General features: G+C 46.3%; 2 protein-coding genes across 2 annotated transcripts; both read left to right on the top strand.

Moving 5' to 3' along the window:
* Nucleotides 1-22228: 22228 nt before the first annotated feature.
* Nucleotides 22229-88865, top strand: PTGFRN (prostaglandin F2 receptor inhibitor). The gene is made up of 9 exons (XM_059466140.1): nucleotides 22229-22429; nucleotides 50569-50934; nucleotides 51783-52202; nucleotides 55773-56156; nucleotides 59349-59774; nucleotides 66872-67291; nucleotides 76757-76864; nucleotides 83793-84098; nucleotides 85331-88865. The coding sequence occupies exons 1-9, from the start codon at nucleotides 22366-22368 to the stop codon at nucleotides 85495-85497; spliced, it is 2661 nt and encodes an 886-aa protein (XP_059322123.1). The 5' UTR covers nucleotides 22229-22365; the 3' UTR covers nucleotides 85498-88865.
* An 11118-nt stretch (nucleotides 88866-99983) lies between these two features.
* CD101 (CD101 molecule) lies at nucleotides 99984-117966 on the top strand. Its single transcript, XM_059466220.1, has 9 exons — nucleotides 99984-100071; nucleotides 101018-101395; nucleotides 103168-103584; nucleotides 106233-106610; nucleotides 107765-108148; nucleotides 109629-110033; nucleotides 114315-114716; nucleotides 115539-115934; nucleotides 117699-117966. Exons 1-9 carry the CDS (start codon nucleotides 100020-100022, stop codon nucleotides 117890-117892), a joined length of 3006 nt encoding a protein of 1001 aa, XP_059322203.1. The 5' UTR covers nucleotides 99984-100019; the 3' UTR covers nucleotides 117893-117966.
* The last annotated feature ends 24121 nt before the right edge of the window (nucleotides 117967-142087 follow it).

Raw genomic sequence — 142087 nt, forward strand, 5'->3', positions numbered from 1 at the left:
GCCTTGCTTGGCTTCAGCTGTGGGTGACTCATTCCCTGAGCCTTGCCTCAGTCCCACCTCTTGGCTGTCTCTGGGACATCTGCTGTGCACTGCATCATTCAAACACAGCCTGCCTGCCTACACAGCTCTGTGCCCTCACACAGCCCCTTGACAGCAGAAATTTGCCTTCCCTTGAGAGCTGAGGCCTGTCCAAGGGCACAGTGGGCTCTCCAGGGGATAACATCAACAACAAGGCATTCATGCAGTCCTCTCTTTCTATCCTCAGCCTAAAGATATAACTTAATTTCCCAACCAGCCTGTAGTCACAAGGGCAGGAGAGGGATGGAGCAGCACAAGCTCCCTCTGTGCTCACCAGGCTGTCCCTGGGTACCCACCTAAAGGGTTTTTGAGCTCAGTGGGTGTAAAAAGCCATGTGCAGCCAGAGATCTGCTTGCATTGCTGCCCCATGGCTCCCTCCCTACTCCTGCACCCATGTCCAGAACGTGCCTCGCTCAGCATGCTCTGCCTGCCTCTCTTTGCTCATTGCCTGCCCTGCTGCAGGGCAGCACAACTCTTGTGATGAATTCCCTTCTCATGGGAGAAGGAGGAGGAGGAGGAGAGCTGTTTGCACAACCTGAGGCCCTGTGGAGAAGGGCTGCCTCATCCCTGTTTGTTTCACAAACTGGGCTCCCCAGAGACCCCAGGTCCTCAGGGGCGCAGAGAGCTCATTGTAGAGGGATGCATTTGTGCCCAAAAAGATGAAGTAAGAGTATGATTCTTTTTAGTCTTACTCCCAGGATTGCTTCCATGTAGGGTTTAGGAGTAAGATGTTGCTGCTTATCAAGGCTATAAAGTCTAACAAAAGTAGAAGGTTGAATTTTAGGACAGTATCATTTAGGCTAGACAAAATTTGATGAATGTGTTCTCTTTGTTCCCTCCTCTTGTAAAATGAATTCAGACCAGGCCAGTGCTTCCTTCTTGGTGAGGGATTTCTGAGGTTCTGACTCCATGGAAAGTTTGACTGGCATGGGTGTGTAGCCAGTTTTTGAAGTCAGCATTTGTTGAGGGTTTACTCAGTGCTTGGAATATAAAACTGACCAAAGCATATACATTCAGTTGCTGTGCTAAGAGTAAGGGTTTTGTGTGTGTGCTGCTCAAACATACAGGAGGTTCTCTGCTGCTGCAAGCCCAAACCAACTAGCTGAGTTAAATACAAAGATATGCACTTAAGAAACTCCCGTGCAGGTTTGCAATTGAATAATAACTGTGCTGAAAAGAGACAAAGCCCAGGTGGATTTCCAAGTGAAAACTTCCTCAGCTACTTAATGTCAACAGTAATAATTCCTGTTATAGGTGCCTTTCACCTTGAAGCCTCTACAAAGGCTTTGTGTGTCTGTGTGTACATTTGATCGTTTGCCCAGCAGTGGAGGGGAGGCTCTGGGGTGGGAGGTAGCAGCCATACTCTGTTATCTACAGTGCCTTTGGGCTCCTGCTCGTTTCTGAGCACACAACAGCAGTGTTGCTAGCTCTCTAATTTTCTCCTTCAAACTCCTTCCCCTGCATTTCTCCTCCACATCCCTCCTTGCATCCCTTGCTCCCACTCTTGCCCTTCTGTGCTGCGTTTCCTGTTCCTGGACAGCCCTCCCTCCTCTCATCTGTGAGTGCACTATCACTGCCTTGGCAGCCCTCTGCAAAACTGTCCTCCTAAAGCACTCCCCCTTCTTCCCTCTCCTCCAGACTCCTCTGAACTTGAACTCTTGAATGTTGGTTGGATTTGCATGCCATGCCTGTTCTAACTTGCACACAGCCTGGGCCAGCAGAGATGTTTTATCTACGGTGACAAATTGCTGTGTAAAGTTACAGTGTGACATGGAGAGAACAACCACCCTGATGGGACTGCAATCTGAGACACATAATATGCCAGGGAGAAGAGGCAAAGAAAACAAAGGTCAGTGGTGTTTTATTAAGTCTGAAAGCAAAGAAATGTACATAAAAGGTGTCTTTATCAAATGCTTTGCATCCAGATGCTTTCTGAGATCATCTGCCCAGAATCTCTGGTTACAGACAGAGGAAGGACAAACTTCCTTGTCCCTCAGGGGTGATCAGAGCATATTGATGGTAAGAACCATCGAGCAAACTTCCTCCATGCTGAGGCTGATTCTACCAATTCCACCCATGGTTCCATTTAAGCTGCTTTAAGTGAGGACTTCAATGTCACATGCCTAACCTCACCCAGCTGGTCCTCTGCCATATCTGCTCACTTTAATTTTTGCTTCTGGGCTGGGCTTCTTCACATTTCAGATGACCTTACAAAAGTGAGTACTGCATGAAGTGCTGGGCAGGTAGCAAGCAAGCTGCCCCAAGCTGCTGCTCATCACCTACCTGGCACTTGCACGTCATGGTGTTCCACCCTTCTCCAAGCCCAAGCTTCATCTCTAGCTCTTCAACACAGAGAAGAGTCACAAATAGACACCAAAAGAGTAATTTATGATGTGCCCATGCAGTTCTTTTCATTGCAGGAGACAAGTCTTTATGTGCAATGCCTCACTTGTGCATTAAAACATTTGGATAATGTGTGATCTTTCTCCACCCCAGGCAGGAGCAGAGCTGATCTCAGTGCAAAGGGCAGCTTGGAGCCTTTGGCCCATTTCTCCATAGACATTCTGGATGGTCTGACTCATGTGGCATGTGTCCATTAGAAACAGGCTTGGGATTGTCCTCACCAATTTCTTCAACAAAATGGGCCAGAAAATACCCAGGGGAACAGCACCAGGCCTTGGCTGTGAGTTCTTCTAGTCAGCAAAATAAGAAAGACCAATTTTTTTGGTTATTCAGCTACTCAAAGGTAGCTGAATACCATCAGTGTGAAACCTTAGGTTGTTGAACAAGATAGGCACATGAGGGCAGTGGAAAATAGGGACAAAAAGGTCTCTTTTGGACCATATTGTCCAATCCCTTGCTGCTTGGTAGCTGTGGTAAAGAACTGCCTCACTTCTGCACTACAACAAGTTGGGGTTTTTTGTCCCCATAAAACCTCCTGCAAGTCAATCCCAGAGATGTACTTCTTGGACAGTCAGGTCCTTCTTCTAATTTCCAGCTGAAATGTATTCCTGGCAAATTTATAGGCACTTGTTCTTCTGCCAGCGCTGCCCTTTCACTCAAATAGCTCTTCTCTCTTCCTGGTACTTCCCTCCAGGGTATTTGTAAGCAACAAATATATCTTTTTCCACCCTGCATTTTGCTAGACTCAAGAAACCAAGCTCATTTAGTCTCTTCTTGTGGAAGAAAGCTCTCTCCTCCCAGGTCATGACAAGAGAGAAAGGCACAAAAAAAGGCAATTTGAAATTAATTCATCTCTTATATGGACATACAATATTCTGTACTTCTGTGATGGCATTAAAATCTTGCTATTTCTATTAGAAATCCCTCATCTGACATGTCTTAGGCTCACATTTGTCTTTCTCACATCTGCATGCTGCTGCCAGCTTACAGACATTTGATCAGCTCGTGCACGCAGGTCTTTCTCCTCCTCTGTCACTTCCAACTGATGAGCTCTCAGCTGGTAGCAGAAATTCTCATTATTACTCCCTCGGGGCACGACCTTGCATTTTGTACTATTAAATCTGATGCCATCTCTATTGCTTCTGTCCCTTTTTCCTAGGAAAACTGCTCTGATTAGTCACCATATAATGCCTCAGAGACCTAAAGACATATTCACTATATTTTTATTTTTAGAAACTGTTTGCTGTTTCAGTATTTTCATTCAATGAATGATGCTGATGTCTCTCTGTATTACCACTTCTCTCTAACAGAAACTCCAGGCTGATCTGCAGAAGGGCAGGAAAAAATTGCCTTCCAGATGAAATATGTGGCAAGAAGAGCTATATTTCCAAACAATTTCAGAGAAATAATTTTGTAAGTTATTTGTCACTCTGCTGCACAAAATGATCAGACACACTGTCCAATCAACACCAAACTAGAAACTAACAGGTATGAAAATGTTCTGTTTTATCTAACTATTTTTCCAGTGATCCAGATTTACTGTGAGTAAATTTACAGCATCTCACTGCTGGGCTGCAGCTCTCATCTACAGAGCTGTCACAGTGATGGCTCCCAGCACTTTGGGTTTTAACCATTAAAACTATTTTTATGATGTTCAAAATACTTCAGAAACAACTGCTGTTATTGCCTAATTTTTGTGCCTAATTACTGTGGCAGTGGGCAGCTTATGAAGATCTGTGATGGTGATGAGAATTCATTTACTCTGACCTCTCATTTTCAATTACAAATAATGCTGTGTGGAGATCAGTTTGCCCAGAGAAGGTCTGGTGTAATTCAAAACACCCCCTACAACTTTAGGATGCTGCAGCCACTCTGAAGTGTCTGACACTGCTGGTGCTTTATGGAAAAATGTATTTCAGAAAATAGCTGGGGAGAGGTGCCCACAGAGGTGCTGCAGAATTTAATTTCCCACGTCTAGGTTGTCTGGTGGATGTTTGTGAGGTGTTTCACAGGGCTGTGAGCTCTTTGATGGCTTTGGAGGTGTTTGAGCAGCACCCAAAGCCATGGGGCTTCCTGACCTGAAGGGACCTCTGCCAAGTCCATCTCTGCAAGTGAGTATTGAGAATATATTGATTGCTTGTAAACCAGAGTCTGGTGTGTGTAGGGAGCTATAGTCCTGACAGGGTATCCAAATCAAAGGCATTTTCAATTTGGTCTTGCTCACACAAATGAGGCACATGATGATTTGCCATGGAGGTTTTCAAATGGCCAAAATTAATTTTTCTTGAAAGAACCAGATTTCCTATCCACACTGTGTTCTGCGTGTGCTCTGGGGATGCCTCCTGTGTTGGGATGCTGTAGGGAAGAGGTGTCTGAGGGGGGACTCTCGCTGTGTGCCCATGGTACAGGCTTTGGTGGCATCTGCATGACCTGCTCCAAGCATCAGGACCTCTGTGCACCCTTTCAAGCTGTGCACCATGGGCTTGTGCCAGCAGAGATTGTATTTCTTGCCTTGTCCAGACATGCTAATGAGGCACTCTGACAGGGCTTACCTTTGGAGATGTGAAAGAAAACAGCAGAGAGACATGGAAGGCAAAGCATCATTTTGGAAGCACGAGAACTTCTGAAACATTAATCTGGTGAATAACTCCCTGCCAACAGAATTTCACTGAACCACTGATCTGAATCAAGTCACAGATGGCATCGTCTTCCAAAGTGTTAGCAAAACACAGGGCTCAACCTTCAGTGCCCCTGCATCGCTGTTTCTGATCCAGCACAACAAGGCGCCTGCAAAAGACAGAGCTTTTAATAACTGCAAGTCAGGAAAAAAATAACCAGCCCTGTTTGGGATCTGAATAGCTGCCTTGCAGAAGGAGAATTGCCCATTTTGCTCAGTGCAGCAGTGAAGATGGGCTCGCAGCACACTGAGTACCACATGCTCTGATAGACTGCGAGATCCGCTACGATGCGTTTTTATAAATGGAAAATCTCGACTGGCATTTCCCAGTGGAAGGTGCTAGGCTTGATAAAGTAGGACCAGCCATGGCACACATGAAAGAGGAGGAAGGGATTGCATGTCTGCCAGCAGCCTCCATTTATGGCATTTTATGGCTGCAAGAAGAATTTAGGCTTGAAACATTGTTTTAAATACTCAAACCAGCAGGGGCTGATGCCAGGATGGATAAAGAGTCGTGCTCTTGGGCGTGTAATCTCTGGAGTCAGAAACTATATGTATTATGTCAGCCAATGACCTTTTTGGCACCTGAATTTAGGTGCCCATCCTGGCTGTGTATCATCTGCTCAGTCAGAAGAGATCAGTGGTCTGCACCTCTCCCAGGCACCTCGGGCCTGGCAGCCCAACCTCAGCTGGAGCTTCACAGGAAGAAGAGCTGAGATTTCCTCACCCTGCTTTCCCAAGGATGGACAGGCCTCCCAGGGGACTGGTACATGTCTCTGGGGCTTTGCCCTGTCATCTCCTGAGTCGCCACTGAGAAATATTTACAAAAGATGGTCAGCTTCTGTTAGACATCTTTCTAACCACCACCAACCCCACAAGGAAAAAGATGTTAAAAGCGCAATGCTAAAGATTGTGGAAAGCAAGCCCTCCATAAGCAAGAAGGTGGTGGAGGAGAGCCAGAATGATGGTGGCCTTGTGCAATCTGATTTTGGGCCCCAGAGTGTCCAGCTTGCTCCTTTAGCCCCTGGAGCCCTGCCTTAGTGCCCAGACTGCAGCTGTGGAGGGGCTGAACAGCAAAGCATGAGGACAGAGGAGCCTGCTGCCAGCTGACCTCTGCTCCTTTCTTTGGAGAAGATGGAAAGTGTGTAACAGTTGATGTGGAGGCTGAAAGAAGGCCCTGTCTCACTGAGGAGACACCAGAGTTCTGTCCCAGAGAACTTTCTGGACTTTCTCCCTGCCTGCAGTGCTGTGTACCTGTGGGATATCATGGTCATCACTTCATTAAGCATTTTTAGGTAATCACTGCCTCTCTGTGCTGTCATTGCCCAGTGCCCATTGAAATCATAGGGGTGCAGTGACAGAAATCAGTGAGTCCTGCTCAACCTCCATGCACTGTGCCAGCAGGCTGGTCCCTGGGCCGGCAGACCCTGGGCAGCTCAGAGGGGCTGTCAGAAATAGCTGCTGTTTCTCACCAGGTGAGCTGGTGGTTATAAATGCAGGAGTTGCTGTAAGCGCTTCAGCGTTACAATGGTGTTCTAGAAGAACCTAAGAGGAAATTAACAGGACCAGAGTAACCAGATTTGAATAGCATGTCTTACAAAAGGCTGAGGAATGCATCAGCCCTAGGCAAGACCTCTCACAGAAGATGTCAGCCCAGCCAGTTAAAGTCAGGCAGCGTTACAAGAAACTGAAGGTAATGCCAACCAGCAGAACAGACACTGCTGCCACCTATCACAGTAATGAGATTTCATAAAGAAAAGCCCATCTCACTGGCTTCCAGGAGGATTTCCTTTAGCAGACAGCTGGGCACCTGGGCTGATTAAACACAGATACAAGTCTGAACAACTGGAACAGCCTATCATGTTTTGTTGCACCCAGGCAGTTCAAGATACAGCAAACACATCCAGTCCATTTTTAGCTCAGCTCTGAATGTATGCACCCTGTGAGATAACTGAACATTTGCAATGAATGAATGCAGCACACAATGAACACAGTGCAGCACACAACACAGCAGAAGTCCTTCCATGGCAATGGGCACCCTGCTCAGACCTCAGGGGTGGGAGCATCATCCTGCAACCTCTTGCCATGAGGCAGCAAGAGGCAGTATGCATAGATTGGCTGTCACCCCATCCTGCAGGCTGATGGAGAAAAGCAGGACAGTATCACTTGCTCTTGGTTAGAAGACAGGAGCTGCCACATGGTTTCTCTGTACTGAAGGAGTACCTGAAAGCAGGACTTGGCCATGAGTGTGTCTACACTTGGATCTGCATTGAGTACAGCTGTGATGCTTCCTGCCTGCCCAGAGCCTCAAGCACAGCCCTGTACCTCCCAGCAACAAGTTGGTGAGGTTCTTATACCTTTTCACTGGTTTGAAAATCAGCCACTACCAGTCTCAGTTAAGGCACTGCCAACTGGAGTTGGGGCTGAGCTTGTGATTTTGATCTGCAATTGCCTGGTGACTTGTCAAAAGCAGTAAGGGTCACCAGGAAAAGAGCTGGAGTGAAATCTTGCAGACACTGGGCTTGTAGGCAGGGAGCTCTTCAGACCTCACTTCTGCCCACAGAAAGATTTTGTTTGGCTCTCAGAGTGATCTGGGTCCCCGTTCCCTCCCTCAGGACCCCACTGCACCCTGACTAATCATGTCAATCTCAGCAAAACTGGCTTCTAGCACCAAGCTTTTTGTAATGTCCTACTTTACAGGGCTCAAGCAATAGTGGGACAACCTAGAGAAAAGAAAGGGACAGTGCAATTAAGTGAAGGGATGCCAGAGGCAGGGAAGGTTTCAACTCCTCTCTTTGTGTATATTTGTAAAGCTGGAACTGAGGCAAAGCCCTCAATCCTCAAATCTCCCAACACCTGGAAGCCACTGACAGCTTCATAGCACAAGCAGAATGATTCCACTTTTGCTGGTATTACCATCACCAGTCCTACCAACCAAGCAGTGATGGAAGAAAAGCATCATCCAAGGAACAGTGTCCACCATGCATTTGAACACAATATGGCTTTAATTGCACTCAAAGGCTGAAAATAAAGGCCACGTAAATTTCCTTTGAAGTTAACAAAAAATTTCTGTTGACTTGAGTGGGCATTGGCTGAGGACCACAAGCTGCAGGAGGAAGTCTGAATCACTGTGGCTGCCAAATCAGAGGTATGGATTTAGCAAAACCCCCATGCTGTGGTCCTCCCATTAATTTCTGATCTGCAGAGGAGTTGCATGCTGGTCCATAACCCTCACCACTTACCCACACCATCCTGTCCCATTTGTAGGGAGTCTCCCTTCTAGAACTACTATTTTCCTACTTGTAAAATGGGACCAGGTCATCAGCTGGGGCATCAGCTCAGAATCTGGCCTCTTGTAGATTTTTTCCCCCGCTCCTTCATCTAGAAGAAATGGCAATCCACACTAATTTTTAAAACTGGAAAAACTATCAGATCAGATTCAATTAGCCTCTTTCCACCCCTTGCCCATGCCTGAAATAAAGCTTCTGTTATTGGAGTTTAGCTGACGATGCTTTTGTGCGAGGAAGGAAAGGCTCCAGTTAGTTATTCTGTAACTGAAGCCATATGGAACTGAAACTTGTTGAATCAATAATGAAACATGTCTGTGTCACAGAGCAGTTTTGATTCCAAGACATACAATGGACTGTTTGCAAAGTCATATGGCTGGTTAAAACTACATTGTTTTAAAAAATGGACAAATAATATAGGGACTCAACTGCTTAGGAGAATACGATCTAGTTGATTGCCTGAGAAAGTTAAAAAATTTCCCAACCAGCCTGAGGTTCTCTGTTGACTCATTTTCATAAGACATTTAAGTACTGTGGCAAATGCTTGCCAGCCATTTAGGCAGGTAAGGTGAGACACATCAAAAAACACACAGCAAAAATTATTTCTGTGTCCTAATTTCCCATCCATCCTTGCCAACACGTGCACAGTAGCTGCACTGAGAAGCAGGTGAGTTGCTAATGCAGATTAAGTTGTCCTTTGAGAAGCCACTGCAATTAATCCACCCAGTAACCTGGGAACAAAGAAATACTTCCGTGACACATCAGTGTTTCCAGATTTGGAAAGGATTTGACAAATACCAAACTGAACTTGCACAGCAAGTGAACTGTGGTGGAGAAAAGTGTGTGCAGCCTCCAGAGGAGGGCATGGAGTACCTAAGAGGGTAAATAACCTACTTGCTCAATGTTAACATTTGTTTTATTTTATTTAGATGCTTGGCAGTAAAGAAGGGTGTTGGAGGATGTCAGAGGTGCTTCAGAAAAGCCTGCTGGTGACTAGAAATATATTCACTTTCTGTTGGCATGCAGGTAGCATGCCCACAGCCACCTGAATTCTGACTGCATTACAATATGAGGTATTCCCCCTTGTTTTGGTTGTTGGCCTCGGTGTCACACAGTTTTGTAATGTGAATGCAAAGTAGCATTTTGTGGAACTCAAAAAGTTTTGGTGATTCTTTTCAAAATGCTGAGCTTTTCTAAATGTACTTTCTTGGCAGTGCTGGGCTGAGTCTGCCCTGACAGCACCACATTTCCTAATCTCTTACTTCCTACCAGCTCTGGGCATAAGGCAAACACAGGACCCCGTGCTCTCTGAGCAGCAGGAATGCTGCATGGTGGTGGGCTCTGGGCTGGCAGCTCAGGTTTCCTCCACAGGGACTGAGGGAGCAGATGCCTGGAGCTGGTTTTCTTTCTTTCCTCTCTGATTCAGTGTTGGGTAATTAAGGACTGGAATGTTGCCTTAAGTGCAGCTTTGGGAATTGTATTTTTGTGCAGATGGTGTTCCCTCTTATCAGTTATTGCATTGCAATAGGGCCAAAAAATCTGATGAAGGTATGATCCCTTTTTGGAAAGGTTTAGTATTGGAACACAATAACCATGGAGGCAGAAAAGAAGATAACTGGGATTGTGGTGCACTGTGGCACTGTAAATGGAAGTAACCTGAGCCAGAGTGCACTGGAAAGGGACAGGCACTGGTGGCAAATCATTCAAATCCCAGCCCAGTGCCTCCAGCACAGAATTTGAGTCCTGTAGCAAGGGAATCAAAGCACCACAGGGGACGAAATCATTACTAACCCAAATAGCTGACATCATCTGTGGTTGTATGGGAACCTGCATGTTGGTAGGCATATATATATATATATGTATATATAAAAATTTCCTGGTGTGGATTTTCCCTAGCAATTTATCACTTCAGCAAAATAAAAACCTCACCAAAACCCAAACAAATGAAGTGAAAAAACAAAAGAGCGCAATGTCTCATAATAAGCTTTCTGTTGTGGCAGCAGCTGCAGTTTCTCCTCTCAGATTTCTTTTCTGTTATAACCCAGAAAGAATCAGCAGCTGCTTAGGAAATATTCCAGAAAGATTCATTGAGAAGTTCCTGGCTGTTTTTCACACATTAATCTGACAGAAGTAACATCTTCAAGGAAGGGACTGATTCTCCTGGTCTTTGTCTGCTCCTCATAAATTAGTGGGTTCTGATAATGTGGTTACCTAAAAGGAAATAACAGGAGGAAAAATAAAGTAATCACATGTCCTGGTGATGGGAGACAAGTAGGTTTTTTATGTTACAGAGAGGGTGTGGGAATTGCTTAGATTATTTTAATGGTCGTGTTTGCATCTCTTCAAAAACTTATGCACAACTAAACTGCTTCCCAAATGGGAGTATCCGGGGGCAACACCCATAAGAGGGATCATTTGGAAGAGACATTACACATGCTTCTGTGAAAGTAGGAGACCTTCAGGACATATTAACTCTGCAGTTATTTCGGTGCTGTCGTGCTCTGTGCTTTAGGACTGGAGCGTGCAGCCACCAGAGCCTGGATGGGGAAGCTGCTGGGGTGGAGCCCAGCGGCACAGTCCAGATCAGGGGCTCTGAGCAGGCATTCCCAGGGCTGAACTTCCCTTTTCTTTCTTGTGTGGCTTCTTTTAGCTGGGATGTCTCCTCTACAAGAACGTTCCTCCCTGTAATGTGGATGCCTCAGGAAAGGCAGAGCTGGCGCCTGACCCGATTCAGGGATCTGGCAAGTGGTGCTTATTAAACAGGTCAAGGGGTAGAGATGGGCAATTGTGTCAAGGCTCAGCATTCCCTCAAAATTTGGGTAGAGATGGGTAATCGTGTCAAGGCTTAGCATTCCCTCACAATTTGGCTGGAAGCTGTCACCCTGAGCCTTTTCCCTGCCATTGCCCCGGACAAATCACATTCCCAATCCCTGATCTCTGGTGCATGAGGGCACAATTCAAATGTCATCTTTTGAATGATGTTTGCTCATCATTCAACATCAAAGCGTCTTTGCCCTTCCCCTGTGTCACAGGCAGCTCTGCCTCTGAGCTCACTCCTGGCAAAAATCCAAACCTCCTGTCAGCATCCAGAAGTGGAGACATGGATCTTCACTGAGCATTATGGAGCCTCCAAAGAGCATGGATCTTGCTTCTTGGAAAACTCCATGAAAAAGTTGCTCCTTCTTCTTCTGCTGTCATTAGCAACTAGTGGGGAAACAAAACCCCTACAAACCCCAAAAAGTAGCATGTGATTCTTCCCACAGAAGGACTGAGTAAAAGCAGTTTGGATCTGTAATGTCCAGCTCTGCAAAACACTGTCCACTGAAGTATACAAGCTCTTGGGAATGTGGGAGAGATAATTGGAGGTTAATAGAGATTTTACTGCTGGCTGCCTGGCCAATTATTTCTATGAAAAAATCCTGACATATTTCCCTTTATTGAAGTGAGTTCATGATCATCTATATAAAAGAAAGCTGTATTCTGAGAACACATATGCATTTGCATATGGATGGTGTTCTCTTGGAAATTATTTGAATAAAAATAAAAGAAGAATGAAAACAGGAGTTTTCACTCAAGGGAAAAGTTAATGAACTCACTTCTCTTTCTTTCACTCCCTGATTAAATATTATGTTACCATTTTATCTTTGTGCATGAAGAGTAAAGCCCAATTCTGTATTTTGCCAGCTTCATTCATGAAGCTTTGTATTATTTTTACTGCAATAAAAACCTAAAAATTACTCTCTCCACATGAGAAGCAGAATGGAGAAGAGCAGTAATTCCCCACAGTATGGAGGAAGGAGAAAGACAAGACATCCTCTTTTGTTTGTTTGAATAGGCATGAGATGTGCTTCAACATGTGCTGGCAGGAGCAGTTGGAGAAGACTGGCTACAGAAGCTCATCAAGAAATGCAAAAGGCATGACCTGCTATCTAAGGTATCAGTGAGAGCTTCCTTTCTGAAGAGGTTTTTTTTTTTTTCCTTTAATGCTCATTATTTCTGAGAGTCTGTGGGCTCGGTAGCAGATAGTACCGATGTTTTAAAGTTGACTACTTGATCATTCTAATTAGGATCCTGTGGATTTTCAGTGTTGCTAGCTAAGTGAATTTCAGTGCATTTGCAGTCAGACCAGATGAGTGCCACTGGACTTCTTGTGCAGTGGCCAGGTAGATTAGCTGAGCCAGTGTTACTCACAGGGGCACCACCTTCTTTTAGCTGGCAGCAGAAGCATCACAACATTTGATAAACAAGCCCAAATTCGTATGCCAGACTATGACTCCAGAATTGGCTTGGCATTTTATTAGCACTTCAGAAGGCTATTGCCATGGATTTGCCAGTCTCTGGATTCATGAAATTTGCTAGGAGTTCCTGTCTGAGACAGGAGATCACCTGAAAACTAGTGCTATGTCAAAGCAACTTCGTGGGGAGTGCCCATCACCTGCTAAACATGGCTGGTTTTCAAACGTTCTTGAGAATAAACAGTGTTGATTTTAATCTAGAAAGGGATGCTTTATGGAGGCTTAGCGCCTGAATGCCTTGCAGTCTTGTTTGGTTGGTGCTGAGATGTAAGCAGAGGCAAGGTGAAATCTCAGAAGCGATATTCACATGCAAACCTTGTAATACACAGTGTTCTCAGGGCAGGGTGGGGAAATGTAAATTCCAAGTACGTTTAAATGAAAAACAAACAAACATGAGAATGGGGAAAGGAGCTTTGAAATTTAGAAGTGGACTCTGTCCAAGGATTTTGCCTGTGCTGCTGCTCCTGGCCCATTGCTCTAGGTAGCAGGAGCAAGGCTTCTAGCTGCCAGTCGACCATTTTCTTTTTGATAATTATTCACATTGCTGTAGAAACGGAAATTATCTCTATTTTCTCACTTCCCAATTGAAAACTGTAATTGCAGCTGCTCCCTCCTCCTTGTTTGGAAGTTTTGCATGCAGAGAGTCATCAGCCAGGCTTGCCTTAAATCAAATCTTCCCATGCAGCCTGGGTTATAATCTAGTGAGCACAGCAGCTGCCTATTCGCAGCAAGGAGAAAAGCAGCACATTTCTCCAGCCACTGGCTAGGAAATTCTTGCTAAAAGAAAAGGGCTATGCCTTGTCTGGTTCCTTTATGGAAATGTAAAGGAGTCAGCTTCCTGAGGGCTTTCACAGATATTGCTAATCATCTTAAATTGAAACAGGACTTCCAAAACCAGCATGTAAATCCCCATAACACACCTTCAATTTCTGTCTCCAAGGCTACCCAGCTGTCCTGATCCTCCGTGACAAGCTCTGGAAATGCAGTGATACTTCCTTTTGCACTACTCCTTCCCTGCTCCTCAATCCCCCCTGCTCTGAAGTCATCTTGCTTGCATGAAACAGCACTCCACAGCATGGTGGTGGGTGAGGAGCGGCCTCAAAGCCCATGGGGAGTCTGAGTGGCAGGGAATGGACAGGCTCTCATCCCTTCCACCAACAGAGAAATGCCGTTTCCCTCAGGGATACAAGGAAATAGCCAGAGCCCCCGTGCAGCCTTGCCCAGCTTTGCTCACTCATCTGTGCAAGGCTGGAGTGGAGGTCTCCTTAAAACAATGCTAATAGGATTTATTCATGCTGTTTTTATCAACCCTTCTTATTCTGCTATAAGACATGCAGTTCATGAACAACAACCACTGCTCCCCAGTCACAGAACTGTATTTTGAGGGACACAGTATGTGTAGCCTCATTGAACATTTTCCAGTGACTTTATATGCACACACTGTGCTCTCACAGAGAGCCAAAATGTGCCCTCTTCTGAAGTCCCTTGGGTCTAAATTAGTGAGACTTTCATATATCGTGATTTGAATCTGAATGTGTTTCCTTGCTCGCAGTCCCTGCGGTCACAGAGTAGGCAAGGGGACTTTGTGCTGTGGTTTACCTTGTGACTTCTTGGGGCTGTTGGGGTGTCCTGAGGAACCACATGATCAGGAGACACATTCCCTGTTCTGCCAACACAGGAGCACCCTCTAACAGTGCCCATCTCCCAGGATGCAAGATTTGCCAAGGCACAGGTGATGGAGCGTCCCGGCAGAGAGCAGGAGCCCTCAGCTGGAGGTCTGGGGTGAGATACAGCTTCTCTGAGTTACTTCTCTGACCATTATCCAAGACTCACAGAAGATGTGCTGGATGAGCTGATGAGCCTTTTGTACTGCAGATCTCCTCAAAACGCTGCAGGGTCAACAGCACAGTGCCAAACTAGAATCAATGAGGCCTTACGCAGACACTCAAGAATAACAAGTCAACCAGTGGATTTGCAGGCAGACTGTAACAGCTTGTTATCTGATGTCCCCTGGGCACAAACACTGAGACATCTGCAGTTTTTGACCTTTTTTTGTCTCTCCTGGCTCAATAGCTAGTTAGCTGGTCATTCAATGTGAAAACAAAACAGAGGAAAGGAGAGCAAATTGCAATAGGCAGGAGATGCTGGACAATTAGGATGCCAAAAGGACTGGAAATATGTAAGTACAGAGGTTGCTTTGCTCTGCTTTATTATTTGTGTATTAAGCTCTCTGAGTTGGTTTTTGGAACTCTGTTAAAAGCAGGGTTTCAATATGCCAGTTGTCACTGAACTTTTATGTTGGTTTTATTTTGCATGTATTTTGCATCTCTATTCTCTTTGCTTGGCACTCACTGCAAGTTAGAAATTAACCTGAAAAACACACGTTGAGACTTCACTGACTTTCCCAGACATTTTTTTTTTTGTCTGAGAACACAAAGCTCTCTTCATAGCATCTCCTCTAGTCCCATCAAGGGGAGGGAAGATCCCCAGAAGACTGACTTCTGGATCATCCTTTGTACTGAGATCTCAGTTCCTTGGAATGCAGTGACTGCAGTAGCTTATATGCACGGGGGTGTGGAGCCTCCTTCCTGTTTCTAGGCTCTTGTTAATAAAGAGTGTGCCCACATTCTCAGACAGGGCCCTAATCACCAGCCTTAGCCTAATCTCTTAATTAATTCCTGTTAATGTAAATGGACTCAAAAAGATTCTTTTAGCCATAGTGTTCAAGAAATTAGAAGTCCTTTTTTGAGGAGACAGTGTGTTTCTTCTTTCATGGTCTGGTATAATGACAGCACTGTCATGCTCTATGAGAAGGATTTTCCACATCCTATAGAGCTCACTTCTCATCCCTGGATTATAGATGATTTTAAATCAACTCAGGATAATAGGTGACAGCTCAGTGTATATTATGTGCAGCATTTCAGTCTAGCATAGGCAGAGACCTTCTGGCCTCTTGTTTCCATAATTTCTGTGCCTCAGAATGGCCTAAAGTCAAGGTTGGGTTACACACCTTGTGCAATAGAAGGCAACAATATGTGAAGTCCTGGGACCTGCCAAAGAAATACACTGTTCCTGCTTCTGATTTAATCTGATTTATTCTCCTCACATGGATGTCCTGCAATCAAGGTCAGAAAAGGATTTGAGCCTATTTCTGATGTGGGAAGACAGCAGTCCCACAGGTAAAAAAAAACAAAGAAGAGCTAAGTTCAGATTGACCTTACTGAAAAAAAAGCAAGCTCCCAAAATGGAGTGTAACTGGTCAGTATCATGAAGTGAATCTGGAGCAGGGTAAGAATTGTGGAATTGTACCTGCCCACGTTATAAACAGAGACTCCCCTCTCTCGTGACTTCAATTTTGCCTAGGAGAATTCATATAAAAACAAATAAATGCCAAAAGAAATGTTTCTATTGTTTTCCTTCTCTGTATCTAATGAAATCTGTTCCTTTAAAACAGAGCAATATCCTCCCCTATGATTTTTTGCAGTCACATCGCAGAAAGAGAGAAAACCTGAAAGCAAAATTGACTCCTTTTGATTTTTCCTAGTTCAAGAGAGGAGACATGCTAGTGGGAAGGAGAATAAAAATCACACTGAGTAAATCTGGATTTTAAACTGCTTCTAATGATCAACAGCAATTATACAAATATTTATTTCTGATTTTATAGTTTATTTGTGTTAAGGCCGACAGCAGATTTTAATTTGATATTCAGTCTTCCTTATTAAAAAAAATTGCATCTTTTAGATTGGTTATTTAATTATTTACTTCTGTAGGAGTTCAGAGTGCAAGTTGTTGGGGGGATAATTTTGTCATGTACTGCTTTAGAATGTATTTTCTGCTCCCTAATTCTTTGGTTGCTTAGGTACTACAGATCAAATCCTGTCTGCACTCAAGCTGACAAGAAAATGTCCAGTAGTTTGAATAGGGTGTTGATTTTATCCTTACTGTTCCTGCCCTAGTGGGAACTGCCATAACATCTAACAGCAGATCTTTAACATCTCTCCAGCGCTTTGAAGTGCAGCCCCTCATATTTCATTCACCATCTCAACCAAGAAGCAACAGAGGGACTGCAGCCCTGCTGCTGGAAGTGCAAGAGGGAGGCAGGAGGTAGGAGGATGTGTCATTTACTGCTTAGCAGGTTGGATAACCTTTTTGCATGTGGTTTGCTCATGTGGTGACAGCGACATGATGTGCAACCCACAGCCACAGGCAGCTTTTTGCAACCTGCCTGTTTTGCAGCTGTGATGGCTCTAACCTGTGAGACCATCAGGCATCTAGAGATATGCTGGTAAATCTGTATGCATGGAAATATCACGACACATGGGGGTTTTCCTTGTGTGTTTGGTGCTCAAAAGTTCCAACAAACTTCAACACATAGCATGTTTATGAGTGCTTAAGTAGTTAGGAACCCAAGCTCAGGCAGTCAGATTTGAAAAATCTAGTCAGTCTTAGAAAGATGTGCTCTGTTGAAAGGAATCTAGCCTAAAGATGTTCATGAAGCTTCAGTTTATGTTGTAAAGAAACCTGTAGCGTGTGGTGTGCTTTCCACTTTTCCTGGATTTCATTATGCCTTCCTGCCTCACAGAACAGCTGTAACATTAAACCCATTGAAATTTGTAAAGTGCTTAGAAATCCACTGAAGGGAGGCTGTAGAGGAGTAAAAGGTACTCAATTTTCATTGCTGTTCTATCAAGCAAGAGAGTTTCCAGAGTGTCTTAATAATAAATAAGAATAAATAACTGCAAACTGTAGAATCTGTTCTATGCTCATTAATAGGTACCTTTGAGTCTGTGGTCGAGGAGAATCTCTTTTAAGAAGAAGGTGAGTATAGATTTGAAGATTTAAATTCTGATTTCAATATCTTCTCTACCATCATGGCTTGAAGCATTGGGGTGTGCTTTAGTAGCGTGTGAACATTATCCAGGTCTACCGGAATTTGAATAATTGTGGCAGATTGTTTGACCATTTTCTCCTGTCAGATTTCAACTAGATTTTCAAATAAATCATTCACCAATATTTTTTCCTCATGGTTTGGTTAGCTCAAGAGCCAGCTGAACAATATTCATCAAATAAATTACTCACTTTTTCCTCATCAATCTGCAAATAATTTATTCACAAATACTTTTACATGAGGCAGCCAGCTCTAGCCAGGACAAATCAAGGTAATTTCCTACGCTTTTGATCACATGCCAGTAGGACTTTATCTTGGACAGCTCAATAGAGACAGGTTTTAATGCATAATACATAAATGGCTAAGCTGAGTTTTTCACAGTTCTTTGTGAGCTCTCTACTATTGCCCATATTTCTGTTCAGCTGTTAAAGGGGAATGACAAGGGGGCATGTATTTTCCATCCAGGTACGCTCAGAAACATTTCACAAAACCGAGCGTGGGGCTCACGTCAGCCACAGCCGTGATGGGGCAGCCCGCTGGCTGGAACACTCACTCTGTGCACTGGAGCAAGGCGAAATTTAACAAGAGTTGAGAAGAGGAAATGAAGACAAGTATTGTGCCTGCTTGGAGACACAAAGGGAACTTAGGGGCGGAGTGAAATCAAGCAACGTGGAATTTCGCCGGCATGCTGGGGATGAAGTCCCTAGCTTTTGAGAAAAAGGTCCTTAAATGAGATAGCACATCCCTGCACAGATGTCTCCAGGACAACATTTGTGCTGTGGCTCCCTCTCCCCAGGCTCCTCATGCAAACAGCTTGGAAACCACTGAGAGAGCCCTCTTCCTGCCTTGGAGGCTGCTGTGCTGCTGACGGGGCAGTGGAGCACAGCCTTACCTGTCTGCCCATGCCTCTCGTTTGTTGTGGAGAGCTCCTGGCTGCCACACGCCAGGCAATGGCACCAAAAGGTTTCTCCCCTGGTTAAGGTTTGCAGCCTGCAGTCTGCACTGCATGAGAGGAGCACTTTTGCATCTCTGCCCCTAAGCAGGGTGCTGGGTCCTCATCAGGCCAGGTCCTTCTGCTGTTGATCAATCCTTCTAAATGTCCTTTATTCTTGCACTCTGTGTTGGATGTGGGCCTCATACAGAGACATTTCACTCTGTCCTCTGCTGCTCAGGCAACAAGGTGGGCAGAACAAAAGTTGTTTATCCATGTTTGCCAAGAGAGAAACTGCAAAGGCTAGCAAGTGTATGTTGGGGGAGTGGTGCAAGCAGGGAGTGGTTGCGTGTGGGCTTCTTTCGGATCAGGGTGTGTTCATGTTTCATGAACATGTGCATGCATAATAGTGTGTTTAATATAACACTCCAATCTTGATCCTTCCCCGAAATTCTGCTGGCTAACCTAGTTACCCCAAATGAGAGGCACTTTCAGCCTATACATTATGCAGAAATGTAGGTATGAAGAAACGTAAGCAAGCATTTTTACAGCATCATCAATAAATAAGTACGTGCTATCTACTCAAATCAACAACATGCTAAACACTGAAAGTCAAATGGGATGCCTTCCTGAGAAAAAACAACTGACCATGTATTTACTCTGCAGCTCATGAATAAACATTGGAAATGCACAAAAACAGAGGAAGATATTTGTCTCAACTTGGAGAAAGCTTCTGGCTCAGACTGGCTCTCATAGCTGAACGATACAAAATGGAATTGGCAAGGGGGAAAAATGACATAATCACATACATGTAACAATCCATTGAAAGTAGGACACACAAAAAGGAGAAGAAAACAGGCTTTGAAGGAGAAGGTAGACTAACACAGCGGTCAGCTTCAGACCTGCTCTTTCTGGCACCTGTGCTGGCAATTTACCAGCCTTGGAGAAACGGCTCTCAAATTGAATGAGAATCTCAGACACCTGCTTAAATTGTCACAATGTTACAGACTGTATTTTAACACACCCTGCTGCAAGGCCATGTGCTGAGGAGGGAAGCGCATAGTGATGAATGGCAGGATAAAGATGCTTTCAGGAAAAACACAGATGCAGAAAGAGATTTGGGGACTCAACATGGGTAATGAACTCCACAAGCTTTTTGTAAAGCACAGGAAATGGTCTACTTCCATTTTTAGTTATGAGAGAAGGGGGAAAACAATGACTGAGAAATTACTCTTACTCTGTGCACAGCATGTGTGTATAGACTACAATGACATTGTACCCATGCTGGGTGCCTGCAAGTCAAAAAAACACTCAGAAACACTGAAGTCCAAAAAAATCTGCAGTGACCAAAACGAAATCTTACAATATGAGGCTTCAAAGAAACAATCTATTCAGTTAAACAAGAAGTGATAGAAGCACCATGTATAGTTACTTAACCATGAAAATGGGATGGGTGTGCAGATTTGTAGGCAAAGGCATAACAAGTTCTCATGTCTCAAAGTTGAAGTTAGACAAATTCAACCTTGAAAGAAGCAATTTCGTAGCAGCAAGGATAATTAAACATTGGAATAAATTAGTAGGTGGAAGAAGCAGTTGCCATTACTTGGAGTCTTTAAGACGTGTTGTCTTTCTAACTCACTTTGATCCAGCTGCTGAGGAAAAAAATCTCTGGCTTTTGTATATGGGTCAGATTAATGGGTTATAGTGGCCCTTCTGTCTGGAAGTCTGACTATATGTGGGGGAAAAGTGGTTCTTGCTGAAGTAAAAGAGGTGGGAGCAGCGGAGTTGTTGAGGTGCTTGTTGAGAACACAACCTAGGGCTCAGGACAGCAGTGTTTCATAAAGCTCGATGAAGGATCAGGAGTTTAACCTGTGTGGTAGAAGCTGACTGGTAAGGGTGAGACATCTAACCTGCTTTCTGAATTTGATTTAAGGGACATGTTTATGGAAGTGACATCCTCCAGTGAAGAAAAAGTGTGTTTAAATGCTGGGTAAAGGAGGAGAGCAGAATGAGTGGGAACAGGCAGCAAGAACAAGCAGGGATATGAGGGCATTTTGAACATATCTGAAGACAGCCTTGCTTTGTTCAGGCAGTTTTTTCTCAGTCACATTTGTGGACTCAGCCTCATTTGGTGTCTGGGAGCTGGGAAAACTTCAGTTGTGCACAGGACCAAGTGTCCTCCAGACAGCTCGTGGCTGCAGCTCTGAAAAGAGGTCGATCTACTCCTTGCAGGAGCTCAGGTAACTGTGGTTGGAGGGTGAAAGTTCTCCTCATCAGTTTTAGGAGGGTCTCATTTCATTCCTATTAGGCAACACCCTCTTTCCTGTAAAGCATAGCGGAAGGAGTAACAAAGTCCAGCCTAAAATCCAGTCTGATAATCATGCTCAGTCAAGAACACAGCACACACTTCCTGAACCTCGCCCAAGCCAAGTCATGCTCAAGAGCAAGGTGCACTGGAGACTCTGGAATAAAACCTTACCCAGCCATTTTGTGCAGGAGCAGCTGTCCCAAACCATGCATGGGCTCCAGAGATTCCCCACAGGGAAATGTATATCACAGATCCCTCTCTACCACGGAGCCTGGACAACAGACAGCAAGACGTGCCCAAGGAGAGCACAGATTTCCCAGAGAATGTGGCAAGGGGACTGAAAGAGCAGATAACTGTCCGAGCTACTAGAGAGCCGCCCAGTGCCTCCGCTCTTTGTTTTTACAAACAAACAGGAAATTAAATCCCCAAGCAAACAAAAACCTCTGAGCCGGCTGGGAAGGAAGGTGGTGGAGTTGGTGGCATGAATGCCGTGCTGCAGCAGCCCCTTATTGACTAAACTGGGACCTCGGGCAGGGGAAAAGAAACTGAGCCCCAAAAAGGGTAATAATGCTGCTTGGGGGGCTGTCTGGCACCAGTGGGTGAGGGAGTGGTGGCCTTGTCCATGAAGCGCTTGGGGTAAGGACACACTTGAGTGTCTGTGCTGTCCAGCTCCTAACCCAGGCCGTGAGCAGGATGGAATCGCCGGAGCACGGGCAGGCCAGTGCTGCCCGTGGAAGGGTAGGGCACAAGATGGGCGCACTCGGCATTGGTTTTTGAGGTCACACATGCATGGAATGGCGCAGGAGTGCCCCCCGTGCCTGGGGCAGCCCAGCAGACAGCACCGGCTGGGGCAGTGATGGGCACAGGACCGGCAGTGACCCCACACGTGTGCGGCGGCTCCGTGCGCTGGATGCGAGCACCGGGGGGATGGCCGAGCGCCGGCCGCGGACACGGGGGGACCCCACCCGTGAGGGGGGGCCGGACGGGCTCCGCAGCCCTAGGAACGAGCGGCCAAACAGCGTCCCGGCCCCACGCTGCCCCAGGGCCGCTCCCGGCCGGGCCAGCCCGCCCTCCCCGCACCGGCGCTTTCCCAAGCCACGTGTGCGCGGCGGCGGCGGCCCCGGGAGGGAAGAAGGGAGGGAGGCGGCGAGGGCAGCGCCGTTCTCCGCTGGGCCCTTCTCGGCGAGGCGCTCCCCCGGAGCCCGCGGCCCCGCTCTCCGCCCTGCCTCTCCCGCCTGAGGGGAAGGGGCCGGGCCGGGCCGGACCCCGCACCGCCCCCGCTACCTGCGGGCGGGGGCGGGCGCTGGGAAAGTTTGTCTCTGTGGTTGGCTGCGCCGCGCGGCGCGGCCGGTCGGGGCGGGCGGGCGGCTCCGTGCGCTCGCAGGGCAGCGAGCGGCCGGCCGAGGAGCGCTGCCGCCGCCGGTGCCCCCGGGCCAGCCCAGCCTGCGCGCCCGCGGTCCCGCTCGCCCAGGGAGAGGCGCCGCGCAGCCCTGCCAGCATGGGGCACCGCGGGGAGAGGGCGTCCTGCCTGCCTGTCCTCCTCCTCGTCCTGTTGCTGCTCGGTGAGTCGGGGGTGCGCGGCCGGGGGCGGCGGGGAGGGCGGCCGGGGGTGCTCGGGCACCTTGCCCGCAGGTAGCGCGGCGGGGCCGGGAGGGAGGGAGCCGCCCGCGGAGCCCGGCCGGGCGCTGCCCTCGGCGGGGCCGGGCTGTGCCGCCTGCCCGCCGGGCTGTGCCGGCCCCTGGAGCGGGCGGAATCGGCCGGCCCGGATCCCCCGGGCCCCGCTGCTCCCTCCGGGGGATCGCTGCCGGGCATTTCCCCGGAACTTTAGGGGGCCTCCCGGAGCGGGGGCGGGTCGCGGGGTGCTGCCCGGGGGCTCCCGCAGGCTCCGGGGTCTCGGGGCGCCCCGGCCGCGGAACGTGGCGGTGGGGCCGTAGTTGCCCATAAAGGAGCCGGTGCGGGGCTGTGTTGGCGGTGAGGTGGGAGCGCTCTGAGACCTCGCCTGGCGGAGGTGAAGCGCTGGCTGAGTGGGGACCCTCCTTGTGCCTGTCCCCCGGGGCCCGCACCCTGCTCGGGCTCTCCGGGCACGCGGGGTGCGGGGAAGCAGCGCTTCCCTGAGCCCTCCTGCCGGGCTCCCGGGGGTTGCTGCCTCTGCCGGGAAGTTCTCCCGCTAGGAGATAGCGTGTAATTGTGTAGGTGATGGTTTACGCTGTGTTCAGGTAATTGTGTAGCTGTCGTGAGCGTGACATGTGGTTTTGTTCCTTCCTGGTGTCAGTGCCAGCCAGGCAGCGTGCAGGAATAAAGACAAGCAAGCTCTACACAAAAGGGTGGGTGGTGGGTTGTCGTGGGATTTTTTTTCTTTTATTTTGTCTTTTTTTCCCTTGTTTTCCCCCCAACATTGTACTTGTAGTGATGTTGCTAACCCTGTTACAGAAGTAGTAGTGAATGTAGAAGTAGAGAACTAGAAGATTATTCGGGTTAGATAGCTCTCTCTTGTAATGTTTGAGTGGCTTTGTGTCGGCTCTGGGCAGCCAGAAGGACATCAGGTACAGGTGAGCAAGTATGTCCCACAGGTGAGCAAGCTATCCTACGTAGTTCATGATTCACAACACTTGATTAATTGCAGGTAGTGAGTGGGAGCCTTTTCCAGATTTCAGGTGGAAGGAGTAACTAAACAGTGCCCCAGCCCCACACTGCCAACGCTCTTCTTTAAACAAAACTCTATTCGCTGACTTAGTTTGTGCTTGTACTTTTGACTTTGCTGTGACTTTTTTTTTCCTTAAGTCTGCCAGAGCACTTTCCTCATTGTTTGGATGTTGAATCTTTCATAGCCAGGTCTGCAGAGCTGAGAGTTGCAGTTGGAAAGTCAGTTTCCTAAACCAGGTCTTGTCCCAGTCTTTTTCCTGAGGCTGCTTGCAGGCTGTTGGGGCAGAGGGTGTTCTGTCTGCAAGATCCCACCAGACAAAAGTGTCCACTGTGCTTTCTCTTACTTGCAGCTGACGTTAGTCATCTCGTTTATCTTTACAATATAGGCGTGCTGCCAGCTGGGGAAACAGTCATGAGCTGGAGAGCTCACCTTCAGTATTTTTGTTTAGAAACAGAAAGGGAATAAGATTTTTCAAGAGGATGGTTTAATAGGACAAGCGGAAAATCAAGACTCTCAAATGCTCAAGGTCATGCAGCGAAAAGTAAAAACTATCAAGGATGACACAGAACAGGAAAGTTGTTTCCTTCTTAACTCAAGATGAAATAATCTGAAGAACTTAGAGTGTGCATGCAGAGATATATGGCCATTGTTCATGATCTGGTTTGTCTAGATGTTCTGAGTTGTCTTTTGGGGATTTCTTTTTGGTAATTGCAATGGTGCTTTTAAAACTGAAAGTGTTTTGTGTGCAGAAAAATCTCTGAACTGTAGTCTTATTTGTAGTGTGTGTTGTAGAGTGCCTATCTTTTGATACCATTACTTGGTCACTTCTATGAAATATTCCAAAGGTTAAGAGGTTTGGAAAGTAGTCATTTTCACACTCTGGATGGGAGAAGTACACTTCTGTGAACCATTTCTGGCAGCTCTTTAATGGAGAGATGGGTTGGAGCTTTTGCTGCAAGTATTGAGGAATTCTTGTGTAAGGGAGGTGGAGGGAAGGAGCTGAAGCATACACAAGTTTATCCCTTGTGAGTACTTAGACTTGGCTATTTTCTTCAGATATTTACAAAATAATCCAACAAAAGGATGCAAAGGCTGAAGTATTTGGCTGTGACAAATGAGAGAAGGTGATTAAAACATTCTTTTTCATCTAGTACAGTTATAATCTGTTTGGTAAGGAGATTGTGGTATCCTGATACTAAGGCTTCATCTAGTGTCTCTTTTCTTCCTTCCTCTGGTGTGGTTAGATCTTGAGAAAGGAGGGCACTATGAGAGCGTTTTGCTCTGTTTCATGTGTGATGTCACTCTGCAGCCAATCTACCTAATCAACCTGTGAAATGCTCTCTGGAAACCAAAAACATCTCTCCTAGGACAAGACGGCCAAAAAACAAAACAAGCATCTGATTGTTACCAGGGCTCAGACAGTAAAGTAAACAATAAGCATTCCACCTCCTGGATTTTTTTCCTGGTTCTTGTTTGAGGTCCAAGGTGGTAATTTCAGTGGATCTGAAAAAAAAAAAAGGTTTTCATTTCAATGCTGTGGGGCATGAGGAGAGCATGTACTCAGTGGATCCTGGGGGAAAACCGCTGATAATGGGTTTCCTAGAGATGGCCTTTTTCTTACTCACCTTTTAGACCTGTGTGGCACTCGCTGTCTGCTATGATGAAAGTCAGTTCCAGCATGCCAGAACCCCAGGAGCTGTGTGTTTAGATTGATGCAGTTGTTTCCTGCATCTCGTGTCTGAAATTATTTTTTGTTTCTTTTCCTCAGAAGCTACAACAATTAGTCATTTGAATCAAGGTTTAATTCAAGCTCTGCAATAGAAGGCTTTTGGTAATTAGTGTAAGTTATTGTGATCATGCACTTCAAGGAAAAGCGCGCTTTAATCTTTTCCTGCGTTTGCAGCCGAAGTGGGAGCATTAGAGAAAGGGAGAGCCTCGAGGTTTAGGGCAGGGAGGCAATGAAAGGATGATTGCCTGCGGAGTGTTCGAGGTGTGTTGGAGTGGAATCTGCTGCCTGCTCACCTGCAGCTGTGCCCAGGGCTGGCCCTGGTGGCTTTTGCCTGCCTGTTCTTGGGAGGAGGCAGGCTCAGATCCTCGCTGGTACTCAGAGAAGGCTTACAGCTACTCCTGCCTATCTCCTGTGACTTAGGAGGTGGCCAGAAAGGCTTCCAAGAGGGAATTGCAGACTGCTGATGCGCTAGAAGCACAAAGTGAACTGGAACTGGGTTGGTGAGGCACTGAAGGAAGGGCAGGTGGTGCTGCTGAGGAGGAAGCTCCTTCCCTGTGGCTTTGTCACGCTGATGTATTTTCTTGGTGTGTAGGCTGCGGGAACATGTGGGAATCGAGGGGTGAGCAGTGGAATGAGTGTTTGTTCCTTTACGTCCTGTGTTCTTCAGGGTTGGCGGATGATGGCTTAGTCACCTTCTCTGGCTCTCCTGCATCTTTGTAGGTGCCTGTCTGGGGCTGCTTTTTAGGGAGTCTAGGTGCTTTTCCTGAAATTCTTTGACCTTGTTCCCCAGGTTTCTTGATGGCTGCATTTCAGCGCAGCAACAGCTTGCTCCCTTTAGGTAGCCTCTGTTGTGTTTGGCTCTAATCCCCGAACTGAGGTGTAAACCTGCCTGAACAAGATTTGAAGTAAGCAGTAGGGGTCATTTAAAAATGCAGCCACATGCTTGATTAGAGGGGAATGTGCTTAAGAAATAATATATATCCATCCCTGTCTAGTTATATAAACAAACATTCAGGGACGTTTGAGATTTCAACTTTCACATCTAATGTATTCATGGGTTGATTTGTTTCTGTGTGGTTGTTTCTTCTTGTTGTGGGTTGGGGTTTTTTTTTCCCATTTCCATAATCCTTGTCAAACACTAACCTGCAAAACAGAAATGTATGGTTTTTTTAGAAGGGAAATGGGTACATATCTGAATAAGGTATTTTTAGAAAGTGAGCCTTTCAGTTGTCTGGTTTTAGATGCCTTTCAGTGATATATTTTATGGTGTGTGAAGTTCTGTGTTTTAGAGGGAAGGGAAAGGGGACACATTGTCTGAAAATGTGAATTCTTTCTGATTATGTATAGAAGTTGATTGAAAGTTAAGTTGGAAAGAACTTGAGGAAGACAAGGAGCTGGGTCAAAGTAGTGGTTATGTCAATGTCTATAAAACTCTCTAGTACTGTCAAAAGAAAGATATTAGATGGAGTATAGAGTCAGTCTGTATATTGGAATGCAAATAAAAATATCTGTTTAATACTTTTTTTTTTTTTTTTTTTTTTTTGCTTTTATTGGAGATGTTACCAGGCCTCTCGTATTTGTTCTGCTTTCTCAGATCTGTGATAGTAAGTGATAAAGTCTTATAGACTTTAAAGTTTTATAGAGACCTGTGAGGTGAAATTGTCTAGGCATGTTTCCATTTCTGTCGAGGAATAATAAGCAGTTTCCAGCATGACCCCAGTTCCTAACCTGCAAAAGGTACCTCAAAAATGCATTGAACAAGGCAGGGAGAGACTATGTCATAAGCAGGTTTGAAGTTGTTAGAATTTCCTGTTCTAAAGAAGAAATGAGCTTACAGGGAGATAGTAATGGTTCTCAAATTTTCCTTTTTTTTGTCAGTTGATTCTCTAGAAAGTCTCAAATTTTAGCTGTCTTTCAAGACTCAAATATCTACTGAGAAGAGACTTTAAAAATAATGAGTAACTTTTAATACACCTTGTGTCTTGCAAAGGCCAAAGGTGTAAAATCAGTTTCAGACCAAACTGCTTTTGGATAAATTGACAGGTACCTGCTGTGCCAAAAGTCTTCAATAATGCCTTTCCAGATGATCAGCATATATAAAATAGGATAAGAAGCAAGCTGGCTTATTCATCTACATGTAAGATGTCATAATTGTAAAGCATAATTGATTTCTTCTTAATGAAATCTGAGACAGAAAAAAAGGATGGGGTTTTTTTTTGGTTTTGATTTTTTCCCCATTCCTTCCAGAGCTGGAAGTGGTTTCAAAGCTGGGTTTCCAGTGAAAACTGTAATAATCTTTGGCATTCTGACCAAGTTTAAAGTGAGTTAGGTAGAAGGTACAACTGGTGTTGCTAAATGCCTTTGTTGAGTCTTGAAAAAGTTATAAAGCAATGTGGTAATGCTTGTAGATTTGGGTCCATGTGACTGCCATGGGGACTGCTTGGAACTGGCACTGGAGTGTTGCACTTGGTGCTGCTGTTCATTACCCTGGAGGAGGCAATCGGGGGGGAAGGAGGGGCTGAAGAAGCAGCCTGGGGAGCAGTAAATGTTGTGTGCAGCAGAGGCAAAATACTGCTGCAGAAATATGAAGAATTGCTGAAGCAAGCTGAAGTATTTGACTAGTGATAATCTCCACGGCCAGATGGAATTTGCATGGATGCTCTAAAGGATCTGAACTGTTAGCTGAGCTATGGGAAGAAGAGGTAAGAAAGGCAGAGAATCTTGGACAGGATTTCCTTTAAAAAAGAATCTGAGGGTGGTTTTTAGAATTAATTGACTTGTGAACTTCAGGAATGAGAACTAATTAAAGACTGGAGCTCCCAGGCAATCTGTCACAGCTGCCAATAAGCAGGGCTGGCAGCAATGCCTGTAGTATATCTGCTTGTTACTGTTTGTTATGAGTGCCATCTCTTAAATTGTTTTTATTCTGCAGGACTTCAGGCATTCATGCTGAAATTTTCTGGGCTGGATATCTACCACAGGTTGACTTCCCCCCCCCCCACCCCCAGGAAACACTGCTCCCCTCGTTCTCTCTTTCCTTAAAATGCTCCAGTATTTCCAATAGTTACGCTTGGGAAGGCAGCAGGGTGAATTCTTTTTTTCCTTTTTGATTCTTGCAGGTTCTAGCTATTTCTTCCTTGTCACTCTTGAATCAATAATAATCTCAGCTGCCAAGTTTGGAAGTTCTAGCACAACCCTGCTGTGGTTTAGAACAAGAACTGGAAATTTGGCTGGAGTGTTAACTCTGCATCAAGAATGTGGCTTTTGCTGTTCTTAGGAAATGTCCAAATTTGGCCACATTATAGACTTGGAAAAGCATCAGTTTGTAAAAGCTTAATAGGGAATTAGTCTCAGGTCCCTAGAGAAAGCATTCTATCATTGCTTGTAAGGTGTCAGAGGATTACAACTGCAGTTAGGGGTGGAGAAATGGAGCCCTCCTTTTTATTCCAGTTTCAGACTTCTGTAAATGTGTGTGAAGGCCTTTCCCCCCGCTCTCCTGCCCCCCACTTCTGTTCTTTTTTTCTCTGCTTTTGCCAAATTGGCCAATGCTGGATTGATGTACTGCTCTGTGTGGATCGCTGATCAGAGCTGCTGTGAGAGTGCTGCTTGTAGCACACAAAGTGTATATATATATCATCTTTCTTACGTGTAGCTTGGAAAAAAAAATCAATGTAAACTTTGTGTTGCTTTTAACTTTTGTTCCCTGGCTTCAGTTCTCCTCTCAGGCTTTTTTCCCAGATATCCATCACCATTCTTTACTTCGCACTGGCTGTAAAACAACTCCTGCTGCTGTAGCTGCTCTTATTCCACTCTTTCTGTTTAACAGGCTTGATTAGTCTGGACTTGCCTTTCTTAAAGATGTGGTTTAGCTGTGCTGCTCAGTGCTTGCTTTGTGACTACAATTTGTGTTCTCAAGCTCTTTGAGTCACTCTCTCCTTGCCATATCAGCAGCCTCTGAGAAGAGTTTGGCGGAGCCATTGCTGGGGGTCATTGGTTACCAAGAGTCCAGTTCCAACAACAAGCTGGCTCTGCTCAGGTTTGCCAGTGTTACAAAGAACAATTGCCAGCGTAAAGGACTTTGTTTCCGTGCACGCTGCTCGGCTGGCTCCGGGAGCAGAGCTTCAGCGCGGCGTTTGAGCCGGCCTTTGATGCGGCGTGGCTGTGGGGAATCTTTGAGCGGGCTGCCACCATTGTTCTCCTACACGCATTGGAATGATTGCTGCGAGAGAGGCATCCACAGGGACCTCTGCCAGCTCCTTATTGATGTGTGCAGTTTCATCTATTGACACGCTACCCTTCATTATTGCGCGCTGAATCCTGTGGCAGTGGAATTCGCTATTAAATCTGCCCCGCGAAAGGGAATTGGCGGAGGCTGCTTTAAAAGCAGTGTGACCCCTGCATTTGCAAAGAATAGCTTCTAAATATGAAACAGATGCTGAACTGATGGAGGATGCTTCCTAGGTTTTCAGGGTACCAAACATAGTCATTTGGAGCAAAAATTCAGGATTTGCTTGGCTTGTGGATGGTAATTTAAGTCTCAATGCCCATTTTCCCCCTCAGAAATGCATGTCTAATCAGTACATGTATTTGTGCTTGAATGCAGCATGTAATACTGAGGTGAAAATAGGCAATTATTTGTTAATGGAAACCGTTAGAATAAGCAGTGAGGTGTTAGTCTTTCTGTTTGTGCTCTAATCCTCTTCCTAGAGGGCAGGAGGGGTGATGTATCTTCCTTTGCCTTTGCCTCGGACTGTTTTGTGCTTTCACAGCTTCACCCATAATATTTACCCAGATACATCTGCCTTCCCCCAAAAGAGATGTAATGTTCTTTAGAAGCCCAGCAATATACTGTGTGTTGGGGAGGTGATGTCTGTGGATGGTGTTTGTCGGTGTGAAGAGCCTTTATGGTGTGTGTGCAGTGTTCTTGTTCCCACCCAGTTTATACAGAGCTTTAAGTTAATGTGGGGTAAGAAGTGTATCGCATCAGCCTTGTTCCTGTTTGATCTCAGGGCTTGCTGTACCTTTGGGCAAGCAGAGCTTAAGTGCTTGGAGGTGGCCTCATCAGTGAGAAAATAAAGAACATGACAGCTTGTTAGAGACAAAATCACTCTCAGTGTTTGGAAGTGGGAAGTAACACAAGGCTGGGTCTTCCCTGTCTTATCACCACCGGGGTTGAATGGTCACTAAAGCTATTGACTGAACCCTGTCTGCTGGCAACTCTATTGATAGGCACCTGTCAATAGTTGCAAAGCTGCTCACATCCCTAGGTCTGTAGGTTTATCTATTAAAACAAAAAGTTGAGAAAATAGCATGTATACCTCCAGGGTCACTGGGCATAGAAGTATGGCTGGTGCTTGAAATTGGAAGTGGGAGAAGGAAGGGGAGGAGAGATAACTGGAGCAGGGCATGCTTTCCACAGAGAAAGGGAAATGGGGGAATAGCTTGTTTAAAATGGAAGAATTAGTTAAAGGTGTGTCTGCATGAGATGGTGGTGCTGGGGCAGTTACCACCACAAAACAGCATTGGTAAAAAACTGCCATTTTTTCAAAGCTCTGCAGTTGAATCTTGAAAATCCCTAGTTTTCTCAGCAAAGTTTTCTGCTCACCACTGGCAGGTAAATGGAATATCTAATTGTAGACTCCTGCAGAGTTTAAAACAAGGACTGAAGTGTGATGCATGTGGCTGCAGGGTATGCTGAGGCATCTGAGTTGTTGCTGGTGTCTGCCTTTAAAGTCTGAAAGGGCGGGTTGGGGGGAGGCTGCAGTGCTGTGAATAGAGTTACTGGGTGGGGATCTCCTTCCAAAATAGCTGAAGAACAAATGAGACTCACATGGTAGCCTTGTTCCTGCTTGGGACCAGAGGCCGCAGGGCGTGTGCCTGTTCTGGACTTTGCCTTGTGAACCTCTAAGGATCGACTGAGATAGGCCAAAGCTTCTTAGAAAGTAGCTGTTAAAGGTAGTTTGAAGTATTTTTCACTGATCCCCCTCTTGATGTGAGCTGTCAGCTTTTAGTTTGTATGTATATAGAGAGATTTTCCACCCTGTCTGATGCTGTGCAGACACTTAAACCTCTTTGTGTGTCTGGGCGAGGGTAGTGACCTACAGGTGGGCGCAGGGCAGTGCACGGGGCACTTCTGTACTCAAACCTGTGAGGTGGGTCCTTTCCTTGCTTTAACAATTCCTACCCCAGAATGAGTCCCCGTAGCTGGACTTTGACAGAACATGCATTTGTCATCAAAGTAACGTGCTGGCTTTCTGCTGTAATTTCTTTTTTTGGCTGCACTTCTGGTATGGGTGCACTGGGGTGAGAACACGCTTTGCATATGTGGGTTTGGCCCAGGTCCAGCCTGAGTTCTGCTTTCACACAAGTGGCAGTCTGGGCTCAGCTTTAATCCTCCAGTGTCAGGGCTGCCTTGTTGCTGTGGGATCTTGACTGCAGTCCAAAGCAGAGCTTTGGTCAAGTGACTCTCACGAGTCCACAGATGTTTCTTGGAATTAAAACTCTGCAGCTGAGGTTGGCTCCTGGGTGAGCTCAGAACCCAGTTCCTGATACAAGACAGCCAGATGTGTGTTGGCTGTGGCTGACACATGCACAGGGAGGGACAGCCCTGTCTGCCCTGGTTTTCACTGTTCTCTTTGCATGGGTGAGTGAAGAACTTCGACCTTTGAAGTTATTTGAATGCTCCTTGGCACTAGTTAACACCACCACTTCCTTCTGCAGCGCCCCAGCAGTTGCTGGTTTTGTATGCATTAGAAACTTGAAAAGTTCATGAAGTGGCAAGTGTTTTCAATACATGAAGCCAAGCACATTTTTAACTTGTGGTAATTAATGCCCTACCTGTAAGACCTCTGCATTGTCCTGGATGTATGTCACCAGATGATGACAGGAAATGGTCTGATGATTGTGTCTGTGTCTTTGCAGGATCTCTAAGTTCCTCACAGGCAATTTCATGTACCCTTCTCTTGTAATTTGATATAAAATTCCCTCTTGGTACATTTACCATGTTTCAGACAGACCTTCAGTACTTCTTCAGAGCAGGGGTGTGTCTGGGTAAGTCAGGCTGGGTTTGGACACTCTTTAAAGGTGTTCAGAGGGGAGCAAGCATGGCTTGCCTGTGTTCTTGTTCTGCTGTGGCATTTCTTGGGGATGCCTGGTTCATGCAGTAAGCATAGCTTGGAAGGTTGGTGGGAGCTTCAGGGCACTTGTGGGTCTGCTTCAGCAGCCTCTGCCACAGACTGTCTCCTCACTAGCCTGCCTTGCTGAGGAGGTTCTGCTTTTCCTTGGAAAAGATGGCATGTGTGCTTTGTGTTGGAGTAGGTGAAGGGCAGTGAGTACCTGCTGGGAAACCTGAATAGCACTTGGACAGAATTCTGCTCATCTGGTGGTATGTATTGTTGGCATTCTTAGGAGAGTGGGATCTCTCTCTTGACCTCTTTCAGAACATCTGTTTCTGTGCATGAAATCATCCTTTGCCTGCCTTTTTCTTCCATTTGAATCCACTTCTGTCTAAATAGTCTTCTTTGCAGCATCAGAAGTGTGAATGCCAGCAAGGATTTTGTCAGGTCATCCTGGGTGTTTTGTTCTGCAGGGAAGTTACTGTGTGTAGAAGCACTGGAGTGTACACTTGTGATGGGCAGAGCTGTGAGATGTGGTCTGAGCTGTGTTTGAGCTCATTGAGGCAGAATGATAGGCAAGGTATAGCAGTAGAGAGATTTTTTTTCTCCAGGATCTTGGTGCTTGTGAAACTTTACAGAAGTTTCTCATTGTATCTGTTTCAGAAAAAGGACATGTATGCCATCCTTTCTTACTGTGACAGCTGGTCTGATGAAAGATCCCTAAAGAATATTGCCTTATATTACTGTGGTTACATAAATACTGCCACTCTGCTACACAGTTATTCTGTGACTTGTAATTTTGATGGTTTTTGCCACATGAATGCTGAGTTATGCATTGCATGGAGACTCCTGTCACAAGTCCCAAGTGATAATAAAACTGGAGTTTAAAGCTGAATGAGCTCCAAAAATGAATTAGTTGGCAGAACATTATTTGAATTTGTGGTGGGGGTCATACAGAAATTCCACTGTCCATTTCTGTATTCCCCCTCCTTAGCACCATCTACCTCTGATTGTTACAGAAATGTTTTATGTTGGGATAGAAACTAATTGGAATTAGGGCTATGAAGATGGTGAAGGGACTGATGGGGAAGCTGTACTAGGACAGCTGAGGGCACTTGTTCTGTTCAGTCTGGAGAAGGGGAGACTGAGGGGAGATCTTGTTGAGGTCTCCAACACCCTCATGACGGGAAGCAGAGGGGCAGCACTGCTCTCTGCTCTGTGGTGACAGGGACCCAAGGGAATGGCACAGAGGTGTCAGGGGAGGTTTACGTGGGATATCAGGAAAATATTTTTCACCCAGAGGGTGGTTGGGCACTGAACAGGGTCTCCAGGGCAGTGGTCACAGCCCCAAGACTCACAGAGCTCAAGAAGTGTTTGGACACTGCTCTCACGGTGTGACCCTTGGGGTGTCCTGTGCAGGGCCAGGAGTTGGGCTTGGTGATCATCATGTGTCCCTTCCAACCTGGGATACTCTGTGATTCTGTGAATGTTTTCTCTCCTTGTCCTTTAACATTTCTGGCATTTAAGGATGAAATAGGGACAAACATTTAAGTGTCTGACATCCAGGCTTAGCAGGAGCTTGTGAATTTAGGTTGTTAAAGTCTGTTCTCTTTTACTGACAAAAACTAGGGAGCCTCAGTTTAAGCTTTTCCTGCTGGATGTTTCTTGTAACCCCAGTTCTGCCTCATGGACTTAACCTGACTGTGATAATGGCAATTGAACATTCAACTCTTGTGCATTTCCATAAAAATACATAAATCCTGAAACAATCCACAGTAGTGATGTTAAATTTGTTATTGGCTTCTAGTGTTGACATTCAAGGATGCAGCTTTTGCCTCTGCTGTTGTTTCAGGCTCTCTGCAGATAACTTAACAGCCTTGGCTTACAATACTCTGGGTAGGTTTCACTCAAAGTTTGAGCTGCCCTGTATAAATGTGTCCTTCCTGCAGAAAATATTCTGATGATTGAGTAGTGCTGCTTAACAGATGTTTGTTTCAGTGATAACCAGTTGTCTGACCATGCCTGTGACTCTTCCCTAGCAGTCAGCTGTGTACATACCTTTTCTCAAAGTGGGTATCAGCTAGGAGTCACAAGTGGTTTTGATGATTTACAGCACCATGCCCACGAGCTTTCTTTTCCCAGAGAATTTGTAATCTGAATAATGTGATGTGAGTACAGCTTTGTTAGATTTGTAAACTCACATAATGATTAGAAGGGAAGAATGCATCTGCCAGGTGGAGTAATGAAGATGGTTCTTTTCATCAGTAGAGAGATTTTTTTCAATAGGATCTCAGAGAATTCTGGGAGAACTCACTGATTGTACTGAGCAATTGTGGGTGATGGACAGGTAGTGAATTTCTTGCATTGAATTGTTAAGAGATGAAAGTGAAGTTTGAGCAGGGTAGGCAGAAATATGAATACCTTAAAACTGCCCAGGGATGATAATTACTCAGATATTAAACAGATTTTTTTTTTTTAAACACAATTCTCTTTGCTAAAGAGGATATCCTTTTACAATACAGGCAAAGATTGCTGCTTTTCCATCTAGGGACAGACTGGACTTCTGTACTTTAAGACTTGCTGGCAATCCCTTGTCCAAGGCTTGCTTATTCTTTGTGAAAGGAATAAAGATCTTGAAATAATCTGTGTTTTGTCTGGGGAAAGGCAAAACATGATGTAGCTGTGTGCTTTGTGCCCTGCATTTTGACTACAGGTGGGCTTAGCTATAAAACTACGAACAGTGGAGGCATTTGTAGGCTGCTCTTGCATTCCATTAAGGCAGGTGCTCTTCTGCTTGAGTTCTTGGAAATGTCATAATTTGGCGTTGTGGATTTAATCAGGTTTAAGCTCCTGGGAAATGCTCTTCAGATTATTAATCTCTAAAACACATGTTATTTTTTTCTGGAAAATTAAGTGGGGAGTCAGGAGGTGAGAGCAGAGTTGTACAGTTAACTAGAGCCCTGTAAATTCTGTGTATACCTTCTATTTAGATCTTCACTAGCAGCAGGAGTGCCTTTTAGCCACTTTGTTATTTTCTTGTAACAGTAGTAATACTGATTGCTCTCTAATAATAAACAAATTTTCTACAGGACAGTGGTGCTGTTAGCATGACTTATGACTGTCATTCCATCAAGACAGAAACCCAGTTGGTTATGTGGTGTGGTAAAATAAAAATTGAGCAGGGCGTGTAAGTAGTACTTAGAAGGTTTAAAGTGTGAATTTATAAACAGTGAAGAAATTAAAAGGGAAATAAACAGATTTGTTGTATTTATTTATGAAAGGCTTGTCAGGCTTATTGTTATGTATTGCTGACATTGGACATGGCTAGGTGCAGACCTGGGAGAGGAGGATACTTTATTTTTAAACCATCCATTGAGAAATCTGAGTACATGTATACCATGCTTCTTTGTGAACATTAGTGAAGGCATAACTCCTTTTCTTTTGCCCAAGGGGGCTTAGCTATAGCACTGACTTTTTAAACAATGCTATCTTTTCAGATGTTATCATGAGGTATGTGAGCAAGGAGAACTTCTCAGTGCTGCACAGAATTCAGTCTCTTACTTACTTATCTTTTTATTTGGGGTTTTTTGCTTGCTTGTTTGTCATTTTGGGTTTTTTTTTAGTTGGGTTTTTTTGTTTGTTTGTTCGGGGGTTTTTTGTTGTTGTTAATGCTTATGAGATCAAGCTTTCAGTTCATTTTTTTTTTTTTTTTACAGCCTGAGTTAAGGGCTTAGGTGCCAAATGAGCACCTCTCCAGTTTAGGTTGGTGTGGTAGAAATACATGTCAGATTTCTGTTTTCTTTCTGTTTCATTTCGTGTGGGTCTGTGTTTGTGCTTGCACTGGGAGGGATACATCAGTTCCTGTGGTCCCTAGTGCTAGGGCTGCTGAGCAGGAGTCTTTGGCTTGGCATGGCTTCCAGGATGTGCTCAGGGGTCAGGGCTGGCTCTGCTCGTTGGACAGGAGTGTCTCATGCTTTGGTTTTCTGGGCCCATCAGAACCAGTACCTCTGGGGAATAAGGGCTCTCTGTGCAGTGGGTGCATCCTTTGTTATCTCAGGGCTCTTTGCCCTCGAGTGAAGGGGACAATTCAGAGAGATACCTGTTCTCTAGAAATCCCAAAGGTACTTAAAGCTGCCACTAAGGCTCTTCCCTCATGCTTTAAAAGCATGGACTGCTAATTCCAATGTTTGTGGCCAAATCCATCTACAACTCTCCAGGTGAATTTTAGCACCCTTGACTTTCTAAATTGATGGTGTACTTTTCTCTTCTGTTCTTACGGTGATAGACAGCTTCAGTGTTTGCACTAGACATCATTTCAGGTGATATTAAAATTTTGTTTGCATCAACACGGGCTGGTGGAGACTTCTGAGGCTTAGTCAGCCCTGCACTGTTCCTTTTGCAATGTGCACTCGAGGTGTTGTCTGTGGTTGTTGTGCTACACACGTGCACCAGTGCAGGAGCCATAAAATGGCTGGTGGGCTGTCCATTGGGATGCAGAGGCTTTTGTTCTGCTGAACAATGTGCTCTGGGACATAACTCTTCTTTCCAGTGCAGCAAATGTGAGGATGCCTGGGGTGCATGCAATCTGCTGTCTGTTTCAATGTGAGCTGATTATAAGTGTTAGTTACAGAATAATTTCAGCATATCCCAAGTTTCACCCAAATATTAACAGCTACTTATTTTGTGCGTAGGTTGTCTTGTTAAATAGTGTAACCTAGAATAGTTCTGCATGGAGACTGGAGCAGAAAAGAAACAATTAGGCGTTTTCCCTCTGGGTGTCTTTCAAAAATTGTATTCTCCTCCTCCTGCTATTTTAATGTCATGTTGGTTCTCTACCCGCCTCTCACTCTTGTTTCATGCTCAAAAGGATTCCCTCGCTTCTGATTTTGGAGTTACTTGAAAATTCTGTGTTCTTTCACTCCTTTTTTTGTCTCTGTTCTCACTGCTGGGCCCAGCCTGGGCTGCACTGAGGAGCAGCAGTGATGAAAGGACAGTGCCTCCAAGCTCCTGCTTCCTGAGGCTGTGGAAGCGAGGGGAAGGCTGACACCAAAGATGTGTTCAGCCTCAGGTCTTGCCTCTGGTGGTGGCCATGAGTGGAAGCCTAGGGAAGAGGGAACACATTACTGTCCTAGTGTATCATTTCATGATCATATGTAGCTTGGAAGCTTCCTAAATCAGAGGTGGTATCCTCATAGAATCATAGGATGGTTTGGGTTGTAAGGGACCTTACAGATCATCCAGTTCCAACCCCCTGCTGTAGTGGTTTTGGTCCCATGCAAAATCAAGACACCCGCCATGGAGAGGAACACTTTCCACTAGACCAGATTGCTCAGAGCTCCATCCAACCTCACCTTAATGTGCTTAACCTTGGCTAATTCCCCCAAGTATTTGCTGGCTCATGGGTGTTGCACTTGGCTAACGCTGAAGCTGGTTTCTGAGATGTTCTGGGTGTTGGCACCTATTAGATAATCTTATTGTGTTACCTTTCTCTTTCATCACCTCTGGTGTTGACTGTCCAATGCATAGCATGCCAATGACAGCAGCAAAGTATCTCCTTAGGAGAGATACATTTCTTGAAAGCAGGAATAACAGGAAACATTTTAAGATGTGTATTTGGTCAGACTTAAATGAAAGTGGGTAGCTAAAGGCTGAACCCCAGACTTTGCCAAGGCTCCAAGTGGTGCTGTGCTGTGATAGACTTTTATTACATGTGGGTTTTCTCATGTCTAATGGCATCAAATTCTCCCCAGAAATTAAATGTGTGTGACATTCTACAGTGCTACCTGTTCCTGTGTGTACCAGGGAGGCTGTTCAGGATTGATTGTTGAGGCAGAAGTAGATAATGCAGCAAATGCTGCAAGTTAATCAAAGCAGATAACAGAGATAACTTACTGGCATATAATCTAAAGGGAGAAAAGACTTAAAGTTTGTGATGGGGAACATGAAATGACTGCTGGTCTTCCTTGGCCAGGTGCTGAACTGATGAGCCTTGCTGTTCTGCTACTGGAGGTAACAAAGTGCCTGCATGGGATTCAGGGCTGGGTTTTCACAGGTGATGGAAGGCTTGGGACTGTGAGCCTGGAACTTTAGAAAGGAGGCTTGGTTCCCCAGGAGATTAATGCTCAGGCATTTTTGATAATTGAACCTCTTCATTTCAAGAACTACCTAACTTTGGTCACACAAGAGCAGAGTGCTTTGTTGTCTTTTTTTTTTTTTTTTTTTTGCTTACTCTGTAAGTCACAAGTAGAAATGTTTGTTTTTCTCCAGGATTGGGTAATTTGGAGTGGAATTTCACCAGGTGCTTGCTCAATGCTTTGCTGGTTTCTGGATCTCTTTTGTGTTGCCCACATGTACATACCTGCCCACCTGTTCCAGAAAGCCTCTTCTTCTGTCCAGTAAAATTAATCTTCCAGGAAATTAAATAGCAGCCACATGCAATACTGTTTCCTTTCACGTGTGAGAACAGCTTTCTAGAGGTAGGATTCAGGGCCACGGACAGCTAATTACACAGCTAATTTGCCTTCAAGCTCTTGGAGGCACTGAATGCCAGGAAATTTTTGACTCTTGCATGCTTTTTTGGGAAGTTTTGGCTGTTAAATTTGTTGAGCAGGCATAAGTGATGTTGCAAAGTGTGGATGGATTTCAAATCCTGGCCACACATGTGTTCATGGCTTTGGCTCACACTTGTGATTTAGGGAAGAGCTTCTATTTCCACACTGAATTTCAAATGTGAACAGTCCTTTAAGCATCCTTTATGAGCACACAGTTGCATCTTCATTATTATTTTGGTTGTTGAGGACTGAGTTTCTGAGGTAAGTCCCAGTTTCTGCACTTTGCTTTTTGCTGGGAAGCAATCTGAGTATTCCTTGGGATGTAACTGACCCAGAAGTGTCACTCCAGGAGCATATCTGCTGTGCTTCAGGTGTCTTGGGTTTTTGGTACACTGCAACCCCCCAAAGATGCAGTATGATTTTTGGGGGCTTAGCACCAGCTGCCCTCTGCAGCCTTTTCTCTTTTTAAAGACTGTGCTGGTGCCAAAGTAGATAATTGTGGTAGTCTTATTTTTCTTTGTGATGCAGATTTTTTTTTTGTTTAAATATTAGTAAGGAGGCCATCTTGAGTTCCAGCTACTAACCTAAAACTTTATTCTGAATTTTCAGGAGTCTTAATGAAACCAGCATTATTGTTTTGAATGTTGTTTGTGAGGCTTTTTCTTGTTTCCAGAAGTGTCTTGTCTTGGTATTTGTCCCTTTCAAATAATGAAGAGTGCTGTGGCATGCCTGTTTTCAAAGCCAGCTGTTTTGCAGACCCATCTGGGGGTAATTTTATTTAACAGTCTGCGTGGGGGTTGCACAGAGACCTTGACTGGAATCCCTGTGTGCCTTCTAGATGTTGTTTTATGTCCCTGACCTCTCATCTTTTTTCTTATCCAGACCTCTTTTCTTCCCTTGCTCCCACTGAACTGCTGACCCTCTGCTTTGGAAGAGAGAAATGATTCTGTAATGGAAAATATCTCTTCCTGAAATGGGTAATTTCATGTGTCTCCTTTTTTTTTTCTATGCTACAGATGAGACTACCTATCTTTTCTGGGGCAAGAGAGTCTCTCATTGTCTCTGCCATAGCAAATAATAAAAGCTCAGCAGCATCAAGCAGTGTAAATACCTTGCAGTCCTGTTCTCAATTACAGAATTAGTTATGTAAATCTTGTCTTAAAGGAGGAAGAGCCCTGATGTCTCTTAAATCATACTCTGTGTGCACGCATGCGTGCAATTCCTTGTTGTCCAGGAGAAAAATACCATGCAGGCTCCACAGAGATTAACATACTAAACACTGTTGCTCTGCATGACCTGAAATTGGCTTTTGGGTGCTAATTGGATCTGTAGGCTGTGAGAGGAGGGCTTGGAAAGCACTGGCCTCCAGTTTTCCAGGTTTCAGGCAGCAGTATGGATGTGGTGGCTGTGTAGGGGCCCAAGTGAAGTCCTCTGGGGGCACCAGTTGCTAGAGCACAAGTTAGATAACTGTTGGCTTATGTCATCTTTGCCTGGCTCTTTTGCATTCATCTTTATGTAAAGAAATTGTGATACAGTGAGCACTAAGCCTGAAACCAGGAATGCCTGTTATCCGTTCCTTGCTTTTTAATTTGGTCTGGTTGATTAATCTGTCCAAGAAGATCTGCTGCAAAAGGACCTGGCAAAAGCTGTGCTACTGCACTTAGCTCCACAGTCCTGCAAGGCACAGGCACTCATTTCCATGCCGTAACACCCATTCTGTGTGCATCTGCTGTTGGCATTTTTAACGTGGCCGCTTGCTCGGAGATTATTTACGGTGAAGATGAGACCGTTAGAAAATTAAATTACAGGCAAAAAGGATTGCTCTAAAACACTGAGCTCCATCCCCCCACTGGCTCCTGTGGCTGCAAATCAGTTGTCAAGCGTGGAGCCAAGGTGGGCCAGTGCCATATGCTGCCCTGTTCAGCAGTTCCAGCAGCCTGGCTGCCCGGCCACCTCGCGCCATCGTCTCTCACAGCAGCAGATGCAGGCAGAGGGAAGCTGCCCTTCAGCATCCCAACTGGAGAGTCTGGGAGCCCAAGAGTGTGTGTGTGTGTGTTTGTGTCATTTGGTGTTGTGGCTGCTGACTTGTGTGATGGGCCTCTGCTGCTGCTTTTGCTGGAGCCTCCAGGATGCCTTTGCTCATCTGGTGAATTGCTTGTTAGGAAATGAGTGCCTGTGTGTGGAGATTTGAAGTGAACCACAAAATAATTCTTGGGGAGGTGAAGATTTGTCATATCTGGATTATGAAAGTATTTGGCTTTTTAAATTTCATTTCCAAATCCCCTTTGGATTTAACTTGGCTTTAGACAGGACCTTGTCTGGTATAAGCGGGGTGTTGGGTTAAATTACAAATGCCACCAAATTTAAGCAGGTAAAGAACACAAAAAACCGCTAACAAAAATCTGCAGCCTGCCCCCCTTCATCCCAAACACCAAATAAAAAGCTCACATCTAAAAGCAAGGCAAAACAATCACTCAAGAACCTCCCCCTAAAAAACCTCCAGGACCTGTTTGTGCTTTTTCTTGCTTTGCTTTTTGATTTTAATATAATTCTTAATGAAAAATAAAAGAATTCACGTTGGTTTCAGTGCTTCTTGTATTTGTTAGCATTTTTAAAGGGTTTTTTTTGTATATTACCTAGCATTAAAGATGACTTGGAAAACAAATGATTACTTCATGTTAATAAAAATCAATGCTTTCTGCTTTGGGAGAAAAAAAGAGTGATGGTAATGGAAATTATTTTGGAGAGAGAAGGGAGTGTTTCAGGATTTCCTTTCTAAAATATACATATATATTATATGAATTACAGACTTGTGGAACACATGGCTATTGCTATTCATGCAGCTTTTTAAAAAGTCTTTTGACAAATGCTTTTTCTTAGCTTTCCAGCTTTATCAGCTCTGTTATGAGCTATGTCCTGGTGAAAGATATGTTGGTAAAAAACCATAGTAGCTTATAGAGTTTTAATGTGATCTTTCTAGGATTTAGATTTTTTTGTCTTGGATTTTCACTCAATGTATGACTTTTAGTTAATGTAGATGCAGCTTTAGAAATTATCTATTTCGATTGTTTACTCCAGTTAAATATCCCAAAAGTTCAGTTTAATCCTAGTGGTGTGCTGCATTCCACACAGAGCAAAGAAAATGGTTTGTCTCTGCCCAGAGGAAATTGCAGAATAGAACAAATGGATTTGGACTGCTCAACTCAGTTCCAAATGCTTTGGGAAAGATTTAAGATAAGAGATAAGTGCAAGTTAATGATGTTGCAGAACACCACTGATTTTAATTCTGTATATTCCAGTTTGGGGACTTGTAAAAAATACTTCTCTTGCTCAAGTTGGCATTAGTAGTAGGTATTTGTTAACCTGTGTCTTTCCTCCCCACTAAAGGAAATGTGAAGATACTGTAGATACAGCATTTCTGGAAATATTTGCAGCCTGGTTTCCACCTATGCTCTTAAGCCTTTACTTGTGGGCTTTAGTGCTTTGTCAACTGTTTTCTTTAGAATGCAACATATTGAATTTCTCCTCTGCAACACAAATTGCTTCTGAGGAAGAACAACAGAAAATCACCTGTCTTGTGTGGCAGTCTAAATACCACTTCCAGAATGCCTGGACTTTTTGGGTCAGATGTCACCAGGTAACCTAAATGGGCTGCTCTGTCAGAGCAGGATAGAAATGGAGACAATTTGGAGGACAGTAAATGAAGGCCATTAGCAGGGACAGGTTTGTCAGGTGAGACCCAGGAATAAATGGCATGTTAATTCTGGCATTTCATGGGGATTTTTTCCTATCCCCTTTCTTTTTCACTTCCAGATGCGTTTTAGAGACTTGTCAGAAGTAGTTCTTAGATACAGCTTTTTATCTTTAACTGTCAGTCAGTGATAGGGAAAGGGAATAGAGATTATATGTGATGGAATTGTTCGACATCCAGGGAATCTAAAACATGATCTTTAGTGTTATCTTTGCCTGCTAGATGGTTTGGTTGGTTTGGTGGTTGATTTTTTTGGGGTTTTTTTGGACTGGTGGTACCACAGTTCTCTGCCTGCCAAGAGCTGCTCTGTTTTACAAGGTAGCCTCCTGTTTTGCACACTTGGGAAAGGTTTGTATGGCTTCTCCTTTCCCTTTTGCCTGCCATATGCCTTGGTCTACCTTCCAGTAGCAAACCTCTCCCCATGGCCAGCAATCAGTGGTGTACAGAGGGATCTGTGCTGGCTGCAGCCAGTGGTACTGTTTTAAACTCTAGGTACTGTTTTAAACTCTACCTGCACACGCAACCTGGTTTCTGCCTTGCAGCTTCCACTGCAGCTTGCTGGTCTCTTCTCTTTCTGCTGTAGCATGAGTAATCCACAGAAGCACTTGCAGCAAATTCCCATAGCTTGTTTTGGTACAGGATTGAGATGGGTGATGTGCTGGAGTGAAAGATGCCAGTCAGCTTGTCTTCAAAGGAGAGGAGCTGTGCAGGTGACCAGTGCTTCATTCCCAAAAGCCTGAGATGGCAGGAGAGGCAATGCTGCCTGTTGGAGCTGCCTTGGGAGAGAGACAGAAGGTGGCTTTCATTTTTGTGAGACAGCAGGTGGCTTTCATTTTTGTGAGATGGTTCACTGATGTTTTTCCAAAGTGAATCTTTTTGGGCAGTGAGCAGATGAACTGCTGACTATGTGCAATGATAGAGTGTGTTTCATATGGTGAAGTATTGTTCTCTTACTGTCCCTGTTTTTTTGGACAGTAAGATCTTCTGACTGCTGTCAGGGCTGGAACTCGTTTCCTATGGAGAAAGGTTGGTGTTAAGTCTGGAGACAAGAAGACTCCAGGGAGATCATATTATGGCCTTTCAGTACCTAAAGAGGCTTGTAAAAAGGGTGGAGAGAGACATTTGACCAAGGCATGTAGTGACAGGACAAGGGATAATGGCTTTAAACTAAAAGAGGGCAGGTTTTGCTAGGATATTAAGAAGAAATTCTTTATGATGAGGGTGGAAAGACACTGGAGCAGGTTGGCCAGAAAAGCTGTGGATGCCCCATTATTTGAAATGTTCAAGGTCAGGTTGGCTGAAACTTCCAGCAGCTTGGTCTAGTGCAACACGTCCTTGCCCACGGCAGGGTGTTGGAACTAGATGATCTTTAACAGTCCATTCCAACCCAAACCATTCTGTGGTTCTGTGATAACTGAGAACTGTGCCCTAGTGAAAGCCTCATGGTTTGTTCAGATGCTTTTGTAATCCCATGGCTTGGTGGCAGTGGGTGAGGGGATGAGTGGGTGAAGAAAGCAGGTTGTTCCTGTGCTGCAAAATTAACACTCATGTGCTTTTATGTGAATGTTAGTCCACGTGGTGTACATGGAGTTCAGCTGGGAAGGTAGTTGCTCGTTCACCCTGTGCTGGAGATGTGGTTTTTCTGAGATCTCAGATGGTATGGAGATAAGAGCAATCCAGCAGCCTTGCAGTTTGATGGCTTTTCTGAGGCTCCACTTAAGATGCAGTATGCGTTTCTTCATCCTGATAGAGATAATGGGTTTTAAGCAATTACACCCAGGCTAATTCCTTTTGATAAGAGCTCTACATTATCTAAAAAAAGAATCCTAGCCGCCTGGGAAAGAACAATGTAAATGTCTCTCTCATGGACTCTTTCATTTGCTCTTCTCTGATATCTTCAGATGATAGGCTGCAGATCTTTCAAGCCATAAAAATCTATCTGACTGTTCTTGGGTAAGGCAGTTCTACAGTCAGAGAGGTGTAGCTTGACTGTTTTCTTGCAAGGTATGGAGGGAACCCTGTGTGCCTCAGATGATTACAGCTTTGACATGAAGAATCAAATTTGTTTTTTGTTTGTTGTTTCTTTCCTGTGAAGGCTGGCCAGTTGTAAAGTCTGGGTTGCTTCTGCTGGTTAAGGCAATCTGAATTAGGTAATTTGGAAAGAATAGGAGTAGCCTACCATTTAATTTTGCATACATCCCAATCCCTGCTCTGTGTGTCTGCACTGGAAAGAAGGGTATGATAATGTCATGTTTTAAGCAGGAATGGTAAGGGATCTCACTTACTTAGTTTTGGTTTTTTCCTTCTCTTTTTGAGACTAATATGGAAAATTTGATAGCTAGCTGCCTTTCTGGTTTTTCAAGAACTTTCCTTTTCTGCTTAATCTCTGATTTTTCCTCTCAGACTGCACAGTGTAGCGTAGAAAATTTAATTGACTGCATTTAAAAAGTGAAGGAAATACCAAAGTAAAATGTTTGTTTAAATATGCCTCTTCTAGGAAATTCATGTTAGTTATATATGAAAAAAATAATTGCTGTAACAATTATTGAAAGTTTTGAAAGATTTTCAGGCATTGTAGGCGTGTTTGGTATAACTTGTTCTTTCTCTCCTAGCTAGTCACTGATGACATTGTTGATGTGTAGCTGCCTGATCATAATTGAAGCTGGGAGGATAGGCAAGGGGAAGAGGGGCAGATTGGAGATAAGGATTATCATCTCCTGTGCTGATATGCTTTGGCTCTCCTTCCCAGGAGGAGAGGCTGTGAATGTGTGGCATGCTGCCTGTCCCTTCACCTACCTGCTCACTAGGGAAAGTTGCTGAATGCTTTCCATCAAGAGCCTGATAATTTCTTTTTTTGAAAATGGAGGAAGAGTATTTGAGTGCACGTGACTCTGGTGGGCTAAAAAAAGAACAAGGCAAAAATAACTTTTTTCCTTCAGTTTGGAAAATGGCTTTACACATCATGAAGGCTGTGGTTAAGCAGTTCAGTAGAGAAGTGAGAGGTTTGGGATTTTGCTAGAAATGGCTTTAGTGGTAGGGCATTCATTGCTCACACTCCAGTGTGGCACAGGAGGGGCTGCCCCTGCCCGCTTCAGTCACTCCCACAGTGCTGCAGCAAGTGTTGCTTTGACTGGAAATAGACGGAGGAGTCCAGGGAGGGAGGATCGCTACCACCATTTGCAAAGTTGGCTGCAGTATTTTTTTTCCTGTCATAAACTGTTGTGAATTTGAAAGGGCTGCTGGGTATTTCCTTCCCAGACATGGTAATGTTCAGTTGGCAAACGAAACAACCTTTTGTTCGGAAAGCTCTTTTGAGATGAAAGGCGTCAGCAAAGTTGTCGCTGTGTCTCCTGTGACTGCCTTGGTTGAGGAGCTGGACTGTGTGTTCCAAGTCTTTCTGATGCAGAGGCTCGAGTGCTTAGTCTGAGCCAATTTACTCATTCGTTAGCTCTTACTTTTTTGACTTTAATTGGCTTCCTACTGCATGTCAGATTGCATTTTCCTTCAGCTGGCGGATGTGGAGGCGACCTCCTTCTCCGGGCTGCCACGAGAACATGTTTTCTTATTAGAGAGAGCTGTCTAGTGCAGGCTGGAGGAAGCACCTTGTGAAACAGAGTGCTGAAGCACAAGTGTGTTCTTTGCATCAATAATACCTTCTCAGCCTTGTGGAAGGCTCTACATGTTACTTGTCATCTTGTCCTTTCGTAAGTGATGCACGGATGCAAAATGTATATGAGAAAAAAGCTCCTAGAAGACTTTCCAAATGTCCCCAGTGCAAGGGGAAATCCTTAACCAGCCCTTTCCTTGAGGAATTTTGTAGCTTGTTGAGAGTTTAAACATCTACCTGTTCTGTAGGTCCTGCACAATTTTGCGGCCTTGTTTTCTTGGTTATCCTAAAAATGACAGGTTACTCTTTATACTCAGATTAACTTCACAACCCATCTATTCAATCATCTGCTTTCCTTGTTCTCCTTTTTGGAAGGATTTCATTTAATGCCAGCATTAAAGTGCAATGATGGTGCATCTGGGTGGTTAGACAAATTTATAAGCCATTGCTAAGGAAAAAATACTATCTCAAAGCTGCCTTGGCTATGTCTGAGCTGTCTTGCCCCTGTTTTACTAACATGACAGACCCCACTGTATTATTCTACCTTGAGCCACAATTTGTCCATGTTTCTGGTGAAGTATTTCATGCTTTCCCATGGGAGAATCCTCTAATCAAGTGCTTCACAATATATGGGCTCTGTGGTTGTCATACATTTCTGGCCCAGCCCTGCAGAAGAGCCAGTGTTGCCTGGTAGTGCTGTCACCTGTTTCATGAACCCAAGGAATACGTCCCATGTCTTGTGTTTGTGTGCTGTCCTCCTTGCAGGGGCTCCGTTACCTTTTGTTTTGGAAAACAGTTCCTTGCAATTTCATCTGGTGGTCTGGTAACTCAATAAAAATAGAATTTTGTATTTAACAGTTAACCTTGGGCTTTAGAAAATTTGATGGCCAACACTAACTCAGATCCAATTACTGAGTTCGCACTAAATTCACATCTTTGGTGGGATCGGTGGTGCTGAGAAATACAGATTTGTCAAAGTTCTGTTGCTTTCTGTCACTAGTGTATACATTGTTTTGTCTTCCTCCATCTGTTTCTATAGTTAAATGAGATTCAGATGAATTCATCAAGAACCTGTCACCTTATATTAACAGTGAAATATATTTGGTGTCATGAAAAATAAATGTTTCCAACAAATTTATGTAGTTTTGAGCTCTTGTATCATGATTGCTCTGGGAAGGTGAGGGGGTGTATGTAATTAACACAGGACTCTAAGAATAAAATATTTGCACAAGCTCGTCCCTTATCTGCCAGAGTAATATGGAGTTCACCTTTTGCCAAGATCGGTGTCTGTAGCACTGTGTCTGTAGCTACTTGTGCCACAGTTACATGAAATGTTAATCCCTAATGCACGCGAAGAACACCTTGTTTAGTCTCTAGGGATGACATTGCTGCAGGACCTTGAATTCACGGCCTGCTGGGTCCCTTAGAAATGCAGCTTACCCTTGGGGTGCCTGCCCTGTGCACACTCATCCTCACTGTGGGAAGGGCAGAGCAGCTGCTCTGCAGGAAGTTCTCAATCTCTTATTTGGTGATGTTGCCTCTGCTCCTGCCTTACCAGAATCCTGATTTATTTTAGCAATAACAAGTGTTATTGTTTGAAATGTATAAAATTCTGTTACACCTCATTCCTCTTCTCTCCTGCAGTCTGTTTCACTGCCTTCCTTCCAGCCCTGGGTTAAGCAGGAATTGCTTGTGGGAGGGGGATAGTCATGACTTTACAGATCTGGTGAGGACTCCCTGTGCTCCTGTCTTTCACTTTGGTTTGCCTTTTTGCAGGAAGGTGCTAATCACCCCCACCTTCATTTAGTGTCAAAGGGTCTTTGGTGACCTTGGAAGAAGAGGAACTGAGCTGTCGGTGCTAATCTCAAACACAAATGTGCAGCCCTTGCCACATTAGTCATGCCTTTGTCACCTCTAGATTGGATTAGTGCAGTGCACAGTGTGTGGGTCTGCAGCTGAAGACACATGCAGAACAGTGTTGTCTGCTTGTTTTAGTGTCACCAGAGAGTATTTTCTAGAGATGTCAGTGCTTGAGGAGTGTCCTCAGTCAGGATCCTGAGCTGACTTCTCACACTGGTTTGCTGGAAGCTGGTTTGACTGTCAGGCTTTAAAGCTTACCTGCTGCTGCTACTGCCTTCTGTAAGAGGATAAGTTGAAGGATTGAATGCAACTTAAGACTTTGTGAGGAAGTATATCAGAGCCCTGTAGCTTGCTTTATTTTTTGTTGATTGTTTTTCTCTGTGGATGATTTTAGGATTTTGGTGTGGTGCTTGGGTTAGGAGAGGTGTCCTTGAAGACATCTGTCTGTGGAGCAGTACATCGTCAGTGGAGGTTTTCCTCTCCAATGCACATGTGAATGGTGCAGCAAAGCCCAGCTTCCTTATTAGGACTAGTCAATCACTTGATCAGGTATATAATAACAGTCTTCTGGGAGGGATAGAAGGGGTAGGAGATTAACCCCAGTCTGCATTACAAATAAGTTTAATGAAGTACTAATGTTGAATACAGAAGGTCATGGCAGTGAGGAAGTTGGACTATTATGACTGAGCCTGTACATGTGAACAGCCTGCAAAGCAAAGAGCATGGTAAGAGTTCTGAACTGGGCAGTTTTAGTCCTTGGTTCAACTGTTTGTCAAACTATAACTGCAAATAAAATTACACTTTTTCTCTTGCAGTTATGCTCAGTGTGTACAGCTGCTTGTGTAGTTTTAAAATGCCCACAGAAATCTTATTCTTTAACACATCCTTCTCCACGCTGCTCTGGAGTGGACAAGCTGTGCATTATAGCAGGTTCCCCAGTGGAGGTTTCTGTTCACAAGACTCTTTTGCCCACCCTTGGACACCCATTGGCATGATGAGCCTAAGCCAGCAAGTGGAGTCCTAATCTACAGCAAGATGTGCAGAGTGATAAGAGGGAAAGGCTCAGCAAATATATTGGTGTTCATATCACTAGCTGGTGGCTTTTCTAATGGGCTTAGTGAATTGTAGCAGATGTGAGATGCTGTACTTTGCATGTTGGGGTGTTGTTTGTCTTTTCCTCTGCAGTATCTCAGATTGATTTTTTGGTCCAATTGCTTTTGTTGTTGTTAGATGTCTTCTTGGTTGTATCAAGAGCTGTCTTGAGTGTTCTGGCTTCTGTTCTACCTAGCTGTTAAAATATTTTGCTATGGATATGGAGGTGGTGGGATGCAGCAAGCTGTTTGTGTTTGCAGGCTGAGTTTAGTAGTACTCATCTTTTGAGAGATTTCTCTGGTTGGAACTGTGAATCAAAGCAGTTTGCTCTTTGGAGAAGTAAGGACCTGCCAAAATCCATGTGCAGCTGCTGGGGTTATTCTCTGGACTACAGAGCCAAATCAACCAGAAGAGTCTCTTGCTGTGTCTCTGCCAGGTCCTCTGGCTTGTTTAAGTGGTTCACACTTCTGCCTGGAGCATAACATTCTGCTTTGCCAACTTGTGCAGAAAACTGCTGTTGTCCTTTCCTTCTGGTGAGACAGTCCCAGAAAACACAGTCCGAGCACTGTGTGTTCCTCTGCTTTGGAGGGATCCTGCTCTGCTCAGCTCCCAGCTTCTGGGCCTTCACCAGAGAGGAAACTTGTGGTTGCAGAAATCCACTCAGGCAAACTGTGTCCGTTTTAATCAGTTCTTCCTTTTGAATCAATTTGGAGGGCAAGGAATCTCACCTGTGTTTGAGAAGCCATGACCCTTTAGGGCAGTTGTGACTATACTCATTTTGGGAGAACGTCAACTTAAAATTCTCCTGGCCCTCAATCTAGGGGAGAATTAATTTCCTACTTCAGACTCTCTAGTGGTATCAGCAGTAGTCTTATAAAAATTCCTGATTAGATTTTGCCCTCATTGTAGTAATGAAAACCACTTATTAATGTTGTTTAAACATCTTATGTAGCACTTGCCTTGTAGTAGAGAAACTGTTGTCCATTGGATCTATGGCTAATTATCTTCCTTTTTTTTCTCTTTACAGTTTTCTCTCAGTTAGTATTTTGTTACCTCACGTGGTATTAGAAAAGCAGCGAAAAAAAGATTGTCCACACTAAAAATGATGTATTTAGAGGCTCCTGCTTCAGTGAGATGAAATGTTAATGGGAAGTATTGCTCTTGCAGAGTGAAATGCAAGAGCTGCAGAGTGGGATGCCCAACCTTGGCATGTTTAATTTTTGGTGTGTTCCTGGTGGAAGCCTGTACTTAACTGCAGAGTGGGATGCCCAACCTTGGCATGTTTAATTTTTGGCGTTTTCCTGGTTGAAGCCTGTCATTAACTGTGCCCTATTCTCCGTTTTCCCGCCCAGCTTTGTGCAGAGGGCGCATTGTGAGAGTGCCCCCGGGTCCCCTCATCCGAGTGGTGGGCACGGAGGTGGCCATCCCGTGCAGCGTGAGTGACTATGATGGACCCAGTGAGCAGAACTTTGACTGGGAGTTCTCCCGGGACACTGACTTCGTGCGGATAGTGAGTACCTGGGATTCTACCTTCACCTCTGAGGAGTACCAAAAACGCGTGGGCCGCGGGGATATCAAACTGAGACGGAGCAGCAACGATGCTGTGGAACTTGTGATTAGGAACATCCAGCCAGCTGACCAAGGGAGATACAAATGTTCCACGCCCAGCACTGATGCCACCGTTCAGGGAAATTATGATGCAGAGGTCCAAGTGAAAGGTATTTCTGAAGAGTGAGGTGTGCTTTAAATTTGTTTTTGATATTGATTATAGATGTACCCTTAAGAATGTTGATTTTACTGTTGTTTATGATCATTGTGATTTTTTTGTTTATTTTCTTCTTATTATTCCTCTTTAATTCTCCTAAAGCCAGAATTTAAAATTGGGAAATATGATAGCAAAGGCAAGTGAGGTGAAGAAGTGAAGAGAGGCTGTTTACTATGAAAACCACTTTTTTTTTCTGTCTAGTAAATATGTAAATAAAACACTAAGTGGTGGGTTTTCTGAAGATGTCTGCAAATATTTCATGTCCCTAATCCTCTTGGTAGAGAAGCTACGTTCAGGTAAAAACCACAGGCTGCCTTCTCTCTCAGTTTTAGTGTCATTTAGGGATCTCTCTGTATGAAGGAGGTAATCTTCCTTTTCTCCTTTATAGCATGTTGATACTACAGTCTTGTCCTGGCTTTGCTCTATCACTTAGCATTTTTCAGTATTAAATTTGGACACTTTTTCTTTTCCCATATCTTATTTTTTACTCACATGAATATCAAGATTAGTTTTGTATGGGAATAGTCAAAAAGATGATGTTTGGATGAGAAACTAAAGTGAGTGGAAGGATAAATGAATTCTTGTCTTGTCTTGTTTAAAGCAGAGCACTTCCTTTAGTGCTTTTTCAGCTGAATTTCCTTCTTCCTGGAATATATTTATGTGTGGGAGAAGGAATGATTGGCAAGGTGTTGCTCTGTGGTGGTTTTATTGCCTCACATCTGAACAGCTCACTCTGGGTGTTCTCTATTTGATTCTGTTTTATGATGCTTGCGTCGTTTGGGGTTTTTTCTTCCCAAATAGTGATTTCCGACGGTTTGTCCGTGAGCGGCTCCAAAGCTCGTTCCTCCGCGTCTCTCCGGCTGTCCGAGGGCGACTCCTTCAAGCTGCGCTGCTCAGCCACCACCACGTCCCCGGAGCACACGCACCTGCACGTCACCTGGCAGGTCAGGAGTGGCTCCTCTTGGCGGGACGTCCTGTCTTTGACGCACGAGGGCAAGTTCCAGCCGGGCGCCGGCTACGAGGAGCGCTACCGCAGCGGGGACGTCCGCCTGGACACGGGCGCCAACGACACGTACCGGCTCTCCGTGTCCCAGGCCTCCTCCGCCGACGGCGGCGCCTACCGCTGCCTCGTCAGCGAGTGGGTCCGAGGGGCCGACGGCGCGTGGCAGAAGATCCAGGAGAAGAGCGTGGAGATCGCCACGGTGTCCATCCAGAGGACCGGTGAGTGCTCCTGGTCGTGGTGCTGTGGCCAGGCTCCGGTGCTTTGGGGTCACTGAACGAAGCGAGGGTGCGTTCCAGCAGGACCTGGAGTGCTGTGTGGATGGCTGGCCTGTTGTGAAAAACGCCAATCACTTGTTTTTAAAATTTTAGAAGTTTAATAGTAATAAAATGGTAATAAACAGTAGTAACAGAATTAGAGTAATAACAATTTCGACAAATTGAATTAGGACAATATGAGACAATAAATACAAAGAGTTACGGACGTCCAGGTACCTTTTTCTGGGCAGCACGAGCCCGAAAAAGGGCACATGTTAACAGAGGATTAACCCTTAAAAACAATAGCCTGTTGCATATTCATACACTTCATACATGATGCATACATTCCATTCAAATACAGGATTCTGTCTGGTCATCGTCAACTTCTTCCTCCGAATCCTAACAGCACCTTTGAGGTGGGAAGAAGTTAATTTCTTCTGATAAGAGGGCAATAAATTCCTGTTCTCTGAAAGATTTAGGTGTCCTGTGGCTGCTATCTTGCTGCGAGTCCTTTCTTTAAAAAAAATATCCTACGTAGCATAGTTTCTATTTTAACATTTTTTATAACCTAAAACTATATTTAACACAGTACTTAAGAGAATTAATACAGCATTACTTTCTAACACAACACATATAATATTCATTTTAATATTTGCGAAAAGCCAATCATAAAATACATTCATTTTTCACACCTGTTAAATCTGTGACATAATTTTTCTAGCTTTATTTTGGAGAAAAGGGCATGGAATGATTCCCTGGAACCTCTTAGAGGTTCCTGCCTAGACGCAGATTTTATCTCATGCTTCATTCACTTCAGAGTGCTCATGGTTTTTTATATATTTTTTAATATATATATTTTTTATATATTTTTATATATATTTTATATATATTTTTATATATTTTTATATATTTTATATATTTTTTTATATTTCTTAAATAAACATTATATTTAATGCCTGGTCCCCCAAAGCCTTCCCTCTGCTCTCTTAACACTGGGTTCCATAGCACTAAACACCTGCACTTCCCCTGTGAAAGTGGCTTGTGATTCAGTGATAGATGCAGAGCTCTTCTGTGTGCTGTTTAGTAAAATAGTGTGGAAAGATCAAGAGAAAGGAGGAAGGCAGTGATAATTTAACAGGGCAAATTACCCAATGATTTTTTATCACTGGTCTGATTGATCTGCTCTGTTGGCAGGGGTCTAGGACAGTAATGGTTCTGTTAAACACATCATTGCATGCTTGGCTAAGGAGGCAGAAATACATGCAGTGCTGTGCTGAGCATATCCAGATATCCCTGCCCATACAGATGCCAGGACTAGATGCACTAAGCACTTGATTCCATTAGCTTTATCACTGCTGGTTGGAGGAGGGAGAGCGGGGGTGATGCACCTTATCACTCAATAGGTGGAAAAACAGGCAGTGATGGTCCTTCAGAAATATGAGATTATCACAGTATTTTAGAACTGTTCAGACAGAAAGGGTATCTTTTCATTTTTGTAATCCTTTAGTCGCTAGGGAGAACTCAAAAGTCTGGGTTTTTTTGATTGGCTCATTTGGATGTAGTTTTAGTGTCTTGGTGGTACTTAGCCTGTGAAATTTTACTGGATCAATCTTCCCCCTCTTTTTCAGGGTATCTGTTGCACAGCTAAGCTTGCAGGCACTCTCTGCTGACACAGGACTTGCCTAATTAAGAGCTGTAATTCTCGATTTTGTCAACTTTTGCAGTGTTGGTTTAAGTAGGTGGGGTTTAATCAGTGCCTGAAAACAGCATGAGGCTGGCCGAGACCAGCAGTGGTACAGTTTTTTGATGTGGTTTTGGTGTGTGGTTTGTTTGTTGTGGGGGATTTTGTTTGTTTTTCTTTGGGTTTTTTGCCTTCATTTTAAACTCATTCATTAGCAGCACTGGCACTATATCAGGGGCATGAAGGCTTTTTTAAAGTTATGCTAAAGGGGATGGATTATTCTCCAGCAAAGTGCTGTATACACATTCTGTAGAAGAGCTTGAAGAGCATCTTGTGCTGACATCTGAAATCTCTGCACTTGCCTGCTAAAAGAACTTGAGATGTAAATGGTTATATGCCTATGGGTAAACTCTCTCCAAGTCCCTCTATGTGCATATATTGCCAGATTGTGAATGCCCATCACTTTCATGAAGACAGAAATGTTGCTTGGAGAATTGCTGCTCTTAACCTTGCAGATGAGTCTGAGTTTGTATTCTGGTATTAGTCTGTTAAATTAGCTAGGCTTTCCTACTGATTGTAATCCCATGATAAGACAGTCCCAAGGCAAGTCCCAGTGAGAGATTCATCTGGACTTGGTTTCATCACTCAGGTGGGGCCTGCTGCCCTCTGTCCAGTTTCACTGCTCTGTGTTGTCAGGTGGTGAGGGGTGAGACTGAGCCTTGCTTGGCTTTATTGGCAGTAGTTCTAACTACTCTGTTTGGCTCTAGCCTTCATGGGTTGTCTCATTCCAGATGATAGTCTGAGGAAGTTTATGCAGATGGGGAACTAATATGTAGTAGAACATGGGTTTTCATAAAAGTCATTAATCTCAGCAGAGACACATCTGCTGGTTTAAAGCAGGTATTTCTGTTCTTGCTTGTGCTGAGAAGAGCCACTGCTGTAGCAGCCCTATCCACTGGCCTCAGTGGAGACTTTAGTAGCTGCATTACACACTGTGGGAACGGTGCTGCACTGAGACCCAGATCTGATCTTCAGGCAGTGTAGAACGAGTGAATGAGCAAGTGAAGATACATGGTAGCCTGGTCTTGACACTGTGCTTCCATGGTTTTCTTTTGAATATTCTGTATCTAGTCCTATTTGAATGCTGGCTGTGACCATATGTGATATGTATATTAGAAATATTCATAGGCCAGTGGTTGCTGAGTGTGTTTGGAGTGGCTGTTGGTGTTGCTTTGAAGTCCCCAGTGTGTGTTGTTCTGAGCAGTAAGTGCAGAAATCAGCAGTATAGAAGTTACTGCTGCCTTCTGTTTGCTTCCATTTCATGTTTTTGCAGCACACCTGAGGTCAGTCAGGACTCCAGCATGTGGCCATGGCTGCTTCTCATCTAAATCTGCTCCATTCAAGGAGCTCAGAAATGTCAGCAGAAGCCATGTTGAGTTCCAGTGTAGTTCCTAGTGATTTCTGTAGATGCTTGGTCTTCTGAGGCATAGTCCCAAAATATTTTGACCCTCCTGTGAGACTGAAAAATTCTGTACACATTTTCCTGCTGTGCAAAGGTGATGTGCAGTCTGTGGATGAGACAAAGCCTTCATGGACCAGTTGCTGTTGGGTTATAAAAATGCTGTTCTCCCTCCCTTTCTCCCCTCTGCCCTCATCACACATCCCTTGCTTGACTGATAATGTGTATTGCCCTTGTAATAGATCACTCGGCTCAGTATCCAATAGGCATTTGAAGGTTGGGCTGCTGAGCTTCTTCAGAAGCTCCTGTTACAGAATGTGAGAGTGAACTATGTTTATTAAAAGTAACAAATAAAAAAAAATTTTTGTTTGAATTTTTGTGTCTCTCTTCCAAGCTCTAGATGTGGTCATCTCAACCAGCAATGTGTCTGTGACCGAAAGAGACTCCCTGGATCTTACATGCAACATCACGACAGATAGAAGTGGTATTTTCCAAGCAGAGGTGATGTGGTATTTTTCTGCATCACCTGATGACACCTTGTCAGATGCTCAGCTCTTGCTGAGCATGGACCACGATTCTGTTGTCAGTGATTCAACTCTGATCAGCCTCAGCCATGTGGACAGGAACTCCTACCGCCTCCTGGTGCGCGATGTGGATGTGGAGGACTCTGGCTACTACTTCTGTGAAGCTGCTATCTGGGTGCCACTGCACAATGGGAGCTGGCACAAGGTGGTGGAGAGGACCTCTGCACCAGTCAGTGTGGTGGTGACAGCACTGGGTGAGTGATTGTGCTGTCAGATTCATGGGTAACGTATCCCTCAATCCTTGGCCCCGTCAGAAAAGGGAGAGGATCTTGCTGAATCTCTTCTGCACAAATGTTTCTCTTGTTTGCATCTATTATCTGTATGTAGGCATCTCTCTCACATATATTTCTGTTTCTGCAAATATCCTTAGAAGTAAAGTTACCTGGGAGAATTACTAAAAAGGAAACTCCAGTAAAACTTCTTAAAAAGCCTATTGTTTTACAGGTAGGTCTAGATATGTTAGCCTACCCAATCTGTTCTGTAGTTGATTCTTGAGGGGATAATAGCTGCAATTTAGAGGCAGTGAAACTCAGGATGTTGTTGCAGAATGGTGTAAGTAAGGTATGTGGACCTGCTAAATTGTACAAGGTATTGGAAGCATGAATGAAGCTGGATGTGAACTGGCAGAGCTGTAGTGCTTGATCCCAGCTCTGACTGGAGGCAAGCATCCAGGCCCAAACCCTTTCAATGTACCCTTTCAGATCCTCTTGTCATGAGAAACTGGTGGTACTATCCGCTTACAAAGGCAGAGCTCCTCCAACACGAAAGTGCTGAATGAGGCTAGCATATAGAGAGCCTGTTTTTCAGCAATAAATAGCTGTGCCATAAGGTTAAATCCCATCAACAATGACTTTAAATGTTGCATTTTAGCATTGTGCAGAGCAGCTGAGCCGTGGCCGTCTCCAAGTACACTTGTAATGTGTACTAAAGTGCACAAGTGATTAATGTCTTCATTTCCTGTCCTCCTTTAGCCATTCACATTGCACATTTCACTTGTGAGTGTTCCCTCCTTTCCCCACTTGTGTGTATGTGCAGTCATGCACATGTGTCCATGTGTGTACAGATGCACTTGCACACTTGTGTGCTCTCTTTTTGTGTCTGTACCTGTAGGACTTCTCTTTACTCTTTCCATTCTAATTCAGCATTATTTGGGAACCAGAGAAAATAAAATCTGCTTTTCAGCAGATGCAGATGCTTGGTTGCTAGGGAGAGAGAAAGCAGAATAAATTTTCAGTGTTTGAGGTTTTCAACTGCATCCAGAATTTACCAACTCCTCCTCCTTAATGGAAGTTAAGAGCTCCTGAAGTATTAAGTCGTTGAATTGTCAGTGAGGCTGTTCTTTGACAGCTGACAGAGTGGAGGAATGAGGTTTATCCAGCCAGCCTTTTATTCTTTCTAAATCCTCTGTTAGAGTGTCTGTCAGGGTGAAGCGCCTATCTGGAGTGGTGCTATCAAAGAGAAACTCTCTTCTTAGGGTTCTTCCCCTGCCCACAAATGAAACAAACCTCAAGCAATTTTCTTAGAACTTGGGATTCTTGTGGCATTTTCCTTCTTGTGCCTCTGTCTAGAGAAGTGCATCTGCTTTCATAGTACCATGAAGATATTAGTTGGTCTTGAATGCTTTCTTTTTGAGGGGAAGGCGTGGCAAAGGGGGAATGGTGAGAGAGTTGTGGAGTGTGAGCAATACATCATAAGGCCCTGGAGTAAACTACTCTTTTGTGAATGAGAAAAGCAGTGTAGCTATAGGGTCTAAGGGGCCTTATGCCAAAAGTGGGGTTTGGCCATCATTATTAATTTGTGCTTTGGTTGTAGCAAAATTCTGTGCATTTTCTTTTTATTTGTCTTGCCCTGAAATAATGCCGAAATCTCCACATGCTCACTGGTAGTAGGTACCACAGTCTTTGTAAGCAATGCTTTTATCATTTTATGTTGCCTAATGTCACAGAAACTCCCCACCAGTATTACCAGATTCTCTGGGGTCTGGTGTGTATTGCTGCCCTTGTTCTTGCTGGATGCAAGGACACTGGTGAGAGATCTTTTCTGCAGGCTGACATAGAAGCAGCAGAATTGTAGCTTGTTTGCTACAATTGTTTTTATCCTTTGCATCTCAAGTCCAAAAGTGCATATGTACACAGAGTTTCCACAGCAGTTCTATTAAGATGCTTTATTATTATGGCTTGTTGGTGAGCTAAGCCTAAATTTTAGCCTTGGATTGCCTTCTTTGTCCCAATTATAGCTTCAGTTAATTGTTTCTAGGAGGGCAAAATGCCAAGTAAAACATAAAGCAGGAAATAAATACAGAGTGCTGAATACAGTTAGGCTGCAAAAGCCGTGTGATGAGTATTGGCCGAACAGTTGGGAAGCTGGTCATTTTTCTGAATTATAGCAGACAGCAAGACAAAAATATTCTAATACTAGTAAATAAATATGTATTTCCTTTGTGGTGTGAGGTTCTTGCTGTAATCTTTTTCCTTTACTATCTCTGTAGTCTGAGAGAAAATAGTCATGCGGCTCCCTTATCGCTTTTAGGCTTTGGGCAGCCAGCTATTTCAGATTTAAATACAACAGCCCCATTCTTAACCCGTGAAACTCGGGCACTGATTTTCCAGCCTGAGGTATTCCAGCCTCACAACTGCACAGCACAGACTTCTCTATTCAGACTGTGAAGCTTTTTCTGATCTACACATCTTCAACTCTTATCCTACTTAGTATTTATTGACCTAGGTAGTATTTAAACTGCTGATCTCTGAACTTTACTGTGCTCAGCTCTTGGTGCTGCCTCTGGCCAGTGCCAGTGGTGTTCTGTGTCCCCTGGTTTGGGTGAACTGTTTGGCTGTTTTTTACCATTCTTAAGCTGTTGTAGAGACACAATGGGATGGTTAAGTGTGAAAAATAAGGCATTTCATGATGGGAGATGGCCTCTTATCCTGGAGGGATATTGGGAAAATGGGATGTCTCTAGTCAGTCCAAAGCTAGAGGATAACCAGTGTCCTGCTGCAGGCTGCCCCAGGCATTTGACAGATGCAAAAGTGTCTGGTTGTGTTGAAATTGAACCCACAGGTGGGATCTTGGGGACAGGCTTAAAAAGGGAATTATTTTGCTCAGCAAGATCTATTAGTCCTGGTTGTTCTGAAATGGTCTGACTAGACCTATGAAATGGAGTGTCTTGTTTGGAAATGTGGGCTTAGGGGTACCTGTGTCAGAGTGGTGCAAGTCTAGGAACCAGAGGCAAAGTTCCAAGGACTTGTGAGAAAAATGCATATTGTGGCACTTAGCTTGGATGCTAAAACTGGATGTTAGAAGTTAGTATATCTTTTAATTAAGTCTGACATTTTCTCCTTTGTTGTAGCTCCTAACCTGTTTCTTCTGCATTTCCTCTCCTGCAGAGCCAGACTATGACGTGTTCTTGAATGCCTCTAAAACACCCAAGTTTTCAGATGACCCCACAGAGCTGAACTGCAGGATCACAAATGTCCAGGACACGGAGGCAAACATCCGCTTCTCCGTGTCCTGGTACTACCGGCAGCGCCTGCCCGGTGACGACGCGGAGCCGGAGGAGCTGCTGGCTTCCATGGATGCAGACTGGGCTCTGCTGCCTGGGGACAGGGCCAGAGAGAGGATTCAGAACGGGGAAATCATATTGTCTAAAAAGTCTGCTGACACCTTCAGCTTGAGAATCCAGTGGACTTCGGAGAGTGACAGGGGGGATTATTTCTGTGTCATCTCGGCGTGGAGCAGGCACCGCAACAACAGCTGGGTGAAGAGCAAGGATGTGGCTTCTGCATCTGTCAACATCTTCTGGGCTACACAAGGTAGGAACTTCACACCTGGGTGGCTGAGAGTGGGCTTGTCAGCCAGAAGGCCTGCTAGGGCTTTGGAAATGGGGTTCTGTGTTGATGAAGGTTTAAAAGCACTGTGAACTTGTGTAAAGGCCTCTTATCTGTGGAGGGGAATAACTGCTTTACATCACTCCTTTATTTTACATCACTACCACTTCTATGCAACAGTTTGGAGTGGAAGTGCAAAGGAGGAGACACCATCAAGGGAGAGTCTCCATCAAGCTGCTGAGACTTCCAGGAGCTGGGCTGGAAGTGGCAGGGGTGGCATCCAGCAGTGCTGCTGCTGTGGTCATTGCCCACTTTTGTGACTTGGAGTATTTTGGTCTCTTTAGGGTGCATCTTGCTGCTAACAGCAGGGTTGTACTGAAGTGAAAAGAGGAATGTCACTTTGTCTTCTCTGTCTGACAGTTTGGGACCTGTGGTTTTATTTTTCTCTTGTACAAGCCCATGTTTAAAAGGCACATCTAAAGAAGTTCATGGGCATAGTATTACCAGAGTGAAACTACCCACTTTGTTCAGTGGGTAGCTGAACAAAGTAATTAAGTGGCTTGCTTGGATCTTGACTTTTTTTAGAGGAAAGTGAATTAGCTCTGGTCAGTATTTAACTTATTCTGGGAGGATTTTTAGAAGCTTAATAGTTACCTGAAGTTGCTTAACTCTAGTTTAAAATGGGATCTGTGTTTCCTGGATGTGCTGTACAGTGATACTGTTTTGGCTCAGAGTGAAGTCATGCAAGAGAGTCTGTTGGAGAGCATCAGAAAGGTTAGGATAACCTGGGATGCAATATCTTTGTCAAAAATCTGTGTTTAGCTAAGCTGCATTTATCTTGATAGACTAGTTTAACAGTATAGCTTAGGCATCCACAGGCAGAGAACTGTATTTGAGAGACAAGCAATTTGAAATAATTTTGAAGTTGTTTAGGCATAATCCCTGAACAGCAAATTGGAAATCTTCTGCTCTGATTCTGCTTCAGTGGAGACAGAAGTGATGCTCAATACTACACATGTGTGATCCAGGGAAAAGTTTTTTTTTTTTTTTTTTTTTTTTTTTTTGTGTCTGTTCGTTTGTATTTTTTTTACCCCTGAAGCTGACTTCTCCAGCAGGACTGAGAAGTCTCATTAATGCTGGATGTTGGTCACAATTAGTTGAGTGTTATGCCACAACACGGAGTGTGTGCATGTGCATGCCAGTGTAATGGATCGTCGCCTTCGGAGCAGCTACAGAGACCAGCTGGAGTTGAAAAGTCTCAGCCTGTGTTGACATTTCTGAGGGAAAACAAACCGTGACAGGTGTGAACATTCCCTTGGTTCTGGTTTTGTTCCAGAAACTCTGCTAATTTTGCAGCACAAATGTAAATGTTATAGTCCCCGTGCTGAAAAGTACGTTCTGTTGGCAAAGCTTGGGATTGGGGGATTTATTATGTGAAAGTGAGCTCTCCTACAAAACCTTCCCCTCCTGAAAAATAATGTTGTATGTGTATGAGGTGGGGAGGGTGAAATATAGCTTTGATTTCCCCTTCTCTACCCCCATCAACTCCCCCTTGAGCAGTGCAGCCCCAGATGCCTCTGTGTGTGCCCTGTCCCCTGCCACATCCTATTGTGTGAGCTGCAGACCCGGCTGCTGGGAGCCAGCAGCTATGAAGGAGTTAATCTGCTGCTGCCTGTGCTCTCTGACTGTTGTTTTGACAAGTATCTCTGGTGATTTGAGTCCCTAACTGCTCCCAGTGCTTATAAAAGCCAGCGGCCAGGCTCCCACGTGTTTGCCTAAGGAGAGAAGAGAAATTTGCCTCTTCCTTGCACGGCTTATGCCTATACAGAGACTTTTCTTCCATCTATTTCATTGCTCGCATCTTCTTTGTTGATTTTAGAGCACTGCTTTGGGGGAGGATGTTGGCGAAATCTCACTTTGAAAACAATTGTTCTGAGTTCTTGAGAAAGGAGAAATGGGTTTGTATTGTGTCTGTGGGTCTTTCAGCAAAGATGGGTGTTCAGAGCCTTTATTCAAAATGTAAACATTGTGTCAACATGTAAAAAAACCTTTTTTTGTGCATTGTATAATAAGCTGTGTGTTTGCCCATTTGAACTTGGGGTTTTATTGTCTCTGTTTTCTGTTTTATTCTGCGGGGGCCAATAATGCTCACACATCTTTCTGCTTACTCAGCTTTGCAAGTGCAGCCAATTGCTATCATAGATCACCGTTGTTTTTGACATAGTCTGCCTGATATGTTTCTTCCCCCCTTCTATTTCTTCCCCTGCCAAGGTGACAAAGAAGGCATCTCTGTCTCATCTCAGAAATTAAAAACATCAATTGTATTATATTTTGCTTATTTAGAGTACAAATTCCAGTCAGTAAAGAGGGGTAAAGAAAGGGAGGAAACCTTTTCTGACTAGCTCTGGAAATTATTTCAACCCAGAAAAGAGTTTGATATTCTAAAAGATAATTTTATTTATTTATTTGAATACAAGTTACATTTAGAACACAGATACTGTTTGCATTGAAAAAAAAATCAATGCTTTTTTCCTAAACCAGTGTTGTCAACTTCGGATCTGCATGGAGCACTTAGCAGAAGAAAACATTATCTTTTAATTGAAATTCCAAATCCCAAAGGTACTATTATTTGGGGTTTTGTTAATACTTCTGTCTTTAATTTACAAAATAATTATATTTAACATCATGTTACTTGTCCTAAATGCTTGCCTAGCCCTCCCGTCACACTTAATTGGGAGCAAGGGTGCCTTAATCTTTCATACAGTCCTGCAGATAGAGAACAGATAATATTTCTGCCATTACTTTTATTGATCACTGCTGATGTACACAGGCACGGGGATCCCCATGGCACTGAGCTGGAGTGTGCCTGTGCCAGTTTGGCTGCAGGGACAGGAGTTGTGCAGTCAGGTGTGTTTCTGTGTTCATGCAGGCTGCAGCGCAGGCTTTGGTGTGCCTGCCGTGCCTCCAGAGCTGCTGGGGCTGCAGTTGTGCCTCGAGGTGTGGTACAGCCACCTCCTGCCATGGCAGAGCTGTCACTGCATTAATGCCTGCTGCATTCCCTGCACCTGCAGCCCCATCACTGCACTGGGGATGGAGGGGCCTTCATGAACACCAGGATTCCTGTCAGCAGCCTCAAGCAGTGCTGTGAGGCTCCAACACTGATGTCAGCCCTGGCCAATGTGCTGCTTTTCCAGCTGGAGTCAAAGCAGTGCAGGGGAGGTGTTTGCTCTTTATTCTAAAGTCTTCTTGCCCTTTTAGCTGTTGGGCTTCTCTAGAAATTTGCCTGGTGTAGATGAGGTGAAAACTGGTTTTGGTCACTGCCCAGGAAAAGCTCTTGAAGCTGAGCACACACTTTGTGGTGGAAGAGCAACAGGAGAATTACAGTGTGGCTTAGTCACTTGGACCGGCCAGTGATGGAAGGCAGAAGCTTGCACTGCCAAGCTCCAAAGTACAGTTTACTCAAATTTTATTTGAGTCATTTGGCCAGGATTTCTTCTGTTGCTAGCCCTCTGTCTTGGAATAGTGCCCAAGCTTTGGGTATGGTTTACTTAGGAACTCTTCCCCTACTGCTTTTCAGAACAAACTGCAGATTGCAGCCTCCTGTATATGACCAAGCAGGGTGTGCTTTATTGTGCTTTTCATTCTTGGAGCTTTACGAGAAGGAGATGAGACTCCACATGGGACTGCAGGTGTGTATGCAGACAGGCAAGTGTGTGGAGTAGCAGTCAAGACACACGTTGCTTCCTTGGCAATTCCCAAAGGATTAGAAATGAAACCTTAGGCTGCAGTTCTTGGAAGAAAGCATTCATTTGACCTCTCTGGCTCATCTTATGCTGCAAGATATGATGAGTAATTTCTGCTAACATAGGAAACATGAAGAGACTTTCCTTTCCCTCTTAATTTTCTGTGCAGATTACTGTTATTTCTAAGACAAGTGCCAGATCTTTGGGCTGCCCTCTTTTTCATAATGTGGACTCTCACAACAGAGACAGCTACACGCTTCTCTAGGTGGGGGTGAAGGAGTGCTAATTACATTTCATCTGCTGGTACTGAAGGAGAACAATATTGGCACAGAACCAGCATATTAAAAATGGTGATCCAGGTTTTTCTAGTTGATAGGCTATGGAGTCTTTTTGTTGTTGTTGTTGTTTTACTTTGCTACATATGCAGGTCTGTAATATTATGGCAAATACAGAAACATCCCTTTGATCTTTTTTTGACTTTGTTGCAAAAAGAAATATTCAGCACCTGTATGTGATGGATTGTGTGTCCCCTTCTCTGTTCTCTGTTCTGAATTTCTAATGGTCTAACACAAGAGGGGGTGCCTCTGCCTTGTGTGTTCATCCAAACTCAGGGGTTTTTCAAGGTAGAAAAATGCTTTGAAAGAACTTTCATAAGAATGTATCTCCTTGTTCTTAGTTCAGCATGTAATTTCTAACCCTTCTGAACTCTATCACTGTTCTCCAGCTGCATCTCTGGGCCTCAGTTGTTCTCTTCCACAAACTCTTACCAGTGGTATTTCTGCTGTTGTCCCATGCTACCACCACTCCTTTCTCCTTTTCCTTTAGCAGAAATACTTAGGGAAAAGCATTTGCTATTGCCTTCAAATGGAAAACCAATAAAGGATGTCTAGGGACAAAATTTGCTCTGTCCTTGTTGGGGACAAGACACTGCCCTTTGTGCTGCTGCCTGACCTGTGGCTCAGGGAGTGTGGAAGTTAAGGTATTTGATACTCAGGTAGTAGGGAGAATTATCTCAGTTGTAGCTGAACTGCTCTGGACGTGTGAGGGTGTTTAATCTTAAGCATATATACCAGAGACTGAATGTAAGATTTCCTTTCTGATGTCTAGGGCTTTGTGTTCTGCTGTGAAGATCAACAACATAAAGGACATTTAAGTAAAGAGGGATTTTTGCCCAGAGCCTCCTCATATGGCCTAAAAAGCAACAATATGTGCCAGAAAAGTATAACTAGCTGTTTGTGCTTCTGCTTTTGGGACACAATATAATTGCCTACTATGTTCCTAAAAGTATGTGAAAAGCTGATTTGTGCTGGGCTCCTAAGTACTGCAGGAAATATCAGAGTCTCACAGACACAGAATGAGGACCCAAAACGGGTTTGAAGTCTGGAATTTGGTATCTGATGAGTCTTTTCACAAGGGAGAGGAGAATGACTCTGATGCTGTACAGCTTCATTTGTGATTGTACCCCGAGTGCCTGAATGTGCAACTCTTGTATTGTCACTTGCTTAGTGGGTGGAAGTGTGAGGGGGGTTTGGTGTGGAGTATCAAATAATTCTGTGCTCAGCTGGACCACTAGAAGCATCTCAGCCTTCACTGCTCCTGCTGTTTCTTTATATAGCTTTGTACTGTGATCTGCTTTATACAGTGCTGATTTAAAGTTGTCATACCAGGCTTCTCATCTTGTGGGCTGTGTTTACTCATTGTGAAAACTGCTGCTTGAAGGCAAAACACTGCAAAATGTAATCTTGACAAGTATCTTGTTGCTCTTGTGGGGAGGACATAAATATTACTGCATTTAAGTTCAGTTTTGGGAAATGTGTTTCAATCTCACCATTGCTTATTTCCCTGTTCCTGAGAAGTTTTGTCTTGCATAAAGAGGTGCTGTGGAGCTCTTTAACAGGTCTACATATTTTTTTTTTTTTTTAATAAAGGAGAGAAGGGAGAATATGGTGCAGCAAAGTAAGTCCAGAGAGTTGGATTGGCTGTATTTTTGCAATATTGTTATTCCTATGTATTCTGCCCAAGACCCCCCTTCCTTAAGAAGAACCATGATGTACAGAGTGTCTTTTCATCACAATGCCAGGAAACTAGCGACTCCCTTTCCTTTTATCTGATTCTGATTTCAGTCACTCCTCATTTTCTCAGTTTCTCACTGTGAGCTTGTATTTTGTGTGTCTTGGAGCTGTGCTCCGACATGTATAATTTTCCCAAACCCTGTAATTAAGGGATTCTTGGGATTGAGGAGACAGTAGAGAATGGAAGGAAGCTAAGCAGTAAGTGTTGCTGGAATCCTTGATGTCAAATGGGAAATGTCAGCACTTCTCGTAGGCTTGTATGGAAGTAAATGCATGAGAAGCAAGGGGAGGAAAGACTGGCACGGAGGCAGAGGTGTGTGTAAATCTGTATGGGAGTGCCTGGGGTGGAGACTTCTGTTACACCGAATTTTGTCATGTGTTTTCAGCTGAATGTGTCTGGATTGCCGTTAGGAATGCCGTTAGGGTGGATTTTCGAGGGAAATAAAAGACACTACACTAAGTGCTGCCAATTTAGCAAGTGGCAGCTTTTGTCATTAGTCATGAGTATTTCAGCAGTGCCCTTATTACCCCATCACTGTGGGTGCTCTTCCAGTGCCAGTATAAAACTGGGACTCTGAATCTGTCACAGACATCTTTTATGGAAAATCCTTTCCTTAGGATTTTTCCTCCTGAGAAGCTGAGAGGCCTCAGGAACAAAATGTAAACATTGATTATCTGCTGCTGTGGAATGCAACAGGGGGGATCTGGGATTGGCCCATGTTGGTTGTTTCTAATTAATGGCCAATCACAGTGGGCTTGGACAGAGAGTCTGAGCCCCAAACATTTGTTATCATTCTTTCTTATTCTATTCTTAGCTGGCCTTCTGATGAAATCCTTTCTTCTATTCTTTTAGTATAGTTTTAATGTAATATATATAATAAAATAATAAATCAAGCCTTCTGAAACGTGGAGTCAGATCCTCGTCTCTTTCCTCATCCTAAGACCCCTGCGAACATGGTCACATGAATCTTGTCTAATATCTTTATTCTTGAATAAAGGTCCTGGAGGTCCTGTCTGGTGGCAAGCTGTGTATTCTATTTGTTCAGTATTTGGTGTTTGTTTGAATTTGTGCATCTTGACCCAAACTGTTGTGTACTGTTGAGTAGCATTCTGGGGATGTCCACATGTTTAGATAAATGTGCTGGGATTTGTTCCTCCAGAAAAGAAACTTTGCCTGTCTGTGACCTCCTAGGTTGGATGGTGCTGCAGAAATACCCGAGCCCGTTTGTTAACCCTCTCTTGCCGCTTTATTTCCTTCCCTCTTCAGATTACACGCTCACAGTGGAGGCGGTGAAATTGAAGCCATTCTTTGTAGCAGGCCACACCTTTGAGATGACGTGCAAAGTGTCCTCCAAGAACATCAAGACGCCGCGCTACTCGGTGCTCATCACGGCCGAGAAGCCCCTGGCGGACCAGTCGAGTCCCAACGGCACCACCCGCATCATCTCCCTGAACCAGGACTCGGTGGTGCGCCTGGAGGACTGGACGGACCAGACGCGCGTGGACGGGGTGGTGCTGGAGAAGGTGCAGGAGAACGAGTTCCGCTACAGGATGTACCAGACCCAGATCTCGGACGCCGGGCTCTACCGCTGCGTGGTGACCGCCTGGTCTCCGGGCGGCGGGGGCATGTGGCGCGAGGCCGTCAATGGCTTGTCCAACCCTATCCAGATAGACTTCCAGACATCAGGTTGGTACAGAACCTGACAGCCCCGTGTTTAAGCCAGACAGGGAGGCAATTCTGTGACGCTTTCCCATTGATTTCCCTGTGTCTCAGAAATATCTGCTCTTTGGAGCAAATGGCATGATGGCTGAGAGCTGTGCTTGTCTTCTTTGGTGGTACTTGTGTCCTTTGTGCTATTGATTGTTTACAGAAAGATGTTTAATGAATTGGCTGTAATCATAACCCCTGGGTTTTTCTCTGCTAATGCAGCTTTTATGGTCCTGCAGGCTCAGAGCTCGTTCTCAGTATGGAGCAACTGCTGCTGCATTTGCCAGCTGTATCACTAGATTGTTAGTAGTGGCTGCTCTGGAAGAGCATTAATATAAACTGGATTTCTGTTCCAAAACAGACTCTATTAGCATAGCATTAAATTCCATGAGCACACCTCACTGTTGATGTAATTGCAGAAAATGGCCAGGTCAGGGTAACGTTTCAGCCATCCCAGTAAGTGTATCCTGCCACTGCAAGACCTTAGAGGTCCCTCACGACTGAACTACAAAGCTCCACAAATTGGGAGGAATTTCAGTACCCAGAAGGACATCCTGTTCCTCAGTTGCTTGCTGAAACTCTTACCTTCAGCTGTAACTAAGCCTGCCTTTTCTATAGAAATGTGCCTGTCCTGATACTGTGTTGGAGGGAGGGAGAGATGGATGGCATTGATTTGGATCATCAGAGATGCATATTAACTCTGACTTCTGTCATGTTCTATTGTTGGGAAGTGCAGTGGGAGCTGTTTTTACAACACTGGTGCACAAATGAGTGAAGGGCTCCTCTCATGATTTGATAAACCAGGCTGGTGGGGTTTTGAGCTGTGGGGCTTTCATGCTCACATTCTGCTGGCAGTAACAGGCTGTAGCATATTTAGGAGATGTGTCTGTGTCTAGGCAAGAGCAGCCTGACTTCTGGCTGCATCCACAGCTAAGGTAATTATTCTAGATGATGTGGTTCCTAAGATCTGAGCTTGCTTATATGGCACACTGGGAAAAGGACAAGGGCTGACCGTAGGAGGACAGCCTGGCAATGAGGACATCACTTCATAGGAAGCTTGGAGATGTAGATTTGATCTAAGCTGGCCAGACAGAGGACATGGACTCAGCTTCTTTCAGTTTTAGGTAATTTCTCAAGATGGTTTAGTGGGCTGCGGTTTTAGCCTTATTACTCTTCATATCTGGGTCAGACACAGTGCGAGAGTAGTATTTGCAAAGGGAGTGATAAAAGAAACCAGCAAGAATCAAATCTGCACAACACCCCACCCTGCCCCTCCAAGCTCCTCTGCGGAGGCTTTCCTGCACCGTGCAAAGTGGTGGTTTGTGCCTCTCCCAATATTGCTGGTCTTGTGTCACTTTGAACTCCCATCCAGAAAGTTTGTTGGGATGCTTTGACACGCAGGGTTCAGAGGGAAACCTGCGAGCAATGCGAGGGAGGGAAGCGTGCGTGTTGTAGTCTTGGCTTCCCTTTGCTGCCAGCCTCTCCTCGCAGCCCCTCCACCCAGATAGGATTTCTGGAGCGTGGAGTGAAGAAAGGGAGGCAGCGTGTAGAAGTGCCCTGGGAATGTGTGAATTCCAGTAGCAGGGCTGGAGCAGGGGGAGCCCTGTCAGCCTTTCATTCTTCACCAAAGAATGAAGAAAGAAATGAGATCCCAGGCACAATTTGCTGCAGTGCTATTTCCCAAAATAATCTTGGCATGTAGCAAAATCTGTTTTGAAATACCTGCAATTTTCTTTAACTGATGGATGAACTTTGTGTCCTTCAGTTGTTACTCAGATGTCCCTGCTGGATATTCATCTCTGGGCACAATGAGAACACGTGATGAGTACAGTTAGAATGGACTAACTCTGGAATTATTATTTGGGAAATCATCTGGAATTAAGTACACAAGACAGAAGATGTTTTGTGGGTGTGTTACTTTGGTTTTGTGTGCTGAAGCCTCCTGTCTTTGATGCAGACTGAGTCAGGGAGCCAGAGGTAAATGGCAAAGCTGTGGAGCAGCTATGAAAGCACAGCTCAGATATCACACCCTTCTCTTGCATCCTGTGGCACAAGCAGCTGTCAGACTTGTTCTTCAGAAAAAATAAGTTGGTGCCAGAATTTCCCTAATGGGCATGGTGAAAGGCAGAAGCACTGAGAGAGCTAGTTATTTGTGAGAAAAATTTCCTCAAAATTGGAGGAATTCCTCAAAATTGGAGGGGAGATACTAACAGGAAAGGTGCAGGAAAAAAAGAGGGGCATGCAGCTTTCCAGGCAACTGGGAAAAAATCCCCAAAACCTGGGGAGAAGCATTGTGCTAAATCCTGAGTTGTAGGGAGGGTGGGATATGGTATCTTATGAGTGTTTGTCCCTGATAGGAAAACTGTTAAGGAGTCAATTGCACTGATTTCTCAAAGTGTGACAGAAAGACAACTTACCTATAACTGCTGGAGGAAATACATACAGCAGTGTAATTTTGAAAAATAGGATGTATTCCAGTCTCCTCCAAACTTTGAAATCTTGAGCTTGGGCAGCATTTTCAGCTTCCATCATGGCTGTTGGAGTGGGGAGGGGATCAATAGGGAAGCAGCATTTTCAGCAAAAGGAAGCCCTTAAAGGGTTTTACGTGAAGCTTTTAGTCCTAGGAGGAATTTCTTTCTCAGTTGTTTTTATTGATTCCCCTGTGATGGGGGATGGTGAGGCTTGCTGGGACTGGAAATCCTTCTCTCTCATTTGACTCACTCCCAGATCTCTGCGAGCTGAGTGATGTTTCAAAGAGGAGTTTTTAAGCGTGCGTACACACTGTGCCATGTGATCTCTCTGAGTGGCAGAGCTTTTCATATGTGAGCTGGGGACTGCACACATGTGAAACTTCAGTGTTTCCTGCCACAATAGGCTTGAAATGTGGCAGTGCTCTGAAATGTTTTTCCATGAACATCTGTGGAAAATGTCTTGCTCAGATTCTTTCCATTCAGGGCAGAACTTGCTGGCTGCAAGCAGAGATCTCCTCTCTTCTTTCTCTGCTTGCTGTTGCAGAGGGGCGTATTTATTCAATTTGGTAATGATCTGAAATGTTAATGTAAAGGCATTTGTTTGAAACGCCCCGAACTAAAAAAAAAAGGAGATGTGGATTTTGTCCACTGGACCATATGAACTGGAAGTGAGGGTGGGGGAGTGTGGTGAGAAGGAGCATACTAGGCCATTAGTTTTCAAATATTCAATCAATGGCATATTGTTCTCTGCTGGATGTATTTTAAGACCAGAGAGGATCTTGTGAATCTTCTGGTATGACCTCATGGATAACATGGATCACTAGACCAGTTTCATAAAACGAATGCCTTCTGTATGTCCAGCTGCTGTAAGCAAAATAAGCTTATCTGGTGGGCAGGGAAAGCTGTCCCATGTGAAGAATTTAATATTCCTCAGTGCTTTTTTGTTTGTCTTCCCAGTGTAGGGCAGAGAGGTTCTACCATGTCTTTTTTAAAAGGTTGCCCAGTGATGTGAGGAACAAGAGCAGCTGCCAGTGCCTGTCTTGAAATGTTCTCTTAATTTCATTACACATTTTCTACTCCAGTGCATCCTCTCTCCTCCTGAGCTATTTGTTGATGCATGTGTACAGATCCTTCCTTTCAGCCTGGAACACACCAGTCTTCTGTCCCTTGTGTTCTCCTCAAGCCAGTGTATGAAGACAGCTTCATCAACTCTGTTTGGCATATGTCCTTTAATCTTCAAACCCTTTCACCACGAATTGGGCAACCCAGGTTGGTGTTTAGAATGTGTTTTCCCACCACACACTCTCAGGGATTTCCACAGAAGTAACTTATTTTCCTTTCCCTTGAAAGAAGCAGGGAGAAGGAAGCTTTTAATCTCATGTTGAGAACTGTATTGTGTGAGAGATCCATTTGGAGCTTGGCTGTGCTCTGAGCTGTCTCTGCTCTGTGCCATTCAGCAGAGGGCAGAAAGTTCTGGAGAGGCAAAAAGAAAAGAGAACTTGTAAGGAGAATATCTCAATGAAATCTTCAACTCTGGATTACATCTGCATGTGAGCTCATTGCACAGCAATGTATTATCATCCACTTTGGAAGAAGCTGAGATAAACCAAGAGCTCCTGAAATATGAGCTGAGTATTGATGTTGAGCTTGCAATTAAAATGAAATGATGCCCTGCAATGACCCTGAGAGATACTCAATTTCAAGAAGGGCGAATAGAAAGATTGTTAAAGGAAAGAAAGCTTAATCACGGAAATGAATGAAAAGCAGCGCAGCAGAAACTCTTTGGCAGGAAAGGCTGGTATTTTCCAGCCACTCTTAATGGGCAGGAACGTGCTTTGTCATTGTGTGCCTTTGTGCCTGTGTGCATTAATTTGTAGCTGGAAGTAGAAACCACAGACTTAACTACTGAGGGCTTCTTCCAGTAACAGCCATTATGGGGCTGGGGGCAAAGCTTGTTAGGGAACAGCTTCACGGAGAAACTGGGAAAGGGCAGGGGTCTGGAAAAGCGAAGGTGAAGAAACTTATTAACTGGAGAAAAGCAGGTCATGGAATTCTCAGTTGAAGAGTGAAGGATTTGGTGCCAGGGCAGAGATGAGTAATATTTTGGACGATGCAGAGCTCGTGGGTTGCATCAGTTGTTTTCCCCGTTGTGGTCTGTGGTGCTGTGTGATTGGAAGCAGGGCAGCTGTGTGCTGGAATTCCAGTCCCCCTGGTCAGTAATGGCCTGGGCATGGGCTTCCTGGGGGGAACAGCCTGCCCCAGGTCTCTGTTGTCATCAGATTACTTGACCTTTCTCTTCTCTATTTGGCTGGGAAATAAAGGTAGCTCGTGTCTGTGGGGAGACTATACCTTATTTCTGCAGAGAAGTACAGGGTAAAATGATAATCAAAGACAAAACATCACCCAGGACCCTAGATAATTAGGACCTCTTCTGTTACAGACTGGATTTTAACTGGCTCTTGATTATTGTCTTTCATTTTCCCATTTTTCTTGCAGATTTAAAGTGTTCAGATTACTGAGCAGGGAAGGAAAGCAGGGAAAAAGTAGGGTGACATTAGGTAAAGAGGGCTCAGAATTTGTCTTAATCCTGAAGTTGAGTAAATTACCTTGATCAACTTGAACTCCTCTTTTCCACCCTGCAGACCCTTCAGTGTGAATCTGATTGAGCACAAAATATTAAACAAATCTTGGTTCAGCTTACGAACAATTTTTCGTTTCATTTTTAAGCATAGAGGAATTAGCATAGCACTTTTTAGCTCAAAACGGTATCACTACAGGGTCTGGCTCCTGGAGTTACCTTCCTGGTGACATGAAATCAACAGTTTGAACATTGAGATCTATTATAAAAGGGAACATTCAGAGAAAAGTACACTGAAGAAATCCTGATCCTGGAACCTGGTTTCTCTTAAGCACTTCTGGATTTGTACTAGTAAACTTCTGACCTCAATTTCTTCACTTTCTGTTTAAAGTTGTGTAGTGTTTTTCAAGTGTTCAGGAGTCAAGAAATACTCTGAAAACTCTTACCATCCTGACTGCAGATGCTTTTTAATATAAAATTGTTATTAGTTAAATAGGGAAGAAAACTTCTTTAGGTGTTTTATCTAAGCTTACATAAGGCCTTATTTATAGTGAGGAGCAGATATTTTTCTTATTTTAAATCAAAGTTCTCAGCAGAACATGGCAATTTATGATGCTTAGCTCTTAGAATTGGGAATGCTAGTTTGTTTTGTAAATCTGTGCTCTTTAGCTTCCAAATTACCTGAAGAAATGACACTTATCTTCAAATCTGAAGTTATTAAAATCCAGTTATTTCTCAGCTTTCAAGCTCATGAACAGCTTTTCAGCATTTAACTTTGCTTTGTTCTTGATGAGTTTTACAGGTCATGCTTGATCTGTCAGCCCTGCAATTGAAACTAAACTCTGGTTTGTTTATTCTCCCGAGTGACCACTAGGTGCCAATTACAGTATTTCAAACTGTTAAATGCAGGTGGCAACGATGGCCAAAGCCACATCATCTGTGATCTGCAGAGTTCTGTTTTTCTCGGTGTTAATGTAGCATGAACTCATATCTCAGAGAAGGAGAGAGTTCCTGTCACCTCCCCAACCCTCCCAGTGACACTGAAGTGCTTGAGCGTGACGGTGCTGAGACCCTGGGCCAGTGTCATCAGTGTCTGCTGGGAGCTGCCTGTTTTACCAATGCCTGGATCTGTAACCTTGGCACTGAGATGTGTGGCCTCTTTTTTGGGTGGTTTTCTGTTTGGTTTTTTGGGGTCTTCTCTTTTTTTTTTTTTTTTTTTTGTTTGTTTGTTTGTTTGTTTTATGTTTGAGGGCAAAAACTTGAGAAAAGTGTACTTGAGTTTTGTGTTCTGAGCCTTGCTTGTCATGGTCCAGATCCAGAGCTTCTTGAACACTGGGTGGGGGAATGGGGCACTCAGCCTCCTGCCTCTTCAGGTTTTTTTAAGGGGGGCAATAAATCTCTGAAGGTGCTTTACTCTGTCCTTTCATGCCTGAGGGCAGCCTGAGGCCCAGGGTCATGTGGGCCTCAGAATAACCCAAAGAATATGTAACCCAAAGAATATATAACCCTAGGAAGCTGCAGCCACAGTTTTCAAGACTGAACTGAGGAACTGTCACTGCAATTAATCTTGCTTAGGTTTTAATAAATAATTAAATGTTGTTTTCCCTCTTCAGCTGAGCAGGGAAGAACACAACCCCCAACACACCTCTTGAGTATTGATATCCAGTCCTAGCACAGGACAGTGATTTGTCCCTGGAGGTAGAAAAGGTAATTTGCAAGAGATGTTGCCTGCTAGGGAAATACCTGAAGGGAAAGAACTGTTTGTGCCTTACCAAGGGAAAGCACAATCCTGAAATGCCAATGCAGCTGATGCCTTGGAGCCTTCCTGCCTGGGAAGTTTTGGCTTTGGTGTGGGAGGCTCAGTGGAGAAGTGCTTGGTGACCCAAACTGAGGAGTGTGTTGCGAGTGCTGCATTTCCCTGGCTGAGTGACCAGCCAAGCTCAGCTTTTACCTTGTGACATCCAGTGGCCAGGAATGCTCTGACTCTGCTCCACATCAGTGGTTTGTTGGTTTGCCAGGGTTTGAAGGCAGTGTCTGTTCAATGCAGGGTCCACCTGGACTTTCAGCCTAGAAATAAAGCCTAAAAAATCCTATGTGCCCTCTTGTTTAACCTGGCAGGGGCAAGGTAGCCCATCCTTAGCCTGACAGAGCTGGAACCATGCAGTTCATCTCTCTTGCCCAACCCCTCCCAGCATCCAGCCTGTCTGCTGCAGCAGGGCATGTCCTGTATTCCTGACAGGATGTCACCTCACCTGCTGCAGGATAGACTGAGCATAGACTGAGCTATGGACAGTATCAGGATTATTGTGGTGCTGTTGTGCCTTTGATCAGTGCAGCAGAGGGACTGTGCTGGGAATGCAGGGACATTCCTAGCAGATTTTGACAGTCTCTTTATTTCTTTTCTCTGACAGTTCACACACAGCTTGAAACTTTTCTGCTTTTAGTTGGCTGGAGTGTCCTGATCCGTGCTGCCTTTAATCCCCTAGGATCTTGAACTTCTGTCTGCCCAACTCTGAACAAGAGGATGGAAATGTCTTGATTTATCAAATAATCAAATAGGCTGCAAGGGGAATATAGTTTGTTGTGTGTGTGTGAATGTCAGGAAACAAATTGAATTCACACAAAACCAGTTGAGACAGATGCTGAGGAAGCATTCAGATTAATCTCTGTTCATCTCCTGGGAAAAGGATCCCATCATGCTGAGCTTAAGTTAGGGCTGCAGCCTGCTTGTGCAGTCACTACCTGAGCAGCTGATCTCAGTATTGTGGGTCTCTTGTTTCCTTAAATGTGTTCTAGCATTAACAAGTCTTGGTTGGTAATCCATGTATAACCTCTATTGCATCTCTACCACCCTTTTATCCTTGTTTGGGGGGGTAATTTGCAGTGTTAATTTCAAGAAAAATCTTCTACTGTCAAACTCTCAGATTGTATGTCTGCATACTACCCTAGTGTACAAAAGTACAACTGCTTCTAGGGCAGAGGAGAGGGCTGGTGGAAACTGGGGGAGAGGGGATTTTGAAAGCTGGAGAAGTAATTATTTCACTGTAGTTGGAATTAATTTCTTAGCATGCTGTGTGTGTTCTGTTGACCAAAACAAGCCAGGCCCTTGCAGTCTAGAAAGATTGCCCCAAAAATGATAGCTGTAGCTTCATGATACATCCAAGTTTCTTTCCAAAACCTCAGTTTGGGAGTGATATGGTGTGTGCCATGTGGTGAGCTATCAGTGTAGAAACCTGTTGAGAGGGCATGGCACAAGTGGGTTGTTTTGGATGATTTCCTGAAGTGTTCTTCATTAAAAGCATTGTTTGCCACTGATCTTCAGTGGATTTGAAATTTAGGGTTCGTGTACTAAAAGAGTGGAGGAGAGCAAATAAACAGATTTTTTTTTTTTCTTCCCAAGCCACCCTTCTCTGGTGGTTGTTGCTGCTGCTGTGCCAGAAGTCAGTGAGCCAGGTAATAATGGGAGTCTAGGGAGTGTAAAAAGGGTTACTTCTTAATCTGAGTCCAGAGTTTCTTCTTGGCTTCCCTGGCTCTGTCCCCCAAAGTCATCCTGGAGGTCACTGTTGGGATCAGCTTTCCTTCTATTCACTCCTTGATCAGTAAGAGAAGTCACAGAGGTATTTTGGTATATTTTTCAGTTTCTGCCCTGTGAAATAGAGAGCATTAACAGTGCTGGCATATCTGAGGAATTCTGATTTTGTTACTTGTGCACTAGAGATGCAGCTGTTTTCAAAATTTGGAGAAGTTTCGGGGATTTTAACCTATGCATGTCAAAAGTCTTTTAAAGCATCACAGTGTTGTCATGGGATCTGAGTATTTCAAAACAGCCTAATGGTTTTCATTGATATCATCACCATTTGGCAGCTGAAGGAGTTACTGTACCCTTGGGCTTTGAGACATCTTCAGAAGATGCTATCTGTGGCAGAGCCTGAAGGAAAACCCACAGAAAACTATTATCAGATGCACTTCTTGTATTGTCTGTTCCAGTGTAGAACCATTGGTATGGTTAAGATACTGTTTTGCTTTAACTTGAATTCCTATTGACAGCTTCAACAAAAAGATCCATTCTGGATTAGCCTGAAGATCAGAACTCCCATGCTCTTAAAGGAGTCACCAGTGGAAGACCAGCTGCTGTTGTGCTGGAAAGCAGGAGGCAGATTGGGGCAGCAGCCTCTGTGTTGGGTGAAAAGTCTGATGGTTTGGGTACTTTGTTTTAGTACAGGATTAAATAGCTAACAATGAAAAACTATTTTACAACAAACTTAAATGTCTGCTTGTCCCTACTTCAGAGCTCTGTCTCCACAAACTAGGAGAGGATACTTCAAAAAAGTGCAATAAAGTTGTTGGACATTGAAGTAAAGCCTGTCATGAATAATTGTGGTTGCTCTTTTCTAGGTCCTGTGTTCAATGTCTCGGTGCATTCTGACAGCCCCACAATTTACCAGGGTGAGGTGGCAGATTTGCTGTGCATCGTCACGATGGAAGGAATGCCACTCGAGCCAGGTAATAATAATTATTATTTCAGCAAAATTATTTCACCTGTAACGCATTTGCCTTCAGAAGTTAGAGCCCCGTGTCCTTTGAGTGAGGCTGGAGAGCTGAGAACCAACAATTCTGTAGAACTGCATAAAAGCAGGACAGTGTGCTTGTTTTTACACAGCTCAATTTAAAGCAAGTTTGGATTTTTTTCATTTTACTTCCTGAGGGAAGAGGGGAAAAAAATATTCTTACCATCCAATCCCCCTCTGCTGTCCCCACCAACTGACCCCATTGCAGATAATCTCAACCTACATCCATCAGATGGGCCATGAAAACTATTCCTATTCCCTTTAAATGGAAAGGAGGTCCATTGCTTAAACCATGTAGAAGAAAATGGTCATCTCTAAAGAAATCTCAGACAACTGGCCATTCAGTTTCTTACTTCAGAGTGAATTTAAGGCTTAAGGTAAATCAAAAAATCATAATAATTGACCGCTGCAGCCTAAATGCCAAAATGAATGTTCATTGCCTTCAGAGTTGAGCATCCTTTTTTATGTGGAAGAAAGAAATACAGTACCTAGTTCCTGTGGGAAGAGTAGCAGACACAAAAGCAAATTTTTATGGAGAGCTGAAAAGTTCAGGAAATTGCTCAAAACCTAGCTGCTTGCCAAGCATTGTCTGAGCTGCTTTTCATCAAAATGCTGTGAGAGTAACTCTCTTTCTTATACCCAAAATTTGGGTTTGGAGTCAGTTGAGTCATTATGTATATGGATATAAGCATCTCTTTAAAATAAATCTACTAATATATATGTAAATATAAATATATGTGAATATATCTAAATATAAAGTTGCCATGATTTATGCCAAACTTAAAAGCCTACACATAAACCACTACAAAAGAGGTGCTGTGCAGAAAATATTACTTATGATGTAGTGGCTGATGAAATGAGGTACCAGGCTTAGTAAAGGCCCATCACTTTGAAATTACAAGATGTCTGTTCTACATTAAATCTGAGCGTGGCAGGGAAGCAATTTGCCAGATTACAGTCGTGTGCTGCCTGTGAAAAAATGATAGAAGTCTGTAGATTGTATTATTGAAATGCTTGGTAGGGAGGAAAAGCTGAGTAAACCTTATTGCTGTCAAAAGACTCACGGCCTGGGATATTGGGCACAGCAAGCAGCAGCGTGTGCTGTGCATCCACCTCAGCCTGTCCTGAGGCTTCTGCTCTGCAGAAAGCCTCTTGCACGTTGAGGTGTGCTCAAGCTCTTGGAGGGATTGTTGTGAGGCAGTGCCCAGAGCAGCTGCCTTCCTTTCCAAAGCAATAATTGCTGACAGGGAGCAGCTGCTGCTTCTGCTGGTGCTCGACAGCCTCAACGAGCTCAGCGTTGCCTTGTGAAAGAGGCCTCAGCACCCCTGACTCACTTAAAACTTGAGAACTGGAACACAACAAGTTCCACCTGAATATGAGGAGGAGCTTCTTTACTGTGAGGGTCACCACGCACTGGAACAGGTTGCCCAGAGATGTTGTGGAGGCTCCTTCTCTGGAGAGATGCAAAAGCCCTCTGGACAGCATCCTGTGTCATGGGCTCTGGGATAACTCCTGAGCAGGGAGGTTGGACCAGATGACCTCCAGTGGTCCCTTCCAGCATTATCCATGCTGTGAAAAGAGGCTGCTTAGTAGCAGTGGCGCTCTCCTGTCAGAACTTCACTGCAGTTGGGTTTGGGATGGGTTTGTGTGTATTTGGTACCTTGAGACTGGAAGGAATGTGGACAGTATAAGGATAATCAAAAAGGTGTTGCCTTCTGAGGAGCTGCTCATAGCAGCACAGTTAAAACTTAACTTGGCAACTTCACAAGGGTTTGTGGGTGTCTGTTGAATTGATAGCTTATCCCTGGAGCTGGAGGTGATGCTGTTTCCAGCAGTCATGGGCAACCAGAGCAGAGTCTTAAATGTCAGCACTGTAATCTGTTCCATGGCTGGGTAACGTCATCTTGGACATGGCAGACCTCTGTGGTGGTTTTTTTATCTTGTTTCTTTCATGTTGGTGGTTTGTTTGGTTTCTTTCTTTTTCAGTCTGTAATGGGGCAGATGAGGCACAGACAAGTAAACCTAGAGTGGAGTAAAATGTGGTTGTGGCAGGCTTTGAGGGGGCTTTTCAGTCCCTGCTCTGAGCCCCCAGTTGCAGGATGAGCAGGATTTGGGGCCTAACCAGTCATGCTGTGTGATGAAACACAGTCCTTGCTGGTCCTCTGGATGAGGCTGGCAGAAGAGCTACAGGGAACAGCTGGAATTGGTGCAGGGTGTGCAGACTTCCCTCATCCATCTGCCTTCCTGGCCTTGGGAGCTGGAGGGGGCTGATGGAGCGGGTTAGAGGAAGGGATTGAGGGCTTGTATGGTAGCAAACATGTAGTTCCTCGCTGGTAGCCTTATTCCTCTGTGTTCCATCCCTGATCTGTCTTTATGCTGTGTCACTATCACAATTTAATTCACAATCGGAATGGAGGACTTGCTTTTTAAATTAGTGCCAAATGTTAGACAGACTGTGAAAATACAGGGCTGTCTCATCCCACTGGGGACATGAGGCACGCTGTTAGGGAAAGCCTACACCTGGCATTTAGAGAAACAAGGCAAGAGTTATCAGCATCTTCTGGAAGGAAACAGATGACTGCAGTACAGACATGGTCATTCCATTTGGGAATGTGATGAGAAAGGAGAAAAGAGCAAATGGATTGACTCCCTTCTGAGGGGCGTGGTGGCTTTCAAGGCCATCTGTACTTCTTGTGTCAGATCTGCTGCAGGGCTGTGGTATGGGATCCCCTGTGAGCAGAGGAGGAGCAGGATGTTTCCCGAGATATCCTGTTAGATGCACATCCTTTGGATGTATTTGGTATGCCAGCCAGCTCTGCTCTTGTGCACACAGACACTCAACTTTGCAGGCATACATGTGCATTAGTATGTATGCCTCCTGTAGTACATTGGTTTCAGGGGCTACCTCTTCTCCCTCTTTGTGTGCACAATTAAAAAAATTAGTACTTTCAAGGAGCTGAAGAAAATCTGAATGACCAGTTATTTTTGTTAGTGCCATTTGTTCATTAGATTGATTTTTTTTTAAATTTTTTTATTCCAGAGGCATCACTTATGGTTTGAACCTTTTTCTGGTAGAGGCAGCTCACAATGCTTCCAGTGTGTGTTTGTGGGAAATTTTCAAAGGGTAGAAAAGGTTTTGGCGTGACTGCTACATGCTTTAATTTCCTCTGCTTCTTTGAGACCCTGCTGAAATCGAGTGTGTGTTACTAAGCCCAGTACATGGCAGCGACTGCTCCTCTAAAGAAGTGCTCCTTTGCTTTGGCAGCTGTGCTTGGTGTTTGGAATTGGTACGAGGGGAATATGTGTGTGTGTCAGTGGGGAATAGTAGTTCTTCTGTGCCCTGAAGATATAAAAGCTGCTTCTGATACTTCTGTTGGATACACATTTTCACAAATGATCTCTCTAGACTTCCCAGATCACCCATTCTTGGGTTGTATGCTTAGGGATTTAAGAGTATTACTTACTGTGTCTGAAAGGAGATGTGGGCTTTTTTTATCTGCTCCAGCCAGACCCAATGAGCACTCTGGAGAATTTAACAAAACCAGCTTGTTTACCCCTTATATGGCTTGAAGTGGTTTGCTCAGCTCTCTAGGAAGCCCTATTCAACCTCATTTAAATGTAGTAAACAAAAAGGGTCTCAAAATTGGGATTCAACACTGTAACAGGATGCTGAGAGAGCTCCATTCTAAGCAGTGGAAGTGTATGGTTCCTAAGAAGCTGGTCTAGAAATAGGATTCCCTCTTTTGAGGAGTGATTGGTCAGGGAAGTAGCTAAGACCCAGACAGCTTAGCCCTGTGTGTCAAATCGAAATGTGCCTAAAGATGTGCTTTACATGCTGATGATCCTCACTGGCTGAGGAGGGGAGGAAGCACGGCAGCACTGCTAGCTCTGCTCCCAGAGCTCTCAGAGGGCAGCTCCCAGTGCTCTCTGTTCCTTTAGGCTGCATCTCCTGGTGGCACTGAGGTCCTTGATGCCCTTGTGGGCACTGGGATGTGACACTTCACTGTGTCCCACACTACTGACTGTGGCACAGACAGAAGCAGGAAAAGAAACCTTTGTTGAGTGGGAGTGTGGTTCTTGAAGTGGAGTTTTTGTAGATTTGGGTCAAAAATTGAGTGGTTCATCAGCGTTGATGCAAGATGTGTGGAAGGAGGCAGATGCCTAGTGTGTGCCCTGTTTTATGTCAGTGAATCTACATATTTATTAGCACTTGGGAGCTGCTAGGTATGTTCATCTCTGATATTTAGGGAGCACCTGATTTATGTCCTGGCTTTGCTATATTTGTCTGTGTTTTTATGGCATGAAACCCCGAGATACAGAGAAATGAATCAGATGACTTTGCTGTATTAAGCTATTTCAAGGAGGATAGTGACAGAGTGCTCGGAGCCAAATCCTCCCTCTGACTGTCTGTAGTGAGTCACTAATTGCAAACTGTGTACTGGCTAATAAAATATGTTGGCATAATAATGTTGTCCCACGTTGTAATTACAGAAGATAGATTCAGATATTTCAAAATGACAGCAAGTGCCTGTACTCATGTGAAGGGACAGGAACCTCAAATTATCTGAGATGCAAAAGAAGGAATTCTTCAAAGCTGCCTGAGGATCTGAAGACTAGATTATTGTTATTATCTTTTAATATCTAAATGTATTGCTTAAGGAAGGTCAGTGATGTGTTAAGTATAATTTGACTTATCCTGAAAGCTGTCCATGTGCTCCTACAGCACCTGGAAGCACAAGAGCAAGTGTCAGTCTTGGATCTTTGGAAGGAATTGGTAATTCCCAACGTGCTGCCTGTGGACCAGTGCTATTACTATATTTGGCATAAACAGACAGCAGGGATGAAGAGTGGTTTCTATAAACAGAGCTCTCTCCAGCAGAGGCCCTTTTTCCCATAGACATTTGGATGAGTGCACAAAGCAGAGGTCAAAGTTTGGTCTCTTTGACTGAACATGTGTTTATGGTAATTTTTATTAACATTGGTTTCAAGGGAAGTGGTCCGAGTGCCTTGCCAAGTAACTCATAGTAGGATTTGCAGGATGGGAGGCAGGAGGGATTGCTCTGAGGGCTGCTGGTTCAAGTGACCTGTGCTGAGCCCCATGTAGGGCTGGGACCCTCGCTCCTGCTGCAGGGCTGCACAGCAGGCCAGGTGCTCTCCCGAGGTTCTGTGCATTGCCCAGAACACCAGGCTGGGGCAGGCAGGGCAGAAACTGGCTGGTGTCCCAAAACAGCTTGGTCAGACACTGTCTCTGCTAGGAACATGTGCTTCCTCATGTTTTTGTTTTGTTTCTGTAGGTGTGTGTAAAACCAGTGCACCTTAGGAAGGAGTTAATTATATCCCAAACACTGATTTGTTTGGCTTTTTTTTCCTGCAGTAAGGAGGAATGTCCCACATGGCCAGCTGATAATATACTTCAAGTAAAAGAGCTGAGGCTGTCCCTTTTCTTCCTTTAAAATATGGAAGTTCCCTTCTTTTCCAAAGTGCTAGCTTGCCTGATAGACTTAAAAATCATCTTCACTTAGATCTGTAAACGATTTCAGTACAACAGCAGGCTTAGGGCTTCCATTAGCCTGGAGGTCAAATGTGAAAGTTTAAGAGATAAAAACCCACTCATTTAGCCAAAAGATCAGTTTCAAATTTCAGATTGCTAGTACTGTATTTTTCAGAGCTCTCAATACTAGAAAATGGAGGTTTGGTACATTGCCAAGAATCACTGGGCCTGCCTTAGGTGTGCACGCACTGTACCAGTACTCCAAACTCGGGACAGAAATAGTAATTTCTGTTTCCACTTTGGGCCCATTGGTTTGCTGATGTGCCAGGAAGGAAGACCTGTGAGGAAAGAGGTGAGCAGGCTTTGGGTCATGCCAGGTTTCAGACTCTGACAGGTGTTGCTGGGCTCATGATAGCAAAGAATAGTGGTGATTTTGAAAGCAGATACTCAGCTACATCTGCCTAATAGGCTTAGGGCTGAGATTTGCTAATGAGATCAATAGGATCTTGCATGAACACAGTGAGCTGGATGTGCTGATGGACTCTGACTGCCTGCCAGCTGTGTCAAAAGTGTAAGTTTCTGCAAATCCATATTATAGACTGTGAATTTGGGTGGTGAAACTTGCACAAGGCATCATGTCTGGTGTGTCACAGGAACCCACAACTCTGGGAAAAATGTATAAAAGCAGCATGGTCAGGCTTTGCTCCTGAATGTTTTGTACTGTTCCAGGTAATTTTTTGTGCACTGTTCAGAATATGTGTTCATTTAGGCAAACTCTAAATGTAAGGAAGGGGCCTTCAGGATAGAGCCTTCTCATCTTGAGCTTGTGTAAGGCCCTCATGAAGACAGTGACTGCAAATCACCCTTGCTAGCAAATATCCAGCACCCCCACTCCCATTCACTATAGGTGCAGCATAACTGTAGAACTTCTACAGTTATATATAAATATATAAAAGTTATGTATAAATGTGTGTATGTGTGTGTATATATATGTATACACACACACACTAAGACTGCTTGGTAAAAACTTAGATCAGAGTTAAATACAAGTTTCAGAATAGCAGGCAGAAAGGCAAGAAATCACTTTAGTGTCATCCCTGTGGTAAGTCACCCTTTCTGTACAGCTCCATTCTTCCTGTCAATGCATTTCATTGCAGTTCACTGCTTGAATCTTCCTAGAAAGGACATGTTCGGGGGACTCTTTTTTTTTCCTTTCTGTTTTTTTTTTTTTTTTTTTTTTTTTTTTCCCTCTGCTGTTAGACCAGTGCTGGCTGTGCTGCTTACAGATTACCCTTTTTGCTGAGAAATGGCACTGTGGATGCTTTTCAGGACTCACCAACACGTCTGAACTCTTCTCTGTCCCCGCACACAGATGACATGTCCTTTGACGTCTCCTGGTTTGCCGTGCGCTCCTTTGCCCTGGACAGGGAGCCCATCTTGCTGGCCTCCCTGGACAGGAGGGGCATCGTGTCCCAGGGCAGGAGGAACGGGAGCAGCGAGCTGAGCCTGGAGCGGATCAGCCCTCTGGAGTTCCGGCTGCGCGTGCACGGCTGCGAGGACCAGGACTTCGGGAACCACTACTGCCTGGTGACGCCCTGGGTGCGCTCTGCCACGGGCGTGTGGCAGCGCGAGCCCGACATCAGAGCCAAACCCATCTTCCTCTCTGTCAAAATGGATGGTGAGACACTGAAACGTTTCGGTTTTAACACCTTATTATGTCTTTTTGTGGCAAACATTCCCCATAACTGCTTTTAAAGGTGCCTCTGGTAATCTCATTAGATTTTGTCATCTTTTTTTTATGGTTAGCAATTTCTGATTCAAGATTCTTCAGAGTGGAAGAATCTGTTCTGCCTAAACAGTTGATAGATAGAAGATTGGAGCGTTTTGTTTCCTGATCACCTCTTGGTGATGTTTTCCATAGCTGAGGCATCTTCCAGTCAAGGGCACAGTATTCTCTTCAAGTGTTAACCCTTCCGCTGCCTGCTGGAGGAAGCCTTGGTTTGCAGATGGGGTGTATGAATTAGTCACATTGTGGTTAGTGTCAAAGCTGAGAAGAGAAAAATCAGAGCTCTGCCTCCTTCCTCCCTCTCTGATGACAAGACTTGTTGCTCCCTGCACTTTGTGCCTTGTCTGCTTTCCACCCGGAGTTGCAAGTGTTGCTAGACTTCACGAGCAGGAAGTTGCACACTAGATACTGCATTCAGAATTCAGCTAAGGAGTAAAATGAATACAGGAGGGGTTTTGAACCAGTTGCTTTCTTGATATTTCCAGGAGAGGTCATTTTTGGAAGTTCCCTGAACTTGAAATGAACAAGAAGCTTTTGTTCTCCCCACTGTGCTGATAACTATTATAACTGTACTTTCCAAACCCCTTTCAGTTCTTACTGCCTTTTAACTGAGCAGTAGGTACTTCAAAATCTTTTTTTTTTTGTTTAGGCACCAGCTTTGAAGGTTGATTAGATAGGATAAATATATAGTAATTCTAATAATTCAAAGCGCAAGGAGTCCACTCCTTGCTTTTTGGCAATTACAAAGAATGCAGCCACACTCTGCCTCTGATGGGGAAACAATCCAATATTTTGTTTGGAGAAATGTGTGAGAGGATAATTTTTGAAATAAACTCTACTTTGCTATCTCACTCCAGGGCTCTTCTGGTGCTTCCAGCCTCTTGAAGGCTTTGAAATTATAGAGGAAGAATTAGGGTGAAGAGGAAAGGGAGAGACTAAATGACCGATTTTTCAAACCTGGGAAGATGAAAATCAAGAAGGAAAATTAGTGTAATTTTTTTCTGAAATAATTAATCTGCCCCTGACTGAATAACGTGGAATTTTCTCCTTTTTCAGGCAGGCAGAAATGAAGGGGATGTCCGAGTTTCTCGGCGATATCTAATGACTGTGCCTTCCTTTTCCAGTTCTGAACGCTTTCAAGTACCCGCTGTTGATCGGCATCGGCCTGGCCACGGCCATCGGACTCCTGTCCTGCCTCATTGGCTACTGCAGCTCCCGCTGGTGCTGCAAGAAGGAGGTGCCGGAGACGCGGCGCGAGCGGCGCCGGCTCATGTCAATGGAGATGGACTGAGCGCCCAGCTGGGCACGCTGCATTTCAGGAGAGACTCACAGGGCTCCTGGACTGTGCTGAGACACGTGCTCACGGGCCCGCACAAGACAGTGCGTTTGCTCTCTGGTTTCAGCCTGGACCTCAGCTTCTCCTCGTTACACGTCGTGTCCTGAGAGCAATCAGGCCATATTTAGCAACTTGGGAGTTCTCCTTTTCCAGCAGCACTTTCTGCGTAGGGATCATGTCCTTCTAATGTGCAAACTGTTGAGACTTCTTTCAGCAGGGCCCTGTGACAAAATTCATTAATGTTTGTTTGTTCATTTGTTTTTCTCCCCCTCTTGGTTTTGGAAAGATGTCCCTGTATGAAAGCAAGGTGGGCAGGATGATGAATGGGAAAGAGGCTGGTAAGTGTTAGACTTTCACTGTATTAACCAATCTACCTTCCCCCTCTGTCCCCATCACACCATCCTGTTCCCTCTTTCCACCTTGGTATCTTAGAGATTTTTCTGTGTTGGGTTGAAGGCTGGGGAAGGTTCCTGTGCTGGAGCCATCATGAGGCTGTTCCAGCAAAGAATTGTTTTATGGTTGTCAGTATGCCTTCTCTTCCCTGGCTTTCCAAGAGATTGCAGTTAATCCTGACACCTAACTTGCCTGGTGGAGGTCTTTGAAGCACTTTTTAAAAACCTTTTCTTTTCAGTGCTCAAATCTCTTCGCTGTGGTGAGTAGGGACTGACTTGGCAACCCTGAAGAGTCGATTCTCAAACATTTGATGGATGTCTGCCTATGGTCACCTTCTCCCACACCCTTCCACCTTCTCTTCCCCCCACTACAGCTGCTCACATGGTGCCTGAGACCCTGTCCTGCTTGTGGCAGGGGGGCACGTGGTATCTAGGGACAAGGCTCAGCCTGCTGCTGGCCTCAGCAGGGAGGTTGGAGACCTTGCTCCCCAGGTGATGGTGTGACCTATGAAGATAATAAGAGATGGATCTTCATCTGGAGTTGGCCAACTAATCATGTTTCGAGACTCATAAACTATGTATTACCAAATGCACAGACCAGACTTCAGTGCTGCTTCTGCCAGTCACTCACTGGTAACCCTCAAACCTGTGAGCAGAACCTGAGATTTGCAGTAGCTGCAGTGCAGCTCAGGGTAGGAATAAGAGCAAGCCCAAGAGGGCAGCAAGAATCCTTCAGGCTCCCAGGGCCCTGGTCTTGAGCATGAGCCTTTCAGAGGGGCTTTCCCCCTGGGCTTGAGACCTATTCCTCGGTGCTATAGTGTGGAACTCCTGCTTTGGTCTTCCAAATACGCTGACCTGGCTCCTGAGGGGGAGCAGCATCTTTGCCAGGCAGTTCTGTCTTCCCAGCATGGCTGGTGTTCTAAGCAATAAGGGTCAGAATAAAGATGCTGTGTACAGACCAACGAGGAAGTGGGACCTCACCGCAGTCTGATGTCACAGCCGTGGTTTGGCTTGCGTCAGGAAGGGTGAGAAATGCAGAGGTGAGGCCAGGGCTCAGTCCTTACCATGGCTTTTAAAAGATGGTAAAGAAGAGCATCCATGGAAGGCAGTGGCTGTGGTGTGCTGTTGCTAATTAGACATGAGTTATGTCCTAGACAATCTGCTTCTCTAATAGCTCGTCCCACTGCATATTCCAGGGAGCTGCAGGTCTGGTATCTGGCATATGAAGGTTTTTTGTGCTAAGCTTTCTTATTGTGAATTGTTTTTTTCTCTCTTGCATTGTGACCTTTGTTCTGAGGCCGATGTGAAGGGGTTTTGAAGAAGGCTGCTTTGTGTCCTGTCTGTGAACATGAATGCAGTCACATCTGTGTGCATAGAGGTGCCCAGGGATTTTTGAAAGATGAGTATGAAACATCTTCAAAATGGGCTTAATTTGCAGAGTTGGGGCTTTCAATTTGTTATTTAAGACATTTCATGTAGTATTCCAAAACTGGGACCCCCAGACCTATGAACCTCTGAAAGACTTTGTCCTGAAGGTACATAGCAAGTTTTCTTTCTAGCCTGATGTTTTTCTTTCTGGAAGAGCTCTGACAAGGCCTCTGCTGCAGGCAGACTTAGCTGCCTTTCCTAAAGAATGAGGCAGAAGCAGTCTCCAGCTTCCACTGTGAAAGCCCAGAAATCTGTAGCAATTCTTTCCAAAGGAAGGGAGTTCAGGAAAGAATTCACTCAGATAGTACTTTGACAGCAAGAATTTTTCTTCCTCTTCTGTCTCTAGTGAAATCTTGATTTTTTCTCCTGGGATGTTATGAAACACTAGTCTTGTGTTTGGGATGCTGGCTGATCTAGCAGCTTCTTTCCTGCATTAACATCTGCTTTCTTCTCAGAAGGTTTGTGGCACTGGGACATCTTGGGAGGGGTGGAAGTAGTGGTGAAGTTCTAAGCACAGCATCAGTCACTTTTTGTCCTGGCAGACTGACTCCTTGTCTATCTATGCCCTTGGTTAAGTTTTAGGGGGAGAGGATTGTGACCGTAATGCAATAATTAGGGAATGGATAAGCAGGGCAATAACTAGGGAATGGATGAGCCAGCTCTTCCCAAACACACAATATAGCACACTTCCTCCCTGCTGGAAAAAAACTCAGGGTTATTTTGGTCAGGGCTCCCTTCTTCTCTAGTGAAAGGTCCCCATGTCCTTATCTAATGCTGACCTTCCTCCACAGCCCATAACAAACCAACTTTGTCACTCCAAGTGAAGGAAGCTTTGCCACTAGCTTGTACTGCTGACAGCCCCTTGGAAGGCAATGCTGCATCCCATCCCACCCTGTATTTGCTGTAGTTGGAAGGCTAGAAGCTGATGGGCTAGACCTAGCCCCCAGGTTTCCTTCTACTTGTGCCAATTTTGTATTATCCCCTTTTTTAAAATAGAGTGTGAGTCTTCTCTCTAAGGGAAAAAAAAATCTAGGTCACTTTTCATGTTTTTTATTATTATTATTATTATTGTTATTATTATTTTGTGTGTGACCAGGGTTTGTGTGAGTGGAGGTATGTGTGCATCTGGTTGTGTATTAAACCTGCAGAGTATCAGAAGAGTAAGCTGCCTGTGGTGCAGTACAAGCATCCATATCCTCCCTGCTGCAACCTGTGGTATTGTCAAAGTATCCTAAGGGCTCACATTGATCTTCCTCTGTTTGCATTGCCACGTCTCCTGGTTAAGCTGGTAAATTCCTCCAGGCACTTGGAATTTCGATCCAGGGCAACCTTGAACATCATACAGCAGAAGGGCAAGATATTTTCTTTCTTTTGTTTTAATTTCAAAATTATAAAATAAAGTTTTGGGCACAATTCTGGAATGCAGGTACCGAATAGTTCTAACAATGCCGTGTAAAATGTTCCTTTTTATGTTTAAAATAAAGATTATGTCCTTTTTGATTATGTCTGTGCTGTGGGTCTGGATATCTGAGTTAGGGGCAGTTCTTTCCTTGTTCCCTGCATGTGTGCAGAAACTGTTGTTGAAGGTATAAAATGTAAACCTCACAGTCCTGTTTCCAGCACTGTAAAATAAGCATGAACCCTATTTTTACAGTGAGTTTTAAATATTTGCCTACATTTCTGGGCTGAATTGGGAAGCATAATTATTTTCTGAGTCTATTGTGTTTCTACCCCAGTACAAGTCACCCTTTTTGTTGGGAGAGTTTTATTTTGATTAGCTAAGGACAGGAGTCACAGTTGGGAGTGTATATTCAATATCTGCTGTAAAACCTGGTGTTAGATGTTGAGTCTTCCTTGACCCCTTCATGAGGCTTCTCATTTCCAGAATACCAGGAGGAAAATCAATAGTGTTGGAAGCAAACTTCATGCTTTCTTTGCCAATGGCTGAGTTTAGGATGTTTTTTTAGCCCCAGCAACCATGCAAGGACACTGAAATCCTACAGCAAGGAAGTGACTTGCTGTCATGGTTTGATCCCAGCTGGCAGCCAAGCCCCACACGGCCGCTCGCTCACTCCCCCACCAGTGGGATGGAGAATTGAAAGGGTAAAAGTGATAAAAATACATGTGTTGAGATCTAGACAGTTTAATAGGGAAAGAAAAAGCCATAGATGGAAACAAAGGAATTCATTCCCTGCTGCCCATGGTGCTCAGCCGTCCCCAGGAGAGCAGGGCTCTGTCACACGTAATGGTGACTCAGGAAGGCAAACACCTTTCAGTGTGAATGTTCCCCCTTCCTCCTCCTCCCAGCACTTTTACATGCCCAGCATGGCACTCTCTGCTCTGGGGTATCCCTGGGGTCACCTGTCCTGGCTCTGTCCCCTCCCACCCTCTTGTGATCCCACTCACTGCTGGGGTGGGGAGAGAGGCAGAAAAGGCCTTGGCTCTGTGCAGGCTCTGCCCTGCACTAAGGAAAACATCCCTGCATTATCAGCACTACTTCTAGCACGAATCCAAAACACTGCCCCATGCTAGCTACTGTGAAGAAAATGAACTTTATTCCAGCCAAAACCAGCACATTTCCTTTCCAGCAGAAAGATGTTTGAGGCAGCGGTGGTTTTGGGAGGCCAAGGCAGGCTTTGGCAAGGTGAGTTTGTGTTCAGAGTGGTGTGTGCTGTGTCTGACAGGCTGCAGTGCAGGCCAGGTGACAGCAAAGTGTGTTCCTTTGGCTTCTTTCTAGATGGAAAGGTGTGCTCTGCTGAGTGTGCTTGCAGGAGGCTGGGAGGTGGCATCAAGCTCTAAATCCTTAAGGAGCAGCAGGAGCCATCAGCTGAGATCCAGGAATGTCACAAATAGTCCCTCAGCAGAGCCTCTGACACAGGGACAGCAGGAAGGAGTGGTGGAGGAGTCCTTGGCCTCGAGCTGTGTGGGTTACAGCTCACAGGTAAGTTTGGATGAGCTTTTAAGAAATTCACTTGCTTTCCCCACCCCCTGGGATGACCTGGGTCTAATACCATTCTTGTAAACGTGCTTGGATTTTGTCATAAGAAGGAAAGGTGAAAAATGTAAGTCTGGAAATGCAAGGGGGTACTGGCAAGTAAGTGCTTGGGTGTTGCAGTGAGTGATGGGAGGTGTCAGGTCTCTAACACTGCCTTGTACCTGCCATGGGCTCAGCTCTCCCAGCTGCTGATGGAGGTATGGCCTGCTGCCCTAGGGGCAGTCTGAAAAGCACTTTTGTGCCAGAGCCTGAGAGTTTAGTTGCTTTCATAACAGCAGGCTCAGGCAACATGCTTGGCTGTCCTTTTTCTCTGACAGACCCTATTGGTGCTGCTGTGGCTCTGGCTCACTGCCCTGCTCGGGTCAGGGCCGGTCCAAAGCCCCTCTCTGGGCCGGAGCTGGCTGGTGTCAAGCAGGATGCATGAGGAGACCTGCCTCCTCTTTGTCATGTGAAGCTGAAGCCCTGCCATGCAAATCTTCCAAGGAAATGTGTGGCTTTAGCCTTTCCTGTGGGACTTGCCACACTTCTGTGGCTGCAGGGGGCTGAGGCCTGCACAGCAGGTATCCGGACAAATGGTGTTTCAGGAGAGAGTCTTGAGTGACTGATTGAAGCTGTGGGATGTGCTAATTGAAGGGAAAGCCACTTCTCATCCTTGTGCCAAGTACACCTCAAATGCCACGTGTAGCTTTCAGTCAGACAGCCTTTTGCCAGGGGTCCCCTTCTGCTACTGAGGAAAATGGCATTGTGCTGTCGCCAGCAGATGACTGATCCTGGCTGATGGAGGAAACCAGGCCCTGTGGATTTCCAGGTCCCTCAGGAGAGCTGCCATAGACACAAGCTGTTCTCCTCTCCCTGGCAGCAGAGCTGCATTCCATCAAGTGCCAGAAGCGTAAGAGCTTCCACCTCTGCCAAGGGGTAGAGAGGCAGGACTTTGCAATGCAGGCTTTGGGAAAGCAAGCTAGCATTATATTATACTTTGTTCATCTGGGATTTTATAACCTCCAGCATGTGCTGGACCTTAAAGCAGAGCACAGACTTAGTCTGCTGTCATCAGAGGTGAGTGATGAAGCTGCAAGACAAATGAGCACAAAGTTCTGTTTCTCCTTAGCAACTTAACCTGGCTTGTGCCCTCTAGTTCCTTGCTTCTGTGATCCTGGCAATAGTTTGACATACTTAACGGATGGTAAGGAGGGCCAAAGACGCTAAGTTCCCAAAAGTTTCCTAAAGGGTGGAGCTAGGAGAGAAGGGAGGATGAGCTTCCAGAGCTCCTGCAGCAGAGCTGGCAATATGAACATACCTGGGCATCTGAGAATCCAGAGATGTCTGAGAGGACAGGACTGGTGTTGCCGTTGTAGCTCTTGTTGCCTCTGTGCTGACTTCAGCTCTACAAAGGCCCTGGCATAATGTGCAGGTGCTGGGATGTAGGACTGTGGTAAAAAGAGAAAATATCCATGCTGCTTAGCATCTGCCTGGATGTATGAAATCTGTGTGTGGTTACAGCCAAATGCATGCTCTGAATGCAAGTGCAGTAGTTGTAACCTCTCCTTTGGTGTTCAGGTACATCCTTTTAGTGTCCTGAAACTTGTTTGCTGATTTAATCTGTGTTTTCTTTCCTCTGCCTTATCTCTTCTGTTTTTCATGCTTCATTTCAGGAGCCTTTTCTTGCCCTTGTCTCTCTGCATCTCAAGGACAATGGCCTTTTGTGCTCTCTCTCTGGAGGAGAGCAGGGGTACATTGTCACTGTTCTTGAATCTATTGTTATGTGCTGAGGGCTCGGGCTGCAGAGCTCCAGCCCAGTGCCCACTGCAGAATCACCTGCAAGGCTGGCACCCTGTGCACATACACACAAATGTTTTGTAGCCACTCTCCTCACGAGGACTCCAGGCAATATGCAAGGAAAGAAAGCATTTCTGATGGAGAAGTGACTCCAAAGAGACATTTTTATTCTCTTTGCCAAAGCAGGGGGGATAGGGTTTTTTTCTAAGAAAGATGGTTTAGCCTTTTTTCTCCATCTGCTTGCTATCATAACACAAATTCTGCTCAGTGTCTAGGAGCTCCAGACAAGCCACCACTGTGCTGAACATTTTTCATTTTTCAGGATAACAACATGATTCATTGTTAACACCCAGGATAGCTACCCTGGACTTGAGTAGCAGGTAATTAAAGAATGTAATTTATCTGAGCTATTTGAGATAGACATCTCAGAATAAGAACTGAAGGCACTTGTTTCTCACTGTTGCTGTAGAGGAAAGCACAGCTCACCCAAGACATGAGAATTAGGCAAGATACTTGTATAAAGGTATTGGGCAAACAGGAAGGGGCTGAGAAATGAGGTAATGGCAGCCCCATCTAGTGATGGACTGGGGAGGAGGGAAGAAATCCCAGTAGAGAGCAGTGGTCATTATTCAACCCACAGACAGGTGATGGGTCCTCAAGTTCTCTCCAAGCATAGCTTATGTATCCATGAAAACACTTCCAGGGTGGATTCTGATGTCCATTTTGTTACTGGTATAACACCTCTGCCTAGGTGCAACAGCCCTTGGATGGTTATCAGGATGAATTCAGTCTGCTCTGTGTTTTTTATCCTTTTGCAGGTTCCTAGGCTTCAGCCAGGCAGCTTTCCTGCTCTGTGGCTACTGGCGTCAACCCTGTCTCACACTGAAGTCTCTGGTGTGTTATCCACAGTGTCCAGTCCCTCTGAAGGTGTCTTTCCTAGTGGCTGTGCCAACAGTGAGTGACAAAGCTTCTTGGAGTATTTAGAGCAAAATCATTGCCATAAGGTGAGTCTTCCAGTAAAAAAAAAAAAAAAAGAAAATAAAAGAAAAAAAAGGATAATGTTTCTGCTTTATTGTGGTTTTGTCTTTCTCCTGCAGAGACAGACCTTACTAGCTGGTTTTTGTCACTGCCCAGTCTCTCCCCTGCCCCCATCACTGTAGGCTGACAAAAGCATGGCCCCTTCCTCTAGCTCAGAAATGTCCATCTCTGGTTTTTCAGGGAGAGCCCCTTCAGCTCAGAGAGCTCGGACTGGTAGAATAATCCATTTCATTAGAAATAAGATGTTAAGGTCCCTTTGAAGTTGATGGCTTTTCCTGTAGCCTTTCAGGTCCGTGCTGAGATGTCTTTGCCTTGTGCCATTATCTTTTTTCTCCCCCTCTCTTCTTTCTGTCTCCTACAGTTCCCTGCATGGATGAATGCAGAAAAGGTCTTTTCAGAAAGATCTATAAAGGTCTTTTGTAAGTTGCTATTCATTAAATTCCCTTTCCTCGACCTGACTGTGTACAGTGTTAACAAGACAGCTCTCAGGACCCTTGGGCATGGCACTGCTGTCTTTAAACCCTCCTTTACCTCGTGTCACTGGTGGCAGCAGCGTGTTGCCAGAGTGTCACCTCTTCCCAGCTTGACTGAAACACACATTTTGGTGGTGAGAGGCGTTCTCCTGTGAGTAGCAGGGGAGTTCTGCAGGCTGTTTTGTGTGGAAGGTGTCAGACAAAAGGAAGAGAGCTGCTGCTGCTGCTGTGTTGCAGTCCCGAGCACATCCTTTATCAAGCCCTTCAGTGGCAGCATTGAAGGGGGAGTTGCTTTCACACTGAGACTGACAACCCGAGCACAAACAAGTGAGATGTACTGTGTACATTTGCAACTCTTCCTGCCATCTCTGTTTAATCAAAGCAACGTACCCTGCAGGCTTTCCCTGGAGTTCACTGCAGCTCCTGCCTTTTGTTTGAAGGGAATTTGTTTGGCTCAGAGTAAACACAACTTAGCCTTTCTGTGACGATAGCTAAGACACCGTTCTGCAGTGCAAACGGAGGAGCGCAGCAGCCTCAGTATTGCCTACAATGTGCTCTGCTCTTGTGGTGGTGTGACAGTGTGGGATGATGCTGTCCAGAGTGCTCTACCCAAACCTAAGGAGGGTGAAAAGGTGACATGTAGGAACCAGAGCATCTACTGCATGGCCAGGTAGCTAAACACACCCAGCCCATCCTACATTGGGAGGCAAAGTTCCCCTGGCAACCCCTCAGGCCCCAAGCTGACTTTCTTTGGACACCTGCATGTGGATGCTTGAGGAGAAGAGAGAAAATATGCTTTTGGAGCTTCAAGAGGAACTGAAGCTGGCAGTTCTGGGATTTTAAAAAGAGCCACTCTGGCTCTGCTGTTGGGCCTTGAAAAGCCACTGCTATTCCTGTGATCTCAGAGGAGTGGGAAAGAGGGAGTTCTTTCAGGCAGATGAGCAAAGCCTTTGATGGTAGGTGAGGTGCAAGTGTAGCTCTGCCATTGCTCCCTTGCTTTGTCATTTCAGGAGCACAGCTGTGAGATGATCCCACGTTGTTGGCAGTGCTGGGCCAGTTTTCTCTGGTGCAGAAAACCCTTTGGTGTCCTGGCTGGTAAGGATGGGACTTTATTTCTGCATAGGTGGTGGGGTTTCACATGGCGAGGTTTCCCCTGCCAGCTCCAGTGCTGCTCTGTGGAGCCTTCAGCTCTTCCCTCTTCAGCCCCAGCCCTGCAGTTGCCTGCCTACAGCTCCTGGATGCTCTGCTCACTGCAGTAGCCTCAGGGCAAGGAAAAATTCACACCCTTCCCAATTCACACACTGCCACTGGAGAGGTATGTGCTTCCTGATGTGCCTTGGGACCCTCTGTCTACCACTAGGACTGGGAAGCATGGTTTTGTCCATATTCCACTTGGGTTTGTTAGGAGGGCACCTCCCTGCTGCAGCCACTGGTGCAGTGGGTTTTGGGAATAGGAGTTGTCATTTTCCCAGCCTAGATGCATTTAACAATTGGTTGCAGCAATGGGTGTTTAATTCTCTTGCTAGCATTTCCAGGCCAGCTATTTAATTTCATTTTTTTCAAACCCTCTTGCTTCTGGAAATCCTGTAATCGAATCCAAGCTCTGTCAATCTAATTAGTTTTGAAGTGCAGAATCTCCATAACTTGGAGACCTAAATAAGCAGCTTAATATGAAAACCTAGTTTCTCTCCCAACACGTAACACCGTCCTGTGCTCCCCCCGAGAAACTCCAGTGTGACTGCTCTCCTATCCCTCTGTTAACCTCCCTCCTCTCTTCCCCGGCCTCTGCCCAGGCTGTGTCCATGGGGAACTGAAACAACCAGGCTCATCCCCCTGCTGCTGTGCTTCAAAGAGCCTTTCATGATGCTGCTTGCGTAAAAGATGCTGATGCTGCTTCAGCTGGCAGTGCAGAGCGGGCCGGGGGCGGCTCCTGGTGCTGCGCAGGAGCCGGGCTGGGCAGGGGGGCTGCACTTGGAGACCTCACCGTGACGTGATGGGGCCCTGCATGTGCTGCAGAGGGGATCACCAGCATTCATGGAGGGCAGGCTGCTCTCTGATTTGATTTGTTTTGTTTTGGGTTTTTTTTCCCCCCCTAGAAATGATGGTGCAAATAAGAGCAAACACCGGTTCATTGAAAAAAAGTTGTGTGTGTTCTCGGCTCTTTGCTACTCAGTGTGGCCAGAGTCCTTAGAAGCTGCAGCTGGTACAAAACAGTTGTTTCTCTTCTTCTCAGCCTTCTGCTGAGAAGCAGAGAAACTTCTGCTCTTAGATTTCAATTTCTCTTGTTTTGTTTGTGGTTTGAATTATTTGCTTTCACTTGCTGTACTGTGTTGTGTTTTTTCAGTGCAAACCGACCCCAACAGCCTCTCTGTGCTGCTGTGGAGTTTTGCTCATGAAGACCCTGACCTTGCCGTGTGTTGGAGCCATGTCCCATGAGGGCCATGCAAGATTTGACTAAAGGCAGCAACTTTCCCACCACCATGAGAAAAGGTTGTTATTTTCTTCTCTTTTGTTAGTCTTCCCCTTTTTTTTTGTGGCTGTCTGGTTTTCCTGGGACTGACAAACGCCACAGCACATCAGCGGGCAGATCAGTATCCACCGAGATCTCCAGTATCCACCTGGCTCCCACAGCCCAAGGTGAAAGCCACGTGGCAGCCAGGCGAGCTCGCAGCGAAGTGAGGCTGGCTCCAGCAGGAGCTGCAGGGAATTTGGGCATTTCTGCTTCGTCAGGAGCTTTCTGGCCGTGAGCGTGTGCCCCGGGGAGCGCGGCTGAGCCGCCGGCCTTGGGGAAGGCAGGCAGCAGGCCGGCTCGCTCTGTAATTGGGGGCAGCAACCAGCTGCCTTTGATGTTTGAGCCGGGCTGAGAAAACCTGATGGCAGACTTCAAAGTCTGCTGCACCAGCTCCCCTGATTATCTGCAGGCTTCTGGCGCGTCCCCCAAGACTGCCAGATTATCCCAGCTAATGCTGTGCTCTTCCCCCTGTCCCCCCACCCTGCCTGGCGCCAGCCTCCTGCTTTCAGAGCTGCAGCTTCCATCCCTCCCTGTACTCCTGCCTCTCCACATCACCGTGGGCATACAGCAGTGGCATTTCTGGGTGGGGGACAGAGCTCCAGAGACCTGTCAATCTAATGAGTTTTGAGGCAGAGGCAGCATTTTTGGAGAGCTTGCCTACAGCCTGCACCCCTGGGCTGTTTCCCCTTCCCCATTTGGTCACAAAGCATCCTGAAATGTGGGGAGCTCTCTGCAGCTGCTCTTTGCAAGGCACAGAGGTGTTTACAGCCACACAGGCTGAAAACCCTCCCTGTGCAAAGCTGGATTTGCCTATAACACGGTTTGAGGTCTGATTTCCTTTGGATGGTGGCGTTTGTTGTGAATTTTCAGTGAGTGTGATGGCTGCAGGCACAGGAAACCACAGCTTCCCTAACCCCAGGCGCCCAAATGGGGTGAGGGAACTCGTGGGAGCCACAGAGCCAGACTGGGATCTGGATTACAGCCTTTCCCCTGTGCTTGCCTAATCCCTTCTGGCTCTCAACAGACTCCTCCCCCTAAAAATCAACACTGGTTACTGAGTCACCTCCTTCACCCTCAACAGCTTCCTCCACAGCCTTTCCACCCTGATGTGGGGCTGAGTCTGCCTTATTTCCATCTCTCCCCAGGCTCACTGCAGTGTGTAAGCTGAATGTCAGCGCTTGTCTAGCCAAGAGGTTTCCAAGTCACTCTGAATGCTGCTGATGGCTGCTCTGCTCTTTTAGCAGAGCCTCCACCTCACTTGGTAACTTTCCATGGTAACTTGGTACTGGGCTTGGTAACTTTCTATGCTGCATTTTTGGTGGCATTTTTCTGCAAAGCTTTGACCCTAAGTGGCTGAGCAACACCCAAAGAGGGCACCTTCAAAGGGATCCAGGGAGAGGCAGGAGGAACGAGAATGGAGGCATGCAATTAAAGATGGTCATCACCAGTGTGAAAGACAAAGCCAGTGGTCTGGGCAACCCAATCCTCAGCTTTATGCTCTGGAGGGGGAGATAGCTGTACCCTGCTGAGGAGCACTGAGAGGTGGCCCTGCTGTGGTGCTGGCAGTAGCCAGGCTGTTCCAGGAGACAGAGACCAAGTGTTTAACCCTTATGGGCCAGTGCAGCACTTCAGTTTACCAGGTGGGGCCCTGGGCACATGCAGCACCTGGCTCAGAGGAGGAAAGTCCTCTGCTCTGTGTAGGCACAGGCAGGGACCCTCTGTGCTATCCAAGAAGCATATTTCCTTGTCATTTCCTGTCTGGTGTCATGCCTGGGCAAGGGAATCTTTCTCCCCATGCATTTGGACTCCCTGATGTGGCTTCTAATAGCAATGCTGTCTTTGTAAGGAATTCTCTGATCCGCTCCCTTCATCCTGCCCTGCTGTACGTCTGGTTGCTCTGATTTCCCAGAGAGGAAGAGGATGAGTTTTACACTGTGCATTCCCGGGAAGAGGGATCTGTTGGCTTTGTCCACAGAGCACCATTATTGCCAGGGGTAGCACTGGGCCAGGCAATCCCATTCTCCCCAGTTTCTCTACTGCAAATGCAAACTGTGACTCATGCATCATTAGAGCTGCAAGCTTTGAGTTAAACTGTCCCCAAGCGTGTGTTTATCTGCGCACTGGCTGTCGGAAGCTCACTGAGGTTGAACTCCAAGTTTCCTTTCCATTTACTCTGTCACTGTAGCAGAGATGCTTTTGATGCTTTTCCCTCCTCCAAAGTGGTAACTGGGCTGGCTTACTGTCAACAGGATGATCCCCCAGGGCAGTGCTGGCAGTGGGCTGCTCTTGGAAAGCAAACCTCTCCATCCCTTTCCTTCTGAAATGGGAAGGTTTAATCCTGCAGCACGGAATGTAAGCCTACCATGCAGTTATGGCTGTGTCCTGCTGCCACAGGGCTCAGGTGGGATCCTGCAGGGACCTCTGCCTCTGCCACAGCCCATCCTCTGGTCTGGATTTGGTTTTCTGAGGAGCTGGTGATGGAGGGTGGAGCCTTGCAGCAAGAGGCCTCTGCCTCCACTTCCCAGCCTATCATATGAGTTGGTTATGTAAATGGGGAAAGGAGGGACCTGGTGTTTGTTTTGGGTCGTTACATGAATCTCATTGCCTCTGGAAGCCCCCTGGGATCTAGCAAGAGGAGCTGTTTTATTGTTGGGTTTTGCTTGTGAATCCCTGAGCTAATTAAGTCATTCAGTCAGTCCCTCTGGCAGCAGCCCGGAGCAGCATGGCTCAGGGATAAATGCTTTGTGCCACCTGGGGAAAAAAGCCCAACAGCCCCAAAACAAAGAAAATAACGCCACCCTAAAAATCCCCAAAACCAAAAAAAAACCCCACCAAACAAAAACCCCAAACAAATCATTTCAGCAGTGCTTCTGAGCCCATCTCTAGTGTTTTGGCTACATGACTCAGAGATTGGGTTTTCCCTGCCTAGGATGTGGCCCTGGATGACCCACCATGTCCCAGGACACCCCTGGCACCTGCCAGCAGGAGCCAGCAGCATGTCCCAGGTGATGCAGCCACAGCACTTATCTCTGAGATGTGCCAGAGCCCCTGGGACTGCACTGGAGCCTCCTGACCTCAGCCCTCCAGTGCAGCTCCCTATGGTCCCACTGCTGCTGCCAGAAGTGTTGGGCCAGGATCTCCCACATCCTTGGGATCTGCATACAGGATAGTTCCTGGCCAATTCCTGGATCTGTGGGGATCCTTCAAGAACCAACAAGTGACTGGACTGGCTGCTATGTTCCTCCTGACCATGGAGTGGATGGGCTGTGGGGGTGCTGTGGGAGGGATGCCCCACTGAGGGCACTGGAGTGGGGACAGCTTGATCAGCCATCTTCAAGGAGCACTGTGACACCCTAGCCTGTACCCAAGGCATCATGCTGCTGGCTGCAGCCATGGGAAATCAATAGCTGGAGGAACCTTCATCCCTAGAAATCTGCTTCCATCCCTCCCTGGAACCCAGCCCCTTGTCCCCTCCTCGCTGTCAGCAGGGAGCAAGCTGCTCCATGCAGTAAAGGGGAAGCAGTGAGACAGAGGTTTAGCCCATGAGCTGCTGTTGGACAGCAAAGCCACAACCAGTGGTGCCCACAGGCGGGCATCTGGCATGGACACAGTGACAGAAGGGGCTGTGGGCATCGTCACACTAGCCCAGGTGGCCTGGGGACAGGGTGCAAGCTGTCACCTCCCAGGGGGTGTTGCTCTGCTGATGCACCCCGCTCCGTGACTTCTCCCTGCCATTCTGAGCAGAGGAAACCACCACTGAGAGACAGTTTCCTCCCAGCCTCTCTCTAAACAGCGGCGTGGCCATCGCCCATGAGAACCCACCAGCACCCCTCTGGGAGAGGATCCAAGCAGAGAGGACTCCCATGGGGCTGGCACAGTGCCTGGCAGCTGCCTTCCTCTTCCTCCTCCTCCTGGGTGAGTGCCCTGCCCAGTGGCCGGAGCTTTCTTGGAGTGTTGTGGGGAAAGCAGGGCATGGGGGGCTCAGCCAGTGCTGCTCTGGCTCAGGTGCCATGGGAAGAGGTGCATCAGCATGTGCTCCTTTTGCACTGTGTTTTCACTCCAAAACGAGAGCCCAAGCCCTGAGAGGGTTTCAGTGAGGTTTCAGTGAGGGGACATGCACGTCCCCGTTGAGTGGCTGATTGCAGTGTGGAGGGTGTTACCTCGCTCCCTCTCCCATTGGGAGGGAATTTCTGGAGGTTTCCTAGGCAGCCCTGTCACCGGATCTCTTCCCTAGCCACCACAGTTGTTTTTTAACTCAGGACCATGTCCTGTGGGCATTCTGCTTGGTGTGCATGCTGAGCTCCAGACAGAGCGTATGTCACTGCTGGGAGCTGTATGGAAGGGGAGAGTCTGTGGGTGGCAATCCCCAGACCCTCTGCAAGCAGAAACGGAGGGAGCTCTTGATGCTTCCTTGTGCCCCCTGCCTTCAGAGGAGAGTTCTTTCTGACCCCCTCTCCTGTGCCCTCCTCCATTTCTGTCCATGGAGCATCTCTGCAGCATCCAGCCTGCTGCTGACCCCCACTGTCCCGTGTCCATCAGCTTCTGTGTTGCTATCTCCTCCTCTGGCAGCGATCAGCTCTGCACCCCTGCTCCCTGTCCCCCACGCTTTGTGAGCTTGGCCCTCTTCATTTTAACACACCACAAGCTTCCTCCAGTGCTCTCAGCCTGGTTGCTGCTTCCCCTGCAACGCTGCCTGAGAGAGGCTCTTCAGGCACAAACGGGCTCGGCAGCCCTCTGGCCACAATGCTCTGGGCTCTGTCGTGTGACCCCCAGTGTGACAGGAGACAAGAAAGTTCAGGGCTCTGTTGTCACAGGGCTTGTTCTTGTAACTGCCCCCTGCAAACACCGTGTGTGCCGGCAGGTCTGACCAGTGCCCAGCGGCTGGTGACAGTCCAGGAGGGCCCTCTCTACCGCGTCAGGGGCTCCCACATCACGCTGTGGTGCAAGGTGAGCGGCTACCAGGGCCCGGCGGAGCAGAACTTCCAGTGGTCCATCTACCTGCCCTCGGCCCCCGAGCGGGAGGTGCAGATCGTCAGCACCGTGGACCCCTCGTTCCCCTACGCCATCTACACGCAGCGCGTGCGCGGCCGCGGCATCTTCGTGGAGCGGCTGCAGGGGGACGCCGTGCTGCTGCACATCACCGAGCTGCAGGAGCGCGACGCCGGCCAGTACGAGTGCCACACGCCCAACACCGACGAGAGGTACTTCGGCAGCTACAGCGCCAAGACCAACCTCACAGGTGGGTCCTGAGTGGGAGCTCTGCTCCCAGTGGGACAGGTCGCTGCTGTCCCCACAGGGACATCTCATCTGTCAGAGGGACACTGGGGAAAGGGATGGTGAGTGGGCTGAGGTAGGTGTGTCAAGATATCCATCACCTTGCATGTTCTCTGGTTTGAGGAATGTTTGAAGGAGCTGGGGCTGTTTAGCCTGGAGAAGAGAAGGCTTAGAGGTGACCTTATTGCTTTCTACAACTTCCTTCCCCCTAGACAGGTGGGGGTCAGTTCTCTGGGCTTTAGCTGCTCACAGTGACCCTAAGATACGTTAGGAAGTCTCTTTGCCCAGCCAGGCGGTCAAAGGAGTCAGAACTCTTCAGTTCTTGGTCTCAAGGTTGTTCATTGTTTCTTATCTATAAAATTCTTTCTTCTGGCCTGCTGAGGTCCGCTCAGCAGGACAGACAGAGGCACTCTGCCTGCCCCAGGGTGGTGTTATCTTTTTATACTAAAAACTACATGTACAATATTTACAATTACTTTTCAATATCTATCACCTATGTTAGACAGTGAACTTCTACTCTAAACCAATCCAAAAATGCCAAGATGGAGGCCAAGGAAAAGAAGGAGAAAGGCTGGACATGCCCAGATTCCTCCATCTTGCCCCCCTGAACCTCTAAGCCTCCTCTTCTCCCATTCTAAAAACCCCAAAAAATCTATTTTCCACCCTGTGACAAACTAGTTATTATTCTACTTATACTTTTGTGGCTTGCAGATCTTCATATAAGGTTGGTAACTTTTTCCATGGGTCATAATCCAAGTCACTGGTGTCTTGAGTTCTGTGCCAGGCTCTCTGAGCCCCCTGGCAGGGGTCCTGGCAATCCAGGACAGTTGGTCTCTTCCACTGGGCAGCAACTGACAGAACAAGAGGACACAGTCTAAAGCTACGTCAGTGAAGGTATAGATTGGATACTAGGAAGAAATTTTTTCACTGAAAGAATAATAAAGTACTGGAATGCAATAAAGCACTTGGTGCTGTAGTCTAGTTGAGGTGTTAGGGCAGAGTTTGGACTCCATCTTAGAGGTCTCTTCCAACCTCATTATTCTGTGATTCTGTGGATATTTCCTCCCAGCCAGAGCAAGGGGAGGAAAAGGAAGCCTCTGCTCTCCCATGGCATGACTTCAGCTCCTGACACAGACACAGTGTGTTGCAGCTGAGCACTTACGAAGGCAGAGGAGTTCCCAGGCTCTGTGGGTGTGGGAATTGACCCAAGTGGGATACCCACAGATGGAGGGAGGTAGCAGCTCCTGCAGACCATGGAGAGGGAAGGCAGTGGGGTGGAGGTACAGAGGGAAAGGCCCAGCTGTGAGCCTACTGAGTCTACGTGGTCACACGGTGCTTCCACTTGGTGTTCAGCCCTGTTTTATCCTTTATCTTGGTGCTACACCAGTCTACTGGTGATAGATCTCACCATTTGAGATAGTGAGGGGATGGGCTCTAATCTCCTTGGGATTGCCTAATTAATACTGACTATAGTTTGACTGGCGAGGATACTGTAAAGGGATTCACTGTTTTTCTTGTTTGCTGAGGTTTTAGTCACTTCACACCTCAACCCAAGCTGATGGAAGCCTTGTCAGCCAGCTACAGAAGATTTTTCTCCTGTACTGTCAGGTCCCTTAGGCCCTGGTTGTAGATTCTTGGGAGTTGTCCTATGCAGGGACAGGAGCTGGACTCAGTGATTCTTGTGGGTCCCTTTGAACTCAGGATATTCTGTAATTCTGTGTTTCTCCCCATGCTCAGTGATTCCAGACACACTCTCGGCTTCCATGGCACCCCAGGCCCTCAGTCACATGGAAGGGGATGTGGTGGAGCTGACCTGCGAGGTGTCCAAGGCCACTGCCCAGCACACCCATCTCTCCGTTGGCTGGTACCTTCTTCAGGGAGCAGGAGAGCAGCCTGCCAAGGAGATCCTCACCCTCTCCAAGGACTTCATCCTGAAGCCAGGGCCCTCTTACGAGCAGAGGTTCCTGGAGGGGGATGTGCAGCTGAACAAGGTTGGGAACACCACGTACAAGCTCGTCATCAGGGGAGTGAAGCCATCTGAGCAGGGGCAGCTGTACTGCGAGGCAGCCGAGTGGATTGAGGATCCTGACAAGACATGGAAGGACATCTCCCGCCACCAAACTCAGAGGACTTGGCTGGCAGTGTTGAGCCGGGGTAAGGCCTTTGCAACCTCACCTTGCTGTCTCCAGCCCCCTGTGCATTCCAGGCTCTACAGCAGCAGAATTCAGTGCCCCTGCACCTGGCTGTGCCACAGCCCAGGGACACACTGTGGGTCTGGCTGGGCACTGAGGGGCTGGGCTGAGCTGGGCTGGGCTCAGGGCCATGGCAGCCCTGGCTCAGGAGCTGATGGTGCTTTGGCCGCTCGTGCAGACGAATCCCCGACGCCAGCAGCAAGGCCACAGCCTCACAGACCTGTGTGAGGTGTTAGCAGAGGGCACAGCGTGTGCCCACAGCGGCCTGGATGGATCCTTGGCAGTGCTAACTCCAGAGTGTGGAAACAGGGTTATTACACTGCCTCAAGGCTCTTGTGGCCTTGAAGTCAGCTGCTTGTCACTGTGCCTCAGCACAGGGACCCAGGGATGGGATGTGTGTACTGCACAGCTCTTGTTGGGGGTGGTTTCCCTGTCCCTGCTGCCGCCAGCTTGTTTCCAGAGCAACTGGGGCTGCTGTTTGTCAGGCCTTTCCTCTGAGCCCCCTGTCCGCCATCCCTCCTGCCACAGCCTCTCTGGCTGTGCTCCTCACCCTGCCCTTCCCACAGATGTGTGTGAGTAGCTGTGCCCAGGGGAAGGGAGAATCTCTCTCTCTCTCTCACCAGTCAGCTTTAGCTCCAAGCTGCCAAGGCTGTGGCTAGTGGGTGTCCTTTAACACAGGGTGCAGTAAAATGGATCAGTCTCCCGCTGAAGCCCTGCCTGTGGGGGTGATGTACCCTGTCCCCGCTGCTCAGGGCGGGTGGAGGAGGCCTCAGAGCAGAGCTGGGGCAGCGAGGGGAACTGGTGTCCCGTGGGAGGGCGGTGAGTCAGAGCAGGAAACCAGAGACACAGACGGGTGAGAACTCAGCACTCCGAACGTGGCTCAGGGGAGCAAGGTGCCAGGAGGAGGGGGAGGGAACTGTGCTCTCTGGTCACTTTGTTTCCTGAAACCTGTCTGAGTGACTAAGCTTTATTCCCCTCACTGTGCACTGTTTGCTGCAAAGGCTTTCCCAGCCTGCAATGGCAGTCAGTGCACTCCTGTGCATCCTGTTGTTGACGAGGGCTTGGCATGACTGGCAGTGTGAGGATTCAGGCATCAGTGCCATGGGATTGTTTAGAAACCCTGTCAGAGTTTGGTATTTGTCCTGTGGTGTTAAAGGTAGAAGGGAGGTGATGGTGGTGAGAGGACATTGTGGTGGCAGCGTTGGTGCTCCTGGTATTGCCATGGTGGGACAGCAGTGGGTGTGCAAGCCCTCCATCAAATTTGCAGGGCTGGTTTTTTCCTCCAGCACCCAGAGGGGGACCCCAGGGCTGAGCACCCCATCACTCCAAGAGTCATCAGCCACTGTGACCATGGCTAGCTGCTCCAGGGGCTTCTATAAACTCTGCAGCAAATATTTAGGAATGCCAAACATATCTGCAGCAGCTGGGATTCCTGTTCCCAAACTGTTTATGAAACAGTGTTTGAATTCACATGGTGCTGTGCTTTAGGTAAATTATTTGAGCCCTTCCAGTTGTGGTCTGCGAGCTGCTCTGTTTTCCTTCCAAACTAGAGCACGTAACCCTTCCCTTGTTTTGAGACTCAGGGGGCACCACAGTGACCCAGGGACACAGTGGTGTGAGCCAGGGAATGGGGGCTCTGTCCTTCCTCCAGGTTTTTGGCCATCCCAGTGCTTTGTGGGCTCATGGCTCAGGGTTTTGGGGTACACAGTACACAGTGGGTCTCCTGCTTGCAGCCACTGTGCAGCCAGGCTGATGCCAGGAACCAGGGGCCTTGAATGCCCAGTGAGGAAGGTGAATGCTGTCATAGCACCCAGAGATGGGGTCCCTACCTCAGACACAGCTGACTGACTGCCCCAGAGGGTCTGCCAAGGGGAAGATGGCTTTAAGTTCCCCCTGTCACTGCCTTCTTTGCTCAGCACCTCCTGCTAAGTGGTGTGGGGAGCAGGATCCACCTTCTCTTTCTTCCTTCCTGCCTGATGTCTTGGCATTTCTGCTTTCTGTAGGAACTTAACCCAAATCCTCTCCAGCTTGGACAGCACCTCTTGCCCACAGCAGCCACTGGGGGTTTCAGCATGCAGGAAGAGCCACAGTAGATTCAGACAAGCCCCTTCATGCACCTTTTTCTACCACAAGCACATAGTTAAAACCACCACTGTGATAAAAGCCCTTTGTGCCCCTTCTTGGCTTACAGGATAGGTGTTCCATGAGGTAAAACAGCTCCAGGAGGTGAGACAGAGCAGCACCTGCAAAAGCTGATGCCTCTGAGTTAGGGCAGGGCCCAGTTCCAATGCCTGAGCTGAGCAGGGGGAGGCTGTGGCCAAAGGCTGTCCCAGTGAGTGCTCTGTTGGGTTTATCTGCTCTTACGGGGGGAGCTCAGCTCCCCAGGGCTCTGGCTCTTCCTCCACCTGCAACTGCTGCTTAGTGCCCACAGCTGGCAACCCTCTCCCCAGGGTCAAGCTTTCCATCCTGACCACTTTTCTTATGAAAAACCCCCACATTTTAACAGAGAATTCCCTCCTGCTGCCCTCTGCACGGCCACTGGTGCTGCCAGGCAGGAGGGCAGCACGGGCAGGGCCACCCACCACCCTCCTTGTTTTTGGCTGCCCACAGGCACAGAGCTCTCCGTGGACCTCACTGCCACTGAACGCTCCCTTTCTGAAGGGGACACCTTGCAGCTCAGCTGTTTGCTGGAAGCCCCAAAGAGCAGCAACTTCAAGGTGCTCTGGCTCCTCAATGGCATGGAAGTGGCCAGGGTTGATCCCCACGGGGTGTTGACCTGGGAGGAAGAATACGAGGAGAGGGCCAGGCTGGGCCAGCTGCAAGCAGTCAAGCCAAGCAACACAGTTTATGTTTTCACCATCTCTGAGGTGGGGCTGCAGGACAAGGGCACCTACCAGTGCTCTGTGTCAGAAATGAAGACTCCTGGAGGCTTGCAGAGCATCCAGACCGTTGTGTCATCAGGCATCCAAGTGGATGTGAAGCCAGCAGGTTAGTAAATCCTCACAGCTGCTCTGCTGGGTGAAGTCTGCAGGATCCTTGACTGGGAAATGCTTCAGGTCTGGCCTCATCTTGACAAGGGCAGCAAGAGTGCAAATATGCCATAGTTTTTGATAGATAATGGGAAAAGCATTTGCTTTAGCCCATATTAGCATGACAGACACAGTAGCTGTCAACAAAGTGTAAATCTTTAGTCCAGTCTCTTCACAGTAAGTTTTGGGGCAAATAGGTAGAATTCTGAGGAGTCTGGGTCCTCCTGTGTCTTTGGTACTGAAAATTGTGAGCAACATCTGCTGCTACTCCTGAAAATGACAGGAAAACCCAGGAGAACAGGCACATCTGGGGAGGGGGATCATTGTCCTTTCCATCAGGGTACTCTCACTGGTTTGGATGGATGATTTGTGAGAAACCACTCTAAGGAAAGTGTGTAGGAGGCTCTTGGTTTCCTTGTCATAGCTAGATAATAGTTATTCTGATGTAGCAGGGGCTGCCTGCTGGGACTCTGTTTCTTAACTCATTCTTTATGTATCCGTGTCCCAAGAAAGACATAAAACAGAAAGAAAAAAAAGCAAAACAAAACAAAAGAAGAAAACAAACAAACAAACAAACCAACCCCAAAACCAAAAAGCTGAAATCACAAAGCTTTCTGCAAATTTATATGAAAAGGCTGGTTGAAAATTTCAGGCAATTCCCCAATATCACTGAAGGGGTATTGGGGACAGCTAAAGGTGATACAGAAACTCCATCATCACAAGGCATGAAATGATTCCTTATTATTAGAAATCTACAGTTCTTATAGAAACAATGGTGGATTCAAGACCTGATTGGCCTTCAGGAATCTTCTCTCACAGAGTTGGTGAACTATGAATGGCACATTCTGGAGAACCATATCTATAAACAACAGTTACAGAAAGAGAGATATTAATTGCTTGAATTATTTCCTCTAAGTTTCCCACAGCTTCTACACAGCTTCCCAGGATTTTCCTGGGAGAACCCTGTCTCTCTCTGCTCAGAGGATATGTAATTACTACACCCCAACTCCTTTTCCAAAATCAAGCTTTGTCTGGTCTTTCCATGTAACGCTAGAGTATCTCTGGCATTTCCCAAGGAGCGCAGCATCCCAACACGGTCACTGTCCTTTGCAGAGAGCCACCTGCGCCTGTCTGTGTCCACCAGCACCCCACGGGTGACAGCAGGAGACCCCCTCACGCTGCACTGCGAGGTGCAGGGAGCCAGCGGCCCCGTGTCCCTGCGCTGGTGGCACCTGTCCCCGCAGCAGCCGGGGCACAGGGAGCTGCTGGCTGCCATGGAGCGGGACGGCACCCTGAGCCTGGGCAGCGCCTACCGGGACGGGGGGGCTCGGGGCAGCCTCAGGCTGCAGAAGGAGAGCTCTGGCACCTTCACCCTGGTGATCCCCAGCACACTGGACGAGGATGATGGCGGGCAGTACCGGTGTGAAGCCACACAGTGGGCCCGAGGCCGGAACTGGACAGGCAAGGGAGAGGCAGCGGTGACGGTCACCTCCATGGGTGAGTTTGGCCATTTCTGGGTTTGAGAAGTGTGTGGCTCTCTTTTTCCCAGCCCAGCAGTTGAATGAGGAGTCAGGATTCTTCTATTCTCATTCTCAAGGTTGTTTATTATTTCTTATCTCTAACGTTCATTCTCCAACCCACTGAGGTCTGTCTGGCAGGTTGGGTTGAAGCACACTGGCTGCCCTCACAGTTGGATGGTGTTCTCATCCAATTCACCTTCTCATCCAACTCATCTCTGCAGCCACAACAGCCCTGTTCTCCACAATACCAGCAGTTTCACTTCTAACTCTACTAGTTCTCTTCTTCCTAACTATCCTAGAGGTAGCAGTAGTGATAATCCAAGTCTATGTCTTCATGCTCCTACTGAGCTCTACCTACAAGAAAATATCTAACTCTCAAGGGCACACCAAGCACATCTTATCACAGAGTAGACACCAGCCCCTGACCCATCCTAGGAGCAGCTGCTGCTCTCCTAACACCTCAGGACTAACAATATGGTTCCACTACAACTCCCCTCGACTGCTTATTCTATATTCTTTTATACTAAAAGCTACGTGTACATTATTTACAATAACTTCCCAATACCTATCACCTATGTTAGACAGGTATCTTAAACCAATCCAAAAGTGCCGCCATCACCCAGATCATGGAGGCTAGGAAGAAGAAGGAAGGAGCCCAGGGTGCACCCAAATTCCTCCATCTTGGGACCCCGAGTCCCCTTTCTAAAAACCTCAAAAATCTATTTTTCACCCCATGATAAACTAACTATTATTCTACTTAAACTCTCTGGACTTGTAATTCTTCATATAAAGGTTGGTAATTGTTTTTGCATGGGTCAAGATCAAAGGCACAGGGGTCTTGGGCTCTGTGCCAAGGTCTCTGAGCCCCTTGGGCAGGGGCTCGAGTCCTCCAGGGCAGCCAGAGGAATTTCCTGGGTTCTGACAGGTGGACACATCAGTGGTATGTAGGCCTGCTGTGCTCTGAGCTCTGCTGCTGCTGCTGCAGGGTGACTCAGGGCTGATCACTTGGCCCTGCAGTGCTTCAGTTTTCTCCATTTCTACCACGATGCCAGAGTCCTCCACGGTGTGTTTTGGGAGAGACCAGTGGGAGACAACAGCTAAAATGCTCGGGGATCTGAGGGGCAGTATCTTGCTCAGCAGGCCTGTCTCCTTAAGCTGGAATACAAAATTTCTGTTCTAGCAGCATAATTACTTGCAGTAATTAAGTTCCACAAAGCTACTTGCTGAGTTGTCTGGTGGAATTGATCAGAGATACACCCCTGGTGCTGGCCTCTGATTGCTTTTCCTGCCCTCTCCTCTGAGTGCAAGATCTGCTCATCTCCGTGGTGTGCAGTGACCGTGGCCTTCCTTCTTGGGAAGGGAAGGGTGGCGGTGGGGTGGCACAGAGCGGGACTTGTGTCCCCATGCCAAGGGTAGGATTTGTGTCCCCATGCCAAGGGCTCTCTCCTCTCGGGCAGGTTTGGGTCTGCAGGCCACGCTGAGAAGCCGAATGGCCACGGTCACTTACGGGCAGAGTTTTGAGCTCTTCTGCCAGGTGTTTGCCAGCTACGCCCTGGAGGAGGTGCCGGTGTCCGTGCGGTGGCGTTTCCAGCCCAGCCCGCCCGCGGGTCCCTTACAGGAGCTGGTCCAGGTCCCTCCCAATGGCACTGTGCTCTGGGGGGCAGCACAGCCACGCTTCCAGGGGAAAGCCCAGCTGGCCAAGACTGACAGCTCCTTCAGGCTGCACGTCCACAGCGCCTTGCCTGCCAATGAGGGGGTGTACCAGTGTGAGGTGGAGGTCTGGAGGAGGAACGTCCTGCCCCTGGGACAGCCAGCAGCCAGCACCAGCTCCAATGCCGTGGGAATAAGAGTGGTGCTGCCAGGTAAGAGGAACCTTCAGCAGAGGTCTCTCCTGCAACTTTAAATCCATCAAATGTCACCAGGGGCAACCAGGGCTGCTGATGTCTGGAGTGTCCCCAGGGCTGCAGGAGATGGTGCTGCCTGTTCTGGTGCTTCCTCAGCACCTGACAAAACCTTGGAGGCAAATTTGGTGCTGGGAAATTATTGCTGGTAAGCAGTATCTATTTGTTGGCAGATTACACCAAGCATATAGGGATCAGCCTTGCCACTAGGATTTTAAGCCCGTTTTCTGGAAAGAAGCAGTGCCCCTCCAAGAAGCCCAGCTGAATGTTTGGGGTGCAAGGTACACCCCATGATGTGGGCTTCTGGGAGGCAGTGGAGAGAAACCAGCCCCTGAAGCTGATGCTGGGATATGCCTGCGTTCCCTGATCAGGATATATTGAAGGTATGCTGAGAAAGCACCAGGCCTCCCTGCTGGGCTGGGAGCCAGCACTGAGCCTCAGGGAGCCAGGGACTCCGTGGGGAGGCATCTCCTGCCAGGCACAGCTGGGCTGCACAGCCAGGGCCCTGCCCAGGCTTCCCTTTTATGGCCAGCCCTGCAGGCAGGGGCTGCGCTGCCATCCCTCCTGCCAGCATCCCGCTGGGAGCCTCATCCTCTTATGGAAGAGAGATGCTGCGAGCAGACAGACCCCAGCCCCCAAGCCAGCCTGATTCCTGCCACCCCAGCAGCACCACGGTGCCAGCGTGCCCTGCTCACAGCTGGGGCTGCGGGGTTTGTCCTGGCCAAAGCCTCTGAGCTCTGCAGGCAGGCGTGAGAACATGGGCTGGTTTGGATTTTTGCCCTCATATCTGTTCTGCCAGCAAAGGAGAGTTCTTGCTTTTTTTTTTTTTTTTTTTTCCCCTTGCAGTAAGTGTTCCTTCCTCTAAAATCCTTGGATTTTCAGAATCACAACCTAGTGAACTGAAATTATGCATTTTTCATGTATTTTAACTGATGGGTTTGCTGTAGCTAATACATTTTCTACCCTGTCTGGCTCTTTTCTCTGGAGCTCTCTCCTCTTCCACTGTTACTGATTTCTCACCCCTGTGGAGCTGGGATGCTCTGCAGCTACAGCCAGCTGGGGCAGGGTGGCACTGAGGCAAAGGGGTGACAATAATCAGCATCTCTGAGCACCCATCTCTACTGTAAATGGCATTAAGATGAGCGGGTGTAATTGCAGAGCATCTACACAGAGGAGATGGCAGCAGCATGAGACCACAACATTTGGCTCCAAATGTGTTGCAGCTGCTGCTGGAGACTGTGACTCCATAAAAGATGGTGGGAACTGGGAGAGGGTGATGTGCAGTGGGAGTTTCCTGTTGGTTCTAATGCCACCTCTCTTGAAAGGCAGCCCGAGCCAGTGGAGGATATTTGGGAAGGTAGGGAGGTCTAGGGAGGAAGCTGGCTCAGGCAGCAATAGGGTTGAGGGGAAGCTGCAGAAACTGAAGCTGCAAATCATGAAAATCACCAGCCTGCTTCTCCTCATATAAAACCTCATAGCTGGAGCCTGCAGAGATACTGGAGTTCTTGACTTTTTGCTTCAGCACTTTGTTTACTACTTGATGTCAGTTGGTGCTTTGGGAGTTTACATGTTGCTGTAATCTATGGACCATCTTCAGATGGGAGGGACATCCATGAAGGATTGTAGCAGACAGGGAAGGAGGACAGATCTTTTCCATTTCCAATATCTAAGGTTGGATCTCATAATTAGTGCTCCATGAGCCTCTCAGTGCAGCTGCTTCCCCCACTCTGGAGTGGGCATTTTCATTTTGTGTCCCCCAGGCCAGCAGCCCACATGAGCTGTGTCCCTCTGCCTGCTCCACTGCTCAAGCCAAGAGTCAGCAGGCAAGGTTCACAGGGAAACAGGCAGTGAGGTGCTCAGCTTGGTTAATTAAATTGAAAATGAAAGGGGGAACAGCACCATGGATTTATGTGAGAAAGGAAGAGGCAGGCAGCTCCTCTGCCCTTTTGGTAAATGATCTTTAGCAGCACAGAGAGAGGAGACCTGGAGTTAAAACAAAAGGACTTTGCAGCAAGTGCTCTGCTTCGTCTTGAGGTGATCTCTGAGAGTGTAACAGCAATTTTCCTCATCAAAATCAAGCACTCAGTGTGTGCCTCCTCTCTGAGATCTAGCAGCTTTTTCTTCTCTGGAGCATTCTCTGCCCCAGTGGGTATCAGGCCAGGTCATACTAGCAGCAAGACCCTGCCCTGCCTGCCCCCTCATCCCCTGGCACTTCATTGACTTGCTGAGGGGTATCCTTGGTGCTGAGCAGACGAAGTTCAGAATTAGGTGTCTTATTTTTTCCAGTGTGCTCAGTTCACCTGTCACAGAAACCCAGGATGCTGGAGATTGGCAGGGACCTCTGGAGGTGACCTGGTCCAACTCCCTGTGCAAGCAGGGCCACCTAGAGCAGGCTGCCCAGAACCATCTCCAGATGGCTTCTGAGTATCTCCAGTGTCCCCCTCTGAACATTTGAGCTTCCACAGGGCCAGCTCTGGGACGAGTGTGCTTTTAAATACTGGAGTTTAAAACATCAGCTTGCATCTAGTTCCCAGGTGTGCTCAAGTCTGTGTGGTTTTCATGGTGGATCTGATGAGCTTGCACAATGTCTTAATTAGGGTGACTGCTGTCCCCTCTCTTCTGCTTTTTGCCCATACCTGTTTCTTCAGAGCAGCAAATGCACGCTGTGAAATGCAGGACAGCACTGTGATCCCTTGGGAACACCCACCTCCCCCTCATCCCAGTGAGTGTTGCTGTGGAAATCCTCATCACTGAGTTGAGACAATAAGCAGACACTGGGACTTGTGCAAGTGCCTCTGTGGAGCAAACTTTTGGTGAAAATGTGTTTGTCTGGAGAGAAAGGAAGAATAATGGGGTGCAAAGAGAAAAGGATAAGCAGGGAGGTTTTGTTGGCAGATTTCACAGAGGCAGAGGCTCTACAGGGATGTAAAGAGGTATCAGTTGGGATATTTTGCTTTGACCAGTCTCAAGAGAGGCAGTGAAGGGCTCTGAAGTGGATTGCTTGAGTTTTGAGAAGGAATCCTTGAAGGAAGGGGAAATGTGAAAGCTTTTTCCTGCAGTGCCTCCTTACTCCTCAGCCCCTCTGGAAGAAACCACAGCTCCCTCTTGTCCCAAAGCCCTCTCCACAACCTGCTGCCACCACATCCCTTGGGACTGGGAGGGAGAGTGCCCTGCTGAGCCTGTGGCCAAGGGCAGAGGTCTGAGACATTCTGAGGGACCATCTCAATGTGAACTCTGCTGCCTGTCCCCAAACCAGCACCCAGGGGCTGAGCCTTGAGGGAGCTCAGTTGTCCCCAGCTTCTGTGGCAGAGGGTGTCCTGCTGCTCAGCTCATATGCAAGGAAAGGGCTAAGAATGGAAACTCAGCCTACAGTCCCTTAAAACCCTGATGGTGTCTCCTGCTGAGGAATTTCTCCCTACCTGAGGGTAATACCTGTGTGTGTTCCTTCCCCTGACTGCTGAGCATGGAGGGGAGGGTGGAGGGGAAATACAGGTGGCTGGAGGACCTTTAAAGATATGGATTTGCAGCCTTTTCCCTGCTGGAGGAGAGGTTCCAGCAACAGGTGATGTGCTGTGGGAAGAGGTTCCCTTGGAGCAGGAGCAGCACAGACACATCAGGATTTCCCTGTGCCCAGGGCAGAGCTGCAGGCAGCACCCTCCCTCTGCTCTCCTCAGCTGCACAGCACCGAACAATCTCTGGGTGTGATCACAGAGGGTGTGGAGGACTTTGGTGTGTGGTTTTGGATTAATAACCACAGCAAACACCTGAGATGGCAACTGTTAGTGAAACCCACAGAGGCTCTGTAGTCTCTCTATGATAAAAGACACTTGTTCACAGTCTCCAAAGCTGTGGGCTGCCTTTGTCACGTATGTGTTAGCCTGCTGATGGGAGCAGTGGTAGACAGACACATTTGCTTCAGACAGAGGCTTTGCCTCCCAGCTCCAGCACAATGGCTGCCTCCATCCCCCGTTCCTGCTCCGTGGTCTCCAAGGCACCTCCTCTGCTACTGTCCTGCCCACTAACACCCAGCTGTGATTCCCTGCTATTGTTTGAACAAGGCTGTGTGGATTTGCTCTTTCCCTCCTCCCTCTGCTCCAGCATCCCCTAATGAGCCTTTTTCCTCTGTGTACCCTCTTCCTTACTCCTCTTCCAGTGTGTTTCTCTCAGCTTTATTCCCCTCCTTGTCAGTATCCCTGTACTGGCAGCTGCATCTGGCATGACTGTTTTGTTTCTCCATTTTAGAGAGCAAGCTTCAGGTTGATATGAAAGACAGCTCTGTGGAAATTGCCAGTGGTAATGCAGCCATTCAGTGCAGGATTGTGTTTGCCCAGGAAAATTCACAGTTTGCTGTTACCTGGTACCTCCTGCCTCCTCTGGCAGACACAAAACCCCTGCAAATCCTCAGGGCCAACCACAGCAGCATACTGGAGTACGGGTCTGAATTCAGCTCTCCTGCACAACAGTCCCGCTTCCTGAGCCAGAGGGTGTCCAGCAGCCTATTCCAGCTGCAGATCCTGTCTGCAGACCTGGGGGACCAGGGCAGCTACTACTGTGTGGTGGAGGAATGGCTCTGGCTGGTGGATGGCTGGTACAAGCTGGGAGAGGGAACATCGGGAAGGACCACGCTGAAGCTCAAACTCTCAGGTGAGCAGGTGTTATCCCTTGTGTAGGTGCTGCTGGAGAAGGTTGGATCAACTCATCACAGGCCCCTGCCAGGCCTCTCCTAAGCTGGCAGGGCTTAGGAAAAGCAGCAGCTCCTGTGTTGGATCAGAGGCTTAGGGATGCAGGAGTTGTCAGTGCCTCTCAAAGGGAAATAGGGAATTAGGAAGATTTACCACATCCTCCCAAGCCAACCAAGCTGCTATTTTTGCTACTGGCAGATGTAGTGGAATGCTTCACAACAAAGTGAATTTTGGCCTTTTTCTTTTCCCTCCAACACCTGGTGCACTTGGGTGGTTGTGCAACGCTGTGAATAGAGAAGCTGCCTTTACCTGGTGCTGCTGAGCATCCTGAAGGAAAACGCGTGGTTTTCCTTAACCTGCAGCAAGCACATTGCTGCTAAGGAACTGGAGGTTCAGCTGCTCTCACCTTAATGACTGCACCTCTGGGGTGCATGGTGGGTCTCCCTGACTCAGTTCTTCCCTCTCTCAGCCTCACTCCAGCTCTAAATAAAGTGCATCAGAGAATTCCAGCTTCCTAAACAGCTTTTGGTCCAAAAGATGCCTTTATCACTTATTTGGAGGGGTTAGGAAGCATTACTGCACAGGGGGCAGAGATGATGGGCAAGGTGGGGACACAACAACCCAGGGAGAATGAGTCACAGCAGCAAGGGGCCTGTGGGAGGCCATTCCAATCCCTCACACTTTGCTCCAGAAGGTTCCTGTCAGCCTGTGGGTGCGGGCAGAAGTGTTTTTACAGCTGTACAACACCACAACATCTCTTTCTGCTCTCACTCTCCCCGCACAGAGCGCGAGCTGCAGATGGAGAAAACCAACGGCAGCATCTCCGCGCGGGAGGGCGAGGAGGCCACGCTGCCCTGCCGGCTGCAGGGAGCCCCCCTGCCCCGCTCTCAGCTCTCAGCCACCTGGTTCCGGGTGCGGGGCGGCGGCCGCGACGGTGCCCTGCTGTCCCTGCGGCGCGATGGCACCGTGCAGTACCCCGAGGGGCGCCTGGCAGCCAGGCTGTTCCTGCGCCGCCCCTCCGCCCGCGACTTCAGCCTGACGCTGAGCAGCGTGGAGAGCGGAGATGCTGGGGTGTATTACTGCCAGCTGCAGCAATGGCAGCAGCAGGGCGAGGGCAAGGACTGGGCTGTGCAGGCCTTGGCACGCTCAGGGCACACCCAGCTCATCACCGTCCCGCCAGGTAACACTGCTGGGTGCCAGGGGCTGGTCACCTCCTCTCCACAGAGCCATGCTGGGGCCAGGACCTCAGTGGTTTGGGGGGAGAATTCTTGGTGTGACTTCTCTGGCAAGTCTGGCTAGGCTGAGGTCTCTCTAAACTTCACTTTGGGGTGAGTGGAGTCGCCTGCTGGGTGCAAAGGTAGTGCCACAGACATGTTTTATGAAAAAGCCTTTCCTTAGGATTCTTCCTCCTGAGAAGCTGAGGTCTCAGGAACAAAATGCAAACATTGATTATCTGCTGCTGTGGAATGCAGCAGGTGCATCTGTGATTGGTCTCATGTGGTTGTTTCTAATTAATGGCCAATCACAGTCCAGCTGTCCAGACTGTCTGGGTCATTCACAAGCCTTTGTTATAATTTTCTATTCTAAGCTAGCCTTCTAAAGAAATCCTTTCTTCTATTCTTGTAGTATAGTTTTAATATAAGATGTATATCACAAAATAGGATTCTATTCTGGTAGGAATCCAGAATCACTGGATTCTGCATGCAGAAGTTTAAGTAAATAAAAGCAAAGGTTTCAGTCAGGTGCACGAAGCATTTTTAGGAGGGTAATAGGCAGGAGTTGTTGCTGCTTTGAGAAAATAGGAGGCTCAGATGACCCATGTGGAGGAAAAAATATAAACTGTGAGATCAATCATGATGCACCCAGCTGAGAGGATCTGGCACTTGTGCTCGCCTTCAGCTCAGGCCGTGCCTGAAGCCAGCCTGGGTGCCTGCACGAGTTCTGGCTTCTGCAGCAATTCCCAGAGCTGAGCAGCATGGAAAGAGAGACCCTGCAGAGCCCTCCCCTCTGCCTGCTGCTCCCACAGCCAGGCACAGGCCTGCTCTCATGGCTTTGCACCTACAGCAGAGCTAATCTGGATTTAATTGCACAGAGAGGGACTGACAGCACTTCATCCCCCCTGCTGCTCTGTTGCTGCTGTTACCCATCGCAGCTCTCTAGCACGCAGGATTTCTCCTTCATCAGCTCCCTCTAGCTCTTGTTACCCATTACTGGTGGAAAAACCATTGCTAAAATTGCTCAGTAACTGGTAGTAAATTCTCCTCTAATTTTTGAATAAGTGTTTTCGCCAAGTGGTTTTCACAAAAGGCAAAGTCTTAGCTGGGTGTTTTTTCTTTCTCCCTTTCTTTTTAATTTTTTTTTTTTTGGGTGGCCATGTGTGTGCATGTGTGTTCCTCCAGTGATGCAGGTATCTTTGAAGTACCCAGCAGCCTCCACCTCAGCTGGCGAGCTGTTCTGCAGGAGCTGCCAGGGATGAGGATGGTGCTCACAGCTGCCTGCAGCTCTCTGGGGATGAAATACAATAGCAGATCAGCATAACAAGGGGGGGCAGATGTCTGGGGGGGGACAGGCACCTTTTCCTCTTATCCCATCTTGCTCAGGGGTGCAGCCTCTGACAGATTTCTGCCTCATCCCACTGTCAGTGGTGTCAGGCAGGGTGTGTTGCTTTTCCTCACTGAGCCCAGTCTGGAATGGGTGAGAAGAACTGGGCTGTTTCTGTTGGGATGTTTCAGATGAACAAGCCAGGGCCTTATCTGACCTCCCCAGACAAGAAATTGAGGTAAATTACCTGGTTTCTCTCTCCCTTCTCCCCAGGTAGCCTGTATGAATTCTTAAAAATTGGTAGCTGTTGAAGATTGAAGGAAAAGTGTTAAGAAAATAGCACTTAGGAGTGAGAAACTCAAACCAGCTTGGGGCCTCACTTTTTCTTTCTTTTTTCTTTCAGAGTCAACTGTTTTGTCTAGGATCTGCTCATCCCCACCACTGCTGAACTTCATCTTATACTTACCACTGGTTCTGATCCTTCTGCTGGCCCTTGCTGTCTTCTGCTGGTACTGCAAATTCAGGAAAAGCAAGAAAAGCAACATCACTGGATGGATGATGGAACTGGACGGGAATGAAGAGGCCAAGAAAACTTAGCTGGTCTGTGGACTAGCAGAGCTGGACAGCTGAGGAAGACTGAGTACTTGCAGTGGGGCTTTTTATTGTTTTGTATTGGCTCTTGCAATAAATCCTTGAAATTGTGTGTTTGTTTTTGATATAATGAGGCAGCTTTGGAATTACTAAGCAAATAGGGTTTACATAATAAGTGTTTCTGTCTTTTAGGTTAGGTACTCACCCACTTCCTGCTCTGTTTGTTGTGGTACATTTGGAGACCCTTGCAATATGCATCTCCCACTGTGGATGGAAGTGGTGTTATTCCTCTGCAGGAACAAAGGGAAAACACAGCTCTTTCTGTGCTGTGACACAAAAGTATCACATTTCTACTAATTTTAGGTGTCATGACAAAGCTATGTGGTATCCAGGCTAAAAATCAGTGGTAGAACTGGAAGTGGAATATTGGTGTCCCATTTCAGTCATCGCCCTTGCCTTTGCCCACTCTTTGCTGGGGAAGCTCTTGGACACCTCTGTTTTCACATCCTGAGAGTGCCCAAAGAGCATCACCTCTCCAAAATGAAATGGGTCTTCATCAAAACCTGTCACAGGAACGTGAGAGACTGAGCAAGGCTGGCTGGGCCTGAAAAAAGTCCAGACCAGAGGAATCACAGCCATTCGCAAAAAACCAAATTCTGTTGACTCAGTAAAGGACTGACATGGAGTCTTGGATCCCAGAAGGAAGATGTGGACATCAGACCATCTTGGAGAGGACCCTACAAAGTTCCAGCTCCCTCCTTTGCTTCTGCTGTAGGAGAAGACAGCATCCAGCCCCTGGCACCTGGGCTGTCTGTGGGTCAGGAAGCTGCACAGCTGGCATCTGGTATTAGACACATCCAGGTTGTCCCATATAATAAAAAAACATATGTGTGCTTGTGGGGCAGCTCCTCTATACCCTGGAATCCAGGGCTCACCTTTTCAAGGCTGAGGAGCTCTGCTACCTGATAAATAGCTGGTATTGTGCAAAATGGGATGTGGTCCCAGGGAGCTGTAAGGTCAGGTATCAGGGCAACACTCTGAGCACGTTCCTCAGACCAAAGCAGCTTTATAGAAACCGCAGCAGGCACTCAAAGACCTGCTTCCTGTGACCACAGAGAGATTTGGAGACACCACAGCCCCTCTAGGTGACCTGTTCTTTCACTTTCTTTGCAATTAGGAAAGCTGCCTGACTTTATCCTGAAGAACTGGCAGGTGCTTCAGTCCCTTGAAAATGCAGTTTTTGCACACATCTGCTGCTGTTTCCCTGTTCAGCCACCTCTGTCTGTGCGGGCTGCTTCTAGCTTTGTCAGTCTTTCCCTGCAGGATGTTGGGCCCCGTGCAGCTTTTCCCTTTGCTGGCCTGACCCCAGCTGCCTCTCCCGCAGCGTGAGCGCTCAGAGCTGCGTGTGGGGCTCTCTGCAGAGGTTTCCCCCCTGCCTGGTGGGTTATGTCCCGTTTACACATCCCAGTGGGATGTTTGATTTCCTCTTGGCGTGTGACGGCGCGGCGCTGTTTGCGCTTGGCTCGTGACCATCAGGCCCCTCTCGGCAGGTTTGCTGTCTAGCAGGTTGTGTCTCCACTGTGTGCTCAGGCTGTTGGCTGTTCCTGTCTAACTGCAGCCCCATTTTCATGGAGGTGTTGAGCAGCTTTTGGCACCAGTTTGTGGAAGATGCTGCTGTCTGTCTTAGCCCTGTCTCGGTGAAGCTTTAACTCTTGGGCCGGTTTCCATCTGTTTGACAGAGAAGCAGATGCTCCTGGGATATTAAACTCCTACAGGTTTCATGGAAAGTGGTAAGTGGATGAAGGAAAGGAGGCAGGCCACCAAGGGAAGGCTGCAGTGTTAGCTGCCCACCTGGTGCCTGGTTTGTGTTTAGGGGATATGGAAAGGAAATGCAGATGTGTAAGGGCACAGGAAAGGAAGGAAAGAACTGCTTTTCTCTATCAACTGTTAACAATAAATCTATGCACGTAGCTTATCTGCTAATTTTGGGCTGTTTATCCAGGTTTTCATTTGGATTGTTTCCTTAGTTTGCCCAAGAATACCTCGGGAGCCTACAAACCTTGGTGAAGTCAAGAATATGTGATGCCTGCTGCTTATCCCTTCCCACCAGGTTTTCAGTATTATTGCAAAGGAGATAGGTAGGTCTGCTTTGGTTTTGTTCAAAACAAACAGAAAAGTAGTGGGTTGGTTTTTTTCTTGCATTCTTTTTAGTATTTTTAACTACTTTGTCCCTGTACCTCCCTGGGGATTAAAGTTAAAAAGATGCTGCTCAGTTTCCACTTCTTTTTAAATATAATTTTGCCCTACTTGCCTCACTCGGTATCTCACACCTTCTCAGATATTACCACAGCAAACTACTAATAGATGGCTTGACAGCCCATTCTTTATGTGGCCTAGGATGAACCTCATCAAGACCATCTTTCTAGTCAAAATCTGAATTATTTAGGCCACTACTCATTACCAGAGTGCTGGGGACAGCCCCTACCCTACTGTGGCAGTCACGTGTGTGGGTCAATCTTTAAAAGCTGTGTGAGCTCTCTGAGTGACCTGAGTTTGGTGCACCCCCCAGAATTGTGCTGTCCCCCTCACTCAGCCACCTCAGGAGCCCATGGCAGGTCTGTGGAGGGATCTTTTCTGCAAGCAAAAAGCTGCAGACTGCTGCAACAAGAGATTGTTGTGTCTAGTGGACTGGGAGGAAAAGTTTGGCAGAGAGAGGGAGGTTTCTCCATCAACTTTCTTCCTCTGTGCCCTTTTTGCTCAGTTAACCTGAGCCCCGTAAGTAGCAGCTTCCCATTCATGCAGGTGTTAATTTAAGTTTGTAAGTGTGCCTAGGGCCATGATGAAAGGGTCTGCAAGGAGAATGTGTGTTTTTGCAGCAGTGGGCTTTCCCCCCTGTTTTTTCTTCGGGCTTTGCTGGGTCACTGCCAAACCTTTAGCTGACTAAATGTTTAGGATGTATTTTTTTCCATGAGTAGACTTTGCATTCCAGCTGGTTCCTGCAGCCCCTGCCTGTTTTGTTTATCCTTTGGCCTTGGTCCTTGGCAACTTAGACAAAGCAGAACCACTCAGAGAACTCTGAACCTTCCTTAGCCGTTAAGAAACTGCTACATTGGATCTTCCTGCTGCTGGATTTTTTTGGTCCTTCTCAAATCACCTGCTCCTCCCTCTTTTCTTCCAGAGGATAATATGGCATTATGTAATTATTATTGTTATAGTTGCAGTTGCACAGGGCAGGAAGGGAGTAATGCTTTGCAGGGCAGAAGAAGTAATGTGGAGGCTGTGAGGAGTAATGTGGAGGAGCTGTGAGGCTTGAGGTGGGAAGGACAGATGAGAGGTGGGAAGGATGGATGAGAGGTGGTAGGGTGGAATCTGGCTCAGTTTGCTGCCACAGCAGGCAGGAGGAACCAGCTCAGTGTCCTTTTAGCCAGCTGCACTCCCCAGAAAAGATTCTGGCTGTGGTGGTGTGGGACTGACAAGATTAACGTGTGTACCTGTGCTGTACCTACTCCTTGTAGGGGTGAGAGGAACTTTAATTTCTAGGGCTGTCGACTAAGTGTGAAAATTGACCTGCTGGGGGTAGAACACCGGTTTTATCATTATTTTAAGCCTGAGAGAATTAATGGGTGAGTGCTGGAAGCAGTATGGCATACTAGGAGGGGCTGTGACTGCTCCCAGCCCCCTCGTGGGTTGCTAATAGGGAGGAGAGGTCCAGTGTCCCGTTTGAAAGAGAAGGGCCATGACCAATCGATGTTCAATGCGGCAGCAATGCCTCGCGCGGTGGCCGCGGGATAAAAAGGCAGAGAGGCAGCCTGAACTGTAAAGACATTTCATTTCCCTGGTAATGAGGGAGACACACTGTGGCAATGAAACCAGCGAGAGAGAGGCTGAGATGCTAATTTCTGCTCCTGCTGCCGCTGCTGCTTTGATCTGAAGCAAATGCCCGTTTTAAATTGCAAGCGGATGCGAGTCAGATACCATCCAGCCAGTGGCTTACAGGCTTAATGGAGTGGGACGTGCGCTGCTGCCTGGTAATGTTGGGAGAGGCAGGCAATTCAGAGAGGAATTACTGAAGGGCTAAAGAGACAGGGAGCAAGGGTAGGGGGGATGTCACAGGCTAACTCTGTGGGGCACAGTGTCCCCTGCTTTCTGTCCTTGGGAGGCTGTCCTGGTGTCACTTGCCCGCGTTTGAAGGCACACATCCTGCAAGGGCAACCTGCTCTTTGAACATCAATTTGGGGCATTCTCCAGGTGAGGCAAAGGCATGGGAATTAAGGTGTTGTTCATTTTGTGCTATCATTTGGGCATTTAATTGAACATGAGCAAGATAACTGACAAAGATATTCTGGGACAGACCCAGAGGCTCTTTGGGATGGAGTCGTTAATCCAGAAGCAGTGACTGGGAGCCTGGTAGCTGATACTGGACAATGGCATCTTCTGGAGATTCTTTTGGGGAAAGACCTGAATTATCTTGAAGAACTAATGTCTAAATATTTATTATATTTATATTTATTATACTCTTCACTAACACAAGGCTTTTGGGTCTAGGATGAGGCTGGAGTTTGTTGTGTGCCTCCTGTGGGTATCCAGAGGTTTGGAGGTCTCTGCAAGATGCTGCACTTGGCCACGCAGTCTTGAGAAATCTGAGGGACCTGCAGGCACCTGCAGGGAGGATTGACCTCTGCACTAAGCAAAGAAATGGTCTGGCTATTGAAAAAGGCTCACAAACCTGTGAGGTTCTTTGAAGGAGTCAGCATGTGAATGGGAAAAATCTTGCGGCTGTAGTCTGTGTGGAGCCAAAAGAGGCTCCACAATGTCCATGGTTATTACAGAAACTAAGTAACGGAGGGACAAAACTGGCAGCTCCTCCAAATAGCAGGGCTGAGCTATTTGTTAAAAATACCAGGCAGAAAAGAAGGTAAGTGGTTCTGACAGAAAAGGGAGGTCACCAGCGATGAGACCTGTGCTGCTCTGCGAACACAGAAATGGGCTGGAAAAGAGGATGATTGCTAAACAAAGAAAGATAATATTAAGTTAATCAAGGCATTAGCAGCAAGGGCTGACTCTGATGAAATTCACAGGGTGCTATGAGTCTGAGTGGCTGGTAATGAAACAGGAGATGACATTTGTGTAGGCGACTGTAAAGTGAGAGATGGTGGCAAAAACTAACCAGTCTCAGCTTCACTATGAAATGATGGGGTCTGAGCTGACCACGGTCATTCAGAAGCAAAACCTTCATGTGAGAATAGCCAGGTGTGTGTAACAGCTGCACGATGATCAGAACAGCCAAGATAGCAAAACCAGGAGCGAGTTATCAGGAAATAAAGACAAAAACATAATTCTGCTGCTGTGTACACCTGGGGAGCATTCACACCTTCCATGAAGGGCTGTTCCTCCTCCCCCACAAAGGACAGCACACCTAGGCAGGGCACAGGGAGGGCTGGAAAACAGTTTTGGGTTTTTCCAAAATATGCTTTTAAAAGCATTAGAATTCCCTTTCAGTACAGTAAATCATGTAATCTGTAGGCCACTAGGCAAGATGAAGCTTTTAGATTATCCATTATCCTTTCTTTTTCTGCAGCATTCAAAGACTTCACACTATCACAATAAGATAGTTGAGAATTTTTTTCTGCTTAACAAATGAGGGAGCTTAGAGATAGGGGTTTGCTGTAAAACAGGCAAAGAAATAGGAAATCTGTTTTTTTAGAATATCTCTAGAGAAAGAGACAAGAGAAAAGACTGGCTCTAATAGTGAGAATCAAAGGGAAAAATCTCTGCTGGATCCAAAATAAGTTTCCATAGAAACAGATTTTTCAGAGAATGAATTACTGCAGTATGAAATTAAGATTGTGGATCTAATTCTGCAAAATATTTAAGCATGTTCTTTGCTTATCCCTATTCAGTTCAAGATGCAAGTGTGTGATTTCCATGGAGGCTTATGTGCTTTATTTGATGGAGGTAGAAATAAGGACAAGCTGCACTGAAGTGGGATCCAGGTTTTCTTGTGCTTCCTTGTCACTGACAAACTTGCAACTTATTTTTTATGGCAGCATGTGTTGCTTTGCTGTCAGAAATGTGTAGGCCCCAGTGCCTCAATCTGAGAGTTCAGCACAAAGTTCCATCAGACTCTTGCCACTGCTGGGGAGTGGAGTCAGCAGAGTTTTTACATTGCTGGGAACGTTATTGTTTTGTTAATTAACTTTTTTTTTTTTCTATTTATGTGCAGGTTTAAGTTTAAATGGGATACTTATTCTGTAAATGAATGCCATGGTGATTATCAGATAATTAATTTGAGAAGTGATGGTATAAGAGGTTGAGATTTGCTCATAATCTGTCTTTTGTGCACCTCTGTTTGTGGCCCACAGAAATTTTAAACACAGGATAGGTTCTTAATATTTTGCATGCTAATTGCTTTTATTGTAAGTGTGTACTGCTAAATGATTTGGTTTAGTTTAAGCTATTTAAAGCTGTTTTGTATATCTTTTTCTCCCCTCTGTGTTGTGGCTTTATTCTTAGCTGAATTAACAGGACAAATAAGGCTTGACTCAGAGTTTTATTTCCATTTACTGTACTTGGAATAGATGAAGCTCTTGTGTAGCAAAGCTGCAGCTACTCTTCTTCATGCAGACTTTCCATGTTCTTATTCCCTCTTTATTTCACATATTCCTCTTTATTTCACATCTTCCAGCTTTTAATTTTGGGAGGTGTATATATGTAGACCCCCTTCCAAGCATTTCCCAGCAGCACTACAGAGCCCAAAACATGAACTTAAGCCTAGTGCTAATAGTGTTTTGGGACTCTGTTTGAGATGATGCAGGACAAATAAACCTCATGGAAATTGCATATAATTTTTTTTGTTCCCTTCTCTGAGCCCTTGTGCTTGTCCCAGCCAAAATAAACTCTCAAGGCATTTAAACAATCCATCTTCAGATAATATTCATGTCAGTGTTCCATCTTAACGTGGAAGCTCTTGACTTGCTTGGGTCCAGATGAACAAATTCCCCTGCTTGTCACCCAGCTGTGGCTGCAGGGGTTCCTGCCTGCCCTGGGGTGGTGATGGTCACAGATGCTGAACCTGGAGTCCAAATCCTTAGCAGGGGAACAGCAGCAGCAGCTGAAACTGTCCCCTGGCACCACTGAGCTTCAGTGTTCCCTTACAGCTGGAAAGCATTCTTTCTCAAAATTTCCCCTGACAGGGAGATGGAAGACACACTTCATCTCCTGGAGACTCCTTGTGCTTGCTTTGCTGGCATCCTCCCCTCCTCCTCCTCCTCCTCTCTGCTTTGGGACAGATTTTTTGTTTAGTCAGTGCCTGCCACGCTGGTACCATCAAAAGGGCACATCAGTGGTGGCAGAAGTTCTGCCTCTCCTTTGGTGCTGGTTTTCAGCTCCCAGCTTTGCAAGGTGTGAGGGAAGGATGCTGTCAGAGGATATTCCATTCCTGCAGCAAAACCACTGAGGGGAGCCTAAAGGACAGCTTTTCTTCTCTGATGATTTCAAATCCCTGAGGAGGCCATGACCTGTGTCAGGGACCAAAATGGTGAACAGATTTGCATGGGAAAAGCAGATTTTTCTCCCCTTTTGCTGCCTCCTCAGACCTCTGGCCCCACATGCTCAGCAGAGAAGAAGCCAACCTTGCTCACTCCCCTGCCAGGCATCCCAGGCCCACCACACAAACTGTGGAGCTGCACAAACCTTCCTCTGTGCTTCAGACCTGAGCCAGGTGAGTACAACCCTCCACAGAGCAGCCTTGCTGGCCCCCAAGCCAGACACATCTCCCCTTTGAACTTGCAAAGCCTGCAGTTTGCACGCTCAGCTGAAGCAGTGAGAATGGATAAAACCAATCTATTTTTAATCCAGTGCAAGATCTCTTACTCTTGGCTATTTTTTTTCATAATTGGTTCTGTTTTCTGCTAATGATCTGAAATTTAGCATCTATTTCTGCCTCAGATATTCTGATAACTGGTTCTGAGGAAGAAGATTAAGACTGTTTTTAGCACTGAAGGCTGCAGGACATATGGATGCTGCAGACCTGTTAGTGACAGACAGAAAGTTGTTTGGAGGCAACAGGACAGATTGTCTGGGATTCCTGGCTGAGTCCCAAGGAAAGGCTGATGAGGTAAGCAGTGCTGGGAAAATCCTGTTAGGGAAGGAAAGGAGCAGGCTGGAGCTGAGAGATCACTGGATGCACTGCACCGAATATGCAGTTTCTCCCCAAAATTGAATTCACTTTTGGCACAGAAATGGGATTCATATTCCTCTCTTTGGTGCACTTGCTTCCTTAGCAGGCTGGTGAGGCACTCTGGACTATCCAGCTTTTTGTAATGGGTTAAGACCAAAACCTTGTTCTGAACCATTGAGGCAGCTGGTTCAGGTTGGGATCAGACATTTCTGTCTCCATCCCATTTGCAGATCCACAGTGTGGGATGAACATCTGGAGCAATATCCCCACATCTGGTGCCTGTTGATATGACAGAAGTCAGAAGCTCCAGTGTAGAAATGTTCCTTGCTGAGCTGGAGGGGGCTGTTTCCAAATTCAGGCAGGGCATTTTGGGCAGTGAGAATGTGTACACACATTTGGTAACCACCACCATCCCTCCAGCCCTGGGAGCTGCCCTGTGGCTGCAGTCTGTTTCCATGCTGGGCATGTTTTACACTTCCCTTTGGTCTAAGGGTGATTTGTGCCCCTTCCCCTACGATAGGTGGATTAGCTGTGATTTATTTGGGACAGGCTTGGGACTGGTGATTTGTGTGCTGCTGTGGGTGTAGGAGTTGTGTGATCTCATGCAAAGGGTGATTGCTGCAAAGTGCAAAGGCACAGATTAGGACGAATGACACTCTGGGTCCAAGAGCTGAATGGGGATGTGGGTGGGATATCCAAAACCCTTCAGGTGCATTCTTAAATGCTTCCTCTTCCACTCCCTGCACCCTTCTGATTATGGATAACAAAGTGGCAGGTTTGTCTCCCCTTTCATTCTCTGCTTTTTCAGGAGGAGGTAAGAGGAGTAGCAAAGGACTGAATTCTTCTGCAGAAGAAAAGAAGCAGAAAAGGGGTCTGCAAGCAGAGACGATGCTGCTCCTGGTCAAGGGCATGCACTGTCTGGTCAGGGCACAGCCATGATTCCCTCTGGTAGGAGATGGGAGAGGGAATTTTGGGAGGGATGGATGGAGGCAGTGTCCCTGAGTAGCAGGAAAAGTGCCTGGGAGGGGCCCTGCACAGGGGTCAGGAGGGGCAAGGACCTGGAGGGAAGCTGGAGTCTGGAGATGGGACCAGTGTCAGAAGCACAGAACAGCCCAGGCTGGAAGAGACCTCCCAAGATCATCTGGTTCAACCTTTCATGGGAAACAGAGAGTGTAGATGAGATTCTCTGGCACCCTGTGCAGTCACATCTTGAAAACTTCCAGCAATGAGGCTCCACCACATGCCAGGGGAGTCATTCCAGTGATTGATTTGTTCTCACTGTAAAAAACATATTTGTTATATCCAGATGAAATCTCTCCTCCTATAACTTGTACCCTCTCCATGTGGCTCCTTGTGAAGAGAGAACCTCTGTCTAAATTGTAGTGACCCTTTATGTCCTGGAAAACTATGATGAGGTTCCTCCCCAAGCCTTCTCCAGGAAGAAAAGACCTAATTACTTCAGTTTTTCCACATGCTGAAGGATCTCCAGCTCTTTGATCATTTTTGTGGCCCTCCTTTGGCCCCTTTCCACTCTATCAACACATTTTTTTTGTGTTGTGGAGACCAGAAGAGGATACAGGATGACAGGTGAGATCTGGACAAGGACTGGGGAGAGTGGGACAATCACATCTGTATTTCTGCTGGCTGTGTCCCTGTGGGTGCAGCTCCTGGTCTGATTTGCCTTTGTCACTGCAGTGCTGCACTCCCAACTCGTGCTCAGCCTGGCCCTCTGAGTCCCCCTGTGCAGCCAAAGCCAGGAGACATCTCAGCTGTCCCCTCAATCCTGACGGGAATTTCCTTCAACTCCAGACTCCAGGACTTGGTTAAAAACCCAGCTTTATTCCCCGAATGGCTGCAGGTAAGCATCACATGGATTTCTAATATTATTTGATATTTCTACATATGGATTTTGGGGTTTGTTTTACAGTGTAGCAGCAGGAACAAATCAGCTTGGATTTGTTGGGCCACAGGAGGTTTTTGGGTGTCCCTCATTGCCCACCCTGCATTCCAGACCCCCATGAAGATGAAATCCAGAGCAAACCTTGACTTCTCAATCTATGAGAAAATGCATTGCTTAGAAGAGCTCCCTAAAGCAAATTTCCCAGGATTTTTGATTGAAGAAATCTCTGCAAGCAGTGTGCAGTGAGACTGGAGGTGGCATCCCAGCTCAGGAAAGGTGTCAGGAATGAGGGATGCACACAGAGAGAGCTGGGGGGAGAGGTGGCACTCCAGGCTCCATGGAAATCCAGCAGCTCCTCATTTCCATGGATGGATTTCCCTGCCTGTGGACTCTGGCATGAATTCAGTGATAGATGATGGACTGGCTGTAATGCCAGTGTTATTTCAGAGCTGAATCCAGGGAAAATCTGTCACTGGTGCTGCTGGAATTTGGAATTCTGGGCTTTGTTCTGCTGCAGGGGAAGCAAATCCAGCCCTTTCCTTTTGGAATGGCTCTAAATGGGGAATGAGAGCAGAGGTGGCTGCTGGTGCAGGCCATGGAATTGTTTGGGATATTCAGGGCAGGGGGAGGCTGCAGAGGGAGCTCCTCATGGCCTGGAATTGTTTGGGATATTCGAGGCACAGGGAGCTTCTCCTGTCCAGGAATTGTTTGGGGCACAGGGAGCTCCTCCTGTCCAGGAATTGTTTGGGATGTTTGGGGCACAGGGAGCTCCTCCTGGCCTGGAATTGTTTGGGATATTCGGGGCACAGGGAGCTCCTCCTGGACTGGAATTGTTTGGGGTGTTTGGGGCACAGGGAGCTCCTCCTGGCCAGGAATTGTTTGGGATATTCGAAGCACAGGGAGCTCCTCCTGACCTGGAATTTTTTGGGATGTTTGGAGCACAAGGAGCTCCTCCTGGCCTGGAATTGTTTGGGATATTTGGGGCGCAGGGAGCCCCTCCTGGCCTGGAATTGTTTGGGGCACAGGGAGCTCCTCCTGTCCAGGAATTGTTTGGGATGTTTGGGGCACAGGGAGCTCCTCCTGGCCTGGAATTGTTTGGGATATTCGAAGCACAGGGAGCTCCTCCTGTCCAGGAATTGTTTGGGATATTCGGGGCACAGGGAGCTCCTCCTGGCCTGGAATTGTTTGGGATGTTTGGAGCACAGGGAGCTCCTCCTGGACTGGAATTGTTTGGGATGTTTGGGGCACAGGGAGCTCCTTCTGGACTGGAATTGTTTGGGATGTTTGGGGCACAGGGAGCCCCTCCTGGCCTGGAATTGTTTGGGATATTTGGGGCACAGGGAACCCCTCCTGGACTGGAATTGTTTGGGGTGTTTGGGGCACAGGGAGCTCCTCCTGGCCTGGAATTGTTTGGGATGTTTGGGGCACAGGGAGCTCCTCCTGGCCTGGAATTGTTTGGGATATTCGAAGCACAGGGAGCTCCTCCTGTCCAGGAATTGTTTGGGATATTCGGGGCACAGGGAGCTCCTCCTGGCCTGGAATTGTTTGGGATGTTTGGAGCACAGGGAGCTCCTCCTGGACTGGAATTGTTTGGGATGTTTGGGGCACAGGGAGCTCCTTCTGGACTGGAATTGTTTTGGATGTTTGGGGCACAGGGAGCCCCTCCTGGCCAGGAATTGTTTGGGATATTCGAAGCACAGGGAGCTCCTCCTGGCCTGGAATTTTTTGGGATGTTTGGAGCACAGGGAGCTCCTCCTGTCCAGGAATTGTTTGGGATATTCGGGGCACAGGGAGCCCCTCCTGGCCTGGAATTGTTTGGGATATTTGGGGCACAGGGAGCCCCTCCTGGACTGGAATTGTTTGGGGTGTTTGGGGCACAAGGAGCTCCTCCTGGCCTGGAATTGTTTGGGGCACAGGGAGCTCCTCCTGTCCAGGAATTGTTTGGGATGTTTGGGGCACAGGGAGCTCCTCCTGGCCTGGAATTGTTTGGGATATTCGGGGCACAGGGAGCTCCTCCTGTCCTGGAATTGTTTGGGATATTCGGGGCACAGGGAGCTCCTCCTGGCCTGGAATTTTTTGGGATGTTTGGAGCACAGGGAGCTCCTCCTGGACTGGAATTGTTTGGGATGTTTGGGGCACAGGGAGCTCCTTCTGGACTGGAATTGTTTTGGATGTTTGGGGCACAGGGAGCCCCTCCTGGCCTGGAATTGTTTGGGATATTTGGGGCACAGGGAGCCCCTCCTGGCCTGGAATTGTTTGGGGTGTTTGGGGCACAGGGAGCTCCTCCTGGCCTGGAATTGTTTGGGATATTTGGGGCACAGGGAGCTCCTCCTGGACTGGAATTGTTTGGGATATTCGGGGCACAGGGAGCTCCTCCTGGCCTGGAATTGTTTGGGATATTCGAGGCACAGGGAGCTTCTCCTGTCCAGGAATTGTTTGGGGCACAGGGAGCTCCTCCTGTCCAGGAATTGTTTGGGATATTTGGGGCACAGGGAGCTCCTCCTGGCCTGGAATTGTTTGGGATATTCGAGGCACAGGGAGCTTCTCCTGGCCTGGAATTGTTTGGGGCACAGGGAGCTCCTCCTGGACTGGAATTGTTTGGGATATTCGGGGCACAGGGAGCTCCTCCTGGCCTGGAATTGTTTGGGATATTCGGGGCACAGGGAGCTCCTCCTGTCCTGGAATTGTTTGGGATATTTGGGGCACAGGGAGCTCCTCCTGGCCTGGAATTGTTTGGGATATTTGGGGCACAGGGAGCTCCTCCTGGCCTGGAATTGTTTGGGATATTCGGGGCACAGGGAGCTCCTCCTGGCCTGGAATTGTTTGGGATATTCGGGGCACAGGGAGCTCCTCCTGGCCTGGAATTGTTTGGGATATTCGAGGCACAGGGAGCTCCTCCTGTCCAGGAATTGTTTGGGATATTCGAAGCACAGGGAGCTCCTCCTGGCCTGGAATTGTTTGGGATATTCGAAGCACAGGGAGCTCCTCCTGGCCTGGAATTTTTTGGGATGTTTGGAGCACAGGGAGCTCCTCCTGGACTGGAATTGTTTGGGATGTTTGGGGCACAGGGAGCCCCTCCTGGACTGGAATTGTTTGGGATGTTTGGAGCACAGGGAGCCCCTCCTGGACTGGAATTGTTTGGGATATTTGGGGCACAGGGAGCTCCTCCTGGACTGGAATTGTTTGGGATATTCGAGGCACAGGGAGCTTCTCCTGTCCAGGAATTGTTTGGGGCACAGGGAGCTCCTCCTGTCCAGGAATTGTTTGGGATATTCAAAGCACAGGGAGCTCCTCCTGGCCTGGAATTGTTTGGGGTGTTCAGGGCACAGGGAGCCCCTCCTGGCATGGAATTGTTTGTCCCTCCAAGGTCTCTCCAAGGTCCCTCCCAGTCCAAACCAGTCTGGGATGGGATCCTGGGCTGGGTTGGGGTTGCACCCTGCAGATCTCTGCTCTCCTGCGTCACTCTCCTGATTAATCTCAGTCATGAATTAGTTAATTAGCCTGGTTGGGTGTCATAATAGACAGAGACATGTGGGGGTTTTTATGTAGAATAGGTGAATTTTTATTTAGAGTTGATTTTTATATGGTGTTAGAAGGTACTGTCTGTGACTTTAATTAATTAGTAAATTAGTGAAACTCAGGTTATTACCTGGTAATGACCAATGCATTTGTTTCTCACATTTTTCTCTTTTTACATAGTTTACATTTTTTGTCTCTTGGGGAATGAGTGTTTTGCACAAGTGGGATTTTCTTTGTAGGTGTGAGCTGGTTTTTCACAAGAACAGATTGTTGTGTAAACTGATTCATATCCTTATAATTTTTTTACTGGGAATTGAACAGGTTAACTTTAATAGCAAGGCTTGAGCTGTGTTTTACAAAGTTTTTAATTGTATTTTTACTTCCCTGTAGCAGTTTAGGTAACAGGGTTTGAAGCTCAGCTTCTCCTGCTCCTTCAAACCCCAGTTTGGAAAATATCACTGGTGAAATGTGGAGATTTTCACCAAACTTTTTTTTTTTAAACAAAAGAATAGCAGTGACATTAATGTAGAATTGTAACAGCTGTGTTTGATCCTTTCAGATTTTAAAGAAGAAAGAAAACCAGAAGGCAAATGTTCTCCCAGGGAACAGCTGAGCTCTAAGGTTCAAGTGCTCGTTTTGTTTGCAGATGCATCATTAATGTTCAGAGATTCTATTAATATTCATAATATTTCTAACATTAATAAATTTAATAATTAATCTATATTATAAATCTTATAAATTTAATTAATATATTTAATACCATTAAAAATACTGACCTTAATACAATTAATATTATTTATTTGTTTCCAGTCTGGTGTGCAGCCCACTCAGAGTTTCTCTGTTTGGAGTTCCATCCCCGTGTCAGTAAGAAAGAAACCAAAACAAAGTTTTATTGTTGAAATAAAATTTCCTTTGCTGGAACACTCAGGCTGTGTGTGCTGTGGTGCTTCTGTGACTCCTGGGAAAAATATTTCAGGATTTCAGGCTCCTGGATCCTTTGCAGGCTGATTTTGGGACGGGTTTAGAACTGTTTTGGCAATTTCTGTTAAATTGCAGTTCATAGCGTGGGTGCTGCAGGGAAAGGTTTAAAGTAATGAAAAATATTCTGAGAGAATCATGGAATAAAGGCTCTGATCCAGCAGGAATGAGAAGAACACGGAGGTATCACCCAGGAAGAGAATCCAAGGGAATCCATTGGAATATTCTGAATACTTTGAGAGTTCTTGCTTAGCAATTCTAGGGAAAAAAGAATTTAAAAAATATTCATATATTTATATATAAAAATATAGAATAGAAATATAAGAGAAATATATATTATATATATATTATATATTTACATATATATAACATAATATGTTATTATATTATATTATATATATTATTATAGAATATATAATATATATATTATATATGTGTATATTAACATAAATGTATATTATATAATAATATATAATATATAATATATAATATATAATATATAATATATAATATATAATATATAATATATAATATATAATGTATAATGTATAATATATAATGTATAATAATATATAATATACTATATACTATATACTATATACTATATACTATATAGTATAAATATCTAAATATTATTTTTGAATTATATATGTATACACACACACACATATATATTTATACATACACATATACATACATATATATGTGTGTATATATATAAATAAAGAAACCCATACAATTCTAGAATTCCTTAATTTATCGCCCTCCCAATTCTAGACTATAATTCTTGGATTTTTTAATTTATTATTAATAGGGATAAGGAGTTGAGGAATTGTTGATCTATGGTTGAGTACATGAGCAATCCATGGCTCTGTCTTCAGTAATCAATAACTGATCAAGAATTGCCAGTTTTACTGATAACAGTGATTGAATAAATCCCAAATTATTGAACTATGGACAATGTTCCCCAGGGCCACTGGGGTGGGACAGGGGAGAGGCCCCGAGACCCTGCTGGGCTCTGTCACACTCAACTGTCCCTGGTGACCCTGGGGGTGTCCCTGGTGCCATCTGGGATTGGCCCTGGGGCTCTGGAGCTGCCCCCCAGCCCTGCAGCCCTGCCAAGGCCCCAGAGCCCAGCAGGGACCCAGAGGAGCCCCAAGACATTGGGGGACACCTGGGGACACCCAGGGCACCCCCGGAGCCCCAGCTGGGGGCACTGGGGACAGGGGGACGGGGGAGGGAGCACAAAGCACCCGAGGAGCCTCTGTGGGGTCAGAGCAGGGAAACTGAGGCTGAGGAGCTCACGGGGCTGCTCGGGGCCACTGAGACCTGACCAGGGACACTCAGCAGCACTCTGGGGCTACTCCAGGTCATTGGGGTCATCTCAAGGTCACTCCAGGTCATTGGGGTTATTTGAAGGTCATTCAAGGTCATTTTGGGGTTACTCTAGGTCATTGGGGTCACTTGAGGTCACTTTTGGATTTTGAGATTTTTGAGTTTCTGACTGGGGTTACTTTAGGTCATTTTTGGGGTCATGTTGGGGTTACTCTAGGTCATTGGGGTCATTTGAAGGTCATTCAAGGTCATTTTGGGGTTACTCTGGGTCATTGGGGTTACTTGAGGTCACTTTTGGATTTTGAGATTTTTGAGTTTCTGACTGGGGTTACTTTAGGTCATTTTTGGGGTCATGTTGGGGTTACTCCAGGTCATTGGGGTCATTTGAAGGTCATTCAAGGTCATTTTGGGGTTACTCTAGGTCATTGGGGTTACTTGAGGTCACTTTTGGATTTTGAGATTTTTGAGTTTCTGACTGGGGTTACTTTAGGTCATTTTTGGGGTCATGTTGGGGTTACTCCAGGTCATTGGGGTCATTTGAAGGTCATTCAAGGTCATTTTGGGGTTACTCTGGGTCATTGGGGTCACTTGAGGTCACTTTTGGATTTTGAGATTTTTGAGTTTCTGACTGGGGTTACTTTAGGTCATTTTTGGGGTCATGTTGGGGTTACTCCAGGTCATTGGGGTCATTTGAAGGTCATTCAAGGTCATTTTGGGGTTACTCTAGGTCATTGGGGTTACTTGAGGTCACTTTTGGATTTTGAGATTTTTGAGTTTCTGACTGGGGTTACTTTAGGTCATTTTTGGGGTCATGTTGGGGTTACTCCAGGTCATTGGGGTCATTTGAAGGTCATTCAAGGTCATTTTGGGGTTACTCTGGGTCATTGGGGTCACTTGAGGTCACTTTTGGATTTTGAGATTTTTGAGTTTCTGACTGGGGTTACTTTAGGTCATTTTTGGGGTCATGTTGGGGTTACTCTAGGTCATTGGGGTCATTTGAAGGTCATTCAAGGTCATTTTGGGGTTACTCTGGGTCATTGGGGTCATTTGAGGTCACTTTTGGATTTTGAGATTTTTGAGTTTCTGACCGGGGTTACTTTAGGTCATTTTTGGGGTCATGTTGGGGTTACTCTAGGTCATTGGGGTCATTTGAAGGTCATTCAAGGTCATTTTGGGGTTACTCTAGGTCATTGGGGTTACTTGAGGTCACTTTTGGATTTTGAGATTTTTGAGTTTCTGACTGGGGTTACTTTAGGTCATTTTTGGGGTCATGTTGAGGTTACTCTAGGTCATTGGGGTCATTTGAAGGTCATTCAAGGTCATTTTGGGGTTACTCTAGGTCATTGGGGTTACTTGAGGTCACTTTTGGATTTTGAGATTTTTGAGTTTCTGACTGGGGTTACTTTAGGTCATTTTTGGGGTCATGTTGGGGTTACTCTAGGTCATTGGGGTCATTTGAAGGTCATTCAAGGTCATTTTGGGGTTACTCTAGGTCATTGGGGTCACTTGAGGTCACTTTTGGATTTTGAGATTTTTGAGTTTCTGACTGGGGTTACTTTAGGTCATTTTTGGGGTCATGTTGGGGTTACTCTAGGTCATTGGGGTCATTTGAAGGTCATTCAAGGTCATTTTGGGGTTACTCTAGGTCATTGGGGTTACTTGAGGTCACTTTTGGATTTTGAGATTTTTGAGTTTCTGACTGGGGTTACTTTAGGTCATTTTTGGGGTCATGTTGGGGTTACTCTAGGTCATTGGGGTCATTTGAAGGTCATTCAAGGTCATTTTGGGGTTACTCTAGGTCATTGGGGTCACTTGAGGTCACTTTTGGATTTTGAGATTTTTGAGTTTCTGACTGGGGTTACTTTAGGTCATTTTTGGGGTCATGTTGGGGTTACTCCAGGTCATTGGGGTCATTTGAAGGTCATTCAAGGTAATTTTGGGGTTACTCTAGGTCATTGGGGTCATTTGAGGTCACTTTTGGATTTTGAGATTTTTGAGTTTCTGACTGGGGTTACTTTAGGTCATTTTGGGGTAAAATTGGGGTTACTTTAGGTCATTGGGGTCATTTGAGGTCACTGGGGTTACTTGAGGTCATTTTTGGGTTTTGGGTTTTGAGTCTCTGAGTGGGGCCACTTGAGGTCATTTCAAGGACACTGAAGGTCTTTTGATGTCATTTTGGGGTCACTTTATGTCATTTTTGTCCCCAATAATTGATGCAGGGCTCAGAACTTGACCTTGGTGTAAATTTTCAGTTTTTATTCTGTCAGCAGCGCTGGTGCAGGAGTTGGGGTGGGGCTGCCTGAAGCCCCTTCCCAAGCCAGGGTATGCCCTGGGATCCCCCATGGCAGCAGCTGAGCCCCTTTGGGGCGGGAATGGGAATGGGATCCTGTCCCAGGGCCCCAGCAGGGCTGGCAGCCCCCCCTGGGTGTGGGATCCATCCTGGGCTGCCAGCAGGAGCACGGCTGGGCCCCTCCTTGGGGCTCCTAAAGGGGGAGAAAATGGGAAAAATATGGGGAAAAATAATGGGGAAAAATAATGGGGAAAAAATAATGGGGAAAAATAATAGGGAAAAATAATGGGGAAAAATAACGGGGAAAAAATAACGGGGAAAAAAATAACCGGGAAAAAATAACAGGGAAAATAACGAGGGAAAGATAACAGAGGAAAAAATAACAGGAGAAAAAATAACGGGGGAAAAGATAATGGGAAAAATTAATGGGAAAAAAATAATGGGAAAAATAGCAGGGGGGAAATAATGGGGAAAAATAATGGGGGAAAATGGGGGGCAATGAGGGGAAAATAAGGGGGAGAAAATAAGGGAGGGAAATAAGGGAGGGAAATAATGGGTGGAAATATAATGGGGGGGGAAAAGGGGAAAAGATAATGGGGAAAAATAATGGGGGAAAATAATGGGGAAAAATAATGGGGAAAAACAATAGGGAAAAATAATAGGGAAAAATAATGGGGAAAAATAATAGGAAAAAATGAGAGGGGAAATGGGGGGAAAATAATGGGGAGAAAATAAGGGAAGGAAATAAAAGGGGAAAATAATGGGGGGAAATATAATGGGGAAAAAATAATGGGGAATAATAATGTGGAAAAAATAATGGGGAACAAATAATGGGAAAAAATAATGGGGAAAAATAACGGGGGAAAATAATGGGAAGAAATAATGGGGAAGAAATAATGGGGAAAGATAATGGGAAAAAACTAATGGGAAAAAACGAATGGGAAAAATAACAGGGGGAAAATAATGGGGAAAAATAATAGGGGAAAAAGAATGGGGGAAAATGAGGGGGGGAAATAAGGGAGGGAAATAAGGGGGGGAATATAATGGGGGAAAAGGGGAAAAGATAATGGGGAAAAAATAATGGGGGAAAATGGGAAAAAATAATGGAAAAATAACGGGGAAAAATAATGGGGAAATAATAATGGGGAAATAATAATGGAGAAATAATAATGTGGAAAAATAATGAGAAAAATTAATGGGAAAAATTAATGGAGAAAATAATGGGGAAAAATAATGGGGAAAAATAATTGGGAAAACCAAGGGGGAAAAACAAGGAGGAAAAAACAAGGGGAAAAAACAAGGGGAAAAATGGACAGAAATGGGGTAAAACTGTGGGGAAATGGAGGAAAGGAGGGAAAAAGGGGACAAAAAGAGGGGTAAAAATAGAGGGAAATTTGGGGCAAAAATGGGGGGAAAAGGGGGAGAAAGGAAAAGCAAGAGGAAGGGAAGCAAAAGGGGGGAGTGGAAAAAAAATGGAGGAGAAATAATGGGGACGGGGTTGGGATTTTCCAGCCCTATTTAAATGCAACACTCACAATGGCAGCACCAGCCAGGGATTTCTTGCTCCTCATGGATCCTCCTCCTCCCCAGCCTTTGGGGTGAATCCCTCTGTCCTGGTTTGAAGGACAGGAGTCTGCCAGGAGGGCAGGAACCTTCCTGGAATAGAAAATCCAAGGAAAATCCCCTGCAGGCTGTAGCTTTGAAATTATGGGGTTTTCAAGCAAAAATATGGGATAAGGAACAGCAGCTCTTTACTAGAATGTATATAATGAAGAAAAGAAGCTACAGACAAGGAAAACAATCCCAGTAACAATCCCAAAACCTTTTCCCACCCTTTGGGCCATTCCCCCTTGGGTGCAGCTGTGGGAACAGCACGATGTCTGGGTGGCTGTGGGGTTTGGGTTAAAGTGGAACAAAAACCCCAAAGCAGCAGCAGGAAACACCTGGAGGAGGGATGAGGTGGAGAAGAGAAGGACAGAGGGATTTTGGGGGGTTTTCCTGGGCTCTCACCTGTCCCGTGCCATGTCCTATGGCAGGGGTGGCAGCAGGGGGAGGGGTCAGGGATTGGGGTCCTGGGTTTGCCCTAAAGAACTGAGCTGAGGGTCAGGGGTCTGGGATTTGGGTCCTGGGTATTCCCTAAAGCACCAAACAGAGAGTCAGGCTCCCTCTGGAGAGAGGGATCAGGGGTTGGGGTCCTGCATTCCCCCCAAGACACCAAGCAGAGGGATTGGGGTCAGGGACTGGAGTCCTGGATTTCCCTTGAAGCACCAAGCAGAGGGTAAGGGTCCCTCTGGAGAGAGGGATCAGGGATTGGGGTCGTGTGTTCCCCCTGAGCACAGGGATTGGGGTCAGGGATTGGGGTCCTGGGTGTTCCCTAACACCGAGCAGAGGGTGAGGGTGCCCCCAGAGCAGATCAGGGATTGAGGTCTTGGGTTTCCCCTAAAACACCAAGCAAAAGTTCAGGGACCCTCTGGAGAGAGGGGTCAGGGATTGGGATCCTGGGTTCCCCCTGAGCAGAGGGTGAGGGATCAGGGGTTGTGGTCCTGGGTTCCCCCTGAGCAGAGGGTGAGGGGTCAGGGATTGGGATCCTGGGTTCCCCCTGAGCAGAGGGTGAGGGATCAGGGGTTGTGGTCCTGGGTTCCCCCTGAGCAGAGGGTGAGGGATCAGGGGTTGGGGTCCTGGGTTCCCCCTGAGCAGAGGGTGAGGGATCAGGGGTTGGGGTCCTGGGTTCCCCCTAAAGCACCAAGCACAGGGTCAGGGACCCTCTGGAGAGAGGGGTCAGTGATTGGGGTCCTGTGTTCCCCCTGAGCAGAGGGTGAGGGATCAGGGGTTGGGGTCAGGGATTGGGGTTCTGGGATTTTGAAAAGACCCCAGTTCCTGGAGCTCAGACTCACCCACAGCAGGAGGAGCAGTGAAGGACAGAACTCTGGTGTGGCAGGGAATTGTCCCCACAGCAGCAGCCTGGCCCCAAACACATCCCTGATCCCCAAAGGGCAGCCCTGAGCCCAGCCAAGCCCCCAGATCCCTGCACATCCCTGGAAAACCCCCAGGCATTGAGATCAGCCCTGGATAAAACCCCAACAAACCCTCATCCCCATCCCAAGCAAAAAAAAAACCCCAACAAATCCTGATCGCCACCCCAAGCTCACCTTGTGTCCCCTGAGCACCTTCATTCCATCTCTGAGGAGCAAAAGGGAGCAAAGCTTCCTGGGAGAAAGAAATAAAAAAAAAAGAAAAAAGGGGAAAAATGTAACCTTGCACACCTGTGCAGGTTTGCACAGCTGGGATCTGGTTCTGGTTCCCCTGGGCATGGAGGGAAAGGCAGCACCAAAAACGAGCACCAAAAAAGGGAGAGCAAGGACTGAAGAAGCCACACAAATGTCCTTTGATACACGAATTAATCTATGATTTAGCTTTTGTTTTCTCCCAAAATGCAGCACCAAAGGAAAGCAGCGCCTCATTTAAATTAAGATTAAAAAATATTGAAGCCACCCAAATTTCTTTTGATACAGGAATTAATGTGTTATTTAGCTTTTGTTTTCTCCCAAAATGCAGCACCAAAGGACAGCAGCACCTCATTTAAATTAAATATAAGGTACTGAGGAGGCCACCCACATGTCTTTTGGTACAGGAATTAATCTGTTATTTAACTTTGGGTTTGTCAAAAAATTGCAGCACCAAAGGAGAGCAGCACCTCATTTAAATTAAGATTTAAAAATATTGAAGAAGCTACCCAAATGTCCTTTGATACAGGAATTTATTTGTTATTTAACTTTGGTTTTGTACCAAAAGTGCGGCACCAAAGGACTGCAGAAGCTCATTTAAATTAAAGTACTGAAGAGGCCACCCAAATGTCCTTTGATGCAGGAATTAATTTGTTATTTACCAGTGCTTTTGAACCACCCCTGGTGGTATTGCCCAGCACCAGCCCCTTTTAATGCTGCCCCATCCCCATCTCTCTCTGAGCAAAATAAAATGTTTATTTTGAAATAAACCTTCCATGTAAATCCTGACAATCTTTGGTACAAGCACAGGTTACCTCTGCTTTGGTGTCTGTGGGCTGTGAATTTCAAAGCCAGATCATTTTCCTGCCCTGGCTGTCACAGGAGTTTTGTCCTCTGTGGCTTTGGGAGGGTTTTGATGTCATTGTGGCTTTTATCAAACCCCACAAGTGCTGATTCCATCTCTGGTTTGGCCTCAGTAATCCAGGCTTGGCAGGCCAGGCTGCTGGGGAGAGGATGACACAGTTCTCAGAATGGAAATAATCACCAAACAATCACCAAATAATCACTAAATAACACCAAATAATCACCAAACAATAACCAAATGATCACCAAATAATCACCAAGCAATAAACAAGTGATCACCAAATAATCACCAAATAATCACCAAATAATCGCCAAATAATCGCCAAATAATCGCCAAATAATCGCCAAATAATCGCCAAATAATCACCAAACCATCACCAAACCATCACCAAAACCCAGGCAGGACTCCATCAGGGAGCAGTGTTTGCACTGGGAAAGGGCAGATGCCTCACTGGGAATAGGGGAGCTGGTAGAAAATCAGGAATTCCCTGGATAATGTGCCAGTCGTTCATTTTAAGCCAGGTTTAACTGCCTAAGGTGCCAATGGTTCATTTTAAGCCGGGTTTTTTGGGATGTGGATTTGGAGGAGCAGAGCTGGGAGCAGCTCCAGGGCCAAGCTGGGGGCTCCTGTCTGCCCAGAACTTCATTTTCTGGAGAGTGAGAAGGCAAAAATCAGCATTTCAGAATAAACCTGGGGTCTGGGGCTTTAATGGGGCTTTGGGGTCAGATTCTGCTGAGTGTCCCAGAATGTGGAACACCCTGGGCTGGAAGGGATCCACAGGGATCCAGTACAGGATCTGCCATGGGAAGTGCCCCAGGAATGCAGGAAAATCCCCCCCTGCTCCATATTTTTGGGGGTTTCCATCCCTGAATCCTGTCCTGAATTTCTGGAGGAATTCCCCCAGATCCCAGCCAGGGTCACCCATCAGTGTTGATTCCCAATTTTCCTTTGTTTAGACTGATGTCTGCAATGTTATGAATCCGGAGAGACCATTTATCTTACTCCCCAGGCACCCCTCATGACTAATTAAATGCCATAATTACCTGGAGCAGGCCCCTGAGGAACAGTGGGAACACCATTCCCAGACCATGGAAGAGCATTTCCCACTGGATTTGCATCCCCAGGGCTGAGCGGGAGTAAAATAATTCTATTCTTTTACTATTTGCTCTCCAATATAAAGATTTCATATTTAAACAGAGTGATTAATTTTTCTAGATGAACTCTGGTTGGTTTTCCAAAACCATTACATGGAAGACCAGACAAATCTTGATTCTGGAAAAGAAGAGGAGTTGGGGTGTAGTAATTACATATCCTCTGAGCAGAGAGAGACAGGGTTCTCCCAGGAAAATCCTGGGAAGCTGTGTAGAAGCTGTGGGAAACTTAGGGGAAATAATTCAAATAATTAATATCTCTCTTTCTGTAACTGTTGTTTATAGATATGGTTCTCCAGAATGTGCCATTCATAGTTCACCAACTCTGTGAGAGAAGATTCCTGAAGGCCAATCAGGTCTTAAATCCACCATTGTTTCTATAAGAACTGTAGATTTCTAATAATAAGATGTCTTTTCATGCCTTGTGATGATGGAGTTTCTGTATCACCTTTAGCTGTCCCCAATACCCCTTCAGTGATATTGGGGAATTGCCTGAAATTTTCAACCAGCCTTTTCATATAAATTTGCAGAAAGCTTTGTGATTTCAGCTTTTTGGTTTTGGGGTTGGTTTGTTTGTTTATTTGTTTTCTTCTTTTGTTTTGTTTTGCTTTTTTTTCTTTCTGTTTTATGTCTTTCTTGGGACATGGATACATAAAGAATGAGTTAAGAAACAGAGTCCCAGCAGGCAGCCCCTGCTACATCAGAATAACCATTATCTAGCTATGACAAGGAAACCAAGAGCCTCCTACACACTTTCCTT

The sequence above is a fragment of the Ammospiza nelsoni genome, chromosome 2, assembly GCF_027579445.1.
Source record: "Ammospiza nelsoni isolate bAmmNel1 chromosome 2, bAmmNel1.pri, whole genome shotgun sequence".
Taxonomy (NCBI): Eukaryota; Metazoa; Chordata; class Aves; order Passeriformes; family Passerellidae; genus Ammospiza; species Ammospiza nelsoni.

Bases quoted from the DNA above. Each gene is read 5' to 3' on its own strand.
- PTGFRN (XM_059466140.1), top strand. From the start codon at position 22,366: ATGGGGCACCGCGGGGAGAGGGCGTCCTGCCTGCCTGTCCTCCTCCTC. The intron at 52,203-55,772 runs GTGAGTGCTCCT...CTCTCTTCCAAG, and splicing joins GGTGTCCATCCAGAGGACCG to CTCTAGATGTGGTCATCTCA. The intron at 84,099-85,330 runs GTGAGACACTGA...TTCCTTTTCCAG, and splicing joins CCTCTCTGTCAAAATGGATG to TTCTGAACGCTTTCAAGTAC.
- CD101 (XM_059466220.1), top strand. From the start codon at position 100,020: ATGGGGCTGGCACAGTGCCTGGCAGCTGCCTTCCTCTTCCTCCTCCTC. The intron at 100,072-101,017 runs GTGAGTGCCCTG...GTGTGCCGGCAG, and splicing joins CCTCTTCCTCCTCCTCCTGG to GTCTGACCAGTGCCCAGCGG. The intron at 114,717-115,538 runs GTGAGCAGGTGT...CTCCCCGCACAG, and splicing joins GCTGAAGCTCAAACTCTCAG to AGCGCGAGCTGCAGATGGAG.